Source organism: Arvicola amphibius, chromosome 4 (assembly GCF_903992535.2).
Source record: "Arvicola amphibius chromosome 4, mArvAmp1.2, whole genome shotgun sequence".
NCBI classification, from domain to species: Eukaryota; Metazoa; Chordata; class Mammalia; order Rodentia; family Cricetidae; genus Arvicola; species Arvicola amphibius.
This window is the reverse complement of record NC_052050.1, coordinates 36,726,288-36,866,810: the sequence shown is the minus strand read 5'-3', so window position 1 is coordinate 36,866,810 and position 140,523 is coordinate 36,726,288. Positions and strand designations below refer to the sequence as shown.

The following is a 140,523-nucleotide window of genomic DNA, read 5'->3' as shown; positions in this document are numbered from 1 at the left end:
TTGGCAGGGTCACCCAGACAAGTAGTACAGAAAATAATGGTAGACTAACAGCTGTTCTCTTTATCCCAAAAGTGCATGCACCTCAGACATGAGTTGCCTTTGTGTCTGCTGGAGTTTCTCTAGTTCTGGACATAACTGGATGCCTTGTGGTGGCCGAAATCCTGGTGGGCAGTTAAAAAGTAATGGTACTAGAATGGCTTCATAAATGTAGTGCTTTCGTGAGCAACATCACCCAAAGAAGGGTGGCCTGCAGCTGTTGATAAAGTAGGATAATGGCACCTCTACCCAAGAGGACATGAAACCAGAGTGGGCTCCACCAGGTGGGGTCTGAGAGTAGATGGGTTGAGTTACTCCATCCTTCTATCACAAGCAGGAAGAGAGAAGATGGCTAGAGATGAGAGACTGAAACCACACTAAAAGCTCACACTTGGCTCGAGGAAAGGCTAGCAGCATTCTGCCTGTACTACCAGGGCCCTTCGATAGCCACACCACAGAGTGCAGGTAAAGCTGGGCACGGTGGTGCACACCCGTAATCCCAGCACTCTGGAGGCAGGAACAGGAGAATCACAGCAAGTTCCAGGCCAGCCAAGGGTCATAACAAGACCCTGCCTCAAAACTGGACTAGATGAACCTGAGCAGAGCTCTCGTTCCCATCCTTGGGAAAGCTCCCGCCATCTCACCTGCAGTGTGAATAGGAACAGCTTTCTGAGAAGTCCCGTCAGTCATCACGACTCCATTGCCAGGTGTCACTAGCACGTTCTCAAGGCACACTAGTCCACAAGTGTGCCATAGTGCACGTGTGGAGGTCAGAGGACAGCATGGGTTCAGGAGACCAAGCACAGTTTATTAAGCTGTGTGGCAAGGACTTTTACCCACTGAGCCATTTTACCAGCCCTACCTGTCCATTCCTTAGAAGACTAAGGACCCATCGTCACTCACAGGACTTTGTCAGGGAGTTATCCCTTTTGGTCCAGTGATCATCTAGACATCAAGCAGAAGTGGCAGTGAGGAACGATGCAGCCGTCAGAAGGCTGGCCGCTGAGCCTGGCTACCTTCACCAAGAGGCTCAGAGGCCTTCTGGAGTTACACCTGCTTTCCCTGGCATGCAAAGGAGTGAGGTGATCCCATGATTTCATCAGGCTTTAAAAACATTCCAATCTTGAGTCTCGGATGAAGCTGATGTCCAAGTATCATCCCATGCCCATTGGCAGTAGTAACTGGTGAATATGTGGGGAAGACCAGTGCCCACTTAGCCTGGCATCATGATCCTGACATCAGACCAGCAGCCTACCCAGGTTGTCAAAATGGGAAATGAGACAGCCATGGAGATCTTGCTATGCTCTCCATACATTCACCTAGAATACCTGAGCACATAAGGAAATGCAAGAGGATTCCTCAAAAAATGCAAGCTATGCCGGGCGGTGGTGGCGCACGCCTTTAATCCCAGCACTCGGGAGGCAGAGGCAGGCGGATCTCTGAGTTCAAGACCAGCCTGGTCTACAAGAGCTAGTTCCAGGACAGGCTCTAGAAACTACAGGGAAACCCTGTCTCGAAAAACCAAAAAAAAAAAAAAAAAAAAAAAAAAAATGCAAGCTAGGGCTGACTTTCAAACTGAGTATACACCCTCATATAAACACAAATAGACAACAAAAGGGGGAATATCTGCCCAAATCATTGACCATAGGCATAGGGTGACTTACGAAGCTCAGTTTCAAAATTTCTGTAAAATGGGAGAGGATGGGAACATTGCCTCTTGTGCCATATGGGAAACCAAATCCGCAGATTAAGCAGAGGTGCTAAGAAAAAGAGCTTGGGAGGGAGAAGTAGGAAGGTCAGCAGTTCAAAGCTGCCTTCGTTATATAGCAAGTTCGGGACTAGCCTGAGCTATATAAGAGCTAGCCTTAACCAAAAATAATAATAAATAAGAACCTCCTTAACAAAGGGAAAGTTAAGAGCCCCTAATTACTAAAATTGATGTCCTTTTTTCTCAACCAGAACTGATACATTCAGATAAAAACTCATCCCCAAGGGAAAAAGCCAGATCTTCTGTGTGTACAGATGTTGGATTTAGAGACCTCAAATCATCTATTACAAATATGATAAGGGGCTGGGCGGTGGTGGTGCACGCCTCTAATCCCAGCACTCGGGACGCAGAGGAAGGTGGATCTCTTGTGAATTCGAGGCCAGCCTGATCTACAGGATCTAGTTCAGTACAGACACCAAAGCATCAGAGAAACCCTGTCTCGAAACAACAACAAAATGATCAGGGTCAGGAATGTGGCTCAGTGACATCATGTGCTTAAGATACACAAGGCCCTGCTGCATTCAGTCCAACAGAACCAATGAAAGGAAACCTTAAAGTGCGCAACAATGAATTAGCCAATGGGGAATCTCAATAAAGAAACATTTTAAAAGGACATCCTAATGAGTGGATGCATGCCTGCAATCCCAACATCCAGGAGGCCAAGGCAGAAGGATCACTGCACTGTGACTTCACAGAGACCCTATCAAACAAAAGTGACAGATGTGCTGGAATGTGGACAGACTGGAAAGCAGCCATGTAAACTGAAGATAGCAGTAGACCCATCTGATGTAAAAAACTGGGAAAACATGAACAAAAGAATAAATAGCCTCCAGTTCTAATGCAGCAACCCTGAACGTGCCAGCAGAGCCAGAGGCAGGGAGGGGGCAGAAAGATAACTGAAGAAAACTGCCCAATCAGAGAACCAAGAAGCTCCATAAACACCAAGAGAAGGAAGCACAATCAAATGACTAAAAGATGAGAGCCTGAGAGAATCATACAGGGGATAGCAAAACATGCCCCGCCCCTGTCACTAGGAGGCAATGAACTGATACTGTATGGGGAAAAATAAGGCAACCAGGAATCCTGAGGATAGAGGCTGGAGAGATGGCTCAGCAGTGAGCAAAATTAACAGTGGAAAAGAGACAGGTGGTGCAGAAATAGACATGGAGCAGATGCCTATAATCCCAGCATGTGGGAGGTGGAGGGAGAAGGATGGAGAGAGTTGGAGGCCAGCCATGGCCACAAAGTGAGATGCCGTCTCAAGGAAATGGCAGCCTGGAGAGATGGCTCAGCAATTAAGAGTGCTGCTCTTGCAGGGGACCAGGGTTTGATTCCCAGTGCCCACAAGGCAGCTCACAACTGCCTGTAACTCCAGTTCCAGCACATCAGATGCTGTGCCCTCTTCTGGCTCCTGTGGGCACTGAGCACACACAGTGCACAGACAAACATGCAGTCAAAACAACCATACACAGAAAAAGTACTTTTTTTTTAAGGAGGAGGGAAGGGAAAGGCATTTAACAGTAGCAGATCTGGACCTGGAGCGATAGTCTAACTGCTGCTCAAGTCCAACATCCAATCCTGGACAAAGAGCAGAAAGCCCAAAGCAAATGGAATGCAGGAGAAAGGTAAACGTGAGCGAAAGAAAATGGTGAAGATGGAGAAAAACCTGCAAAGCCAAAAGTCAGCTTTTTAAAAATATTTACTTTTATGTGCATTGGTATTTTGCCTACATGTATGTCCGTGTGAGGGTATTGGATCCCCTGCACTAGAATTACAGACAGGTGTGAGCTGCCATGTGGGACTTGAACCTGTGTCCTCTGAAGAGCAGCCAGTGCTCTTAACCACTGAGCCATCACTCCAGCCCCAAAAGTCAGCTTTTTTAAAAGGCCACACCAGACAAACCTCCTAAATTAGGAATGAAGGGCTGGAGAGGTGGCTCAGCAGTTATAAACCCTGACTGTATCAGGTGGTGGCACACACCTTTAATCCTAGCACTTGGGAGACAGAAGCAGGCGGATCTCTGTGAGTTTGAGGCCAGCCTGGTCTATAGAGTGAGTTCCAGGGCAGCCAAAGGCTGTTACACAGAGAAACCCTGCTTCAATAAATAAATAAATAAGTAAACAAATAAGCAAATAAATAAAAACACTGAACCCTGACTGTTCTTCCAGGGGACCTGGGTTCAATTTTCAGTATGCACATGGCAGCTCACAACCATCTGTAACTATAGTCCCGTGGGGTCACATACCCTCCTCTGATATAAAATATCCATTTATATAAAATATAGAAATAAAGTGAAAGAGGAAAGGGTACCAGGGTCCACAGGGCCAGGATTATAAGAGCCTCCTAGGAGCACATCACAGATCTAAAGAGAAGCCTTTGCCTCCTGTGATGGAGAAGAGGGCATTCCATTAGGCCAGTGTCTTGATACAAAAGCCACCGGAAACACCCGTTCATCATGAACACTGATGCCAAAAACATTGGCAGGTCCAGGCATGGTGGTACAATTCTTTAATCCTAGCACTCAGGAGGCAGAGGCAGGCAAATCTCTTGTGAGTCTGAGCACAGCTCAGGCCAGTCAGGGTCACATGGTGAGACCCCATCTCAAATAGCACAAAAATCTTAGCAAATATGAGCAAGCAGTTCAGTAATGTTAATTTTTTTAAAGGTATGCCCCATAGCCAGTTGCCATTCATCCCAGGAGTACTAGATTAGTTTAAAATCCAAAATCAATGTAACACATCAATAAAGGGCAGAATGAACCCTCTGGTCATAGAGTAGTGTCAGCAAATGCATTTTGATGTCCAGCACCAATCCACACCACAGTCCTCACAAACTGAGAACAGCCTTGTCCTGAGAAAGCAAGTCACGAGGGCCTGATGATGCTCGCTGAGATGAAAAAAGGCCGGGCACCTACGCTAGCCACTCATCAGGATACTGTAGGCTAAAGAAAATTACAGGCTGAGAGATCATGAAAAATACTTAGAAACCTGGGTTGTACCAGGCATGGTGGCTTGCACTTGCAGGCTGAAGCTAGAGGGCTGTCACGAGTTCAGGACTAGCCTGCGCTACCTAGTTCCAGGCCAGCCTGGGCTGTATAGAGAGACCTTGTTTCAAACAAAATAATCACAAAACATAAGATTCTTACTTATATCTCTGTATGCTAGTAAGGAGAAACCAATGCATGGAAATGAGTTTCATTAACAGCACCAAAAACAGATATCTAATAATCTCACAGAAGGACCATGATTTGTACACGAGAAGTTATAATACTGCTGAGAGAAACTAGACAGGAACAAAGGAAAAGTGGACCCACACTTTTGAGTCAGAGTCTTGGGGTTCAGATGGCAATTCTCCCAGACTGACCTGCAAAGTTAAGACAGTCCCCAGAAAACAGAAACAGGTTTTATTTGGTTTTCGTGATTTTTTTTTTAATGCAGGGCCTCAAACAGTCCTATGCCTCAGCCTCCCAAGAAAAGGTGTGTGTACCCATGCCCAACTCAGCAGGCTTCCTTGTAGAAATCAACAGTGTGGAGCCTGGGGTGGAGCTCTGTGGGAGGAGTGCTTGCTTAGCACGCATGATCCCCAGCATAACCCGGGAGTCCTGTGAGTTTGAGGTCAGCCTGGGCTATCTCAAAAGAGAATTAACAAATTTATCCTAAAATGTTATGGAAAGACAAGAGATCAGACAGCCAAAACAATTCTGATAAATGTCTACGGGATTTAAGATGACTGATTTGATTTCAAAACCAAACACAGTATAAAGCAGGCAGAGTCTGTGAATCTTACATTTGTGGTCAGATGATTTGGGACTAAAGTCTCAGGAAAACCTGTCAGCAGACAGTCTGTGAAGGCCATCTGTACATAAAACTGAATTCTCAGACTTCCACACCAGACCAAAGGCAGGTAGACAGCAGACATACATGTAAGAACCAGCTGGGTGAGCCTGGACTCAGGAGACTTGAGCAAGAGGATCCTGGGCTCGTGGCCAGCCTGGGCGATGGCAAGTGCCTGTCTCACAAACCACGCAGACAAAAACTGAGAGAGCTGTGGCTGGAGAGAAGCCATCAGCACGCGTGTGACTTGGGGAGACAAAGCTTCTTATATGTGACACCAAAACCGTAACAGAAAAAAAGAAATCAGATTTTTTTTAAAACTATGTAGCCCTGGCTGCCTGGAAGTATATAGACCAGGCTGACTTCAAACACAGATATCCACCTGCCTCTGCCTCCTGAGGTCTGGGGTCAAAGGAGTGCACCACACACCTAGCTCAGGTTTTGTCGAAATTAAATGTTCTGTATTTCAAAATGCATCTGTTATTAAGAAAAAGAAGACAAGCCAACAATTTATCTAATAAAGGTCTCATAATTCAAAATGTACATGAAATCAACACACTAAGATGAGTCCATTAAAAATGAGCAAATGTAACAAAGGTCTGAGCATTCACCCCACATCGGGCGCAGGGAGGAGTGCTTGGAAGCCTTGCTGAGGGTCCTCACTAAGATGGTCGCAGACCATCCAGGAAGCATCGGCTGACTGTGGAGAAACAGGACTGTGGACAAACTCTGTCACTTCATAAAAAGTGTACCATGAAGTCACCTCTAACTTACACAGCCAGGAATGCCCTGCTTCCCCAAGAGAAATGAGAGTGTGGTCCACAAAGCCCTGCGTTCATCATCCGTCGTGTGCACCCTCTCTCCAGAGCTGAGCGGGCACACAAAATGTGGCATTAGCCATATAGTGGATGAGCTACAATACATGCTGCCTGAGAGATGGGCTTCGTGCCTGACAGAAGCTACTTGTCTGAGCTTTTTAGAAAACATCTAGGAATGGTACTTGCAAGCTAGCGGAAGTAAGTTATTCCTGGGCCCAGGAGATGCACTGACTATCAGAATGGAGGAGCCAGTGGGGGGCGGTGGTGATGAAAACGCCCTAAAACTGGACCGTTCCTGTCATTACAACTCTACAGACTTACTGAGAACCACTGAACTAGAGGTTTACAGTGGGTGGATTTGGGGGCTGAAGAAGATGGCTCAGCACTTAGGAGCACTGGCTGCTCTTCCACAGGACTAGGGCTCGATTCCCAGTGTTCACATAATGACACACAGCCGTCTGTAACTCTAGTTCCAAGGGATGTGATGCCCTCTTCTGCCTCTGCACGCACCAGGCATGCATGCAGTACACAGACACACACAAAAGATAAAATCTTATGCCCCAAAAGAGTGGATTTTGAGCTGCATAAATAAAACTTCAGTAAAAGCTACAAAGTGTGCCCGAAGGGACAGGAGTGACAAGGGGCATCATGCACCAGCACCCAGGCTCTCCTGGTGCACCTGCCCCAGCTGCCCTCTCTGACTGCTGGGTTTTTGTTTTCTCTCATGGCTCCCCCTTCTCAGCACCAGGACGCACCCCTCAGCTGCTGTCTCTGGGTCCTCTAGTAAACCTTGTTAAAGGAGGTGCTCAGCCGCAGCTTTGTGACTGTCTCCCCAGAAGAGGAGTGCCAGCCGGGGGCTCTTTTATAAGCAAACTGAACTAAAAAATGAACCCTTTTAGGATCAAATCATACAGCTGCCCCTCTGACCCATTTTTACTGTTTCTTTCTCAAACTCTTCTAGGGCTTAGCTTAGCGGTGTGGGGCTGCAGGTAAGCAGCCGGAGCTGTGTGAGCAGCCCATGTGGGGCTAGGACTCTGGTCACCAAGCCCTGTGCTCCGAGCTCATGAACCAAAGGTTCCTTTCCTGCCATGCAGCCTCCAGCTCCGCCCTGGACATCAGCCAGTGGAGTCCCCCTCGCAACGATGACTGGGTACTCCACTGCAGGTACCACTTCCAAGGTTTACGCTGTTCCCAAGTCGGTTCTCCGGGTCACTTGTAGGCACAGAGGCAATGGGGAGGAGACTACTCAGCCCTGCAGAATGCTCCATACTAAACTTACCCAGAGCCAGTTCTGCCTTCAAAGGGAGAAGATCAAAATGCTGTCGTCTTTTGATTTAACCCTTTTGTTGAGAGAGCTCCGAATAAAAATGGAAACAAACTCTATCTTGTGGCCTGTTATGCTGTAGTCTTTTTTTTTTTTTTTTTCTCAATTTGGGCCATAAAATAGGTCAGCTCCATTACTGATCAGCCTTCCCACAAATATTTAAAACAAATTGAATTGCACACCCAATACCCATCACAATTACACCAGGCACAATAACTAAATTAGCAATTCAACAAAATAATTGGAAATGCGATTCTCTCTATTCCACCAGGCTCCCTCGAGGGTTTAGCCGATCTGTGGGGGAAAACTCGGCTTTCCTAATTCTGCAGCTAATTAGAGGCACACTTGTAAATGAAGTTGTTTGTCTTGAAGTTGAAATTCTCTTCTGGGGATGGGGGAGAGGAAGGGGAGACGAAAAGTCCTAGCTCTGGAAGGAGCGTCTGAACACAGAGGTTTGCAGAACACACGCCCTGGTCCCGCTGAGCGGCCCTATCTGCAGCTACTAAGACGCACGTTTTCACCATCACTTAATGATGAACTCAGAAGAGCCGGCCTGGCAGGCATCTTGTTGTAAATAAGGAGGCCCGCAGGTTTACGGTACTCACAGCACACAGGGGCCACAGGGGCCACCAGTGACAGAGCCACAGTTGCTGCTAGCTCCGCCTGAGCTCCCACTTGGGACAGAAAACCCCCAAAGGAAGCTAGGACATGCTTCTCTCTGAAAGGGCCCTCCTGACCTGCTGGCCAGAGATGAAATCTCCCTTGGCCTGCTTGCCCAGGCCACTGTGAGACACAATCTCCAGGCTTTGCTTAGGTTGTCCTTGGCCTCTTTTGGTTCCTCCAGGAGGACTCCCGTCTAATTATATAACGGGAACTAGGGCTTACATCCATTCCCTCTCACCCTCCTCCAGGATTGAGACGTGACCTTAAAACGGTTCCCTCGGGGCTCCAGGGGTTAGAGGAGCCTGCTGCAGGGCAGCCCACCCCACAGGAGAGACACATACACACCTAGGCCTGGTCCCCCGGGAGCAAAGCTTTGTACCCCACAGGAGAGCCTCCAATTCAGGATCCTGGGAGAACATTGCAGCCGCTTGGGGGTGTGTGCAGAAGGCCCCTGTACCTGCTAGGGCGCCAATAAGTGGATTCAGAAGCCCCTCTGCCCATTTCTGTGTATCTTCTCAAACAATAGAGTTATCACACTCAAAAGTGTTTCCTGTTCGGCTTCCATCTGGCCCTTAAAGCCAAGAGCAGCATGCTAAGACTTGAGAGGACACAGGAGTCAAACTGGAAAATAATTGCATGGCATCGGGGAGTCTGTCCCCAGCCGATTCTCTCAGGAGGCGCTAACCCTCCCGCCACTACGCTGGGCGCTAGATGCGAAACCACCCACTTCTCCGCTTTCACTCACCCCAGATCCTAGGACGGAGAATTGTGGAGCTATCACACTCCCACCGTCTCCCAGGGCCTGTGAGCTCTGCCTGCTGAGCCGGCACAGGTGTGTGAAGTAGGGCCGGGAACGGCATCTACTGACCAGTTATCCAACTTCCGATTTGCGGTTTGTTGACTCACAAAAGTTTGGGGACTAGTTATTCAGGGGTGGACTGTCTACCTCAGGCAGTCCCTCTGCAAGTGCGCAAAAGCTTACACCCGACTGACAGGGCCAGAATCAACATCACCCTGGGAAGGTTCATCAAGTAACTATGGTCTAGATGCCCCAAGCCCCTCCTAGAGTCAGAAGCACTTCTTAAGCTCCCCAGACATCACCACAGGACAGAGGGGACCCATGCCTGGATATCACCACAGGGCAGAGAGGGGCCCATGCCTGGATATCACCACGGGACAGAGGGGGGACCCATGCCTGGACATCACCACACACGGGGGAACCACATCACACCACAGGGATGGGGGGCATGCCTGGGACATCACCACAGACAGAGTGGGGGGTGCGTGCCTGGACATCACCACAGACAGAGGGGGGCCTACACCTGCCCTAGCTTGGCCAGCAGCTGCCCTGGATGCTCTCTGTGGAAAGGAACTGCAGAACTCTGCTAATTACTCTGAGCTCCTTTCCTGTCACCTGATGCTAACGCATAGGCCAGCCAATGGACTCTGAGCCAGGCCGGAAGGCCCAGGAAGGCCCAGGAGGAAGTATTCAGAACATCACAGCCGAATTCTTGGCCAAATGAGCCACACCTGAGAGTGGTTCAGAGTCAGGCTTCCAGTGGTAGCAGCAGCAACTCCAGTGGATGCTCGGGTGTGCGGGCCACCTGTGAAAACAGAACTTTCTGGGCCCCAGCTGGAGCCCGCCTCACAGTAGTGAGGTAGAGAGCTGAGTGGAGCCAGGAGCAACATCCTAAATCCTGAGGCAGCCACTGCCCACTGCAGACCCTAAAAACTGGGGTTGACTGACCCATCATTGGCAAAGACCCCAGTCTTGCTCACATCGCTATCTTTAAAAAGCTATATCTGATTTTAAATTTTGCTTATTTATGAGTATAGGTGTTTGGTCTGCATCTATGTCTGTGTATCACATGTGGGCATGGTGACAACAGAGGCCAGAAGAGGCATCTGATCCCCTGGGACTAGAGTTACAGATGACTGTGAGTCACCACATGGGCGCTGGGAACTGAACCCAGGGTCTCTGGAAGAGCAGCCAGTGTTCTTCAGCACTAACCCATCTCCAGTGCCAAGATTTTTTTTTTTTTTTTTTTGAGTGAGTGAGTGTAGGACGCTGTACCTGTGAGTGCCTTTGATCCAGAAGAGGGGTTCAGATCTCCTGGAGCTGGAATGACAGGCAGCTGTGAGCCAACCTGACCTAGGTGCTGGGACCCCAGTCGTCTAAAAGGACACCGCATGCTCTTAACCACTGAGCGATCTCTCCAGCCTGTTGTGGCAGAAGCCCATGCTATCATTCACCATCTCTTTACTGGCGGGGACCCTGAGCTGTCTTCCACCACAGCACTCTGCTAGCGTCCCCAAGCCCTGTGTGTCCAAAGCCCTGTTTACCGTAGTCCCTGCGCTGGAGATCAGCACAAGAATCTGTGTGCAGGCTGCGGCACAGGGAGGAGAGGACCTATAGCGGCTACCACCACCATGGCCACTAAGGTGTTCTCTGTGCCGCTCTAAGGAGCCGGAAGCGTGACAGTCAGGCTGTCTGCTGGAGCCTTGGAGCCTCTTTTAACCCCGTGAGTGATGGCACCTTGGCTTTTCCTCCCTCTCCATATTCTGTTAAATTTCCTTTCTTGAGAATTCAGCATCCTTGACCTCAACAAATGAACTCTGAGAACCCCGGACCAGGGGAAATAAAGCCATGAACTCCTCAGGAATGTAAATGCTGCTAAAATGACCCTTCCAGAGACCCACAGGGCAGCGGGAAATCTATAGCCAGACATGGAGACAGACGTCAGATAAGGCAGCAGGCTGCTTACTCCAGCCTCCCTGCAAAAAACGTGCAGGTAATGAGGGCTTCGTCAATAGAGCTGTCCGACAAATTGAATATACACAAATCGCAGGCTGATATGGATCCCTTGGACTGAAGAGAATTAGCTAATGAACTTACCAAATGACAGTCAGGCTTTTTTTTTTTTTTTTAATGTTATGAAGGAGAAAGGAAGAAAAGAGAAAATGTGGTCGCTACACTTCAAAACAAAAGGTCCTGTTCACAGAGACAAGCGTCACTCAGGACCCACCCAGTCAGTCACCAAAGCACAAGCCCAGGCAGGGCTCAATCCACCTGAACAGCAAGAAGCTGGGTGAGGTCAACGAGGTTTCAGACAGAAAATAAGCAAGCAGCAGAAAAGGCAGTGGGGGGACCCTGTCCCGTGTCCCGGTATGGTGAGCCCGCAGCAGCCCCCAGGCTCCTCCCTGCTCCTCTCATCTCACAGTCTGACCCAGGGGAGAACCCGTCTTGGTCCACACAGACTGCTTCATCTAAAAGGAAATGGCTGGCTGGTTTGTGCGCTCTCTCTCTCTCTCTCTCTCTCTCTCTCTCTCTCTCTCTCTCTCTCCCTCTCTCTCTCTCTCTCTCTCTCTCTCCTTCCCTGCCCCCTCCCCTGTCATCTCCTGCTCCCTCTCCCTCTCTTTCCCTCCCTCCTTTTCTTCTTTTCCTTCCTTCCTTCCTTCCTTCCTTCCTTCCTTCCTTCCTTCCATATTTCCAACAATTGTGATTAATTGGTCTTTTAAAAAATAAACACTTGGTCAGGCAGGGTTGCACACACTTTTAATCCCAGCACTCAGGAGGCAAAGGCAGGAAGATCGTAGTTTGAGGCCAGCCTGGTCTACAGAGCAACTTCTTCGACAGCCAGGGCTTCACACACACACACACACACACACACACGCACACGCACACACACGTGCACGTGCGCACGCGCACACCCCCCCCCCCACACACACACAGAGAGAGAGAGAGAGAGAGAGAGAGAGAGAGAGAGAGAGAGAGAGAGAGAGAGAGAGGTGAGAGTGGGGTGGGGGGTGGGACAAGGGGTGTGTGTGTGTGTGTGTGTGTGTGTGAACAGCAAACGCCCAGCCTGGCTTTGTGCTGAGAACAGTCAATCCTCTTTTTGCTTCTTTAAAATACACTGTGGAGCACCAAAATACACTGTCTCCTTCCTGGGTGCCAGAACCCTCCCCGCATCCCTGCCCCCCAGCTCCGCATCCCTGTCCCCCAGCTCTGTAACCCCTGCTCTGAACTTTTGTAAGATCAGCATCCTTACTAGACTTGGCAGGAATGAGAGCGTGCAGCCCCTCTCTGATTTGACTTGGTGTCTTCTGACTCCAGAGTCACAGACACAGGACTTGTCCTTCATTGTCGGGTACTATTCCACTCTGCATACGAACCACATTTTGCTCAGCAGTTAAGGGACACTTTGAGTCTTTTTTTTTCTTTTTTTGGGTGTGTGGGTGTGTGGGGGGTCTTACTATGCAGCCCTGGCTTTAAACTTGTGGCCTCTGCCTCCCAAGCCCAGGGATTATCGGCACACACTATCACATCTGTCTTAGCAATTGTGAACAGCATTACAGTAACGAGGACGGGCAGATGCCTTTCCGACTGATGAGTTCACCTTCGGATAAGCCTTGGGGAAACAGCTATGTTCTCCATGATGGCCGAACGCCTCTCTATTCCCACTCACAAAGGATTCCCTTTCCCCCATCCCACAGCACCTTCTACAGAGCCAGGCGATATCTCATTGTGGCTTTTTGGTTTGTTTTGTTATTATTTTAATATTTCTGTGTGTACTCATTCCTGTGTGTGTGTGTGGACGTGCATGCGTGACACGGTGTGCATACGAAGGGTACAACCTCCCGTGCTGCCCACTCTGCTTGAGACAAGAGTGTCTGTTATTTTCTGCGTGTGCCAGGCTGGCTGAAATGTCTGAAAGTTCTGTCCCATCCCCACGTCCCTGCAGGAGCACTGGGCTCAGCTCCAGCCACGGAGCACCTCCCAACACTTTTGTGGGTTTTTTTTTTCTTTTACATGACAGGATTTCAGGAATTCTGTAGACCAAGCTGGCACTGAACTCACAGAGATCTGCCTCTGCTTCCCAAGAGCTGGAATTAAAAGCATGCACCGCACCATCACCTGGCCACTCCTGTTTTACTTTTTAAGATTGGGTCTTGCTGGTTGTCCTGGAATTAGCTCTGTAGAGCAGGTTGCCTTCCAATTTGATTTCCTCTGCCTCTATGCTGGCATTAGGCCTTTGTCACTATCTCTGGTTATGTAATTTTATATTTATTTATTTTTTGAGATAGTTTTTCTATGTAGTCCAGGGTGGCTGCAAACACCCAGCAATCCTCCTGCCTCTGCCTCCTGTGTGTTGGGATTACAGAAATGCACCACCACAGTTTTTGCTGTGGTTTGTACTTCCCTCTTGATTAATGTTGAATATTTTTTATGTGTCATCTCTTGCAAAATGCACATGGATATAAAGAGTCCACACAGGATAAAAGGATATACTGCTTTTCCCTGGGATCTGGGAATCAAAGCCAGGGCCTTGCACATGCTAAACTCCAGCCCTACCACTGTGCTATATCCTGTTGATTGTTTACTATTTTTAATTTTTATTTTTTAGATTTTATTTGTTGTGTATGTGTGTGTTTCATAAGTGATTTTGAACATGAATTTCACATATTCATAAGTGCTCACAAGAAAAGAGGGCCTAGGATCCCCTGGAGTTACAGGCTTTGGTGAGCTGCCCAGTGTGAGGGCTGGGAACTGAACTCTGGTCCCCTGTGTACTTTTTGTGTGTGTGTGGTTTATATTTTGTGTGCTTTTTCTCTGTGTATATCTGTGCATCACATACATGCCTTGTGTCTTAATCAAGAGGTCTGAAGAGGGCATCAGATTATCTGGAACTGGAGTTACAGCTGTGAGCTGCCATGTGGGTGCTGGGAATTGAACCTGAGTCCTCTGGGAGAGCAGTCAGTGCTCTTAACCACTGAGCAATCTCACCAGCCCCCACTCATCTGTTTTTGAGACAGAGTCTCTGAATGTAGCCCAGAACAGCCTGGAACTCATGGTTCCCCTGCTTCAGCCTCTCCAGCACTGTGTCAGGGATGTGTGCCACCTGTCTTTCACACTGGCTGGTGAGCTGGCTTGGTGTGTAAGGACACCAACTGCCAAGCCTGGCAACCTCAGCTTGGTCTCTGGGTCCCAGATGGTCGGAGAACTGAAGTGGGGCTGAATCATGGCTGCTGAGTCCCAGTATGTGCTGGACACTTGTCTTCCTGTTCTAGGAGCTGTAGCGGCCTCCTCAGCAAGCTGTTTACACTTTGATGCAGTTTCTGTTTTGTGACTTTTGTTTGAGTCTGGGTGTCACTATGTATGTAGCCCTGGCTGCCCCGGAACTTACTCTGTAGACCAGGCTGGCCTCTGACTCACAGAGATCCACCTGCCTCTGCTTCCTGAGTGCTGGGATTATTGGTGTGCACCACTACGCCTAGCTCTTTGTTTTGCTGTTTGTCTTTTGAGGCAGGGCCTCCTGCAGCTCAGGCTGGCCTTGAACTCCTAGTCCTCCTGCCCTCGCCTCTCAAAGTGCACACCACACAGCTTCCCGTACCTTGGGTGTTTTATCTCTGGCTGCCTTGCCCATTCAGATTCCTACTAGGAGGAAAGTTAGCCTTTCCTCAGCTGGCAACATACAGTCAGCAGGCCGGCCCAGTGGGCTTCTCCTGATACATGGTTTGCACATGGTGTTGAGGAAGGGGTCTTGGATGACACCTTGTAAAGAAACACCTACCAAGACCAAGTGCAGAGCAGGCTGAGGAGCCGCATGAGGTGAGAACCTACCTGACTCTCAGGCTGACGGTGCTGGAGCAGCTCAGGTGGGCGCAGGGGAAGTCAGAAGCAATCACAGGGATCTGGAGGCACAGGCGCTGCAGAGGCGGAGGACAGCTATCTTCCTGATTACCCACCATCTTGCCAGTCAGGTACCTTACAGGCAGCCTCTTGATCCCCATGGGAAGACTACAGCAAGGATTCCCTGGGAACAAGGCATAAACCTACGACATCGCTGCAGTGTAGACACACGCAGTGTAAACGTGCCCAAGGAGGACCTGATTACACATATGACACCCGCTCTAGGTGGAATCACTAGTGAGCGGGTCCAGCTTGGCGTGTGTACCAACAGGGACACCAGCCTTTCCAGGGCCTGGAGAACATGTGCCTGCTGGTTCTCATTGGGGTGCCTGTGTGTTTTGTGGAGTAGTAATGTAGGGGGTACATATGGCTACGTAGGTGCTCTGGTTTTATGGGTTTTTTTATTGCTAGGGGTTGAGTCTCACTTATGCTGAGCACACCCTACTGATGAGCTGCACCCCACCCCAAGTATTTGGGTTTTATTGTCTTTAAAAGTGCAGATGAAAAATTTCAAACAATCCCAAAGAAAAATCAAGACCTGGACACGAAGGAGCAGCTCAGTGGTGGATGAGTGCCCAGCAAATTCAGTCCTGGGCTGGCATCTCAGTGGGGGATCAGAGGGGTGGGGTGTCCGAGTCTGTGCCTACCGTCACTCTCATTGAGGGTGTGGCTGTTGGGGAAGAGAGCATCCACCCATGCAAAGGTCAGGGGATCCCTTCATTTATATAATAATTATTACCTAGTTAAAATAACATATAGTCATTATCATTGAGTCTATGTAGAACAGACTAGCCTCGAACTTGCAATTCTTCTGCCTCAGGCCTGTGCCATCCTACGCGGCTGGAGCTGTTAATTTTGGGTGATGGGATGACAGGTGCAGCTTATTCATTTTTTTAACCTAAAAATAAAGCAAGAAGCTGGCCTTACCATCTTGTCCATCCTCAGAGCCGACCTGCGCTGGCAGATGCTGCAGCTACCTTTCTGGACCGGGAGGGATAATGGCTTCTGAGTGTCATGTGTGAGGCAGTAGGCTGGGCAAAAATCAGTCACCACTGCAGTGGGCTCGGGTGGGAACTCTCAATAACTTACCAACTCATTTGGAAATCGGCATTAGCTACCAAATGTAAAGTATTAGTTTTATTAAAATGCAAATCTATCAACTAATCTGCCTTTCTAGTAACAGTTGAATTGCAGGATCCGTGTCAACTAAAATAGTTTCCAATTTATTCCTGGCTGGCAGGAGGGCGGTCTTCTGCATTTTAAAATGCACATCTCCCCTTCAGTGAGAATTCTCTTCCTTCCTTCTTCATCTGGCCTGTCTATACCTCATTTTAATTGAACTTGCTGGGCTCCAGATATTTTGTTTAAGCCTTCTTCCTCATCAGGAGCCCTGTGTCCTCCTGGGCCCCATCAGCTCCCAGATGCTCAACCTCACTGTTCTTTGAGCAGCGTCTGTGTCCCTGGGGTGGGACTGCCTGGGGTACCATTTTAAAAAGTGGCCATCTGGGAAAAGGCCTGTGTGTGGGACCCACTGACTTTGGCTGACTTACCTTTTGAATGACTGAAGACAGCCTAAATTTATGCATTTCCTTGACAGCCAAGTCTAAGGTTCCTTGGGATCAATATGGAGAGGCACAATGAGGAAGAGATGGAAAGCCATGGCCTCCAGCAGCCCCATCCAGAGTAGCTGTGGTACACATTCTCCCAATACTCCTTGCTTGGAGCTTGGCCCTTTGGTACCACGGAGTAGACCCGAACCACAGGTGAAACATACATGGGATTCCTGTGCAAAAAACTTCGTCACTGGGCTACACTATCCAAGCCTGACTATAAATGCTGGTTATTAACTGAAACTTCACCCAGGTCTGGAGCCATTATCTCTGCTCTTACTCAGTTGCTCTAAAAAATTGGGGCAAAGGAGTAGTGGGTGCCAGCCTGAGATAACCACACTCCACATGCAGGATAATCTCTGGTAGGTATCGACTACAGCAGGCCAATATATCCTCCTTTCGGGGATTTAATTTCCAGCTTTTGACCTGTGAACGAAAAACAAGTGACCCGCTGCCTCCTGCTGGATTATCCCAGTGACACAGGAATGGGGAGAGAAGGGCCCGAGGAATTCTTTCTTCTTCCTCTTCCTCCTGGAATTCTTTCTTCTTCCTCTTCCTCCTGGAATTCTTTCTTCTCCTTGTATCTCTAAAAAGCCCTGGCTCTCCTAGAGCTCACTCTGTAGACCAGGCTGGCCTTGAAGTCAGATCTGTCTGCCTCTTCCTATTGGGTTGAAGAGGCAACAAGAGAGTTAGTGTGAGCTTCCGGCTCCCTAGCTGTAAACTGTCAAGTAGGAATTCTCAGGGCCCAGCAGTGGGCTTAGGGACCCCGTACTCTCACAGTCTAGCCAAGCCAGTGCTCATCTACTCAAAGCAGCACAGGTGTTTCTTTCATGGATTTAATAATTAGCATTTTGCTTTCAGTGCTAGAGATGGAACTGAGGGCTTCTGCATGGCGGGCAAGTGCTCCACTAATGGGCTACACCCTCTGGCCCAAATTGTTATTTTTTCTTTTCTTTCTTTAAGCTTTGTTTAGTATGTATACAGTAGTCTTCTTGCATGTACGCCAGAAGAGGGCGCCAGATCTCATTACAGATGGTTGTGAGCCACCATGTGGTTGCTGGGAATTGAACTCAGGACCTCTGGAAGAGCAGGCAGTGCTCTTAACCTCTGAGCCATCTCTCCAGTCCCTATATTCATGGTCTTAAGCATGACATTCTAGATGCACACAGCATGAAGTGGCTGAACTGAATCCTTACCAGATCCAGGGCCACACTGATCACATTTTTGTGGTGAGACATGTGCAATTTATTCCCATTACTCTGGACCTCAAAGCTGACTCCTCCATCCCCTCCTGGCTGCCACCTGACAACCATCCTCCTCTTCATCTGGGAGTTAAATGTTTTATACTTTGCTTGTTTTATACAGCTGAGATCTTTGTCTCTCTGTTCCGGGCTTATTTCATTTAAGTGTCCTCTAGGATTAGCCAAGCCATCGCCAAAGAACGAATCCTTTCTTGGTTAAAGGCTGAATAGAATTCCTCTGTGTGCTTATACCACATTTTCTCCACCCATCCACACTTAGAACAAACATCCATACTGAGAATAGACTTCTCAAAAGAAGATACACAAATGGCCAAGAGGTTCATTAGAGAATGCTAGACATAGCTGATTGTTAGCAAGGTGCAAATTAAAGCACGCCAAGGCATCACCTGGTAAAATGGCTTTTACCAAAGATAAGTCATGACAAATGTTGGCAGAGCAGCAAAGTGAGCCTTGAACACTATTTGGGCTGAAAGCTAGAGCGGCCATTATGAAGCACAGCATGGAAGCTCCTCCAAACCCTGAAAAGGGGCTGGGAAGCAGAACACATGCTCAGGGCACGTGAAGTCCTGAGTTCCCAGCACTGCATGAGAACACAAACATGCACATGGACACACAAAACAGAACTACCATCTGCCCAGCAGTCCCAGTTCAGTGTAAGCACCAAAGGGAATGGAAGTCAGCAGTGACGGTCAGATGAGCCAACAGTTACCACAGTGCCATTTACAACAGTCCAGATGTGGGAACAACCTGACAACCTGAACGTCTATTCAGGGGGAATGGACAAGAAATGGAGGTTGTGATTTTTTTTCCCCCCAAGACAGGGTTTCTGTGTAGCCCTGGCTCTTCTGGAACTAGCTTTGTAGACCAGGCTAGCCTCAGACTCACAGAGATCAGCCTGATTAAAGCACGCACCACCACCGCCCAGCAGGAAATGGAGTTTTATATTGTACAAGTAGACGATTTAAGCAGAAAACTACAAATCCTTTCAGCAGGTGTCACTGTGCAATGTAACTCTAAACTATCTCCTCTAGCTCAATAACTCACACCGATGACCACAGATTTCTTTAAAAGATTTCTTTAAGTTTTAATTTCGTCTGTGTGGGAGTGAGTACACACCCGAGTGCTGGTGATTACAGAGGCCACACGATGGCACTGAATCCCCATCCCCTGGAACTGGAGTTAGAGGCTGTTCTGAGACACTGCATGTAGGTGCTAGGAACTAACTCGGGTCCTCTGCAAGAGCAGTAAGTGCTCTTAACCCCGGAGCCATGGCTCTAGCCCTGACAATATCTGTGAATGTTAAAAGACTCAGCGGTTGAGCTTTCCGGGATGTAAGGTACATGCTCCCAGAAGAGCACAGTCCCGGGATCCCCAGTGCTGCACCCTGAAGTCATCCATCCTTGAAGCAGCCAGGCAGGTCCTGGTGTGGGGGCCGGGAGTCTGGAGCAAGAGGAGAGTTCAGTCCCCGTGGTCCATGTCAGGAGGGTTGAGCTGGCCGAAAAGAGATCGATACAACTCGGTCCTAGGAAATAAAACAAACTGGTTAACACGCTGCTTAACTTTTCAAGGTTAAAAAGAAACCAAGAAACTGGGAAACACCTTCATCTGTTTCTTCAACTGAAAACACAGCCGTGTAATTAAGAACCACATCTCAGAGTGCTCATTCACAAATACAAGGGAAGGAAGAAGCGCAGAGCAGCCAATCACACAGTGAAACATGTAAATAGCCTAGTGTGGCTGGACACCCTGTCTCCAGGGAATGAGTTTTCTGTAAGTTTGCCCTTTACAGACAGGCTCTTCAAGTAAGAAAACAAGATTGAATATTTTAATAGGATATATGAGACTGGCACGCACCGAGAGGATTCAATCAGACATGGATGTAGGGGATATAATTTAGTTTTCATACATTTTCTAGGACTTGGCAGTACTTGAAAAACAATGAAAATGACCCGGCAACAAGATTCCAATTATGATCATATGTGCAGAGGTTCAGAACAGAACCAGGGCTCTTCCCCTCCCCCACACTCCTTTCTCTAATCTCAGTCTAAGAAATAATTTAATTGTCTAATTTATTTTTAAAGTTGGATTTTAAAAATTAACATTATTGGACCGAGGAGGCAGCTCACTAAGTAAAATGCTTGCTGTATGTATAAGCCTGAGTTCAGGCCTCCAGTGCCCATGTGAAAAACTATATCCAACCAGGCATTCAGTGACCTCAGTGTTGGGGTGAGAGGGGAAACAGGAGGGTCATTGGGGCTGGGGGGCCACCTAGGCTAGCTGGAAAAACTGCACTCTAGGTTCAGCAAGAGGAAGATGGCTGGCTCTTCCCTGTGACCTTTGTAGGGACCTGAATACATAACATGTATACAAGAATGCAATACACACCATACACCAACAAAATAAAACTAGCTACCCGTGTGTGTGCATGTATATGTGTGTGTTGGGACTTTCTTTAGGAGCCTTCCACCTATGTGCTGAGATGGCTTCTCTGGCCTGTGGCTGGCGGGGCAATAAGCTCTAGGGATCCTCCTGAATCTGCCTCCCCAGTACTGGAGTGTTATAAGTGTGCACCACCCTTTCCTGGGCTTTTATGTGGGTGCTGAGATCAAACACAGGTCCTCATTTGTACAGCAACTGCTTTATCAACTAGGCTATCCCCCTAACCCATTATAGTTTTGAGATAGGTAGGGTCTTACTACTTTTGACACCAGCTTCATATTCTGAATCCTACTGCCTCTGCCCTTCAGTGCTGGAATTACAGGTGTACACCAATGCCCAACTCTAAAGCTCAATCCGGACACTAAAGTATGGTGATAAGGGGCTGGAGAGGTAGCTTGGAGGTTAACAGAACTCGCTGCTTTTCAAAAGACCAGAGTTTGTTTCCCCGTGCCCACGCCAGGCAGCTAACAGACACCTGTAATTCCAGCTCCAGACATGTACAAACTCACACACACGGAAGTAAGAATAAACCTTCTTTAAAATAGTGTGACCACTACAACTTCTATTGCTGTTGTACGCAATGTACATGGATCAGTGAGGGAAATGGCAGAGAATGTAGTTTGGGTTGTGGGGGTGCAGAAGCCTTGCTAAGGGAACCAGGTTCTAGGCATTTCCTCTGGATGGGGCAGAGCTGCCCCACAGGAAGAGGCTCAAAGCTCCAACAGACCAGACCCATGGCATATGAATCCCTGAGACCCAGTAAACAACTTTAGGGCCACATCTAACTGAGGCAAGGGTCCACATCTGCTTCTGTCCATAGGAACAGTGACTGCCTAGAATCAGAACAGCCACAGGACTCTTGATGAATCAGCAGTCCGCATCTTAAGAAAATGGTTTCTGAAGGTGTTCCTGCTGCCTGAGAACTTCCAGCAGCCACCCTGATGCAAGAAAAGCCATCTTTGCAAGTAGTCTTAATTTGTCTAATAGGGTCCGGTCTGGCTCTAACTTGTAGCCTGTCTCCTCTGCCACCAGTGCTAGGACTACAGGTTTGTGCCATGATGCTAGCTCAGCTTTTCAGCACTCATCCTTCTGTAGCTACAGAGTAAGCAGAAAGGACACCAAAGCATAGGGAGGCAAGGAGGGAGGAAATGAAGGAGGAGGGAGACGAAAAACCCTGAATGGCAGAAGTCAGGTGTAGATCAGCTCTGTCATGAAGGGATCACTGTACCGGCAGAGAAACTGTGGACAGAAAATGACAGAGGATCTTCAGTTTTATTACAGGCATTTTATAGTCACATGAATTTGCTGGAAGCCTCATCCTAAAGTGCCAACCAGCCCTGAACCCTACACATTCCTGTTGTTCCCCAGCTCTAGGCATCTGTCCAGCCCTACAAAGGAGGAAGACCTCACCCCAAATGCAAATGAGCACCCACGTGCTGCCCTGCAGATCCCAGCAGCCCTGCCCAGCCTTCAGTCCTTGCACTGTGGCCTGACCATCTGCCAGCACACACAAGCCTCTCCAGCCATTCCAACCAAAAGGACGAAACATGAAGGGGACAGCTGCTTGACAAAAAGGACAGCATGACTTCAACGTGATGCCGGCTGAGGAGAGAAGCAGGCACAGGGCTATTATTCTTTTATTCCCTCCCAGACTCACCCTGCCGGCTTATATTCAGAGCTATCATTGTCCCTAAGCAAATGATTCCACTTGGCTCTGCAATGGCAGCATAGTGCATTGGCCAAAGACGGCAGTTACTGTCCACTGAGGGGTCATGTGTCAGGAGCACGGTGAAATGCTCAACCTATGTTTTAAGAGAACATCATTTCACACTCGGTGCGCTAAACTGACAAACATGTGCAGCTACTTGTGGCAAAGCAACCTGGGAAATCAAGTGGTCTCTGTTCCTAAAATATATTTAGAGGGAGACAGGTTGAGTGAAGAAAAGATTATCCTAATCTAACACCCACAAGCAAATCCAGCATCTTCCTTCCTCACCCACTGCCCTTGGCTGCTTCAGATAGAACTTACCTCTTACCAAGAACACAGGATGACCCCCCTTTCTTGCCACTCCTTCTACTCCAGCTCTACACACCCAGTAGAACCGCTCCTTGCAGTCCCAGAACAACACTGGGTCAGGCCCCCCCCTTGGCTAGTGGTGCTGAACTCTGCCCTACCCTTTCCACTCCAGCCCCCCGAAACCCAGCGCTCCAGTTATACTGGACTTTGAACACATACGTGGCTCTGGCAAAACCAGATCTCAGTCTTGCAGAAAGAATACAAAACCCTGCATCCCAACACACATTTTAAATTGCCACGTAATGTGTTTTTGGAGGTATTTTTATTTATTTGTTGTGGGTGGGTGCACATGCTTTGTTACATGTGGAGGTCAGAGGATAACTTGTGGGAGTTGGTTCTCTCCCACCACCATGTGGGTTTAGACTACTGAATTCAGTTGTAAGGTTGGCAGCAAGTGCCTATACCCTACGAGTCCCCTAAGCAACACTATGTAAAGTTTTCTTGGTAAATTTAAGTAGTCCCACCTACAAGCAGGTGCAAGATCTGTGTCAGCCGAGGAAAACACACTAGGAATGAGACAGCTCACAGGCACAAGGCTTCTGCGGCCTTCCCTGCAGTGCCCTTCCCAGCCAGGGCTGTCTGCAGACAGATCCACTATCAACTCTCCAGTGCACGTGGAGAACTGATGCTGAGGTCCATCGGGTTCTGCACAGTGAACCTGTAAGCTTTTGTTTCAAGAACAGAATCCTGTTCCTCATCACACTGGGAACAAAGCTAAGAATCTTTGATCTTTATCTCGTGTACCCTTGCTCTCGCTGGCCAGTAGCAATGTCCACTGTAGCACACATAAGAATGCTAGAATTACACAGGAGAACAGGCAACAGAGTAATTACTGGGATTTGGACCCAGGGTGGAAGGGTCGATGGCAGGGGTTCTTCCTTGAATTAAAATTTAACTCACACTTTATTACAACCTACAAAAGCAAGTAATGAGCATGAACATTTTTATTTCTTTTAAACTGTCATTTAGGCTGCAGAGGGGATAATTACCTATCTCTAGTGTAGTAAGGTTTTATAACCCTTAGTGAGGCATTTTCTAATTTAATATTTTTACTATATTACAATAAAACCTGTTTCTGGAAAAAAATGATCATGCAGTAGCAGCCATTTTCTATAAAGACAGAGTGTATGTGCATGTGTGAGCAAGGATGTGGTTTACTGTGTCTTCTGAAGGAAGATAGAGTGTGTGAGTCTGGCTTCAGCTGAGAAGTGCAAGCAGAACTCTGGTGGGTGAGGATTTGCACATTCCTTAGTAAAATGAGTGTGTGTGCACAACACAGCCCTCAGCTTTATGTGTGCACTCCTCACAGAACTGCAATACAGATCATTGTCTTTCATGATACTATTTGGGCAAACAGTGTATTAAACCTGCAAATGGCCTATGCAGGGCTTTTAATTTGCTAGGTCAGTAGCTTGCAGCATCCAGCTCTGAACTCTCTATCTGCTTTCTCGAAGACCATGTTCCTCCTACTGTGGCCTGAACTCCCCAAACTCCAAGACAACCCCAGCCCCTGCTGTTTTTGTGGGGACCACAAAGAAAGCAGCTGACCCACTGTTTCCCAGAAAGACCTGTGCACCCTTTAAAACTAGATCATGGTCTCTAAGTGAGTCACACGTCTTCCAAACGCACCCTGCAACAACCTGCCCTTCTGATTAAGGGCATAATTTGAGCCAGGCCTGTGGTTTCAGCACTTGGGAGGCTGAGGCAAATTGACCTAAGTTCAAAGCCAGCCTGGGCTATATACCAAGAACCTGTCTAAAATTGGAAGAAAGGAGAAAAAAAGAGAAAGATAGCTTCAAACCAATATAGATGTCTTTGATTAACCTGAAATAAATGTTCATTTGCTGGCTCTGGCGGGCCAGGCAACCCTAAATACCCACAACATACTTAGAAGCACCCAGACCACCTTTGCTTTCTGCTCTCTATCTCGCCTGCACACTACAAACCCTACACTAAGCACTACAGGGTGGCAGCCTGAACATGGCCTTCTACATACATTTGAGACGCAGGGACAATGATAGCATACACAGGCAGAAAACTAACAATTCTAATTCCACCAGAGTCATGCTGAACAAGGCCTAGATCAAGATTAAAACCTTGCAAGAAGGCTCCAAGTAGACAAGGTGAAGGCTTCTTATGTAGATAAGTCCACTGGTGCCTATAGTATCCTGACCAAAACTGTCACTAACACCTTTTCATACTTGTGTTTTGACAACATTTACAAAAAAAGGGGGCAGGAATTGGATGGGATAATAGGTAGGTTTTATACTCACACTAATAATAATAGTGAACAATAAAGTGAGTTATTATTTATAGACAATTTACATTAGTATAGATTCTTATAGATTGATACAAATTCAAATTATATTAGTTATATTTAATATGTTCCTATTTCTGTTTATTCTGTCATATGCAAAGTTATTCTGTCATATTGTATGCATGCATATTTCTACCTCTGCTTAAGACATTTTATATACTGATACAATTTTAGGATATATTTATTATATTGCACTATATATTTCTACCTCTGATCAAGATATTTATACACTGTTATATTTTAAAGCCATTGTTCTCATTTGCTGCACAGTTGTTTAAAGATTGTTTAATATGCTAATATCAGGTCTTACTCTTTAACCTATATAGGTATTAAGAATTACAGGTTAATAGTCATCCATGTTTCCCATACTTATAGTTAGACTAATCAGGGTCTTTAGATATATAGAGATTATATTCCACCACTTCAAAGAGCTGTAGAAAATGGCATTTAAATAACTTAGGCTTCTGTTGACACGAGACACGACTGCTCCTGGCAGCACTGATCTATTCCCAAGAAAACGTTGGGCACCGAAGACACTCCACTCGGAGCTTGTTTTCTTCTTGGCAAAACTGGCCTTTGGGCAAAGAACTGCCCATGCCTCTACCACTGACATAATGCATGGTGTCTAGACAGGACAAGCAGGATACAAGAAAAAAGATTGCCAAGACAGGGTACAGTTTTGAAAATTTTTCTGTCTCTGAAAATGGTCTGTCGGTTACTTTAGGCCTTAGCCAACGTTGGTTACTTCAACACTGCAAGTGAGACTCTGGGTAGCCTGGGTAGCCCAGGTAGCCAGTTGTCTCGGTCATTTATTGCACATTTTGGAAGTTGCTTGATTGCACTTCCTGTTACTCAAGCAATGTTATTTTCTTTCTCAGGTCTTGGATGGGGCTGAAGACTAGAGAGTCATAGTTACTTTCCTCTCATGTCTTAGTCAAGTCATTTTTAATACAAGACTTAGACTCCTTAGGATAGATAACTATTGAAACATTTAGCATGTTTCTTGCTTGATACTATTTATGCTGGTATAATTCTAATTTTATACTTGATATTTGTTCTTATTGTATATAGTTTTATATTGGGTTTGGGACTCTCTTATTTAAAGGGGGAGGTGCTGTGGGAACTCCTTCAGCCAATAGACTTTAAAAGATACCAGCCCACTTGGGTGTGGTCTCTTGTACTATAAATGCAGTGTAAAGCTTGCAGAGTCACTCGCCCGCGCGCTCTCTCTCTTTGAGCTGCTGGATTTGGTTCCTGTTCCTGATCATGCAGAGGACTGTGATCTGTGAGTCTACCCCTAAATAAAGAACCCTTTACTACACTCAATTCTGAGCTAGTGTGGGACAACTTTATCACATTCATCTACATCCAACCAATCTGTAATTAATGTAGATCTGTGTGTTTCTTTGGGATTGAACAGCTGTAGGACTAGGCAGAACAGATACCTCTATCAACAAATGGCACCCAATATAAACAACTATATCCACATAAAACCTGAGAGAGCTCAGGAAATAATTCTAGACACAAAACAACAGAGTTAGCCGGGCGGTGGTGGCGCACGCCTTTAATCCCAGCACTCGGGAGGCAGAGGCAGGCGGATCTCTGTGAGTTCGAGGTCAGCCTGGTCTACAAGAGCTAGGTCCAGGACAGGCTCTAAAAAAGCTGCAGAGAAACCCTGTCTCGAAAAACCAAAAAAAAAAAAAAAAAAAAAAAAAAAAAAACAGAGTTAAGCAGGGCTTCTTGGTAGCAGCATTTTCTCAGGTGGGCTTTGTTTGCTAGAGGCAAGTGTGTCTTATATAAGAGAGGCTTCCGGACTCATTTTTAGCTGCAAAAACCTTGTAGCTCTTTTAAGAGGCCCTGCCACCAAACACTTAAATGGTGTTTCTGAATACCTGACAACATGCTTCTTGGTGGTGACAGGAATCTTGAAACTCCATAGAGTTGTGGCAATAAACACGGTCATGAAGCTAGACTCTCAGAAAGCTAAGGAATGTGTGGATCTAGCTGTCAAAGCCATGGTTTTAATCCTAGCCATATTGCTTAGCAAATTAAAGACTCATGTGGTCAGAAAAAGAAAAATATACAGTAAAGATAGATTCAGAACAACAACAACAACAACAACAAACAATACACACAAAAACAAACAGAAAACCAAACCTCCAAATGGTTTACAGTGTGCTTAAAAATATATGTAGGCTTGGGAGAGAAAAAAAAAGGATAAAGTCCTTTTAAGAGCGAGAGGGGGTCTGGAGAGATGGCTCAGCGGTTAAGAGCATTGCCTGCTCTTCCAAAGGTCCTGAGTTCAATTCCCAGCAACCACATGGTGGCTCACAACCATCTGTAATGAGGTCTGGTGTCCTCTTCTGGCCTGCAGGCATACACAAAGACAGAATATTGTATACATAATAAATAAATGTTTAAAAAAAAGAGGGGGGTGGGAGGGTGTGGTAACACACACCTTTAATCCTAGTACTTGGGAGGCAGATGCAGGCAGATCTCTGTGAATTCAAGGATAACCTGGTCCACAGAGTGAGTTTCAGGAGAGCCAAAGATACACAAAGAAACCCTGTCTTAAAAAACCAAAAATTAGGGGCTGGAGAGATGTCTCAGAGGTTAAGAGCATTGGCTGCTCTTCCAGAGGTCCTGAGTTCAATGCCCAGCAACCACATGGTGGCTCACAGCCATCTGTACTGAGATCTGGTGCCCTCCTCTGGCGTGCGGGAATACACTGAGGCAGAATGTTGCATACATAATAAATAAATCTTAAAAAAACCAAAAATTATAAATAAAAATAGAAGAAATAGTTTAAAGTCACTAAAAATGGAAAATACAAAGAGAATCTGGATAGTGTATGTTATTGTGTTGTCTTTGAATTGTTTGAATGCTGAGGAAGGAGCATCGGCTGCTAAAAGACATTTGATTATTAATGCTGCTGGATTAATCCAACATATATATTTTGAAAATGCCTTGACTTCGAAATTTAAGTCAAAAGACATGTTGCTTTGAAGAAGAGGATTTGCTTTTGTTTCCACAGGAAATGAGAGGCTGTGGATTCATTTTGGGTTAAGAAAAATCAGGTTTGATTGATCAAGACTCCCTGAAAAATCTTTGATAGTGGATGACCCAGATGATCCAATGTTTCAGAGCACCTCTGCTGGAGTTTCCTCTAAGTTCTACATCCAGTACATCCAGAACAGCCTCAAGGCTGCTGGCTGAGATGATCAAGCATCACAGAATATTCTAGTCAGGACTTGAACATAATCCTAAATTTTCTTTAAGTCCCCATAAGATTATTAGTGTCCTCAATCAGCGGGAAGTTGCCTGAAAAACTACATCCACATTCCCAAAAAATAGATTATGGATGTCTGTCTTTGTTTAGAGTATTGGTTACAAGTTGTTATGGATATGGTCAGGAAAAAAGCTAAACAAAGGAGATTAGATTCAGAGTTCTTGCTTTGAAAAGAAAAAAAAAGAGAAAGTATAATGGGACAATAAATGGTCTTGTACCTTATAAAGATTTGTCACTTGTATTGATTTAATAAAATGCCGATTGGCCAGTAGCCAGGCAAGATGTATAGGTGAGGTAACCAGAATAGGAGAATTCTGGGAAGAGTAAAGGCTCAGCCTGAAGTTGCCACCCAGATGCAGAGGAAGCAAGATAAGAATGCCTCACTGATAAAAGGTACCAAGCACGTGGCTAACACAGACAAAAATTATGGGTTAAGATGAAAGAGTTAGTTAATAAGAAGCCTGGGCTATGAGGCCAACCAGTTTATAGTTAATTTGGCCTCTGCATGTTTCTTTGGGACTGAACGGTTGTGGGACTGGGTGGAACAGAAACTTCTATCAAAAAACATAAACTTCACTACTATTGTGCAAGATTGCAAAGACAAAACAGGAGGCTGGAGAAAAGGCTCAGCTTTTACGAGTGCATATTGCTCTTGCAGAGGATCCAACTTTGGTTCCTAGCACCCACTTTGGGTGGCTCACAACTGCCTATCAATCCATATTTAGGAGATCTGGTATGTTCTTCTGGCCTCTGCATGTACCTGCACTAATATGCAGATTCACACAGACACATACACATACACATTTTTTTAAAATCTAAAAACAAACCTACAAAACAACAAAAAAATCAAATAACAACAACAAAAACACAAAAGAAAAATACAACAAAAAAGACAAAGAACAGCAGACATCAGATTAGATAGGTGGCCATTTTCAAACACCTGCCCAGACAACTACTCTACAACAATCTTTGCCATTCCATCACTAACCCACTGGCCTCACCCCCAGAGCCAGGACAGAAGCAAGGTGGATGGCTGTGTCCCACAGCATGCTGTCAGCTTCAGACCCTCAGCTCTTTCCACTGCTGCCGCAAATATTCCTGGCAGTCTGTCTGAATCCCGGAAGCCTTCAATTTGCCTTTCTAGGTAAGGCCCTCAGACCCTGTGTGCCAATCCCAGCACTGCATCAACTGTAGCATTGCTGTGGAGTCCAGACAGGTCTGTGGGAACAGAGGAGTCTATCAGCGCGCACGTGTGTGTGTGTGTGTGTGTGCGCGCGCGCGTGCTAGGAGCATATCCAGGGCCTTCTACATCTCAGGCAAGTACGGTAACACTGAGCTAGATCCTGGCTAGCCTCCGACATTTTGAACACATACATCCCCTGCCTTCAGAGTTCTATTCTCTTCAACCAGTGGGCTCAGGCATTCTAAATACCTACTGGAAGGTGCCTTCCAATTAGCACTTGGCATGTGCCAATGGCACTAAATAAAAGACCCTCTTCCAGCAGGATGCCTGCATTCTAACTGTTGGAAAGAGTGTGCCAGAGGGCAATGGCTATGTACGGTTTCTTCTTCTTTTTAAGGAGATAAATAAGACCAAGGAGCAACTGCTCACTGTCTTAAATATCCAAGCAGGAAAAGTGAGCATAGCAATAGCCTACAGCACAGAACATAATGGTGTACAGGGCTGCAACCTCCTGTCATAGGTGGTTCCCATCTTGGCTTGAGTAAACTGTATCTTCTTGATCAGTAAGACTATGGCATCTTCCATAAAATGCTGTTTCTAGAGGACAGAGCAGTGTCTCTGTCACACATGTATGAGGAGCGACTGGCTGCCTTGACACCTCACAGTTGGCTGCCAATAACACAATGAAATCATGGGGCAGAAAGTTTATGATTCCTGTGTATAACTAAGAAGGTCAATGTAGATTCCCTTATTCTCCTACCACCACCAAAAGTGGCTCACACATATCCTTTTTGATGTTTCACACCAAACTCAACCCAAACCAGGAATGAAGCCACATCCACTCATCCTCCCATCACAAGCATACACACACACACACACACACACACACCATACAAAGGGAGTAGTAGAAAAAGAAAAGTAGCAACTTACCATAGAAGACCTACTTCTTTGTGTTTTTTTCTTAAAAAAAAAAAAAAGGTCTTCCTGGGAACTATTCGATATGAACGAGACTAGCAAAATAGTAAATGACCCAGAGAATCTCTCCAGTGTCATTCATCATCAGAGTCTGGATGCAAAGTAATCTTAGTCTGTCCGTTTTCCAGATAGCAAATTGCAGATGTACCAGTCCACCACAAGGTGGCAGTACACAACTCATTTCAAAGGGGACAAGAGACTAGGCAGCTTGGAGCCCATAAATTACCCAGGCTGTCTGCTCTCGTCACCACCTTCCCAGAGCTTGAAGGAGACCTGAGAAGGGCTATCCCAGTGTACTCGTTCGGTCAGGTCAGAACCAGGTCTTTCAAACCCCTGCGGAGGCTTTTAGATCTACAGCTCTAAATTACAGTTGGTGACATGTGGCTCTGGCCTGTCTCCTAAAGATCAGACAGACTCAAGATTTATAAATGTTTAAAGAAGCAGGTCCAGGACCCAAACAAAGGACCTGAAAAGATGGGGAGACTGAAGGAGAAAGAGGGGCAACAGTGGGAACTGGTGAAGGCTTTCTCCTCAGTGTTGGTTATAAATTCACCACACATTAACAAAGATGGGAAATACTGCAAACTCCTACCATTCCTCCCAGCACCTTCAAGTCTTTCACACTCTTTTAGAGAAAAATAACTTACTTTATTGAACTTGCTGGGGGCGGGAGTCTTTAGACAAAAGGAGTCCTGCTCCTTGCTGCTTCTGCGCATTAGTATTCTATATTCCTGAGATGATTTCTACGTTCCCAGTTTGACTGTTTTATAACAGATTTGGTGCGAGAGAAGACAAATGACCTCACAAAGGAAAGACGACAAATCATCTTACTGCTTTAAAAAAAAAAAAACAAAAAAAAAACAAACAGGTTTTCTCTTATTTTTATTTATTTTTATTCTGAAGCTGGGCACAGGGCACTCTGCCTTACTGGAGGCGTTTAATATTAATGTCAGGCCACCACGATGCTGGCAATAAGAGTTGGCCACTGTTTTGTTTACAGTTTCAAGACTGCTGGCTTCAGGAAGATGAAGCTCCCTGTTCAAACAGCAGTCCCTCCAAGGGCTCCTGTTAAAAGCCAGGGGATGGTTCGCTGCTTAGACGCAAATCACTTGCTTAGCGGCAGAGAAGGTAAAGTTGGTGCCTAGGCACACTGGTGTTCATACCAGGGCTGTAGCCCAAGGGATACAAGGGCCTGGGGCTGCATAGGATTCAGTTATCACTCCATGGAACCTCAGCTTCTAAGGAGTAGGAACTGTGAAAACCAGCCAGGGAGTTCATGTCAGCAGAATCTGGGCCAGGTGCACACACTGCTCTTCCCTTTGGCAGGGCCAGCATGCTGACCTGTTATCATGACACCCAAGGCCCACTTGGTCAGGCTCCATGAGCTCCTTGCCCTGCCTGTCTTTCAGTTCCTCTTCTACCTCCTTCCTCTTGCATCTGGACAACTTACTTGCTCCCCATCTCATGTCTCTTCTGTGTGACGGACTCACTCTCTCCAGAGCTGCTCACCTGCACAGAGTCAGCTGTACTCCCCTGGCCCTGCAAAGCCATTCTGTCACTTGCACCCATCATTCTGTTTACAGCAGCAAAAATTATTATTCATATCCTACAAATCCTAAACTGTTGATTGGCAATAAGCTGTAAATAAATTCCAGATAACAATGCTGTCTTTTAAAATTATAATGATGATGATGATGATGATGATGATGATGATGATGATGATAATCTCTAACTTCAGATAGGGCCATCACTGTAAAGTCCAAGCTGGCCTTGAATTTATAGTGATCTTCCTGCCTCAGCCTCTAAAGTATGGAGATTATGAGCTGACACGCCCAGCTTTAGGATTATCTGTATGATAACTGAAAAGATAAAAATTACTGCCTCCGTCTTTTTATTTCCTAACAATATCCTTCAAAGAACTTCTCCATAAAGTAGGAAAGAGTTCTGGACAGAGTCTGTACTAGGTACACCTCCTGTCACTACACACCCAAAGAACCCTCAGGTACTACAGCACGGCATCGAACCCAGTCAGTGTGATGGCCTTAGCCAGTGTTATGGTTGGCTTTAGAGAGCTTGACGGCTAAGTGCAGAATGAGGAGTTTTCATGCCTGTTCCTGGAAGCTGGTGTATCCTGCTGGCTTAGATAGCTATGCCTCCTCCTGCAGGATCGAGCTGCGGGAGAAGTGGAGGGCTGCCATGTGTGTGTATGAGAAAATGTGTATTGATTTCTTCTCTCTTATAAAGGAGCACACAGCACTGAAGAACAATTGCTCGTCTTTGCAGCATTTCACACTCCACGCAAAGGCCCAGCCCCCACTGCCCCAAGAAGCAAGAAAGGAGATCTGCCAAGGACAACACCACAGCCCCGTTTTGACCCCACCTAGCCAGCCTCTGCTCAAGCCATTTCCTCTCTGGCTGGTGTTCCTCATCTGTTTTGGAGAAGAAAAAGCCTTCAGCCTTATTTACCTTTTAAGTAGAACTGCCCAGAGAGTAAATGAGTTCATGTTTATAAAGTGCACTGCTTCCCAGGGGGAGCCATGGATGGAATACAAGGTGTGGCTGCTCCTCCAAGGCCTCATTCCAGGAGTGTAATGACCCCACCCTGGACACAGATGCCCCCCTTTTAGGCTTTCTTTTCATAACAACATCAAATAATAAAAGAAGTAACCAGGTTTGTGATCCCTTACTGATGTACAAAGAGAACCTGTTCTACTACAATTTTCTTCTTAAATGGGACAATTCTAAAAGCAGCCTATAGCTTCCACTAGTCACCCAGAGTCCTGTTGGAGTTCACCATGTTTTCACAATAACCAATAATTTGTAGGAGGTACCAGAAATCCAACCTGGTATAAAAATCATCATGATGGTCAAGAGAAAAACCAAAAGTAGAATACAAAATTCAAGAACTGATGGAAAAATGTGTGTTTTTGGAGGATTTTTCTCCTAGGATGATCCAAGTAAAAATGACACACTCTAAACACACTCTAAACAAGGGCTGGGTGTCAGAAATCCCAAATATTTGACTCCTCATCTCAGGAGGTTTTTCCAACATGGCTGTAAGCTATGAATAAAGTAACCAGGTGGTGGCCAGCAGGGCAATGTTCAAGAATGAAGACAATTACAAGGTGACATGGTGGTGACGCATCTAAAATACATGTAGAGTGACGCAGGAGGACAGCACATTGAAGGAGTCAGACAGTTTGGAGAGGCGTCTGCAAGAGTCCATCTGATAGTGCTATTCTTAAAATGATCTTACTGGCCCCCGTGCACAGAACTGCAAGAGCAGCTTCACAGGCATCCTGGGGAGGAAGCCTGTACTACTCCTAGGCTGGTACAGAAATGGAAGTGTCGCTGTGCCTGGGCAAAGACAAGGGTGCACACAGATGTGAAAACACAACCTTTATTTAGTTAAGTATTCATAAAGAATACATTTGAGATAGTCTTCCCTAGAAACAAACATGAAAAAAAGGGCATTTCATTCTTTGAAGAAAAAAAAAGGTGAGCGGGAAGGGTTAACTGTTTTCACGTTATAAAGAAAGACACTAAGACACAGAAGGTGTTTGGGCCACACTGCACATGAGCACTATAGTGGACATATGCACCTCCAGTCAGTCCTCTGGCTTTGAGTTCTGACAGTGACTTAGAAGGCCTTAAATAAATTGTCTTGAAAACAATACCTGTGCTACAAAAATGTTTTTAAATAGGCAGAATACAGTTAGGGTTAAAGCATACTATTCTGGGCTAATATCTTGACAACAGCCACTCTCTTGTACTTGTGAGTTAATGTTCTTAGCAAGAAAAACCCTCTAGTAAGTGCTTTCATGAACTGCAATAAATACCAAAAGAGAGGAGCCAACAAGACAGGGAAGGGTTCAGACAGAAAGAGTCACCCCCTCAGAAGGAATGAGGAAAGGCAAGTGCCTGGATCTCAGATGACTGGACACTTCCACAAGGAAGGGCAGTGAGTGCACAGTGTGTGTGTGTGTGTGTGTGTGTGTGTGTGTGTGTTCTGGAATATAGCCCAGATTGGATGATTGTGTGGAATAATCTTTTTGTACACTAAAGATTTATCACTCAGATTGGTTTAATAAAAACCTCAACAGCCAATTATCTAGGCAGGGTTTTCAGGACAGAGAGAATGTTGAGAAGAAGGCAGAGTTGCCAGCCAAACGGAGAACAAGCAAAACATGCTAGAGGAGAAGTAACATTCATGAGGAACATGGCAGTACATGGGTTAATTTAATTTATAAGAGTTAGTTAGAAACAAGCCTAAGTTATCAGCCTAGCTTTCATAATAATAGTAAGTTTTGGTGTGGTTATTTGGGAGCTGGCTGGGAGACAAAGACTCACAATAGGATGGTATAAAAGCATGTTATTTTAACATGTGACAAGGACACAGGAATGGAGACAAGGCAGACTAAAGTTCATTCTACAGGTAATCAAGGAAGGTGAAGTTGGAGCACGTGGAGAGCTGATGCAATCACTGTGACAGTCACATGGTCACATGATGGAACATCTGAACTCAAAAAAGCCAGAAAGCCAAGAACTGGAGAGAGCACAGCACAACATTCTGTATTAAACAAAACTCGAGTGCATGAACAGAAGTCAGAGAGAACTAGAGTACGTGGGGACAGCCCCTGGTATGGAGGGAGGACTGCCAAGCACAAACACAGTATGGACATTTATAGATATGTAAAAGTGGCTGTAATGCCCCACAACAAAAAGATCTTGTAATGAATTTTGTTATTGTGTGTTTAAAAAAAAACAAAACAAAACAAAAACAAGTGCATCAAAATGCTAACAATACAAAGCAACTGAAAAAAATAGAGACATGTATGTACGTACTTATCTGAATAAAATACACACACAATAATTCTTTGTAAAAGATAAAAGCAGGGCTGCTAAGATGGTTCAGCTGGTAAAGACACCAGGCTCCAGACCTGGTTCCTGGAATCCACATGCTGAAATGAAAGAACCAATTCCCTCAAGTTGTTTCCTGACCTCCATATGTGTCAGGGCATGTACATGAATACACACAAAACAAACAAACACATGTTAAAAAAAGTACAGGGTGCTAGAAGAACTTCATGCTTTCTGTATTTTCCAAATTTTCTTTTAAACACATGTATTATTTTCACTATAGAAGAAAAGGTACTCAAGGATGAGGTGACAGGTCTGGAATAGTGGAACTAGGTCTATGGGAACAAATGGGCACAATACTCAGGACTGGATGCAGGGCAAAGCTTATCACAAAGTCTAGGCCTTCTGCATAAGACAGAATAACCACAGGGCAGGCTTGAGGAATTCAATGATTCGCACCAAAATGTAAACAGCCTGCAAGCAAAGCTTTCCTTATATAAATAACGTCCTAGGCAAGTTAAAATTTTGTCTTTGGTTGAGAGACAAACTCCGCAGCAGCAGCAGCAGCAGCAGCAGCAGCAGCAGCAGTTAGCAGGCTGTACTCTGGGACACTCTAGTTCACAACTTGCTTTTAACTTAAGCAAGTTATTTAATTACTCCATGCCTTAATGTTTTAATCACAAAACGTGGACAGTGTCGGCTATCTCACCGCCTTCTGATAAGAGCTGAGTGGAAGGAGGGCAGGTTTGGGATCCGAGGTCTGACACAGTAGTGCTCAGGGAGTAACATGCGCCTCGCTGTCTTCACAGTCATTCACTGCTGATCAGAACTGGGTAGTCAACTCGGGGTAGAAAAACCAGAGCAACTAAAGGCATTACGAAGAAACAAAAATGGTCTACACATCTTAGCAATCTGATGTCAGCTGGGATCACTAGGAAACATTAATAATAGGTGTGAATGGCCAATCAAGAGAAAGGTGGAAAGCTCAGCTACACACTTGGAAGCCACTTTAGCTATGGTTAAAGCAGTATCTGTAAGATGCTACATTTAGACACACATAATAAATTTAAAACAAATCCTTAAGAAAAACATCTAGAACCACTTTAAAGAATATGCAATACCCTTAGAAGGGAAAAGAATTTCAAATCACAAGGAAATGCTGAAAATGTGGCTACAAAAATGAACACTGCAGCACAAAGCCCCACGCTGAAGGGCTTATCTGCTTGTGTCCACAGTGCGATTAAGAAGATGCGCTTTTATCACTCTCTGTCCTGCTTGGAACCAAACTTCAATCTGACAGCTCAAATTCTCTAGAGAGGCCGAACAGCAGCAAACTGGAGAAGCAAAGACACAACAGTACTATTTTCTTTTCAAGCCAGTTTTGAGAGTCTGGCCCAAGGCTTGAATTTGAGAGTGTTCCTTTTGTCCTTTCTGCTGTTACTGGAGGAAAGGCTGGATCTCCTGTCTGTACTGAGTGCCATCTTTAATGATGATATATGGGGGTCCTTTCCCTTCAGCACTGCTGGGGGAGGTCAGGCACGTGGCAACACCCGCTTGAGTATCAACAAGTGAATTATAAACTATGTCAATCCAGTTAATGCAAAGCCGTAATCCTCTTTAACAGAGATCAAATCACTGCCGTGAGTTATGTTTGCTCTGCAATCTGATAAGGAAGAGAGGGAGCGGCTAATAAAAGAGTAATGGGCGCCTTTAATGACACTGGTAAAAGGTAACACCAGTTAGAGTGCGGCTCTTGTTCTGCTGATTAGATCAATGTTGCATATCTGCCCAGACTTACTTCACCTGTCAGAATAACCTGTGTCTTCTTAGGAGATAAGCAGCCTCAGAGAATACATCTGTGTTTTAACCATTCTTGCCTGAAGTTCTTACCCAACAGATGTTTCCTGGGATCATGAGCAGATGAGCTCTCAATGTCATGCAAGCTACAGCACAAGAGCTCATCAAGACCAGTGCCTGCTTCTATGCAATAAAAACAGCACAGTAGGCAGGGGAGCTTTAAGAAAGCAGGGGTTATGGGCTGGGGACAGAACAGCAGAGTGGTGAACATGCCTGCATGTAGATTGCAGACCCATACACAAAAATGGCAAGCCAAAGACAAAATGCCTGTAGGAATTCTATGATACCAAGGCACCTCAGGAGCAACATGGTTGTGATGTTGACAAAGCACTTTACAAGATGGGCTTACATTTGTACATTTCTTAAACTTGGATGTAAAACAATAATGTGTTCAGTACATAATACCATTAAAGGGTCCTTCTCCTTGTGATGTTTTATTAAGGTAGAGAGGATAAGGCTGTTGTTATTACTAAGAGAATTTGGTGGTTTTGTTTGTTTTGTTGCAAAGGAACCAAACAATTCTAAATGCTAATGTTGCCATTATGTTTATAATAAGAGTTACAAGAAATAAGCTACCCAGAAAAATGCCAGAATCTGCATTTAAAAGGGCCAGTGCCAGAATCAATCTGGTGGGAGAACCCTCTCAGATGTGGCAGCAAACGCAGCCACACCACTTTTCTCTGGTCTGTACCCAGCTGATTGTCACTGCTTAGATGCCCTGTCCCTGCCAAGGGCAGAAACCAGTGTCAGTGCAGTTTAACCACAGATACCTTCTCAGCAAGTCTCAGGGTCTTGGCAAGGGCACGTGTTTGACATCTACCTGCACCACCCGTGACAAAACCTCACATCTTCAAAGTCGGTCTCCAAGTGCCTAGCATAGACAGCAAAAGGCAGCTAATCTCCCATCAGCAGAGCAGAGAAAGGTCATAAAGTTTACTGACCACAGTAAACTCTGGGGTCAGTACTCACACCAGGTGAGGGGAGCTCAGCTTCTCAAAATCCTTAACCAGCTTAAAAAGCCCTCTGTCCATAAGCCAGAGGGGAAGTGAGAACCTGTGCAGAGTGGTAGTTCATGCCTGTTCTCCAGAGTCCATTGCTAGCTGTCTCCTTGGACAGGCAGACTAGGGTTGCTTAGTGCAGAGTGTGGTGAAGCTGGGCTTGTTTTCAGGCTCATGGTAACCCTTGTGTCAACATATAAAAATTCTTTCAATTCTGGAAATGTGTGCCAGACACATGTGCCGTCTCCCTCAGAGTTGGAGTGCACCCCTACTGGACATAGGACACATCAGGGTCACACAAGATTTTCACTAACAAAAGTGCCCAAGGGAAGAGATGACGCAAGAGCTCAGCTGGGCCACTTTGCATTTAAAAAGTCTTTTTTTTTTTTTTTTAACAGATCACTTAAGACAAAATTCCTAGTGTGAGGAATTTTTATCAGCAAGAATTAACTAACTACAGGGGACAAGGTGGGGATGCCACACAGCCCATCCACAGACCATGAGGATATTTAACTTCCTGTGTTACAAAGGTCCTCTCTTTCTCTTAATGAGTGCATTCCCATTTCAGTCCAATCCATCCAATCCGAATTTACTGAGCTCAAACTGGACAGGGATATGGGAGAGTCAAGGAGGAGCACTCAAGAGTCCCTAGACCCACTGGGTATGAATCCAATTCAGGCTTATTTACAAACAATAACCTGGAGCCAAGGAACACCTGCAGAGAGATGAAGGCAACCCCCAGACCCGATCAACTCAGAACTGAGGGGGAGCTGCTTCTGGGAAGAAAACTTCAAGAGTGCAGGGAGTGCTGTGTTGCCTACCTACATGATACCACAGCTGGGGAGGACAGCGTGAAAAGCAGCAGCGAGGGGCCCCAGTCAGCTTAGGGTGTGAACCCGGGGAGAGGCCATCTTTCTCCAACAGAGGAGTATCAGGGCTTCCCACTGCCTCCATGGTTCACATATGGAATTCCAGAAACTGAAAATAGCTTTCTGTTGTTGTTGATACAAAGCAATACAAACTTATTGTAGAAAGTTCAAATACTACAGACACACAATAGAGTAAAAGTATCATTTACTTACCCTCCCAGCCCCCAGCAATAAACATCAAAGGCTTCTCACTTCTTAATAAGAGACAGCGTGAGTTCTCTCATAGAATAGGTTAGGGGTAGCCTGGAGGCAGGAGAACTACAGCACTGCTTGTCTCTTGACTCCTTGTCATCCAGTCCCTTCCCCACTAGTAATTACTGAGGATACACACTCTAATACAGACACAGGAGGATACCATATGCCTGCTTAGTGTTTTTTAACTTTTACATTTTAATCTATTCATTTTGTTTTATGTGTGTTTTGCCTGCATGTATGTACACTAGTGAAAGTTCACATTGCATGCCTGGAGTGTGGAGTTCAAAAGGGGCACTGGATACTATGGAAATGGAGTGCTGCTTTATAAATGTTGGGTACCATCAATATGAAAATCTTAAACTTGTGCTTTGTTCTGTTTTTGCAGTGCTGTGAACTGAACCTTCAGGGAAGCTGAGCAAGGGCTGTTCCATTAAGATGCATGCTAGCCCCTAAAATCTGAAATTTTGGGTACCGACATGCTGCTCAAAATAGCTGAAAAGTGTGCCACCTGTTTTATTTCAAATTTTCTTATTCTGAAGGCAATTGGTGAAATCTATGCAAATATTCCCAAACCCGGAAAACTCCTGAATCTTCTGTTCTGATCATTTTGAACAATGGAGACTCAGCTTGTTTATCTTGTTAACTCAGAAATAGAATTATAATATAAATGTTTTGCAGGCTACCTTTTCTACTGAGTGTTATACAAAACTACTTCTTTCTTAATAATTGCTTATAATTTCATCAAAAGTTTTATTTAACCAGTTCCCTACAGAATTGGTTATTTGGATTATTTATTTTTCAACATTATAAACAATATTGCAAAACAGATTCTAGAACAAAAGCTCCTTACACACACACACACACACACACACACACACACACACACACACACACGGCGACAGTACATGAAAGTTCACTCCCCACAGATATGGCTGGCACCATTCTTTCCTCCTCTTCCTGTCTCAAGTTGATGTTTGGTGACTAAAGCTGGCATCTACCTTAGGACCACAAGGGTCAGGAGAGACCAAGAGATGTCAGCTCTAGCCCTATGCTTCTTAGGCAACCAGTATCAAATGATTCTAACTGTTGCACTTGTTCTCAAATACTTTTTTTGTTTTGTTTTTTGGTTTTTTGTTTTTGTTTGTTTTGGTTTGAGATGAGGGTCTCATTGTATGGGACAGATTAGTCTTGAATTCTTGATCTTCCTGGCTCAGCTTCTCAAGTGCTTGGATCATGGGTGAGTACTACCATGCCTGGCTTTTCAAATAATTTGCAAGTGTAGCATGTAATACATCATTAAAAAGGATAAGTATAGATAACATTCTGAGAAACAACCTCTGGGGTACCAAGTAATATAAGAAAAATCCAGGGTTAGAGATTCAGGTCAGTTGGTATGGTACTTGCCTAGCATGCATGAAACCCTTTCAATCTCCAGCACTGAACAAAAGAATGCATGGTAGTGCACATGTGTAATCCCAGCACTTAGGAGGTAAAGGCAGGAGGATCTGAAGTTTAAGGTCATCCTCTGCCATATAGCAAGTTTGAGGCCAGTGTATGATGCATAAGAGCCTGGAAAGAAAAAGGAAAGGAAGAAAGGGTGGGGAAAGAAGGAAGGGGGAAGGGAGGAAGGGAGAGAAGGGAGGAAGGGACAGAGAGAAGAAAAGAGAACTCCCAACTAAGAAATGGAAAACTGGACTCTAAATGGTTCCATAGTAATGTACTCAAAAGAACTTATTACTATTCATTTACTGTCTGAGCTAATAATACAACCTCAAACTGGTACAGTGGTACATCCTTGTAATTCCAGTATTCAAGAGGTAGAGGAAGGATAATTTTAAGTTCAAGGCCAACCTGAGCTACTCAGAGGAAGCCTGATTCCAAAATAACACCTAAGCTTTCTTATTAATACATTTTCCCATGTTTTTCAGACAGGACAACAAAGAAACTCTTAATTAGCCGGGCGGTGGTGGCGCACGCCTTTAATCCCAGTACTCGGGAGGCAGAGGCAGGCAGATCTCTGTGAGTTCGAGACCAGCTTGGTCTACAAGAGCTAGCTCCAGGACAGGCTCTAAAGCTGCAGAGAAACCCTGTCTCGAAAAACCAAAAAAAAAAAAAAAAAAAAAAAAAAAAAAAAAAATTTACTTTACAACTTTTGAGACATGGTCTCACGTAACTTGGCTGGCTTTCCAACTTACTATGCAGTTAACAAATGGCCTTGAATGGTTTTGTATTTGTTTATTTAGATTTGTTATTTTACTTTTTTAAGTGTGTGTATGTCTGTATGTGTGTAGATATATGCACCTGACTGCAGATGCCCTTAGAACCCAGAGGCATCAGAACTACTGAAGCTAAAGTTAGCATTACAGGCGGTTGTGAGACAGCTGATGTAGGTGCTGGGAACTAAACTTGGGTTCTCTGCAAGAGTAGTGTGTGCTCTTAACTGTTAAGACATCTCTGCAGCCCTCTCCTTTTTTTTTAAATTTACTTTAGTTTTATTTGTGTAGGTATGCACATTTATGCAAACAGATGCCCATGGAGACCAGAAGAGGACATGAACTCCCTTGAAGCTAAAATTACAGGCAGTTGGCGAGCCATCAAACCTGGGTGCTAGGAACCAAACTGAGGTTCTCTGAAAGAAGAATAAGCACTCTTAACTACTGAGTCATCTCTCCAGACCTCTCATCATGAATTTTTAAAGATATTTTATTTTAATTTTATGTGTACAAGTGTTTTGCCTGCATGTATGTATGTGTGCCATATGTGCCTGTGCCTACAGAGGTGACAAGAGGGTGTCAAATCTCCTGGAAATGGAGTAACAAATAGCTGTAAGCCACCACGTGGGTGCTGGGAATCTAACCGGGTCCTTGAAAGCACTGGGTCATCTCTCTAGTCTCCACAATCTTTTTTTTCCTTAAGATTTACTTTCAATTTTAAAAATTTTGTGTATGTGTGTTTTGTGTGTAGGTATGGGCATGTGAGTGCAGGAGCTTGAGGAGGCTCAAAGAGTTGGGTCCCCTTCAAGCAGGAACTGTAGTCAATTTCTAGCCATCTGACGTGGTTGCTAGGAACTGAACTCAGGTCTTCTGGATGAGCAGTACAAGCTCCTAACCACTAAGTCACTCTTCACTGGGTCCCCCACCCCTGAACTCTTGATCCTTTCACCACCCCCTCTCAAGTGCAGGGATTACAGGTGTCAATAACAGCACTCAGCTTTTACTTTGGAACTTTCAAATGATTAGATCCAAAAGCCACTAAAAAGGCAACCATACCTAGGCATCCACTTCTAAAGCACTTGAGAAAAATGTGGTCACAAAACAGATACAAGGGTATGTAGGATTATCCACTAGCTACCTTGTAGTCAAACAAGCCAAATGAAAAACAGCCAACTGTGCTTGCCTATGCCCATAGATCCACTTTTTTCACAGGCAAGATGCAAAGTGATCTGATGAGGTTTGGTAGCAAGTTGAAAGGCTACCTGTGACACCTGGCAAAACCACGCCAACCTACAACCAATTGGCAAATTTTTACACTAAAATATCACCACAGCATTATTTGTGATAAAATAATGTCTACTAGTCAGTGAATGGCTAAACGATATAAAAATATTATAGTCGGGGGTCAGAGAGATGGCTCAGCAGTTAAGAACACTGACTGCTCTTCCAGAGAATCTAGGTTCAATTCCCAGCACCTACATAGCAGCTAACAACTGTCTGTAACTCCAAGATCTGACACCCTCACACAGACATAAAAAAACAAACAATAAAAAAAGCAAACACCAATGCACATAAAATAAGAATAAATAAATTATTTAAAAATATTATAGTAATTTTACTTATTTATTTATTCAAATAGACCAAGTCATCTGAATCTTAAAAATTATTTTAATGAAATAAAAATGCTCACAGGCCAAGTAGTGCTGGTGCACGCCTTTAGTCCCAGCACTCGGGAGGCAGGCAGAACTCTGTTAGTTTGAGGCCAGCCTGTTCTACACAGGGAGTTCCAGGATAGCCAGGGATACACAGAGAAATCCTGTCTCAGAATTTAAAAACAACCACTACAGCAACAAAACAACAAAAACAAAAAACAAACAAAAAAAGAGTAATTCCAGAACAAGCACAAGAAAGGTATTAGATAGCTTTGAATAGCCCAGTATGGAGAGTTCCACGCCAGCCAGGGCTATGTAGTGAAACCCTGTCTAAGAACAAACCACCAAACACAACAGATAAACTTTAAGTATCATGTGCCAAAAAACAAGGAAACAAAGAATGTCGGGTGTCATACCAAAAGGATACAAGCCAGCTTGAAGGGGCTTCCCACCAACCTATACAATTTTAATACCAAAATAATTCATTGAGTAAGACAGGAAAGCAGGAGCCCATGTTGCTATAAATGAATCACTCAATGGTAAATAAATACAAGAAAGGGGATTCTATTCTATTAATAGAAAAGAGATAATCCATGCTCCTCTTCCTCCCCCTTCTTCAACAGGAACTCACTATGCAGCCCTGGCTGGTCTAGAACTTGCTATATAGACCAGGCTAGCCTTGAACTCACAGAAATACACTTGTCCCATCCTTCCAAATGCTAGCAAAATAAATTATTCTTTTAATTAATTAATTTTTAAAAATTAGCTGTGTGAGATGGCAAATATCTATAATCCCTTCGCTTGGGAGAATAAAGCAGAAGGATGACTATACAGAGTTCTAGTCTAGCCTGAGCTAAGAATTTAATAAAAATAAATTAACAACTAAAATAATAGATAGGTAGGTAGGTAGATAGATAGATAGATAGATAGATAGATAGATAGATAGATAGAAAAATAAGTCAATACAGCACATGTCTTTAATCTCAGCACTTGGAAAACAGAAGCAGGCAGAACTCTGAGTTCTAGGCCAGTTTGGGTTATGTAATGAGACTCTGCCTTAAAACAACAATAAAGTGCTATCTCTGAATAATAGTGAATAGCAATACTTCCCCTGGATATATCCTATCATTTCAGCTTCATGAACACATCTTTTATAAAAAAAAAATAAATAAAGCCTGTAATCCCCAACAGCAGCTTTAACAAACACAACAGAAGCTGCACCTCCCCTCCTGAGTGTTGCATAGAGAGCATATGCACACAGCACACACACAGAGCACTGACTTTGCCATGGACAGGAGGTCTGATGACCCAGGTCGGTGGACTAATGCTGAGACAAAACAAAACCACTATGTGGCAGTGTTGAGATTTATGGAAATTTTGATTTGGCTTTACAGTAATTATGGGAGTAAACACATGACAAGGACCCCGTTTCAATGCCAATGACTGATAAGAAACAGGAGGGCAATAGGCTGTAGAACTGGTCAATACCAGACTCTCATGAAGCCACTTGAGATATAAAAGTAATCTACTGCTCACCTGGCATCATCATTCATTGAAGTGTGGTCAATAGGTGCCATGAAACTCAGGAGCTTGCTAAGGACATGAAACCTAAATAAAGCAAAAAACCAAACAGACAGCAACATTAGCAATCATTAACTCAGCAAAGAACACATATTCTACCAATTGAACCCCATGAGTGATCCCATGGACTTGGGTTCCAGAGTGGAGAGGGGAAAGATCACAGGCATTTGCAACTGTATTCTCTTTTCCCCTTAATGCAATAGGAAACAGTCTGCTAATAGAATAGTGAAAATCACAGTTAAACATAAACACATTTAAATCACAGCTAAATAGGAGGGGAAACAATACATTTGTATCTTTGAGCATGCATAAATCTTTAAATATTATTCCAGATAAAAATCAATGAGAACCCAACTACATTAGTTTCCTCCTCTGTGTGCATCTTAGTTTTCGGTGCCATTAAAGTTACCTACTAGCAAGAGGACTGGCAAGAGAACAGGCAGTGCCAACACTGCCATTCACTGATACTGGTTCCCCATGCCAGGAAAGACTCCTGCAACTCTATCATCTCTACAGGAACTGTGCTGGTTCTTTCACAATCCCACCTTTAGCTGAAGGAGCACAATGAAGTTCTGAACAACTCTGAGGTCAATTTTTAGTTTGAGATGTCATGAAATTTAACCTACTGCACCTGTACTTCCTAGCAATATATAAAAGGTATTTTTTGTATACAGTCCTTTGAAATTTCCAGATAAAATGAACTAACTATGCCACTTAATACAAATCAGATTATACCAGAGAATTCCACAATGTACTCCTTTTAATCTTCCTATTAGAAAAAGCTTAGATGACTGCCCCACAACCAAAAACATAGACAAATACATAAAACTTCTATTTGAGCAAAACATTTAAAAACAAAAATCCAATAAATATCCTCATGCATAATTATTTCAGTTTTAGAAACATTTTACAGATCAAATAAGTCCCTATTCAATCACACAATCTAAACCTTCCAAACTGCATTCTTCTTTCAACAAATGAATTTTACAAAATAACAGCATGAAATTTTTTTCAACTCAAGAGTAACAGAAAAAATATATACCCACATGCACAAACACAGTTTAAAAATGAAACTGTAATGCAGTTATCTCCCCACATATAATATTTTGGTTAGTGATGGCTACCCAGTCTTTGTGTCCTAGGCTACAATAACTAGCTTTCTGTAAATGTGTAAGTAGATCACCTAACAGGTCCCCCCTCTTGGTAAGCAACAAATGACTGCACTTAATAGTCTGTATTGTCTTCACACCTTTAGAGTGCTCTTGTGTCTATAGAATTTAATGTTGTTATACCAAAAGACATCTATATAGTTTCTTTTCTTTACAAACATTTTACACAATGTAAAAATTAAAAGTTTTTTTTTTTTTGTGACAGAGCTCACATTGCAATTCAGGCTGGTCATAAAACTGAAACAATCCTCTTGTCCTGGTTTCCAGGGTGCTGAGATTATAAGTGTGAATCACCACACCTGACTCAAAAAGGATTTTTTTTTTCTGTGTTTTCAGTGATGCTGGGACTGAGTACAGGGTCTTGTGTATACTAACAATAATTTGAGACCATGATGATATTTGTTTCCCCTCAAACTTTTTCTTTTCTTTTTGGACAGGGTCTCATTATGTTGTTCTAACTGGCCTGGAACTCGCTTATGCAGACCAGTAGGTTTCATACTCATTGAGACTATCCTGGCTCTCTTCAGATGTTTTTTGCCCATTGGTTTAGTATCTACTTGTGGGCCTTATCTACAAAATGTATTGCTATATGGAGCTGGGGTAGTGGCTCAAGTGTTTGATGTGCAAAACAGAGGATCTGAGTTAGAATCCCCAGAATCCCCTGAAATGCCAGGCATAGTGATGTACCTGTAACCACAGTGCTGGAGCAGTGATGTAACAAGAGGTTCCTGGAAGCTTGATGACCAAAATGGCAAACTCAAGTTTGTGGAGAACAATAGCGAAAACAGCTGATGTCAACTGCTACCTCCACACATGAATACACACACACAATTTTTTAAAACACTTGAAATAAAATATCTGCTGTGGTGTTTGTTCCACCAGTGATTCTCTACTTCTCTGGTTCCCTCTACATTTAGCTAGAATTCCCTCTACATAACTAGAATTATGCATGACTTTGGACAACATATTAACTGGTATACTAAAGGCTTTTATGAAACAAACCATACAATAAGAGTTGTGTTCAAGAAGTAGAGGGAAGTAGATCTCTGTGTCTGAGGCCAGCCTGGTCCACTAAGAGGTCCAGGTCAGCCAAGGCTACATAGTGAGACCCCGTCTAGAGAGAGAAAGGAAAGGAGGGAGAGAGGGAGCGACAAAGAGGGAAACATTTCTAGTATGGAAAGCCCTTTGGCTGTTGCTTCTAGTCTTACACAGAAGCCAAAAGATTCTTGAGTACCCAGGTAGTGGTAGCACACACCTTTAACCCCAACAATCAGGAGGCAGAGGCAGGTGAATCTCTGTGAGTTCAAGGCCAGCCTGGACTACATAGTGAGTTCCAGGGTAGCCAGGGCTATACAGATAAACCCTGTCTTGAAACAAACCATAGAGAAAGAGAGAGTGAGAGAAAGATAACTCGATATTTGTGTTGACAAAGTGATGAGAACGGAAAAGATCTTGGTGACTCTGACATTCCAGGCACTCTGGTCATGGTAAACACCCCCATGATCAATAGGCTGCCTTTGTCTCACCTCCTCAGCATTCTTTATGAACTCCTCTTCCTCTATCAATCTCATATATGCAATATTTCTTGGGGTTCCGTTTTTCTCATTATAGACTTGTCATATTATACAGTTTGAGAAAATGCAATTAAATTGCTTCTAAACTACCAAGTAATAAATACATACACCCTTCTCAATTAAAAATGTCTCTAAAAAGATTAGAACCATCTTCAGGAGGAAGAGGCAGGAGGATCTCTGAGTTCGAGACCAGCCAGGCATACAGAGTGAGTTCTAGGACAGCCAGGGCTACATGGAGAAATCCTGTCTTGATTAAAAATAAAAAAAAAAGGCCTTTCAAGGTTGTATGAAATTCAACATATTCTAAACAGAATCCACTCTTTCTCTCAACAACAACAAAAACAAAACAGATTTTCTCCTTGTAGCATATGCTGGTAACCATTCTAGCCTACTCACGATCTTCACATGAAGTCACTATGAAATACTAAGTCTTCACCTGAATTCATGGTTCAGCGTATCAGTTCTTTCATCAAGCCCTTGCTCTCAAAAATTTCTAGTTCTAGTTCACAAAACCCTAGAACTGTCTTTCTAAAACACTAGAGTGATAACAATACTCCTCCGTATGGAATCTCTAAATGCTTCATGGTGGTCAACAGAACAAAGCCCCAACTGTGAGAGTGGCTGTGATCTAGCACTCACCTAAACACCAAGCCTCACTACAGTCCCTCTTATTTTTAACCTTTAGTCTTGTTTTGCTTAAGCATGTCTCTTGAATGGATGTTGCCAGAATAAGATTTTAATGTCTCTGAATATTTTGGGCAGGTAGGGATTTCAACCACTACCAAGTTACATAATTGCACTGGCACATACATCTAATTAACAGTTTAATGAAATTAACTTCATGAATTAAGATAATAAAAGCAAGTTTCATTAAAATAAAATCCTGATCAGTGGAAATGGCTTGCCAAGGAAGCATAACCACCAGAGTTTGGCTACTCACCACCCAATGCAAACGCTGAGCAGGTATAGCTGATTACTGCCTATAATTCTGTGTTAAAAAGGAAGCAACCCCACCCCCCACCCCAGCAAACTGCCTAGACTAGCTTTGGGTTCAAGTGAGAAAGCCTAGGTCAATATAAACAATAGAGAGCAGCTGAGGAAAACACCCAGTGTCAATCTCGGGCCTCCCATACACATGTGCATATACACATACATCCCCACACACAATACTGTTTTCTTTCAACCTGATAAATAAAAATCCTGACCAACGTCTTTCGATCTGAGCAGTAGTCCCTTGCTCTCAATCAGTTACCATAACAGAAGAGTACCTGCTTTCCAATACCAACCTTGACTTTTCTTTTTCCTCTAAAGCAGAGCCTCATGCATTTGTCAGCAGGCACACTGCTGGTGAGCGCCACTTCCAGATCCAGGTTTTTAAATCTATGCTTTGCTTACAGTCACAGCCAATCATTGTAGTATTATCATCATTTTTATCCAAGGCATTTTCTGACTGACTACTATCTACAAGGCACTGCAGTTGGAAGTGAGGTTGAGCTATCTGAAAGGATAAAGTAACACTATTCTTGAGCACAAAAGGTACATACAGCTCTTGGTTCTAACAATTTAAAAATTCACAGTAACAAAAATGTAGAATATTTTCTTGTTTCCTCCCTCTCCTTTTTTACTTTTTAGGAAGCTGGGTCTCTGTGTAGCCAAAGTAGGCCTCAAGCTTTTGATCCTCTTGTGTTAGCCTCCTCAGTGCTAAGATTACAGATTATACCATCACAGCTGGCCTCTCTCAATTCTTTGGAAGACATAATTTATTCCCAAGAGAAACACCATTATATAAACCTAAGAGAATGTTTACTGTGTACTAGATATCTATACATTAGTTCACTTAATATCCATAACAAATCTATCAAGAAGGGATTATCTCCTTTAATTAATAAATGAAAACAGTGAGGAATAGAGAATAGAGATCCAAAATAGTATGACCAGACAGAGTTAAGACCTGAACCCACATCTTCCAACTGCTCCTTCTGGAGAGACCCCGTAAGCTAGTCTTACACACAGTCCTGAGTGTAACCTGAACTAACAGTACAGATCACAGCTGCCATTTATAACATATTGTTAGTAACATTCTTTAGATCCCCACGGGGAAACAGAGATAGACCAGTGCAGAAAAAGGAATGGAACTGAGGAAGGAAACAAGCACTAGGGTGACCGACTGACCCAGCAGTCTTAGAAGAATGACGGCAACAGTAACAGCTACAATGGCGGTCAATACTGCTACCCTACAATGCTTACCAGGAACCTAGCGCTATTCTGAGAGCTCCACATACTTCTTCATTTAATCTCACCACCACAAACTGGTTCTGAGTGGTTATCATGCCCATTTTACAAATAAAGAAACCAGCATAAGGAGTTTAAGGTCTCCCAAAGTATGCACTAGTCACTGTCTGAACTGGAACCCAAACTCAGGCAGTGTGGCTCGAGTCACCCTCTTAATCACATAGTAAAAACGCCCAGAGAAGCACAAGAGCATTTCAACACAGGAGAAAACAGTTTTCGGCTGAAATCTAAGTGGTAGCTCCTGTGCACTTCTGCAAAGCTGAATCAGCATTTCCTGGTGAGTCTTGTTAAATCCCGAAAAAGGTAAAGTGATTATGAAATCTGTTTTTGTGAAGTTTTTCTCCCTCTAGTAGTTCAGGCTGGCTTCCAACTTACAATACTCCTGACTGCACCTCCTGAGTGCTGAGGTTACAGGCATGCATCGTCTGAAGACATTCAAAAGTAAGACAGATCCATATCTGTCTATAGGAAATCTAATAAAAGAAAGGCTCTCTAGTGATGTAAGATTAGCTATCTATCTAAAAGCATACATATAAAGATGGTTTTTGGCATGCACCTGAACTATCAGCAGATTCTTTGACACTGAGGTTTTGTCAGATGATATTACCCTACTCTAGCCTCAGGATATAAATCTAAAAATATAGAAATGTCAGTTCCTACTCTCTTGCTCTGTCTTTTGTCTGTATCTTTCTTTCTAAAAAAATGTATTTTCTAATATTATCTATTTATGTATACATGTGTACATCCATGAGGTCAGAAGGGCATCAGATCCCCTGGAGCTGCCTGATAAGGCTGCTGGGAATCAAACTTGTCTTGTGTAAGAACAGTGTGTGCTCTTAACCATTGAACCATCTCTCCAGCCCTGTCTGTACCTTCCTTAGACTCATTATTAGTGCAGAGTGGAGTGTCTTCATACACCAAAAATACTTCTATTTTCCCATAAAAATTATATTCCTCATCTCATGTAAGTATACTGTTAACATTTTCGAAGTCTTTCACTTTGTATTTTTAAAGCTAAAATAATCATCCTTCCTTTGTTTTCTAATTATTTCTTTCAGGGAAACACTAACTGTATTTTATACATCCATTGACAACAATAGAACATTCAATAAACTGTATTTCCCTTTTAGAGTAAAATAATGGTCATAAAAACACTTACACATCAATTTGTTATTTTTATCATCCATAAAAACAGAATCGTGAGCAGAAGAATATGCCAGAATATTAACACTCAAGAGGCTCAGGCAGGAGACTTTTAGTTCAAGATCAACCTGTCTCAAAAAACAAAATCAAGGCTAAAACGGTCAAGAGAAAGAAGACAGGACAATCAAAACGAAAGAGAAGCAACAACGCACACTGGCTTCCCACAAACTTACCGAAGCTTCCTTCCTTTGCTGGCTTTTCTATCTACTTTCTTTCGGATCTTGCTTCGTAGTTTCTGGATTGCAAGCCATTGCCTGGGAAATTCACAAGCCATATTATGCAACATCACTCCCAAAAAAAAAAAGCTATGAACGTTGAAAATTTGTAATTTTTCCTCACTAACAACCATGCAGAAAAAAAAACCCACCAACCTGCATCAAATTTCCTCAAAATAGTCTTGGGCCAAAGTGACTTGGGAAGGTGGGAAATTCTACAGCAAATCTGGTTAACAACGCTCCTCAGTATTTGGAGTTGCTATGACAAGCACTCAATCTGCCAGTCTGCAGAAAAGTCCATAGAGTACAAGCCACTTGAGTTTCCTCTAATGTTTTGGCTTGTGCACAGTCTCTAGATGCTGCAAGTGCTGGTTTGTCTGAAAGCATCAATTCATTTTTATTTACATTCTCATCACCCTCCTCTCTTTTGGTTTTCTGGGACAAAGTCTCTCTATGTAGCCCTGGCTCTCCTTGAATCTGCCTCCGTCTCCCAAGTGTTGAGGTTAAAGACACACACCACCATGTTAGCTCAATTCTCTAACTTTTATTTTCCCTTTCTAATTAATACTCAGTATTTTTTTATTTTCCTTTCTAATTAAAAATTTACACTTATTTATTTATCTAGATGTGTGTGCACTCACTTGTTCATGCCCACACATACTAGGGCACATGTACAGAGGTCAGAGGACAACTCATGGGAGTCTCTTTCCACTTTGTGAATTTTGGGAACCAAACCTGGGTCATCTGCTCTTAATTATTCACTAATCTTATACTTGTTTGTATTTTCTATATATAATAATATTTATAGTCTATCTATAATATTTAAGTATGCATTAATAAAAGGTAAAGACTCTTTTCCCCCCTCCCTCAATATAATTTCTTTTATTTTTACTTTTTAAGACAGGGAGACTTGGTAGAATTTTGGGGATCGCTTATGTAAACTATCAGATCATCAGCAAACAGTGAGAGTTTGACACTGAACCTTATAGAAGAGAAAGTGGGAAATACACTTGAACGCACTGGCACAGGAGACCACTCCCTAAATATAACCCCAGCAGCACAGACACTGAAAGAAACAATTAATATATGGGACCTTCTGAAACTGAAAAGCTTCTGTAAAGCAAAGGACACAGTCAGCAAGACAAAATGACAGCCTACAGAACGGGAAAAGATCTTCACTAACCCCACATCAGACAGAGGTCTGATCTCCAAAATATACAAAGAACTCAAGAAATTGGTCACCAAAAGAACACACCCAATTAAAAAAAAAATGGAGTACAGACCTAAACAGAGAACTCTCAACAGAGGAATCTAAAATGGCTGAAAGAGGCTTAAGGAAATGTCCAACCTTAGTCATCAGAGAAATGCAAATCAAAACAACTCTGAGATTCCATCTTACACCTGCAAGAATGGCCAAAATCAAAAACACTGATGACAACTTATGCTGGAGAGGTTGTGGGGAAAGGGGAACACTTCCGCATTGCTGGTGGGAATGCAAGCTGGTAAACTCCTTTGGATGTCGGTGTGGCGATGTCTCAGAAAATTAGGAAACCTTCCTCAAGACCCAGTAATACCACTTTTGGGTATATATCCAAAGGATGCTCAATCATGCCACAAGGACATGTGCTCAACTATGTTCATAGCAGCTTTGTTTGTTATAGCCAGAACCTGGAAACAACCTAAATGCCCCACGACCAAAGAATGGATAAGGAAAATGTATTACATTTACACAATGGAGTACTCCACAGCAGAAAAACAAAAACAAACAAACAAAAAAAGGACATCTTGAATTTTGCAGGAAAATGGATGGAGCTAGAAAAACGTTATTTTGAGTGAGGTAACCCAGACAGAAAGACAATTATCACATGTACTCACTAGTAGGTGGTTTTTAAACATAGAGCAAAGAAAGCCAGCCTACAAACCACAATCCCAGAGAACTTAGACAACAATAAAAACACTAAGAGAGACTTACATAGATCTAATCTACATGGGAAGTAGAAAGTAGAAAAAGACAAGATCTCCTAAGTAAATTGGGAGCATGGGGACCTTGGGGGAGGGTTAAAAGAGGGAGGGGAGCAGAGAAAAATGTAGAGCTCAATAAAAATCAATAAAAAAATGCTTTAAAAAAAGGCAGACTAAGCTGACCTCAAATTCATAAAGATCCACCTGCCTCTGTATCCTGGGTAATGGGATTTTAAAAAGTGTGTGCCACAACCTGGACTGATTTTAATTTTATTACCATTATTACCTTTAAAAAAATAAAAAAGTAAGAAACATTATACAATAAATAATATTATTCAATATTCATCAGTCTCAAGCTCCCTAGGTTAACTCTTTTTTCACAGCTGGTTTGTTTGGATCAGGGTCCACATAGGATTTATGTATCTGGGAACTTATTTTTCAAATAAGGGATTTGAAACCAAGCTAGAAAGATCTCCACAAACTGAACCTGTGAACAAAAGCTAACGGGAAATTACAGTAGCAGCTAGTCATTTTACCTGACTTACACAAGGAAAACTCAACATGGGGGGGGGAATCTAGGGAAATCCAATTACTGTAATCTTAATATAATCTTAATTACCATAATCTATTTTATTGTAAAGTCAGATAAATGTACAATATAATCACCACTTAAATGCAATTTGCTCTATCACATTAACTGTATGGAAAACACTCCTACAACATTCCAAAGATACAGGAAATATCAACAATATCCTATCCCAAAATTCAAATATGAAAATTCAAATACAAAATTCAAATTACTCCATCAACACTAATTTTTCATTGCCTATTCAAAATGCTGCTCTGTCCAAAATCTCCTTTTGATATCTGCAGTTTTTGTTTCTTTTCATGCTCATGGTTATTTAAATGCACACCACTCACCAGGTAGCACTCTAAATGCCCTTTCTATTTTCAAAGCACAAGATGATGCATGGGAACAAGAGCCTTAGTAAAGATTGCTATGGATATAAACACAACCCACACTAAGAGTGAAGAGCATAAGAAAGACTGGTAATTATAGGACCAGTCACTGCGTTGGAGGCTGAATTGAGAGTACTCAACGGGAGAAACTACTACATAGGCAGCATGAATGAACAGAAAACCATATATCTAACTTACCTTCCCATGGCCACCTGATCATTTGGATCCAAGGAGCTGGTCTTCCGCTCTATGAGTTCTCGAAGGAGCTAAGGAAAAAGGACAGCAACTGAATTATTATCATCTCCTAGCAGCAACTGGTTTAAAAGAACACAGAAGGAATTCTGAAAGGCATAATGACCACTCTTAAGCTCCAGTCAATAAGGGAGAATTTCCATTAGCCCTTTTATATTTATATAGTTTCAAAGGTAGCTATCACAATAGCTGAGAAGAGACATCCATTTGGATGACTTATGGTACTACAGTTTGTTTCAAACGAATTAATGAACGAGCAACATTCCTCTTACTGCTTTTACAACCAGTTTTGCTTGTCTCATCAACAATGGATAATTTTTTAAAGGTCAGGTAGGAAGGGCTGTGGACAGAAAGGGAAATGCATCAGCTTCCAACCAGTGGGATAATGGTGTAAAGTTAACTTCAGAACTACAACCCCAGGATTCAGAAAGTCTTCCCTGAGTGGAAGTCTTGACTGTCAATAAAGAAGAGTGTGGACTTCACCCTCTTGCTTTATACAACTGTACTCTGCTATGCCAGTGATACCAACTAACCTAACCAGACACAACACAAACACATACACATAGTCACCAAAGTCTGGAGGAACTAAGAAGTCATTTGTGTCTCCATCCTGCTGGGTTAACTCCGTGGGGGTTCTAACATTATTCTTCCATTCTCCTCTTAATCCTGGTACTCCACTGCATCCAATAACAATCTCAATCTATACCTTCCACACACTTAGGAACCTGCATAGGACTTTAGAGCCCTCAGTGTAAAGGGTGTCAAAACATTAAAAGACAAGAATTTTAAGCTGCAACAATAAATTTGGTGTCATATCTGCTATAAGTGCTACAAGGAAAGAAATGAAAACAGAAATTAAGTTTCCAGACATCTCAGGGAAATCTAAAATAAACTAGTTCCTGCTAAACATCTATCAATAATACAGGTTTGTCTTTAAAATTTGTTTCTTCACAAAAACAAGCAATTATTTTGTAGGTACGTCATAGTTAGTAATACAGGTATTTCACCAAATTAAATAGCTGAAGCCTGTACTAGGATGGAGAAGAAATAAATTCCTATGAAAGTAGTTTACTTTCTAATTTTCATTTGTGAATGTAAGCAGGCACTGAAGAAGTAAAATCTATAAAAATATCCACCTCCATAAGACACAGAATTACTGCACAAAGAAAAAAATATCTCAATCGCAATTAAAAATCCTCCTGTGAAGTTTTCTCATTTGCTCATTTTGGGCATTATTACCACAGCAATTACGTTTAAAAATGCAGGGACCAGAGGCCACCGGTTTATTATCACTAGAAAACAGCAAGCTATTTCTCTACCCCGTTTATCTGATTGATTCCCAACATCTTTCTGGCAGCCAATCTATCAGTTTATCTCTCCTACTTCATCACAGTCACTTCTGGCAGCTAAATACAAGATCCAAATCCAGTGCTACACAGACACATGACATGGTAAACCTGTGTAACGCGGTTGCTGAGTAAACAGCTCTGCCCTAGGGCTCAGCGCAAATGGGCTCTGCTTCCTAGTCAATGTTCTGTGAGAAGTAAGGCTGGCGAATAGGTGAGGGCAGAGGTTAATAATAATTTTTTAATGAACAGAAAAGAATGAAATGACTGCATTTTACTGCCCTACCTTGTTCCAGTCACATAAGAGATTACAACCACTATTCCTGGTTTTCTTAATCACCCCTAATCCCTTGCGCCTGAACAGTCCTGGCCACTGGGGAGCAAGTGCTCAGGGAAGGCTGCTCCAGCACAACAGAACTGCCTCATCTGAAGGAGAGCACCACACTCCTGCAAAGGCTAGAAACCAGAGTCGCACAACTGCAGAGAATCAGCAGCAGCGGCAGCAGCCATTCAAGCACCAAATTGGTACTCTTTTGTGCTCACAAGTACTCTGTGTTCTACACACATCCTGGTATGCATCCTCATGACTTAAGAACTTCATACAACTCTTCTTAATCACTCCCAATGGAGAAGATGCAACTGATCCATCTGCCTGTATAGCTGACTGGGTTCAAAATTTCAGAAGAAATAAAATGTCATCAGCATATTACCCATGGATAGTTATTAAGTAAGGTAATGCAGCACTAGTTTCTTTCCAGACATCCTAAGAGTAAGAAGTCATATCTTATTGTTGTCTGGATATTCATATCCCTGATGACAAGCCATGTGGGACGTCTTCCTGTATTTACTGGTTACCCATGTATCTCTATGGAGAAATGTCTATTCAGATTCTTTATCTATTTTAAAGTTGATGGGGACTGGAGAGAGATGGTTTGGTGGTCAAGAGCACTGGCTCCTCTTCAGGAAGACCCAGGTCTAGTCCCCAGGACCCACCATAGCTCACAACCATCTGTAACTCCAGTCTCAGAGAGATCCAATGGCTTCTTTTGGCCTCCAAGAATACTATATACACACAGTGTACAGACATAACTGCAGGCAAAACACTCACTCACACACACAAAATTTTAAAACAAATGAAGCTGGGTTGTGTTGTTATCAAGGTGTAGGAGTTCTTAAACTCTGTGTACCATGTCCTTATAAGGGAAAGATCTTTCCATTTTCTTGATGGTATCATTTACCTAAGTAAGTTGTTAATTTTGATATAATCTATTTTTCCTCTGCTATTTGTACTTTTAATGTTGTAGGAAATCATCATGTAATTCCTATAAGTTAATCTAAGAGTTTTCCAGTTCATAAGATCCATTCTGAGTTAACTCTGTGTGGTATATGACAGAAAGGCAGAGAGAGGTCCACCCTTATTCTTTCATTAGTGGATGTCCTCTTGTTGAAAAGACTTTTCTCCAATGAACTTTCTTAGCACCCTGTCAAAAGGCCAAGTCATTTTTTAAAGAATTTGGGTTTAAGACCACATACTTCCAGGCTTTCTACATTTGTGATCTGAGTTACTCCTGCTTCTCAGGCTTCCAAAGTCCATAGACACAGACCCTGAGGAAGGAAAAGGCTAAAAAATGCAGCTGTTCTACCGGAGGGGAAGGATTCCTAACACCTTTCTCCCTAGTACACAGACATAGCCCAATTTCTGTGTGTTCAGACCCTCACCCAATGAGGTACAAAAGCAGAATCAAGGCCTGTGATTCCAGCACTGAGATGGAAACTGGAGAACAAAGAGATCTGGGCACCCCCCTCCCTTACGGTAAATTCAAGGCAACCCTGAACTGCACAGACTCTGTCTCAAAAAAAAAAAAAAATCATTTACTCTTCCTTCCTTCTGTTCACTTCCTCAAAAGAATTTTTCCTTGATCTGGCTCCTACTTTACTACCCCATTTTTACTTTTAGCTCCCTAGTCTTTCAAATTAACCCTAAAATCGGGTGTGATAATAGTGTATGCCTTTAATTCCGGCACTTGGAAGATAAAAGCAGGTGGATCTCTCTGAGTTCAGGTTTACACAGGGAGTTACAGGAGAGCTAAGGCTACAAAGTGAAGCCCTGTCTCAAAAAAATACATACATACATACATACATACATCTAATTAACTGTAAAAGAAGTCACTTGTGATTTTTTTCAACAATATTACTATTGCTTATTTTGGAATTTCACAAAATGCACCTCAATCGCACTTGCTTTCCATTCCTGCCAGGTCCACATCTTGAGGCTCATGAAAAATACATTTGCATATACTATAATTTTAAATATTTGGGAAGGAATTTCTGTCTGCACCTGTAGTGTAAGTTCAACATAAAATGATTCATTTCCCACAGGGTTATGGTTCTCTAACTTCTTTCCACAGGGTTCACTTACTCTTCAATTAACTCTACGGCCTAAAATTTCTTCTTCCACTAACCTGCTCAAACGAAAGTTAGCTCCCTCTTCCTAGGGCCTTTAGAACCATTAGTGATCTCTCCTTCTTCTGTATTCTTTAATAGGCCCTCACAGTAAGCGTTTCTGTTGTTTAAAACATCTGCTATACTTAGCTACCGGCTTCTTGAGGACAGGGAACATAGTTATTTTTACATATATCCCTGCAAGAATGCCACTCATACATTATCATTCAATGCATTTTCCTGAGTCAAGTAGTAAGAAGTGACCTTAGAAACAGTACAAAAACTATTCAGCTTTTATAGAAAAACTACATTAGGAGAAAATAAAGAATAGAACAGAAGGAAATCAGAATGAGTGTATAAATTCCAAGAAACATCTTAATTCTGAATTAAGAATGATTTACCTTTGGTTACTAGGGCAGAGAATGTATAGTCAAAAGCAGGGGTAAGTCTGCCCAAGTCTCTCCCTGCCTAGGTCTTTAAGGACTCAGTTATCTTTTTTACTTTGACTCAGTTGTGTTGTACCTGGACTAGAATTTGGAAGGATGACAAGTTTAGTAGCCAAATGAAGTGGTACTGTTTTCAAAGGCCATAATATTTCACCATGCTTTGTCACTTGGCTTAAAATTTATTAGTCAGAACAGGAAATCTTCCTATCAGAACCCATAAATTTCTTTAGACATAATATAGAGTTTTAATGTCTAATAATTTACTAGCAGTGTAAGAAAATCACAACCAGCATCAGGCTCTGATGTATGAACACAGCAATTTGAATGCTAGGGAACTTCTTGGCAATTTGCTTTTCCTTCCTTCTTACTACATTAAAAACAATTTAATGGCATCAATCTGCTCTCTCAAATCTTTGCTAAAAGTGACCAAGAGTGAAGGTGCTGTTGGTAAGGTTTACAACAGTTCCCACTGCAAACATTCTGGCCTCTTGGTCCCCAGATATATATTTTGTTAAGTATTTTTTAATGTTATAAAGGTGAGGGGTGTCCTTTGGACTATAACTCAATTTCTGGACACTTTAGAAATATTTCTTTTAAGAGTATCATATAATCTATCATTTGTGTTGAAAGAACAGAGCAGTCACACTAAGCTGGAGGATTCACAGATAAGAAACTAGATTGAGAACTAATTTGTGTTCTGTAATTATGTTTCGTTAAGGCCTAAAAGCCCAGCAGAAACAAACACTCTTTTCACAGCCTAGCTTTCAGATGCCAATAATTCTTCAGCTCCACTAGAATCAATACTCTATTGACTCTGCCATCTTTTCAGTATCCCTCATCCTCTTCTCCAGTGCTCAACCTTCCTTATCAGGTAAATAATGATCCCATGGATCATCAGGACAACTTCTCCTGGTGTACATACATCCTCTACTCTCCTAAAGGCTGTGCCTTTGTTATACAGATCCACAACCCCTTACTAGGGATAGAATCTTGGAGTTCAAAAGTTTTAGAATTTTAGGAAGGAAACAAAACAAAGTGCATATAGCATAAATGCCTCAGTAATCTGGGCAGCACCCCAAAGTCAAACACATGTGTGTTCCTGGGTCTGAGTTACCTCACTCAATCTAATTCCTAATTCCACTTACTTGAAACTTTCATTTCATTTTTCTTTATAGCCGAATAGTATTCCACAGTGTACATGTACCACATTTTCATTATCCGTTCATCACTTGAAGGGCATTTATGTTGTTTCTGTTTCCTAGGCTATTGTGAAGAGAGCAGCAATGAACATGGACAGGATGCCAGAGTGTGGTATAACTGGGTCATATGGTAGATTCTCCCACCCCCAGCCTCCCCACACACCACAATCATACATAGGGTTCCTCTGTATAACAGTCCTGGCTATCCTGGAATTCATTTTGTAGATCAGGCTGGTCTCAAACTCACAGAGATCTGCCTGCTTCTGCCTCCTGAGTGCACCACCACTACCCAGTAAAGTAATTTACTTTTAATTTTTTGAAGGTTATCCACACTGATTTCTAGAGTGACTGTACCAATTTGCAATCACCAACAGTAATGAAAGAGTGGGCTAAGTAAGATTATGGATTCAGAACCATTTCGACAAGGTGCTGCACCATAGCAAGCTTACCACATAAACACAGTTACCATTGGGAACTTTTTCATCCCAGAATTTCAGAGAAGGGACCCTGTGTCTGTATTTCCTTGGCAAAACATCAACATCAAATCCCAGTGTCTGAACTCAACCAGTGCCACATGGCTACTGGAGAAACAGGCCTTTGTGCCTGCGCTCATTTACCAACTCGCTGACTCCTAACTCTAGGGTCTTCTGAGACTGTTTTCCTAGTACCTCCCAACCTTGGAGATAAGACAAAACACTCAGATGAGAACTTAAATGTATGCTGATTGTTTTCTCATGAAAAGATGTTAAATACTATTTATGCAAACAAAATAATTGTTTTATTTACTTATGTTATTGACAGAATGTATTATATTACTTTGTTTAATATTTTGTATTAAATTGGCCTTGGATAAATACCACTTGGTCATTGTACATAATCTTTCTAATATACTGATGGATTGAATTCTTGGACTTTTGGTTTTACAGAACAAAGGACCAATTCTAGGGTCTTGCACACGGTGGGCAAGCTCTATCACTGAACCACACACTCATCCCTAAGCTTGCTGACTTTTATATCAATATGCATAAGAAATACTGGTCTGTTTTCTTTCTTTGTAATGTTCTACCTGCTAATGGTATTAAAATGACATTGGACTTCTAATGACTCTTTAATGTCACTTGTATCAATGTTGGCTATTTTAATTTATCTACTCTGTGTAGGTATGCACATATATGTGGGGTGGGAGGGAGATAACATGCACGCCACAATACACTTGTGCAGGACAGAGGAAAATATGCATAAACTGGTTCTCTTCTTCTACCATATGGGTGCCAGTAACTGATTCCAGGTTTTAAGACTTGGCAACAAGCACCTTTACTTGTGAAGACATCTTACTGGCTCTAAATCTGTGCACATGTGCACTCATACATACACATACCATAACACACATGTTAGGTCAGAGGACAATGTGAAGTCAGTTCTCTCCTTCCACCTTTATATGGTATTCTCACATTTTGTCTGCTGCTGTGATTAACACTGATCAAAATCTCGAGTCAGAAAACAAAGGGTTTGTGAGGAACGTACTTGTACTTCCAGTTAACAAACAGTTCTTCACTGAGGAAGTCAGGGCAGGAACAAGATGCAGTAACCATGGAGGAACACTGCTTGCTGGCTCAATGTCTAGCTCATGCTTATCTCTCTTTTTAATACAGTTTAGGACCACCTGCCTAGGGATAGTATAATCTAAACTGGGCTGAGCCTTACTGTATCAATTAGTGATCAAGATAAGCTGGAGCTATTCAAGGCCAGCCAGAGCTACATAGCAAGAACTTGTTTCAAAAATAAAAACAAAGACATAGAGAGACTGCTAAGTGGTCAGAAGCACCTACTATTCGTACATAAGAGTGAAGTTTCCATGTCTTATGGCTCACAACTGTCTGTAATTCCAGCTCCCAGGGATCTAATGTCCTCTTATGGCTTCCGTGGGCAATGACACTCATGTGTATAGATAGAGCCCCGCCCCCCAATACACACACAAGAATAAAAATAATAAAATCTAGCTGGGTGGTGATGGTGCATGCCTTTAATGTCAGCATTCAGGAAGCAGGAACAGGAGAAGCTCTGTGAATTCAAGGTTAATGTGGTCTACAAAGCAAGTTCCAGAACAGCTAGGACTGTTACACAGTAAAACCCTATCCATTGAAATGCAAATAAATAAATAAATAAATAAATAAATAAATAAATAATAAAATCTTTTAACACACACACACACACACACACACACACACACACACACACACACCACAATAAATGTGAACAGAGGTCTACAGGAAGAGGAGACAGGGTGGAGGAATGGACTTCTTATAACCATAACTAAATTCTGATTGCTTCTCCAAACTCACCACTCTTTTTTCCCATCTCAAGAAATCCTTGTAATTGCAAAGCCCAGAAATCTTAGTCACTTTTGATTAATCTTTTCATATTCCACATAAAATTAATCCATCGGCAAATCCTCAGCTCAGTCTTCAACTTACCTCCACAATCCAAACTCTTTCCCTCCAAAGTCATCCTAGTCTTAAGAAACTATCTATCTCTTGCATGGACTACCACAAGCTTCCTACATAGTCTCTATTTGCTCCCTTGTCCTTTCTATTTTTGTACGTATTTTCAGCATGACCACCAGAGTAACCCTATAAAATATCAATCTTTCATGCTACCCATCTCAGGCTCCTCTCATGGATTCTTGCTCACTCTCATCTGAAGTCTACAAGTGGCCTAGAAGAGCCTGCAGGACCTAGCTCCATCTTTTCCTGTCTACTGTACCCTTGATGTTCCTAGGTTCTGGTGGCCTCCGCCTAAGAGCCTTTTGCACTTGTCACTCTTTCCCTGCAACACTTTCAGACATTGCATGGTTGCTGGTGACTTTCTAAGGCTCTACTCAGACACCACCTTATCCCCTGAAATGCACAAGAAAACCAGCAACCATCACTTTCTGTCTTGCTGCACTTGTGTTTCCCTGCTTCATCCTATCAAAAAAAGAACAGGAGCTTTGTTTTCTTCCAGCCTCCAATAGAACCCTGAGAGAAAGTTCAGAGGAAAAAAATGTTCCATATTTGCAGAACCCGACATAGTAGTAGACTCTAGCACAGGCCACTAATCAACCCTTGAAATGTGGCTGCTGTGACTGAGGAGCTGGATTTTTTTTTATTTTGTTCTATTTTAATAATCAAAACAAACTTGCTTAGCATCAGGTGGCATATGTCTGAAATCCCAGCACTGAGAAGGTTCAGGCAAGAAGATCACGAGTTCAAAAACGGTCAGAGTTACCCAGCAAACTGCTGTCAAACAATCTTTTGGTACACTATAAATCACTGGTTTAATAAAGAAGCTGACTGACTAATAGCTGAACAGGATAGTTAGGCAGGAGAGCCAGACTAGAAGAATGCTAGGAGGAAGAAGGGTGGACTCTGGAGTCACCCGCAAGACACAGAGGATGCAGGAGATGAATGTGCCATGCTTATAAAGGTACCTCAACGCGGCAGAGTGTAAATAAGGAATATGGATTAATTTAACAGGTAAGACCTAGTTAGTAATAAACCTGAGCTACAGGCCAAGCACTTGCAATTAATATTAAGCCTCTGAGTGATTATTTGAGATTGGCTGTGGGACAGGAAAACTCCACCTACAGTAAATTCTAAGGAAACCTATGTTACTGTGCAGAGACTGCACAGTAACAACAAAATCCTTAAGTTTCATTAGATATGGCTACTATTGAAGAGCTTAGAAGAGCTAAAACAGGAATTTCTTAATAAACATACAGTAAATATTCAAATATTTGCTTTCTTACTGACTGAATGAATTAATGGGAAAAAGAAATTTGACAGCATTGTTTTTTATTTTTAAAGATGGGATTGCTATGCAGCTCAAACTAGCCTCAAACTCACAATCTTCCCACTGTAGGCTTTAGAGTGCTGAAATTACAAACATGTGCCACTATTCACAACGTATAGGGTTTTCTTCTCCTTTTTTTTTTAATTACAGAAAACTCCAAACAGCCAAAAGGTAGACAACACCATCATCAATCTGAAGATTACTCTTAAAATCTGGTTTCCAACAATGACTGCATTCTTGAAAATAAAGAATTAATTATTAATTAAATACAGAGTCTTGTTATTTAGCCCTGACTAGCTTGAAAGTTTGCTATGTAGACCAGACTGGTCTTAAGCTCATAAATCTGCCTGACTCTACCTCCTGAATAGTGAGATTAAAGGCAAACCTGGTATTCAGGTCAAAAGAAAATTTTTTTTGAGGCAGGGTCTTCCTGTGTTTCCCAGGCTGCCCTCCAATTACTAGAGAGATCTACCTGCTTCTAATATCATGTGTTGGGGTTAAATGTAGGCACCACTTCACCTAGCTCAAGGCATATTTTGAAAGAGGAGCTACACAACTACACAAAATTAGAGAGAACCTCCCTCTTGTTAGAAAATCCTTGGGAGGGAATTTCAGCAGATTAGCCTCTATAAATCCATCATCTGGCAATAGAATGGCCATAGCTGCATTAAAATGATACATGTGAACCATCACAAGTGTTCTCAAGTAGATTTTCAAATCTGTCCAATCAAAAGGCAGCATAATGCACTACAAAGAAAACCAAGCTGGTGGTGCTGCATGCCTTTAATCCTAGCACTCAGGAGGCAGAGGCAGGTGGATCTCTGTGAGTTTGAGGCCAGCCTTGTCTACAGAGTGAGTTCCAGGACAGGCTCTAAAGCAACAGAGAAACCCTATCTTGAAAAATCAAGCTGGAATTAAGAACACTTGCATTTTAATGTTCTGATTCTATGTGAGGACTGATCTCCCCAGTCACTCCTTGGGGCTAATTATCTTCAAATTTAGATCTACAATGCACACACATTTTGGAAAATATTATTAACCTACCCTTTTCTTTGTTAGAGCATTCTCCCTTTAAGTTACTTTGAAGGAAGAATACATTAAACGGAACTTAGTACCAAGTCAATATGTCTATCTAAGTGAGGGGGTAATTTCCTATTTCTTGAGAAGTACTAAATTCTTCACCTGCACTTACAAAAATATTGCTAGGATCCTATATTTAATTTATATGCAGCCAGTATATATTGACCTTATAACTATAAGCCAAGCAGTTCTGGCCACACATTTGCCTAATAAACTTTCATGGTACCATTTATATTTAAGAAAGTTTCTTCAACAGTTTGAAGCTAATCCTCCTTCTTTCCTGCCTAGTCCAATAAATTTTATTGCTTAAACTTTGTTCTATAGTTTTGCCATTAATGAAAGAAGCAGTGGTATGTAAGTCATACATCTAATACTTTTTAAAACAAAGAACCAAAAAAAAAAAAATAAAGGTGCTAGGTATGGTGATGTACTCCTTTAATCCCAGCACTTGGGAGGCTGAGGTAGAAGGATCTCTGTGAGCTCAAGGCCAGCCTGGTCTCCATAAAGAAATCCAGGCATTCCAAGGTGATGTAGTGAAGCCCTGATCCAGTCATAGACTTTCCCATCATGCTGCAGTTTGGTGAGACTTCTGGACCTGGCATTTAAAATTTGGCTTTGCTGGGTGTGGTGCCACAGGCCTGTAATCATTGTACTTGGAAGGTGAAGGCAGTAGGATTGAGTGTTCAAGGCCAACCTGGGCTACACGAGACTCCAAATCAAGAAAACAAAATTGAAGCCAGTAAAAAGTACCTTTTGTCCTTCTGTTATATAGCAGCCTCCACGATAATGCAAGCTAGTGACCAAAGGCTGGTGCTGATACCATACTTGGCTCTCCATAATGACAATAATAATGACAGCATTATTAATGCTAAGTGTCTAAAGAGACAGTATACAAGCTATCATGTATTGCAAATAAAATTCTTACACACAGGACATAAAATAATCTTGTGATCGTTAGAATTTAATTGGACATTGCTAATTAGTGTTTTTAAAAAACATTATTACTATGTCCCCAAACACAAAATGGTTAGCTCTTTGTTTTACCTTCAGCCATGTCAATTTTCAGATTTATTTTCATGTTCTGTGTACAATAAATTTCATTAGCCTTTTTAGAGACACTATCCAGATCCCACATACAAACATTTAAAAATAAAATTAAAAACAAAAGACTGCTCTTGTAAAAGGCATCTATTCTCCACTAATGTATTGGCAAGAACAAGAAGAGATTCATATCAGACTTCCTAACATGTTAATAACCATTAGTTGGGCCACTGGGAAGTTGCATGCCAACAGTAAGAGGACTGCACTACCATTAACTTCAACGATGGCCTGAAATGCCACTTATTTTCATTTCCATTTAAATGCATACAATTAAAGCAACCACAGCAACTGTCCATATTAAACACTCACTAAGTTAATTAAAGAAAGACCATCTTGTCAGACAACCTATCACTTCTCTACTTCTCAACCCCATCAACTTTTAATAGTTCATCAAATCAGTAATTACTTGCTTATGGAATTATCAAATATCTTGGATACCAGAGGTCTAGCATGCAGCAAGGTCATTTTCTAGACATGTCCTAATGGTAAATAAAAGGAAAAATCTAACTCACCAAAATGATCACTAAAAAAGCAAAGCCTGTTATGCCTTTCTCTAGATATTCCTGGCAATATTCAAATTAACAAGACAAACCAGATCAAAACTAAAAAGAGCTGGAAGCAACATACAAAATCCTAATGAACCCTTAAGAATCTGGATATTGATCTGGCAACATCTAAGTTCAATTAGGGCTTTCTGAACAAAATAACTCACGAGGTGACAAGAAACTAGTCTAAGGTCTAGGATATGAAAAGTCCAGTCACTTTATATAGCTATTGTTAAGGGCAATCACATTACAACACCAAATCTGACAAGGATCAAATAAAAGATGTCTGTCAACCACACATCTACACCAGGAGGCTGGGACATAAACAGTGCCCAGGGAATACTTGTGCCCAAATCATTTAGAATTCAGGCTTACCCAGAATAGCCGGGCAGTGGTGGCACACACCTTTAATCACAGTATTTGAGAGGCAGGGCCAGGTGGATCTCTGTGAGTTCGCAGCCAGCCTGGTCTACAAGAGCTAGTTCCAGAACGGGCTCCAAAAGCTACAGAGAAACCCTGTCTCGAAAAACAAAACAAACAAACAAATAAAGAAACAAAACTCCTCCCCAAAAGAATTCAGGTTCGCCAAGAAAAACTACCCAGATTTAAATAGCAAACAAAAGAAAAACCTTAAGTGGTGGTGATGTACGTAGCACATTAAAAAAAAAAGTCATAAAATAGCAGATAGAATCATGAAAATGAAAAGGAGGTACTAAAAACATTTCTGAATGACCATCTTTCATGTTCACATGATGTTTTGTGAAGTTGTCTTTAAGGATTAGCTCTGACAAGAGACAGACCAAATGCAAACCAGTTCCATTCCAAAGGAAATATGTACTGCTTTCCTGCAGAAGGGACTCACCTTTCATAAAGCCCTCACGCCAGCTACACCACGCCTTCAGCATCTAGCTTCCACACAAACCAGTATCAAAACTATAAAACTAATTTTTTCATTAGAATTAGTAACAGGAGTTCAATAAATCATTTGCCTTCTAAAGAAAAAAATTACTTTCTAACAACATACTATTTCTTCCAGGCCTAAAAAAACAAAATGTATTTATTTACAAACTGAAAACCGTAAAGCTGTAATTTTTTTATGGCTCAAGAATGAAATATTTAAGAAATAAAAGTACATCTAAAGAACAAAATTTGGTCTAGGCAGCCTGGAGATTGAGGCTAATATTGCCATTTGCTGTGTTTTTGTTTTGTTTTGTTTTGTTTTGAAGGAGGCTACTTAACTTTTAAAACTCTTCTTCTAAGTCTTTCAGCTCTAAAACTTCTAAGACCAGGAGCTGGCAAGATGGCTAAGTGGTGAAAGTGCTTGCTACCAAGTCCAACAATCTGAGCTCACACGTGCAAAGCTGTACTCAACCACCTATGTATGTGCACACTCACTCACTCACATATACAAATAGATAAATGAATAAATATAATAAAAGAATCTTTCAAATGGTATGATTAGGCCAGCAAGATGGCTCAGGAAGTAAAGGTGTGTGCCACCAAGCCAAGTGTAATGATCTGAATTTGACCCCTGGGATCCATAGGGCGGGAGGAAAGATGTGACTCGGGCGAGTTGTCCTCTGGCCTCCACATATGGACCATGCGTATACTCGCATAATGCCCACATAGAGACACAAAACAAACAAACAACTGCGATAAAACTGTAAACCACTGGTGAGGCTGAGGCAGGAGGCCCAGAGTTCCAGGCGTCCAGACCAGGGAGGCTGCCTCAAAGGTAGAAAACTCGAGTCAGTGAAATGACTCAGTGTTAGGTAAGGACACTTGTCAAATGTGACGACCTGAGTTCTATCTCTAAGATGCACAAGGTGGAGAGAACTGACTCCTGCAAGTTGTCCACATACGTGTTGTAGTGCACAAGCACACACACACACACACACACACACAAATATAATAAATTAGTATTGCAGTGGTTTCCCCACAGGCTTGGACATTTAAGCACTTGATTTGGTGAGGTTTAGGAGGTATTGTATTGTTAGAGGAAGTATATCACTACAGTAGGTCTTTGAAAGTATACAGCCTTGCTGTGTTTACAGTTTGCTCTGCTCCATGCTTGATATTAAGGATGTGAGAGCTCTTAGCTCCATGTTCCACCTGCCTGCCTGCTGACATGCCTTCCTTACATAAAGGAACCAGAAACCCAAATAAACACTTTCTTCCATAAGCTGCTTTCAGTCAGAGTGTTCTGTCATGGCAATACAGAAAAATAATTAACACAAATATAACAATTTTAAAAAGTAATTTTAAAAAGATAAATAAAATTAGGTTGGCATGGTGACACTTGCCTTCAATCCTAGAACTCAGGAGGCTGAGGAAAAAGGATCTCTGTGAGTTCCAGACCAGCCTGACCTACATAGTGAGCTTAAGAGACCCTGCCTCAATCAAGACAGACAGACAGACAGACAGACAGACAGAAAGAGAGAGAGAAAGAAAGAAAAAATTTATAATGCCACTGAGAGCCCCCATTTTTTATGTATAAATATGCATGAGTGTATAAGTATGTGTGTAGGCATGTTTATACCTGTACCATTATTATTAAATAAAGTAGGCATGCTTTTAAAGATCAAGGGCCATTAAGAAACAAGTAGTGGAAATGAAAGTGGATGTGTGAGCAGGTGTGCGGGGCTGACCCTAGACATCATTCTCAGTAGTTAGGGTATTCACACAGCCTCATAATACCTGAATTAACCAAGTAAGCCTTTAAAACCTTACAATGGAACATTAAAATTCAATGTGACTATAATCTCTTTCTTACAAAACATGGTCCCAAAGAGTTTCGCCTCAAGTATGTTAAAAAGGGGTATGTGTGTGAGAAATGTACTATATTCACCATCTACCTCAACCACATGACCGTATTTTAAAAAGACAAAAGAGGAAAAAAAGAAAAGAAAGAAACTCACAGGCCTGTTGTAACACATTGTACCCCTTCTGAACGTGACACTTAGCTCAGGCTCACTATCCTGACAAATAAGGAAAGCACTTTATGAAGCCAATTTAATTGGGAGGTGACAGAAAACATACAGCCATTTTCTTTAGCCTTATCATTGAATTGGCTTCAGTTCCAATCTCTGGCAAATCCCACTCAACAGAAGAAATTAACCAGGTCAGCAGAACAGGTGCTACGCTGTGTCTGTCAAGGGCCTGGCATCACCACAATTACTTGCACACAATGAAGCAGTAATCTTTACAGATCATCTCTTCCACGCAGCATACTGGGGGGGGGGGGGGGGAACTGAAGGGAGGAGACTTGGGGAGTAAAGGGGCAGTAAGTAGGAGAGGAATAAGAAGAAATGAGAAAAGGCAAGAAAAGAAAATGAATGTGCAGCTGCCTTGCAGCTCAGCAGATGTCAGGATGTGATGTACGAGGCTAGGATAAGCTGTCGTAGCCTGCTGCCAAAGAGTGGTAAGTGATTAAAGCTTGCACAGTTCTAAGCACCATATTTAGAATCTGTGGGGTTTCAAGACTTGCACCCGTGCCTCGCTGTGCCGCCAGATGTTGGCAACTGGTCCAGTTCCTACCGAGTGTGCAAGGATGGCAGCAATTGGTACAGAAGCAAAGCAATCTGGAATGCTTCCGGAGACGCTGTACATTAACAAGTGTCACCCATCATTCACCTTTACAGAAGGCTGAAACAACTCCAATTTGCTGCCACTTCCCTCTTGGGAAACAGCCAAGATAAAGTTGTGCCTGGCAGCCCCATTTGTTTCACTCAGGTGTTTCAGCTGCCTTACTGACCTCTATTAGTTTAAGTTTTAATTTAGATTAACCTCAGCACCCCAATTAACCAGAAAGGGGAAAAGCTAAGATGTGACTAGTCATAACTCTGAAATCAGAATTTATTGAAGTTAAAATTATTAGGATGAAGAACCAATCAAGTAATGCTATTCCTTAAACAGATCTTCAGAATTTAAATAAATAGATAAATAAATAAAAATAAGGGAAAACAAAGAAATAAGGGGGAAATAATCTTCCAGATGCCCCCCCCATCTTGCCAGTGGAACTGATTTCTTCCCAGCAATTTCAGTTTGCCTTCTTTAGACTATTTAACTCACAATGCACCAGTATTCCAGCAATGGACACTTCAATTAATGAAGACTACAACATTTTTTGATTCTCTCCCCTGATCTCACACAATTAGTTAGCATTAATATCCTATATCAAGCACATCTTTAGACTCTCCAGAATGTTACTTGTCCTTCTGACAAATGTGTTTAAGAACAAAGAACAGGAGAAAAGGAAAAGAATCAAGACCCCTGACTGAGGCAGCTGAGGCCAATACTCTCTCCTCAATATACTTTTCACACTCACTTATGGCAATAATTTTAATCAAATATTAAAAATGATGGGGCTGAGGTGGGTGGTGGTGGTGCATGCCTTTAATCCTAGTACTTAGAAGACAGAGGCAGATGGATCTTTGTGAGTTTGAGGTCAGCCTGGTCTACAGAGCAAGTTCCAGGAAAACCAAAGAGAAACCCTGTCTTGGTGGGAGGGAGGGTGAATGGGGCTAGAGAGAGGACTCAGGAAGGCAAGAGTACTCGCTGCTTTTGTAGCAAACTGGGGTTTGATTCCTAACACCCACATCAGACAGTTCAAAACCACCTGTAACTCTAGCTTCATGGGATTGGGGTCCAACACCCTTTTCTGGACACAGGTACTACATGTACACTGAATGTGCACAAATATACAAATAACATATTAAATAAATAAGATTAAAATAAGTCTCTCTTTACATGGCAAGTGAGAGGCTTTTCCAATACAGATCACCTGTTCTTGTTTTACTTATAATTTTCCTAAGAGGTTTCTTACTTCATATTCATATGTGAAGTAAATCTATCATGACTAAAGCTTCAACAAATTGTTGCAAATTCGCTGGGAAAAACTAACTAAACATTTAGTAGAGTAAAGTCTTATCTTGATAAGCAATGGCTCAACAAAAACCAGACATCACTGGTGAGGAGCATCCTCAACTTTCCACTGGGCAAGGAAACATATTTCATTAATAATACAGCTTATCAAGAGATTCAGGAATATAGAAAGTTACTGTAGTCCTTTAGAGTATCTCAAACATTTAGTTCATCTCAACAAGCACCAGTATTACTAAAAAAGAGTATCAGAAAAGCAAATAATGTCAGAAAAATTGGGGAAACTCTCCTGAAGAGACAAGCATTAGGTTGAGAGAATAGGTGGCATACTCCTGTATCTTACTCGGCACATGGGAGATAGAAGCAGACAAACTGCAAGTTCAAGGCTAACACAGTGGGAAGTTGTCTCAAAAAAGCCAAGACAAATAAACAATTACAACAAGAAAATAAAAACCTGAGAACTGGACCATATGTCAATTTTTACTGATTACCTCTTTTAAAATATTAGATAGACAAATGGAAAAATTAACAGTAGATTACATTTTAATATACACTAAACTTATTTAAATACACACAAAAATTACAATAAAGGGGCTGTTTGAAGTGGCTCAATGATTAACAGTATTTACTGTTCTTGGAAAGGACCTGGGGATAAATTCCCAGCACCCACATGGACCGTCTATGTGGGTTCCAAGTTAAGTTCCAAGAGATCTGATACTCTCTCTTCTGGCCTCCTTCGGCACAAAGCACACTCATATTAAACAGACATACAAACAGGAAAATAAAAATAAATTTTTAACATAACGAAAGACTGAATTAGGTCACAGAACCAGAAATGTAACTCAAGAAGCCTAGGATCCCAGTTCTTGCCTAGCTAGCATGTGCAAGCCTGAGTTTGTCTAGCATGCACAAGGTTCTGAGTTTGATGGCTAGTACCTAGAGTGGGAGAAGAAAGGTTTGACTCAACAGCCAGTGTGGCAGGTAAACACATGCAATCCCAACACTCAGGAGTCTTAAGCAGTGCTACCAGTTTGAGGCTGCCTTGGCCTGGTACACAGTGAGACTCTGTCTCAAAAACAAAAATAAACAAAAAGCACCCAGTGGAAGACAAAGAATAAATAACTGACTTAAAGAAACTTAAATTGTTTTACAGATAACTTAGACCAGAGCAGTGTTCACAAAATAGCTGCAGCTATTTTCATCTCAAAAGAAAAACTCAAATCCAAAGAAAACAATCCAGAATGATAACCTTTAAGACAATCTCAAATATAGGAGTTCTAACTCCTTGTTTATTCAAAATGAATCACCTTTCATTCAGAAAATGCTACCAGTGGATTTAAAATGCAAAAATCTGGCTCGTTTTTAACAAAAGAAGAATATACAAAATTCATACCTGGTGGTAAAAGTCATCATCATCAAATATTTCTTCATCCAAGTCCTTCAGGTGAGCATTGGCAGGGACTTGAGGAAGGATCTCCTACATCAGCAGGGAGTAAAAGGGTGTGAATATCAGGAAGTCTGTCACGCTACTCAAAGTACTATTGTCTAAAGGGAAAAAGCACATTTTCCGTAAGATATAAGAACTCTCTCTGTCTGTCTGTCTGTCTGTCTGTCTGTCTGTCTGTCTATCTATCTATCTATCATCTATGGTTTTTCAAGGCAGTTTCTCAGTGTAGCCCTGTCTATCCTGGAACTCCTTCTGTTGACCAGGCTGATCTTGAATGCAAAGAATGCTGTAATTAAAGGTACGGGCCACCAAGCCCAGTTAAAAACTCTTAAATAAATAAACAAATAAATAAATGTTTTTTATATTTTAAAAAAAATCAAGAAAAAACTGAGCATTATAGGAAAACCAGGTCTCAAAAAAAAAAAAAGGGTGGAAAAGGAGGGGTGAAAGATTAACAGGCAGTTCACAGAATAAAGAAGCATAAAAGTAATCATAGCAATGTTTAAGTTCATTCTAACAAAATCCACACAAATTCAAATAAGAAAATACTATTTTTCACCTTTCAGACTGGCAACATCCAGGACTTAGAAAACAGATAGAGGGACTAGAATTAATAGGACTCTTTTGGGAGGCAATTTGGTAACACCTATCACAATTTATTGTATTTTCTTTAACATTTTTACTTCTAAAACTTCATCCATATGCTGGGCAGTGGTGATGCATGCCTTTAATCCCAGCACTTGGGAGGCAGAAGCAGAAGGGTGTCTGTTCGAGACCACCCTGGTCTATGGAGAGAGTTCCAGGACAGGCTCCAAAGTAATATAGAAAAACCCTGTCTCAAACAAACAAACAAAAACAAAACAACAACAAAATCATCAAAACATTCACGCAAATAAACAGAAATATTTAGAAATGTTTCCTATAGTTTGCTTCTAAAACTGGAGACAACAGAAACATCAAGTTTGACTAAGTTATAGCTTACAGTCATACAACAAAATTCTTTTTTTTTCCCAAGACAGAGTTTCTCTGTGTACCCCTGCTATCCTCAAACAACTTCTACAGACCAGACTAAAGGTGTAAGACACTACCTCCCAGCATAGCATACAATGGAATTCTTTACAGAAAGAAAAACATAAGGTAGATTTTCATGCTATGATAAAGTATCTAGAATATATTTTTAAATTATAATGTTTAAATATAGTGACATTTCAGATTTTTTTAAATGCGCATATACCATTTGACTTAATTTTACAAAAGGACCCCTGAGGTGCTGCAATAGGGAGTTAATGGCTGTTCAGGGGAAAAGAGCCATATTTCTCAGTGCCAAGTTGCCCTTACTCAAGTAAATAATCCTTCACCCAATGGTGTAGGCACGCCTAATTAAAAGGAGTGGGCCACAAACAAACAGAAAATGAAAGTAGGAGATTGTCTAGAAGAGGGAAGACTTTGATGGGAGGGGGGAAGGGGTCAGATAGGATAATGGGGGAGAAGATGCTTAAAGTACACACCATCTGTGGGATGTGTGTGTGTGTAATGAAACTATGGGAAAAAAACCAACAACTTTTTTGATAATTTTTAAGGGGTGCTAGAGAGATGGCTTGATGGTTAAGTGCATGCATGCACTATTCTTCCAGAGGACGAAAGTTCAATTCCCAGCACCCACATCAATGGGCTCACAACCATATATAAGTCCAGTTCCAGAGGATCCAGTACCTCTGACCTGCACTCATATGAACATACCCACATAAACACATATACATATTCTAAAAATGAAATAAATATTTAAAAAGAAAAAGAATCACATTTATATTTGTTACATATGTTATATACATAAAGTTTATAGAAAGAATATGATTGGAATTTTCAGAAAAGGAAAAAATTTACATTTCATATGAAATTAAAAAGTATTGAGTATATTTTTTCGGTAATTAAAAAATAAAAATGTGTAACATGGAAGGGGAAAAATTTCAGAGAGTCTTACCCACACACAAAGACTACAAGGAGAGGGAGAATCAGCCTCTCTAGTAATGAGATCCCTTACTGGTTATCCAATATGAATGAAGAGGACATCCCTGAAATCATACAATCATACATACACAAACAACAAAAAAGACTCAGCAGGTATTTTATATCTTCGTGTATATATATATATACATATATGTATGAGTGTGTATATGTATATATGTATGTTTATAAGTATATGTGTAAAAATAATAATCAGAAAAAAAAGGAGGCAGCCAATTTGAGAGTAGGAGGGGTATGGAAGGGGTTGGAAGGAGGAAAAGTAAAGGGGAAAGTAATGTAATTCTACTATTTTTATCTTATTTATTTTTATTTCATGTATGTTCATGTTTTACCTGCATGCAAATCTGTGTGACATTGTCAGATCACCTGAAACTGGAGTTACAGGCCATTATGAGCTGCCATGTGGACACTGGGAATTGAACTGGGTCCTCTAGAAGAACAGCCAGTGCTCTTAACTGCTAAGCCAGCTCTCCAGCCTCCTAACAGTTTTTTAAAAGAGATCTATAAACATATAAACATAAAAAAACATAAACTATAAAATTAAAATGTGGTGGGGCTGGAGAGATGGCTCAGAGGTTAAGACACTGACTGCTCTTCCAGAGGTCCTGAGTTCAATTCCCAGCAACCACATGGTGGCTTGCAGCCATCTCTGGTGAGATCTGGTGCCCTCTTCTGGCATGCAAACATACATGGAAGGAATGTTGTGTACATAATAAATAAATAAATCTTTAAAAAAAATTAAAATGTGGTGGCCTTAAGAGATTGCTCAGTGGTTGAGAGCACTTGCTATTCTTACAGAGGACCCAGGTTCAGTTCCCAGCACCCATATGATGGCTAACAACTATGCATTAACTCCAGTTCCAGAGGATCCAATATCTTCTTCTTGCCTCCACAGACACTGGATGCTCACAATGTGTGCATAGCCATACATGGAGGTAAAACACTCATACACAAACGAACAAAAACAAACCAGGGGTTGTGTTACAAGCCTTTAATCCCAGCACTTAGGAAGTAGAAACAGGCAGATTTCTTTGAGTTCAAGGCCAGCCTGGTCTACAGAATGAGTTCCAAGGGAGTCAAAACTATGTAGAGAGATTCTGTCTCAAAATATCCCCCTCAGCTGAGCGACGGTGACAGGCACCTTTAAACCCAGCACTAGGGAGGCAGAGGCAAGAACATCTCTGTAAATTTGAGGTCATCCTGATCTACAAAGCAAGTTCCAGGACAGCCAGAGCTGGTACACAGAGAAACCCTGTCTCAAAAAAATAAACAAAACATAACAAAAAATTCCCTCAAATAAATATTTCCTTTTGAACAAAGGAATTTTAATATTCCATTTTCAGATCATGCTCTAGAGTACCAAAGGCAAACATTAAACAAATGTCCATGTTGCCATTTCTACACAATAACTTTGAAACTTAATCTTAAGGTCTAGGATATAGGACAGTAGTAGAGGATTTGCACAGCATGTGAACCCCTGGGTTTGATCACCGGATCACAGAAACAACCACAACCAACCAAATCCCCTAAATCTTAAAACCTGGATTTTAAACAATTATCCTGCCAAACTCCTATATCAAATGCAAAATCAAGAGATTTATAAGTCCTCATGCTAACAATCCAGCAGAACAGTGATGTTTCTTTTCTCACTAACTTCTCACAAGAGTCGATTCCACATTTAACTAAGCCACCAGAGACTGTTCCCATTAGCTCATGTGTCCCAGAGTTCTTACCGGTTCTCCTGGCAAACTCTCTGCTACAGGTGCAGGGGCTGGTTCAGGTTTGCCAAGCACTTGGTAGACAGAGCGCTTGGTTTGTGTTCTTCGAAGCAATCTTTCTTTGTCCATCAGAATGTGATCAATCTGAGTCAATATGGAACGTTCAAAGGCACCGAAACCCTGCAATAAAATTAACCAGTGTCAAGTAAGGGAGCAATGCTGGCTTCTTTTTCTGTGTCCGGAGGGTTTTCTGTTAAAGGCTGAGTATGTCAGTAGCTATATCTATTCTCAGAAAAATCTTCAGTCATCATTTTCTTCTGCTCCCTCAATAATGTTTTCAAATCTGCTTAAAGTATTTCATACTTTCAGCACCTGAACCAGGCTTCCTTTCCATGATAAAACATTCTAATAAAGCTAAAATCAAATGGTACAACCGTTAGTACTAGAAGCAGTTCAATGAATCTGAGAACAGAAATAATTGCTTATTATTACACCATATAAATAAACTGCATTTCCTATTTCTCACAAATGCTTCAGTTGCTTTTCACACACACACACACACACACACACACACAGACAGAGTGGTGGTTTGAACAGGTATGGCCCCCATAGAATCATGTGTTTGAATGCTAGGATCATGAGCGGCACTATTGGGAGGTGTGGCCTTGTTAGAATGGGTGTGGCCTTGTTGGAGGAAGTGTGTCACTGTTGGGGTGGGCTTTGAGGTCTCATGCTCAAACTATGCCCACTGTGGGCCACAGTTGCTTCTGGTACCTGCAGATCAAGATGTAAAACTCTCAGTTCTTTTCCAATTCCGTTGTCTGCCTGCACACTACCATGCTTCTCACAATGATGATAATGGACTAAGCCTCTGAACTGAAGTCAGCCCCAATTAAATGTTTTCCTTTGTAAGAGTTGCTGTGGTCATGGTGTCTCTTCACAGCAATAGAAACCCTAAGACATACACATACCTTGCCCAGTTTCCCAGAAGCAAGCTTGGTTTTATCATGCCACTTCTGCAGTGTACGGTTCCTGTAGACTGTAAAGTCGGCAAAGCGTTTTGCCATGAAGCTGGGATAGTTCTCCATTTCTAGCTTCCTCTTTGGTGGGCCCTTTCTTTGCTTCTTCTTCTTCTCTTCTACTAGCTCATCATCTTCACTAGAAATCTCCTCACTAAAAACCAGTAAGAACATTAAGTCCAATGTAAACATTACTTAAGTAACAGATTAGGTTCATGTCAAGTATTTAGACCCTACCCATTATAACTATACTATATCAACAAGATGAGAATGATTTTTCTTGTATGTTTGAGAAGAATGTTCCTGGTGCTAGAGAGATGGCTCAGGGCTGGAGAGATGGCTGAGAGGTTAAGAGCACTGACTGCTCTTCCAGAGATCCTGAGTTCAATTCCCAGCAACCACATGGTGGCTCATAGTCATCTGTAATGAAATCTGGTGCTCTCTTCTGAAGGAATGTTGTATATAAAATAAATAAATCTTTAAAAAGAAAAAGAGCTGGCTCAGTGGTTAAGAGCACTGGTTGCCCTTCCATAGAAACTGAGTTTGATCCACAGCATCACATGATGGCTTACAACTGTCTAATTTCAGTTCCAGGGAAATAAAACACCCTCTTCTGGCCCCCAAAGGCACTGCTTATACATGGTGCACAAACATACATGCAGGCAAAACACCTATACACATAAAATAAAAATAAAGATTAAATTTTTTTAAAGTTCATAAGGACAATCAAAGACTCACAGAAATTTTCAAATGAAATCAAAAGCACTTGGGTTTCAAATTTTTTAAATGTAAGCACATCATAAAAAGAAATGAGGTTGTAAAAACATTACTTGAAATGTATATGAAGCAGGCACATACAGGAGAAACATTAAAACTTTAAAAATTAAACACATACATTTCTGTGACCTTAAATCCCCAAATCAATAAGAGAAACATATTTCCATAACCAACTGCTAAGAAGAGGTGAATAATAATTGAACCAAGTGAAGAGAAGCTGCATGTGAAAAAAAATTAGCACTAACTTGAAATATAGATCAAAAACAGCAGAGGAAGTTCACATTCCAAACAAGGGCATGGTTTCACTCTTGTCATTACTTCCTAAGCAACTATCTTCCTAGTATTTACGCTTTGTAATTGGTATTAAAAGCAATTCAGGGATGATAAAGTTCACAGAAGGAGGTACACAGAACTCAACATCTGTGGATATGGGTTTCCATGACAGGTTTCAGAACCATTCCCCTTGGCTACAGAGGGACAACTCCACACGTGATGAAAACCACCATAAAATATACTTTAGCTTCCTTCTACTTAGCCAGCTGCACTCACTGTACTACACTAGTTCCAACACAGACAGTGCTCAAGGACATGGCTATACCTAAGTTCATGGCATAGGCACAAAATATTTCAGAACATTAATTAAGCATTAATATTCAAAATATGATTTTAACCTACTAATTATTCTAGAAAAGAGAAGGCAAGTGTATTGCCTAAGGCTACAAAGATAAGCAGGTACAACAAAGTTAGAACAAGCAGTCTAATCTCTATCTTCCTGTTCTTTGTTCTCACCACCAGTTAAATACAAAAGTGGCTCTACTTCAATTATTATAAAACTTCCTATCTACCTGTATGAGAAGGACAAGGCTTTCTTTTTCACAGAGGATAGGAATCTGTCCAAACAAAAAGACAAATAAGTAAGCCTATGGTTCTGCTTCCTCCTTACCTCTCCGTCTGGGGTTTCACCCCATTTACTAGACATCTAGTGTCTGGGTACTGGAAAAGCAGCTCTTCCTGAAGATCCACCAATGACCTTAACAATGCTTTAAGTGCTTTGTGACCTGGGATAGAAATAAAGCACAGAGAGGCGATAGTCATTTACAACTCTCTACAATGGCGGGTGACTGTCATTCACTGTCTCTTGAGTAGCTCTGGCTGGAAGAGTGCAGAGACAGAGTCAGGAGACAGTCAGTACTCTCCATGGAAATCATTGCAGTGCCTGTCTCACATGGTAGTAAGGAACAAGCAAGATAGCATGTGGGGGGTGCTTAGAAATGTGTCTGCAGATAGAAAAAATTCAGTGGCCAGGTCTTTTTTAAAATTTATTTATTTTAAATTTATTTTATGTGCACTGGTGTGAAGGTGTCAGATTCCCTGGACTGGAGTTACAGACAGTTGTGAGCTACCATGCGGGTGCTGGAAATTGAACACAAATCCTCTTAACCACTGAGCTATTTCTCCAGCCCAGTGGTCAGTTCTTAAAGTCATTAAGTTTCACAAATTCCTTGCCTGTTATCATAACTAATACAATTTTCCCTTAATACTAAGTTCCTTGGGTATATCCTACAGGCTACCCACAGATCTCTTGGATGATGCCTTTGTCAGCAATTCCTTAAAAATGTTATTGTCTGAAGAATACAATTCAATTCTCTCCCCAACCAGATCTCACCTGCCTCTGAACTGAGCTGCAAATCTGTCTCTCAATCTCCAAACATATCCTACAGAAAGTGTTCATATACAAAATCCAAGTTACGGGGTTAGAGACATGGCTCAGTGGGTAAAGCATTTGCTGTGTAAGTATGAGGACCAGGGTTCAGATTTTCAAACTTAGGTAAATGCCAGCCAGGCAAGCATGGTTCCCCACTAGGAATCCTAGCTCTTGAAAAGCTGAGATGGCAACCCAGAACAAGCTGGCTAACTAGACTAGCCAAAAGAGCAAGCTCAAGGCTTAAAGGAGAGTCTGTAACTCTAGTGAATAATGTAGAGAACAACTAAATGTACCCATACACGAGACATGTATACACACATGAATGCATACCGCACAAAAACAAAAAACAAAGCAAAATCAACCAAAAAAAAATCCAAATTAATAATTTCCAACTTTCAGTACTGAAATGTATATTAATTTATACATGGACAGAATTTGGGAGGCTCAGGCACCAGACCATTTGGGGTTACACAGCAAAGATCATGCAGGGGGAATGGGTTTACTCATAGAGACAATATTCTCACTTGGTTCTTACATCCATCAGGATGCATCTGTAATAGTAGTTAGTCAGGATTAGGTATACAATTTATAATTAAGAACTCAAAAAAATTGGGGACTGTGACTCACTTGGCAGACTGACTGCCTAGCATTCATAAAGGCCCTGAGTTTGATATTCAGTACCATCATTAACTAGGCATGGAAGTCCATCTATAATCCCAGTACTCAGGAGGTGGAGCAACAGGATCAGGCGTTCCAAGTCATTCTCTATACTACAAAGGGAAGTGAGCCTGGGCTAAAAACCAAAACATTAAAAACTGGATCTCTAGTGTCATGGTTTCAGATATCTTTATTCTCAGTATTAGGGAGGCAGAGGCAGGTGAGTCTCTGTGAATGTGAGGCTAGCCTGATCTACACAGTGAATCCCAGGATAGTCAGGGCTACAACCCCAGATCCCTGAAATCCTGCCTTCTATATTAGAATAACCCTACTAAAGAGTTCACCAAGTATTGATAATCAATGTTTATTTGTTGAGAGCACCCAGATTTATCTGATAATCAAATTCCCACATCTTCAGTAACTGCCAGACAATCTCTGCCTTAATACCCTACCACAATCCAAACCTGCCATCTCAGAAATAGAACTTCCATCTAATATTTTCCTCTTCACTGTATTTTTCTGCACTGTTTCCACAGACCATTGACATTTAGATGCCTGTAACTCAATACACATAATTGGCTATGAATTCCCTTACTTCCCATTCATATTATCACTGATAATTGCTCATCTTTGGCCATAGTTCAATCACTTCTTTTCTATTTTTCAAGCTATAATTGCATAAGCATCTCTATTTTCATTCAACAACCTCTGTATTTACTCCATGCTAACTTCAACATACACAAACTTTTACTAAGTGATTTAAAAAAAAAAGTCTTATTCTGTTTCTTTCTGGTCTCCCTCTCCCCACCCAGCATGGGCAGCCTTTTTAAATTTTCTATCCTAGCCAATTCATCGATGGGGTACCACCAACACATGTTAAACAATAGTTCCATCCATGATGTCATTCTATTTTAGCATAAGGCTAAGAGGCTAAGCAACCTGGAAAAAAGCCTTCCCAGACTAGCCAGAAGGAACTCCATGACCCAAAACAACTTTACATGTCTTTAAAGTATCTGCATATAAAACAATATAACTATAATTTCCTTATTCAAATGATATTCCTGATCATATCTTTTATGATTTCTGTAACACTTAACACATTCATAATCAGTGTATATCCATGCCACTTGAAAGGACTTACAAATTATTACGTACTTCCTAAAAAAAAAAATCCCAAATGCCTAGAACAGGATTATCAACTGTTTACGTTCTATCTCTAGAAACAAAATAAAACAAAAGTTTTCCACCATAGAGATGAACAAAAATAAAACAGAGCCAGAAATGGTAGCTCATAAACTCAGACCACCCAGGAGGATGAGGCAGGAGGATCACAAGTCAAGACTGACCTGCAAGCACAGCAAGCTAGTTCATAAAAAGAAGCAGATGGACTCTTGTTCAAAGCCATTTTTCTGTAAGTCAGCTTTTGGAAATGGGAAGAGACAAAATGAATAAAATAAAGCAAATTCTACTACAAATGAACAGTAGAATAAAGAAGGATAAAGATAATAATTGTAAAGGCAAAAATACTTTACTAAGAAAACATTCAAAAAGGAGCCCATGAAAACACAGAGGGTAGGGAAATTATATCACACTTTGTCACTGTTTTACCCTATTTCCTAGAAACAAGTACAGGTTTGGTTTTATTGTTTTTCTAGGATAATGCACATGTGTGCATGCTCATGCAATCATGGAAGTGTGTTTTGATTTTTCCTGTGTCTAGGGTCTCACATGCTGCTAGGCAAGTGAGCTGCATCCTTAACCCAAACAGTTAATCTGTAAAAGAGAAATCCTGTTTTCTAAAGTGAAACTACAAATCCATTCTGTTTCTGAAAAACTGATTCAGTTGAAATCATTAATTTTGCAGGTAAATGGGTAGAACTAGAAAAGATCATATTGATTGAGGTAGCCCACACCCAGAAGAGAATTGTTGCATGGTCTCACTCATCAGAGGCTCTTAGCTCCAAACCTTTAGATATGAGTATACATCCTGAAATAACAGCAAAAAAAAATCAAGAAAGTTAAAAAGGGACCATTGCCAGGATGCGGGGGGGGGGGGGGGAGATGATAGAAAGGAAAGTACCAGGGTACAAATCAGAGGAATGGGAACAAAGTGGGGGCCCAAATGAAAGAGGGGAGAGGGAGATAAATACAGAAGGAAGGAAGAAGGAGGGCAAAATCATAGTAAAGATGCCTGATAAAGTCATAAGAAATCATACTATCTACCTAAGGGGAGAGAGGGAGAGAGAGAGAGAGAGAGAGAGAGAGAGTGAGTATTGTAATGTAGCTCCGTTGGTAGCATGCTTGCCTACCATACATAAGGCCCTATGTTTGATAACCAGTACCACATAGACTGGGCATGGTGGACGCACCTGTAGTCCCACACTTAGGAGGTAGCAGCAGGAGGATCAGAAGGTCAAGGCCATTCTCAGTCGTATAAGGGATTTTAAGGCCAGCCAGGGATAGAAACCTTGTCTCTAGGGGAAAATGGTAAACTTGCTGCTATGCTGTATATTCTTTAACATAATGGAAGGTAAAAAAGAAGAAAGAAGTACCTCTTCTCCACTAAAACACCAGTGATGGAAGAAACTATAGGGGCTGGAAAGACGGCCCACCAGTTAAGAGCACTTGTTACCTATGTAGAGTTCAGTTCCCAACACACACATGATGGCTTACACAATCAGTAATTCCAGTTCCAGGAGATCCAATGCTTTTTTCTGATCTCTACAGATACCAGGCACATAGTGATGCACATGCATGCATGCAGGCAAAATACTCATACACATATTTTTAAAAAATTAGTTAATATAAAAGTACTTTTAAAAGAAAGAAGCTATAAAACAGTGTGTGCCATAGCTGCTTGCCAATTGGCAAGTAACAGTTCAACTCCAACATGTGGTATAACCAAGAACCATGAAGGGATCCGATGAAAGACAACTTTTTCTTTTCTTTTTATGGTTTTTCGAGACAGAGTTTCTCTGTTTAGCCCTGGTTGTCCTAGAACTGTCTGTAGACCAGGCTAGCCTCAAACTCAGAGATCCACCTCCTTTTGCCTCCCAAATACTGGGATTAAAGGGGTGCACTGCTACTGCCCAGTGAAAGACTACAACCTCTTTTTTTTTTTTTTTTTTTTTGGCTTTTTGAGATAAGGTTTCTCTGTAACTCTGGAGCCTGTAATTCACTCTGTAGACTAGGCTGGCCTTGAACTCACCAAGATCCACCTGCCTATGCTGGGATAAAAGGCATGCACCACAACTGCCTGGGTTAGGACGGCAATTTTTAATGGCTACTCTCAAGCACTCTTTTTTTAATTATTTATTTTTATGTGCATCAGTTTTGCCTGCATGTATGTCTGTGTGAAGGTATTGGATCCTAGAGTTACAGACAATTGTGAGCTGCCATGTGGGTGCTTAGAACTGAACCTGGATCTTCAGGAAGAGCAAGCATCTTAACCGCTCTTAACCGCTGAGCCATCTCTCCAGGCCTCTCAAGCACTTTTTATTTTGTTCCAGCTGGTATTTGTTTTAATCCATTGCAGATCCATTCAACAGCTTTATCACTCTAACAAGACAACAGAGAGCCAGCATCAGCAAATCCAAGTGCCTTCTGGTAACACATGCTCTCGTTTCTTACATCCACTCACAAAGTAGCTCTTAAGTATAAGCTTCATTCAAAGTGTCAAGAGACTGGCCAGAAATGAACTCTATAATTACGTTTTTAAACCCCCCCTACTGCCCTCACACACAGTTAATCAAAGCAATTATCATAGTGGCCACTATACAGATAACTTCCCAAAAACAGATTTAGAAGACAGAACTCAGTTTTCATTTCTTTACCAATATGAAGGTCATGCAAAAGCTGGGTTTGTAAGATGGCTCATCCAGTAAAGCACTTACTACTAAGCCTAATGGCCTAAATTTTGATCCCTGGGATCCACATGGTTGAAGGAGAGAACTGACTCCTAAAAGACGTCCTCTGACCTCCAAACACATGACATACTCCCCCTCCCCCTAGTCATAAATAAATAAAGAGATGGTGTGTAAAACTATAGACACAGTGGAGCAATCATCTACTGAAGGTGAGAGGCTTCCTCAAAGCCACAGATGACAAGAGTAAAGAATCTGGAAACTCAAATCCAACAGTGAATTCTTTAAATTCTTCCCAAGCAAAGCAAATAAATACCCTCTTTATTATTCATATAGGACTGAATTCTATTTGTCCAAAACTATGAATAATAGATAGACTGAAATCAACAGTTTCTAATTCATCTCTAATTTTTCTGCCAATGATTACAGAGTTAAGAAGTGAAGAGAAGCAGTGAAGACTCAATGCTCAGATCCTCTTGGCATAAGGCCACAAGACAAATGGAGACTCATGGATATGTGTTTAGTTTGCCCCACATGGTCCATTTCCACAAGTTTTTTCTTTAAGAGGAGATTAAGAAAGACACTGCTTTCCAACACTAGCAAAACTCAATATAAGCATGTGACTACCAGTGCTGGCTAGGAATAATTCTGAGTAGAGAACAAGGGAAAGAGCACTTTACTGAGAATTCAGAGCCTAAATTCTGTTACTAACTAAAATCATGCTCTGCTGAGTGGACCAATTTAATCTCTTTGAGTATCAATTTTCTTACCTATAAAATGTAGGCAATTCTTTCTTGTTGATCTTATTTTTAAAAATGAGGTAAAAACAAAAGCTGTATTATTGCCTGGCGTATTTTAGATATTTCTCTAAAGTCTTAGAAACAGAAGGTCTGCTACTATGAAACCATCGTCTCCCACATGCTCAAAATCTTTTCATTTTCAGAGTTGCATGTGTTGAGCTGCAGCACTAAGAATGGACTGGACTGGACTGGCCTGGTATTCACTGATCCCGACATTCATTTACATGCTACTCATTTGCAAGCATTTCTAAACGTAAAATGTCACCAGTCTAATATCCTCTTCACCCAACAAGCTTACTTTTCCCAATTCATCTAGATTGACCAACACTAACAAAACTGTAGGCGTGTAGAATCAGTTCGGAAATGTGCTAATTAGATTATAAACTAGTAAGTGCATTTTTGGCAGTGGAAGGAGGGGAAATGAGAAGGGTATGAATGTATAAAGTAAAATGAAGCTTGCCTTTCCATTTTTTAGATGTCTATACAGTTATTGTAAATAAATATGCAAACAAACAATTATTTACACCCAAATACACAAAAGCTCTCCCTCATCACTCCAGACAGATTATAATTCGTAGATTATAAGAGTGTCTTTCCTCTTCCCCCGCCCCACCCCATCAAAAGTAACTCCAGAACTAGAGCTAAAGTACAGGTCAAAATGACATAGGAAAGACTGGCCGAGAACAATACTTTTCATTCAAATCCACACAAGCCTGCCACTTGCACTAGTCATCCCCAGCAATTAATCCCCCAAGAAAGACGTTTGATTAAATCTTTTCAAGCAAATCCTTTGCTTTGCTTTTGTTAGTTCACTTCTTGTCAACATCTATTAAAATATGCCTTTAATTCTCCCACAATCTTAAAAAACACCGATTCCACTGTCTTCAACTTTAATCAACTGTATGGCCAGCATTTTTCATTTCATAATAATGTGCTGCTTGGAATTCAAGAGGCAGGCTCAGCATCAATCATCTGGTAAGAATTTTTCCACTGCAATAAATATGCAAATGAGGAGAGCCAGTCAGTCGTATTTCAGGCCCGACTTGCTAGTGTTTTAAAAAAGACACAAATTTATTAATTGCCGGTGGCCAGAGGAATCCTATTACTTTGGGCATTGATTACAAAGCTGTGTGAGTGATTATTGTGCAACTCGCAGGCTACCCAGGCATGAGGAAAAATTATTAAAGCAAGGCAGAGATTATCAACTCAGAATAACAATAAGCCTTAACATTTAGGCCCTAACTTCTTCAACAAAGAATTACGTGAAGGCTCCACTGTATCATAATTCTGAATTCTGTCAGTATTACTGTTTGGGCTTGTTCTATATTCCCCAAACAGAATGGCATTACTAGTAAGAAAGAGGACTGCAGGTTACAATTCCTCAACAAGCACCATTTCAATGAATGGCTATCATCTCAGTGTACGTCCAACTAGGATTTGTATATTTCCACGTAAGGATGCAGATATTCAGGTGTGTGCGTTCTTATATGCACAGATTTAGACAGACTACTTGCTAGGGCAGGGGCTGGACAGTACAGGGAAAAGGGTACTTCTGTGCTGGTATTTCTGTGGATCAAAAGAACAATTTTCTTAATGGTATAAAAATAACAACAAGAATAACTTTTCCAAGCAGAGTACAGGGACTTATATTCTAAAATCATGACTGCTAAGCCATAAGCAGACTTGGGTTTTCACATCTCAGAGGGCATGGCTGTACAATACATGCAGTCTACGGAGAAAACAGCTTGATGGGCTAATTCAGAATGCAAAGTGTTTTTGTGAGAAACATTCAACTCAAGATATATTAAATAAAATAAGAAAGAGGACTCAGTGGACAAAACTTATTTTTTTTCCTGTTTAAGAGAATGATGTAGGGAACTGGGGAAGTGAGTAGAAGTTGGAATGAGGGAGAGATGAAGAGACGTATGGTGAAATATATGCTGGGTGGGCCCCTGTGCAGGAAGAAACAAAAAGAAAAAAAAATCCCCAACATTTTACATTACTGCCACACTAAATAACATGATAAATAGAGTGCATTTGAGTTGTGCGGAGGGACATCCCACTCAAGCTGTAATTTCTGACCAGGCATGAATTTATAAGGAAGAGAAAGGAACAGCAGAATTTCTTAGGTTTCCCTGAATACTCTCTCAAATACCTTGATGAAGTGTCAATAAATCCTTAAAAAGCCCTATAGGACACAGCAATCTAACTGATCAATGTACTTCCAGAAATCTGCAACAGTTACCTTCCTGCACAGGTCCTAGACAACCTACACTGCTCTTGAGTACTTTCCCAAAAAGAAAAATTCACTTCTGCCCCCTTTAAACAAAAAGAAATAAATGTTCAGAATACAAGGTATTTAAAATCCGAATTTATTTACAAGTGAATTTAAACTGCCTAGCAGCAGTTATCCTAGAAGAGTGGGGACACTATCATTTGTACTGCATACACTTTTGAACTGTTTGAATATTTTATAAGTATATATTACTTTCATAATTTAAAATTTTATTAAAATTTAAAGTAAACTGTGAAGTAAGGAAAGTTATTAAAAATAAAATTGGAAGCCTCTCTCAGTTTTTGTAAGACAGTGAGGAGTCCACCAGCCTCAATGACACTGGGGCTTCTACTAAAAAAGGGATGGTTCTTCCCTACTGAAAAACTGAGTCTAACTTCTCTTAACTGCTGAGCCATCTCTCCAGGCCCCTGACTAATTTCTCAAAATCCTATAGATATACAATAAATCCAATGAAAAGGGGGATTTGGGAAGTACCTCTTTGAAATATCAAGATTTCATGTGGAATTAATCACATGATTAATTAATCTTCTCTCAGGGTCATTCCTATCATTGGTAAAATCACATTACACTAAAACTTGGATTTTAAGTATCCTGGATTCTGAATATACTTTGTATATAAAGAGAGAGAAATGAATTTTTCTTGTTGGGCAATTTCTTTTTCTTTTTCTTCCCCCTCAATGCTCCAGTTTTTCTTTTTTTTTATTTTTTCTTCTTCTTTTTTTTTTTATTAAAAATTTCCACCTCCTCCCTGCCTCCCATTTACCCCCTCCCCCCTCCACTCCTCCTCCCTCTTCCTGTCCAGAGAGCAGTAAGGGTTCCCTGCCCTGCGGGAAGTCCAAGTTTTTCAAGACACGGTTTTTCTGTGTAGCCCTGGCTATCCTAGGAACTCCCTCTGTACGTCAGGCTGGTCTTGAACTCAGAGATCTGCCTGCCTCTGCCTCCCTAGGGCTGAAATTAAAGATGTGCACCACCACACCAGGTTATAAATCTGATTTCAATATATTCAAGCTGCTTCAGGTCAGAGACACAACTCAACCTGTCACTCCAGCACCTAACATATTGACCAGAATGAATTCCTATGAATGTTTTCATTTTGGAAAGTCAATGGCAAAATATCTGAACACACTATTATCTCTAATTCTAAATGCAAACACAGAATGAATTCCTGAGGATGACCATGAACTTCTAATCCTCCTGCTTCAACCTCCAGAGTACTGCAATTACAGGTCTGCAGTAGCATACTCAGGTTGTGTTGGGGACTGGCCTAGGGCTTTTGGCATGTTAGGCAAACACTGTACCAACTGAGCCAATCCCAGCTCCAGGCTTAGGAATTTAAAAATCATAAAATAAGCACATTCTCATGAAGACTTAGTAATTGTTAGTGCTTACTAAACTGAGCCTTAAAAATTCAAAGAATGTCTCAATTTTTACTACTAGTAAGACCAAGGGTTGTTTATTCACCAACTCGAATGAATCACTTTGAGAAGTTGTAGTCATATAAAACTATATAAATAATGTTTCCTGCATTCAAGCAGTTTACTAAAACCCACTTTTTCCTATGAGTACTTTGAAATCAAGGGCTGTACTCCTTTGCTATGCTTAGGATAGGTAAATGGTGGAGTCTGTGTTGTTGAATACATTCAAAAAGAGGTGAATCTATTCTATATTGATGAATATATATATAGATAGATATATTTGAATGACATTCTAATCTATTTTTGTTTTATGTGTACTTTATTTTGTTTTTTATGTTCAGGCATAGGGTTTCACGTAGCCCAGGCTGGCCTCAAATTCAGGATGTAGCCAGGATGATCGTAAACTCCAGATCCTTCTAACTAGTGCTGGGAATCTCAGAGAGGCACCACAAGGCCCAGCTTCCTAATCTTCTTGACACACAATCTCTATGTTAATTTCAAGACTTCAAACACTTTTACATATAGTCTAATATTTATTCACATAGTCTTTTCAAGAAGAAACAAATACTGTGGCCAGAGGCCTATATACCATAAGAAAAGACTCCACTAAATCACTTAAATCTTTCCAGCAATCCTTTAGAGGTAAGTGTTATTATTATTTCCATTTTGTAAAAAAATAAAACATTACTATAAGCTTTTTAAAAAAAAAAACTGAAGTTTTCGTTTTCTGCATTAATGCATCTTTGTGGGCTACGTAGCAAAACTACATGGGGAACCAAGTGCAATCAAATTTTCAGTTACTAATATTGCTGAGGGCATGACTCAGCTGTACAGCACTTGCCTAGCATGCACAAGGCCCCAAGTTTAATCTCTAGAACAGATTAAACAAATAAATACATAGTTATCTTTATTATTTTCTTTCTGAGATTGTGTGACTTCACTTAGTATTATACATTCTAAGTCCATCCATTTTCCTGCAAATTCTTCTTTAAAGCTGAGTAGTATTTTACTCTATATAAAAATATAAAATCCAACATGAAGCTCCACACCTTCCAATTCTGACCAGTCACCGGAACTACATAGAAGTTCACTGAATTGTAAAGTCTTTGGTCTGATTAATTTCAGTGTGTGATTTCTTTTCGGCAACATTTTTATAAATTTTAAAATAAAAATTTCAAAATACTTTAAGATTGATTTAAATATATGTATGTGGGGTAATGCACATGAGTATGGGTACCCTTTGGGGCCAAAAAGGGCATCAGAGACCCCTGAGCTAGAGTTTATAGGCAACTGTAAGCCAGCACTGGTGCTGTGAACCAACTCCCAAAACCTTTCTTAAATTACTAAAAAATGGGGAAAAAAAATCTCCCTTTACAATACCACTACTCAATAAAGAAAATTTCATCCAAATTTGGTTCCCACAATGGAAAAAACAATGTGGGAAAATTAAAGGAAGCCCAAATCTTAACAAAAATCAGGTCCCAGTAGGAGGAGATTAAAAAAAAAAATGTGTTCTAAAAGACAGTGTTAAGGAATGAATTAATGAGTCTCAAAAATTCAAATGGCCAAACACAGATGCTTAAATTTACACTAAAAGCAACAAACAATTACAAGACATAAAAAATTTAAAGCTATGTGATAAATGACATCTAACATCATGTTTTCTTTAACCAATTTCTTGGCCTGGGAATGAAGCTCAGAGGTATAGTATCTCCCTAGAATGTGTAAGACCCTGGGTTAAATCCCCAATACTGAAAAAATACACATATATTAATAAAATACAGTATTTTGATAATTCTTGATGGTGTCAAGAATTTAAGGAAAAGATTCCATTTATAACAAGAAAGAGTTTAATTAGCTCTACACATCCAGAAAGCAGTCAGGCAAAAATGTGTCAGCATTATACACGTGCATGTTTCCTTCCACAGCTAGAAATTAATCATGAAGAAACAGATTTCAAAGTAAAGAGATAGGCAAAAAAAGTATTTTCAGCATTGTTTATAACAGGTTTTGTAAAAACCTTACAAATATCTGTGTTGTTCATTTGTAAGAAACTGTTTAATTTTATTTTAATCAGAAAAGTTCTTGGGCAACTCTTAAAAATAGAGCTTGGCTTAAATAAAGCAAACCATTAAAAAAATGAAGCAATCCAAATATGGAATGGGCATGTTACAAAATTACTGAAGCTATTAACTCGCTTAAGAGATATGATGATTGCATAAGAAACGCCCTAATTTTTAGTCATGTATTTAAATATTTACAGGCAACATGACTTTCAAAAAGAGCCCTTGCTGTCCTAGAACTCACCCTGCAGACCAGGCTGGCCTCGAACTCAGAGTTCTGAGTTCTGCCTGCTCTGACTCCAGAGTGCTGGGATTAAAGGCATGCACCACCACCGCCCAGTTGCCTCTGACTTTTTAAAAGGGCAATTAAGATCAAATGAAGAAAAATTTGACAGGAAGGGCATGCCTGTAATCCAAGAACTCAAGAAGCTAAGGTAGTCACAAATTTGAGGCTAGCATGAGCTGTATAATATGTACCAAGTTAGCAAGACTCAAAACAAACAAATATCTCTAAGAATATGAAGAGATAGGGCTGGTAGTACTCAATGATCAAGAGCACTAGCTGTTCTTCCAGAAGATCTAACAATTCCCAACACTCACATAGTGGCTCACAATTGTCTGTGACTTCAGTTCTAGGGGATTCAACACTCTCTTCTGGCCTCTGTGGGCACCAGGCACACATGTGACGCACAGATATACATGGAGGCAAAACACCCATACACATAAAATAAAATTCAATTAAAATAGAAAATAGGCCAGATGTGGTGGTACATTCCTTTAATCCCAGCACTTGGGAGACAGGGATAGGTGGATCTCTATAAATTCGAGGCTAGCCTAGTCTACATAGTAAGTTCACAGCCAGAACTACAAAGAGAAACCCTGTCTCAAAAGTCTCTCTCTCTCTATCTCTATCTCTGAGTGTGTGTGTGTGTGCTTCTATCTATCTATCTATCTATCTATCTATCTATCTATCTATCTATCTGGGAGGGAGTCTTCTTCTAAGGTAAATTTACTTCTCCGTATCAATTAAAAAAAATCTAGCAAAAAGAAGAAACAGGTTAAAATCAAATGACAAACTAGGAAATTGTGTGATGGTATACAGATTAGTTTTAGGGCTAATGTGGGAGGATCCTGAGTTCAAAGTCAACCTGGGCCTTAGAGTGAGGGGCTATCTCTGGAAGGGAGGAGAGGAGAAGAAGGGAGGAGAGGAGAGGGAAGAGAAGAATAACTAGGAGGAATAAGAGGTAGTTTTCTCTTTGACTAACAAGGAGAATATCCATTCCTAGAACCAGTTTAAATTTCTTCCTATTTGATTCACAAAAGAAATAACAAGGGTCAATAATTGTAAAGTAGAAATGCTTGCCCTCATTAAATACTGTGAAACATAAATTAAAAGGAATGTAAATTAGAATAAGCACACCATTTTCCACCTATCAAAGCAGCAAAGATAAAACAAAATTACAGTACCCAGGATTGACAAGGATAAGAAACTGACATTCATATAAACAAGGCAAGAATGTAAGCTGACAAACTTTTCTGGAGGGCAGTTTGGTGATAGGGATCAAAAGCCTTCAAGTTTTAACTATCCTGGGAAATGCACAGATTCCACATCTAGATTCATTTTTTGTAACCAGGTAACCCTGGATATAAGATTCAGTAACAAAGATGTAATTGTTTATCATCTAGGAAAAAAAAGACCTTGAAACAATCCAAATATCCAATAATAAAGAATTGGTTACTCACTCCTCACTCACCCCAATGGTCCTGATGAGGAGCAAAAGGAGGGAGATCGTGAGCAAGGAAGCCAGGACAGCGAGAAGTGCTTTTACCCATTGAGACGGTGGGACAGATCTAACGGGAGACCACCAAGTCCAGTCAGAGTGGGACTGATGGAACAGGGGACCAAACCGGACTCTCTGAATGTGGCTGACGGTGGAGGAGGACTGAGAAACCAAGGACAATGGCAATGAACATGAACTCTACAGCATGGACGGGCTCACTGTGAGCCTTGTCAGTTTGGTTGCTCACCTTCCTGGACTTAGGGGGAGCTGGGAGGACCTTGGACTGAACATGGTGAAGGGAACCCTGATGGCTCTTTGTCTTTGGAGAGGGGTGGAGTGGGGGTGTGGGTGGAGGGGAGGGGAGGGAGGGGGAAGAGAAGGGGAGGAGATGGAAATCTTGAATAAAAAAATGAGAAAAAAAAAAAGAATTGGTTAAACTACCCATATGATGAAATTCTATGCTATCATTAGAAATAATGCTGTAGAGCCTTTAATGACATGGAAAAACAGTCATGATCTCTGTTACATAGAAAAAAAGTCAGATTACAGAATAATTTTGAATAGGTCCTATTTTCTAACTATATACACAAAGAAGAAACATAGCACAAATAATAATAATAATAATAATAAAACAGAGACAAATATTGAGGTTCAACCTGAAGATCAGGAAAAAAAAAAGCAGCCAAGCCACTAAAGAGCTTTTGCCTCTAAGAAATCCTCAGACTGAAAGAGAACGAGATCCTGTCTCATCCCAGCTTATACTCCTCTCTAGTGCTGCGATTAAAGGCGCGAGCCACCACCGCCTGGATGTGTTTCTGCATTGATCTTGTGTAGCCTAGGGTGGGCTTAAACTCACAGAAATCCATCTGCCTGTCTCCCAAATCCTGGAATTAAAGGTGTGTGAGACTACTGCCTGGCCTCTAGTGGCTTAGTTTTTTTTTTACCTTCTGGTCTTCAGGCAAGCTTTATTTATTAAAACATAAATAAAATATCACTATAACATCTAGAAGAAATAAAACCACATACCAAAATATTGAAAACACTTAACTACATGCACGCACACACACAAACACACACACACTCACACACACTTCTGCCATTAACTTTGGAGGGCTAGAATTACATGCCTGAGATACCAAGACTAGCTTTAAAGCACATGGCTCTTAATTGCTAGAATCAGGAGACTATTGCCTAATTTTGCTTAGCTTTTTCCAAATTTCATATAATGGATATATACTGTATTTAAAAGAAAAAGATGGGGCTGGAGAGATGCCTCAGCAGTTTAGAGGACTTGTTGCTCTTGCAGAGGTCAAGAGGAGGCCTCCTGGCCTCCATAGGTACCCACACACATAGCATACATACATGCAGGCAGGCAAAACACTCATACACATAAAATAATAAAAAGACATATATGCAGACAAAAACACATACACATAATATAAAGGTAAGTGTGGCTGGCTCAAGGATAGCAAACATATATACAGTATGTGGAAAGCACTGGGTTCTATCCCTAGCACTAAAAACAAAACAAAAGAAATAACAAAACAAAGAAATTACTTAATGACAAATTTTAAAGTGAGGAGGGCTGGTGACATAGCTGAGTAGGTAGGAGTGCTTATTTGCAACTCAGTTACTCATGTAAAGTGCCTGGATCTTAAGAGCTGAATCCCAAAGTTGTTCTCTGAATTTTGTTTTTCTCTTTTATGCTCTCCTGTACTATTTCTTATATTCATCTATAATATTTCATTTCTTTGTTTTTCTCATGTATGTGTCATATATGTGAGGCGCACATGCCTTTAGAGGCTAAAGGAGATTGCTGGATGCCCTCCTCTATCATGCATCACATTATTCCCTTGACGCAGGGTACCTTTGAACCTGGAGTTTAATAGTTTTTCAGTTGGCTGGTGGCTAGCAAGCCCCAGAGATCTTCTTGTCTCTGACTGCTACTAGCACTAAGGTTACAGGAACAAGCAGCTAAGTCCTATGTTTTATGGTCTGCTGAGAATCCCAACTCAGGTTTCTCATGCTTATTCAGCAAGTGTTCTTACCCACAAGTCATCTCCCCCGACCCTTCTTAAAAGCTTTTGAGACATGGTGTCAAGCAGCTTTGACTGACCTTGAATTTCTATTTTTTAAATAGAGAGATAAAAATATTTTATGTGCATGGATGTCTTCCTTGCATGTCTATCCACATACCTTGTGCATGGCTAGTATCCATGGAGACCAGAAGAGAGTGTTAGACCCCCTAGAATTATAATTATAGGCAGCTATGTGGATGCTATGAATTGAATTTGGGTTCCCTGAAAGAGCAGCCACTGCTCTTAACTGCTGAACCATCTCTCTAGGCCCCTGATTGGCCTTGAATTGGAGAGAATGACCATAACTCTTCATTCTTATACCTCCACCTCTCAAGTCTTGGGATCATAGGCATGTGCAACCACCCCGGCTCTATTTACATTTTTAAGATAAATTATAGTGTTATATGTATTTTTAACATAAGGGAAGAACAGCCAGGATGGGGGCTCCAACCTGTCAAGTAGCACTCAAGGGGCTGAGACGAGGATTACCACTAAAGCCAGTCTGAGCTAAATAATGAATTCCAGGTGTGACTGAGATACCTGCCTCAAGACTAGGAGAGGCAGGGAGGAAGAACATAAGTACAAATTGAATTAAGAATTAAGCCCCATTAAAAAACCAAGTGTGGGGAGATGACAAGGGATTCCAGGCATGGTGGTACACTCCTGAAATCCCAACATTTGGGAGGCCGAAGCAGGAGGATTATGCATTCAAGGCTAGTCTAGGCTACATAGCAAGACCAAGCCCATCTCAATAAATATCTGCATTCTTTTGGGAAATGTGTTGCAGTTTCCTATGGTATTGAGAAAAATGAGGCAGCTAGTATCAGGAAACTGTGTTGTGAGTCAGTAAATATTAGCTATCTTGAACAGGAAGAAGTAGCTGAGATGGTGGTCTTAGTTCATGCTTCCCATCAATATACCTCTCACATATCAAGACGGAAACAATCACTGGCTTAGAATAAGAATTCCAGAGAAACCACAAGAAAACCCATTGTTTTGTTTTGTTTTTTAAGATAAAGTTTCTCTGTGTAGCCCTGGCTATCTAGGAATTCACTCTGTAGACCAGGCTACCCTTGAACTCACAGAGATCAAACTACCTCTGCCTCCCATCCCAACTGCTGGAATTTAAGTCATGTGTCATCAGTATCAGGCTCAAAGTGATGAAAAAGCCCACTTCACATAGCGTATTTCTGTGATCGTCTACATTTTTAGGATTACTTGAATTATAAAAAGTAACTTCATCATTTGTAGTTGGGCGGCGGTAATGCACGCCATTAATACTAGCAGTCCGGAGACAGAAGCAGATGAATCTCTGAGTTTGAGACCAGTCTGGTCGACAGAGTGAGTTCCAGGACAGCCAAGACTACAAAGAGAAACCCTGTCTTGAAAAAAAAAAAAAAAAGTACTTCATTTGTAAGTAGAACTATTACTATAGGGGAGGCGCAATTTGAGAGGAAACAGAATTACCACTCAACTCTAGTACATTTCCTACTTTTATGCCAAGAGAGAGAACCACAAAACCAAACACATAAATTCTACATACTTTTTCAGGGTCTGTGTTTCCCTTTAAATAAAAGATTTCCTTTCTACTCTTCTTCCACAGCCCTCTCATTTGAATCATTTGTTCCTATTTTGGTACAATGTATCCCTAAGGGGTTTCAATGAGTTGTGAAACAACTGTTATTCACAAGCAAAAAGAAAAGAAAGAAGAGAGCAAGAAGGCAAGACTAACTGCAACTGCAGTACAGCTAAGGAGCTCGCTTCTCACACTTTCACCATGTAAATAATGCACAGATCCTGCGGGAACATGCCAAACACCAGGATTCTTAATTAATGGAGCTCTTTAATGTGCAAATCAGGAACAAATTGCAAGTTCTGACTTGCATTGATTATGAAAACATTAATTGAATGAGCAAGACCTATGAAAGACAGAAACCCAAGTCTTCCAAGAGACCAAAAGAATATGGAACTCTGGAAACCAGACAAGTCTGACTGTCATCTGAAGTGCAAACCTGCACCTGAGTGCTCTCCAGAACACACTGAATTAAAAATCAAGTTCGATCAGAAAGCAATCACTATAAAAGCCTCTATTCCACTACCATAACACATTAAACAGAAAAGTGAGCATCTGCTCCTGAATCTTACATAGACAGTTTTAAGGAAAAACAAAAATAAAACACCGTCACCACCAAAACATTATATTTACATTTATATTTATATATACATATACACATATATAATGCAAGTAGATATACATATATATATATATAAAACAATGCTGTCTCTTTAAAAAGAAATTCATTCTATATAAATTATAGCCATAAACTTTTCCTGCAGTGCAGCCTAATTAATTCTTGTTCTATATACAAAGGGAAATGCTGGGTGACAAATGGGTGTGAAGCCAGAAAGCTGCCAGGTCTGCAAAACATTTTCTACTTCAATTTATAAGCAATTTTGCAGTAAATCATCAACCAGAACCTGGAATCTCAGGAATCTCTGAGTGTCCAAACCACATTATATCACTTATCAAAGATGGAAGGAAAATAGTTTAAAGACATCTCATTTTTCAGTTCTAACCCACATCAAAATCCAGAAGCTTTATATAATCTATTATTCTCTTCTGGGTAAGGTTTTAGTGCCAAAGATATATATTTCAAGCAAAAGTGACACTATAGGTTGATGCAGATCATCCCTCTATCCCTAGAAGCACTGTATCATGTATCCATTACCATAAGAAATATTCCTGAGTTATCTGGGAATAAGCACACAACTATTTACACTCCCTCCTCCTTCAATACAAGCAAAACGCTCACAATCAAGGCAAGCTGAAGGGTTCACCAGTAAGAGGGTGGAAAACAGGTGGGAAACACTCCAAGAAAACGAGGCTACTGGAGAGGAAAATGAAAACTCATTCAAGACAAAGAAAAAAGCTGAGCTGCCTCTTTGTAGTCAAACCCTTCCCTCACCCTTAGCCCACTGGCTGCCACTGAGTTGTTCTCTTCTCCATAGTTCCAACACTCCCCCAGAAAATCACATAAAACCTTTTGAGGTTTTCAGTTAGCATAACACCACTGAGACTGGTTCCTTTTTATTGCTGAGTAATGTACCACAATTTGTTTATACATTTGTTCAATTTGTTTGAAGGACTTTTGGGCTGTTTCCAGGTTTGCTGATTATGAATAATGCTGGTGTAAACGTCTATGTGCCAGTCTTTGTGTGAACATGTTTTCATTTTTCTAGTGAGATCTAACAGTGGGATCACTGCATCTTGATCATGTGGTAAATGCATGCTTACGTTTATTTTTAGAAACAAAACTTTTTTCTAAGCTGTTTTTACAAAATGGCTGTACTGTTCTGCATTCCTACCAGAAACCTAGGAAAACCCCAAGTTGGTGTCAGTTGTTTGTCTTCCATACTCTAATGAGAATACAGAGGAATCTTCAGTAATGATTGCATGAATATGATTGGGTGAGATGTCTTTCCATCTACTTATATGCCATCATACATTTCTTTGTTTATTTATTATTTTTTATTTCATTTATTTATTTTACATCTATTTCTTTGTGTATACATGCACATGTGAGCATGCACACAGCATGATGCATGTGTAGAGGTTAGAGGACAACTTTCAGGAGTGGGTCATCTCTTATACCAACATTGGGTACCAGGGAACTGAATGTGTCTTCAGCATTAGTGACAAGCATCTACCAGCTGAGCCATATTACTAGCCCTTGTCCTTTTAATTTTTAAATAAGTAATTTTACTATTGCATTTTGAGAATCTTTACATATTCTAGATGTACTTTTTCTTTTCTTTTTTGGGTCTGGAATATGATTTGCAAGTGTTTCTTCCCAGTCTGTAACTTGTCTTTTCATTCTGTTAACACAGAACAAAAGGTTCTAACTCAGACAGCACGCTCATTAATTTCTTCTTTTATGGACCGCATGTGTCTGTGCACCACATGAATGCAAATACCAACAAAGGCCAGAAAGGGGCTCCAGATCCCCTGGGACTGGTTACAAAGGGATATGTCTATGTGCTGACAGTGGGAATTGAACCTAAGTCTTCTGGAAAAGCATTCAGTGTTCTTAACCACTGAGCCCTCTCTCTAGTCCCACGGATACTGTGTCCAAGAAATCTCTACCTAACCCAAGATCATAAAGACTGTACTCACTTGTGGTCTAGAAAACACATTAGTTTTATGTTTTACTGTAAGTTGTTATAAACTAGTTTGGATTGATTTTAATATAAAGCATGAGACATTGGTTGAGGTTCATCTGTTTAATACTATTCTCTTGTTTTTTATAGATTTATTTATTTTTATTTTATGTGTATTAGTGTTTTGCTTACAGGCAAAATATGTGAGTAACTGGTACCCTCAAAGACCAGAAGAGGGCACTGAGTCCCCTGAACTGTAGTTACAGATGGTGGTGAGCCACCATGTCGGTGCTGGGATTCAAACCTAGGTCCTCTGGAAGAGCAACTAATGCTTTTAACCACTTACCCATCTCCCCAGCCCCTGAAGACTATTCTTTTGCCACTGTAAAAACTTGCATCTTTGTAAAAGTCACTTCTGAACTGTTAATTTTTTAAAGTAACTCACAAAGGAAGGACAAACTCACAAAGCAATTCAATTCTACAACGTAAAAAGACAATGAAATGCACAATTATTAGAATGTCTAAAATTTTATACAGTGGCCAAATCAAGTGTTTCTAGAAGATATACCCACTTCTGGGTTCAAAAGGATGTGATCACTTTGGTAAACAGCTGGGTTGTTTAAAAACACATTTAACATGTGATCTAGCCATTCTATTTTCAGTTACCCAGAGAAATGAAAATCTGAGACTACCCAATTATACATATATGTTTGTGGCAGATCTGTAACAGTCCCAAACTAGAAACAAACTTTGGCATGAGCATTCAAGTGAATGCTGTTTAATATTAAGGGGCAATGAACACATATCTGGTGAAAAATAAGGGTTGTGATGGTGCAGACAGATTAGTGGGAGCTTGCTACACAAGGCTGGTAACGTGAGTTCAATGTCACACAAAAAGGAAGGAGAGAACTGACTTCCTAGTGTTGACCGCTATAGGTGCTGTGGCACATGGAGTCCCACTGCACCCCTATCTATACACATATCATGTACATATATACACATTAATGAATAAATATTTTAAAAGAAAAATATGCATCAGTCTCAAAAGAATTATGTGAAATGAAAGCATGACAAAAGAATATAAACTTCCAGGGGCTAGGATGTAGTTGAAAAGACTGCTTAATTAGCACTTGGGAAGCAGAAGTGGATCTCAAGTTCAAAGCCAGCCTGGTCTACAGAACAAGTTCAAGGACAGCCAGGGTTACACACACACAAAAAAAAACCCTGCCTCAAAAAAAAAAAAAAAAAAAAATCACACATACACATAAACACCACCACCACCACCAACAAAAAAACAAAAACAACAAAACAATAAAAACCACAGACCAAAGTTGCATTCAAAATGCAAGGCTTTTAATCAGTTTTTTTGGTAACTTACTCTTAAAACTTAAGTGAAAAGGGTTACTGAAAAAAAAACGATACTAACACGTTGTACTGGAGTTAAAGCAAAAGAAAATAACATCAAGAAGAGCAGGAATGCACTTCAGAAAACATGAAACATGCACATCTTCCAAGAAATAAGACAAAAATAGAACAAAAGTCATTAAAAAAAAATCAATAAAAAGGGTATGAAAATTCAGGAAATGTCTTAGAAAATGAGAGAGGGGAAAAAAAGAGGAAATGAAAGAAAAAAAACTATAGAGCAGTCTAAAGCCAAATAAAAGGTCTCCCAGGAGCGGAAAACAGAAGGGAGAAAGAAAATGAAATAATTTCAAGCTGATTTTTTAGAATTAAAAACTGAGTTTCTAGACATAAAGTCCTCTAACTACCCTGTGTAATAGATGAAAACAGACTTATACTAAGGTAGGTAAAGACAATTCAGAACTCTGTCAAGTCTCCAGTTTCTGGGGAGCAAAGGGGCACAAGAATCAAAATGGTTTCTTCTTTGTCAATATTAACTCGAATCTGGAAGACAAATGAACTCCACAGAATCTTCACACTGTCAATCAACTGTGATTGACTTAACAGACTTAAGATATTTATAGATAACCAAAATCTAATACAAAAAATAAAAAGAATAACAAAAACAACAAAACTAAATCTTGTGTTCCCTTTATTATCAAGCATGAAGCAGTTTGCTTCAGGAAACCACAGAAGCACCGGGCAGTGGTGGCGCATGCCTTTAACCAGGACTCAGGAAGCAGAGGCAGGCAGATCTCTGTGAGTTTGAGGCCAGCCTGGTCTAAAAGAGCTAGTTCCAGGACAGGCTCCAAAGCTACAGAGAAACCCTGTCTCAAAAAACAAAAAAACAAAAAACAAAAAACAAAAAAAAGAAGCAAGAAACTGAGGTGATCCCTGGATAACAGTTATGATGGATGCCAGCATAACAGATGGGCCCCAAAGAGGTGCAGATCACAAGTCAAAGGCTCTAGGAAAGACTTCTTTGAAAAGACAAAGTATTTGATGCAATTAAACTTTTTATTTATTATTTTTATATGTATGGGTATTTTGCCTGCATGTGTGTCTGTATACAACATTAATGCCTGGTGCCCAAGGAGGCCAGAAGGTGTTGGATCCTCTTGGACTGGAAATATATGTAAATTTAGAAAAAAGAAGAAAAGAAAAAAATAAGGGGCTAGACAGGATGAATCTGTTAAATGTACTGGCTGCTCTTTCAGAGGACTGGGGTTCAATTCCCAGGACCCACATGGCTGCTCACAACCACTTGTAACTCCTTCTTCTAGCCTCACTGGGCACACACACTGTGTATAGAGACATACATGCAGGAAAACATCCAAGCCCATAAAATAATACAAAAAAAAGTATTTAAAAAACATTTTAAATCTTTTTGAGATGAGGCATAGTACTGAACATCCTAGGTTCAAATGATCCTAGTCCCCTGGGATGCTGGGACACAGGTATAACCACCAAGCCTGACTTTCCGGTAAAATATTGAAGGAAATCCAGACAACTAGAAAAAAGTTGAGTTACAACACAGAAAACTACACCAGATGTGGTGACTTCTTGTAATCACAGAGCTTGGAAGCTGGAGAACTGTTAGAATTTTGAGGTCAGAATGACCTACAGGGTGAGTTCCAGGCCAGCCTGGACTTCAGAATAAGACCATGGATGGATGCATGCATGCACGGATGTATGGGCGGGCAGGTGAGTGGGTGGACAGACACTGTCTATATGAATGGATGGATGGAACCACTAACTCTAGCAGAATATGTAGGAAAGAAAAAATCACAGATGTATACCTTGCATATACAATTATTAAAACATCAGCTGTGAACAATTCTTACACAGGCATGATAATTTGAACACTGAATATTGATTTAACCAATTATAACAGTCAGAAAGGGGCAGCTAAACAACATGAGCAGAAAGTATATATGAGTGCAACAGGAGCAAAAACTAAATCTTCACTTTGACATTTGAGAGTCCACAGACAATGCTTAAAACTAAAGAAATCAAGTATAAGTACGGTAACTGGAGAAAGAAATCTATATACTTATAAAAAGTTTACTCAAATTATTAAAAATTGTAATTGATGTTGTAGGGTAGTGATTTATAGCAAAAAGGCAGTACACACAGCAGACAAATGATTTCCATGACAAGTTCTATAGAATGACCACTCTCTCTTACATTCATTCATGACTTGGATAAAAATTGAAAGGGAAAAAAATTCTAGGAGCTAAAATGTCTATAAAACAAAAGCAAGAGAGCTTTAAATGTCCATAATACACTATAAGTAAATTAATTATATACGGAAAGAGCATTCAGAAAATAAATGGCCTTTCAGAGATTCAAAATATAATTAAAAGGCAAAATAAAAAAGAACCAGAGGGGCTGGAGACACGGCTCAGTGGCAGAGCACCTGACTAGTACATACAAGGCCCTGGGCTCCACCCAGAACCACAAAAACCAAATAACTTTCTAATTCAGCAATCTTCCAGAACATAGACAGAAAAAGTCAGCAAATGCAGGCAAATATTAAAGGACACGTCTGACATGTGACAGTTTAGTCAGATGGAAGGAAGGCAACTAGCAAAGACACACTAAATGATTTTCCTAAACTGGACTCTGATCTTCATAGTGAAAGGACTCAGTAAGGCTCAACACTGCTGTTCACACCGAACACCAAGACTATCTCAGGGCAATGAGATACAGCAGCAACTACCTTCTTATTGAAAACCTTTGGGTGGGAGAAGATAGTAGGGTATACTTGGAATACTAACCATTCCTAAGCTTGTCAGAATCTCCAAATATTATTACCTTACATGGTTGTAGAAGGAGCAGCAGGGCTGCATCCCGCCACCCGGCTAGCTTTCCACCCGAAATAAATTACACGGAAAATGTATTCTTTTAAACACTGCCTGGCCCATTAGTTTTAGCCTCTTATTGGCTAACTTCTCACACATCTTGCTTTAACCCATATATGTGAAAGACATGAGACGAAAAAATGATCTTAGATTAACCTGGGATCCTAAGATGACAAGTAGTCCTTATAAGAGGGAGGCATGGAGACAATAATACAATTGGACTATGTAAGTCAAAAAAGAAGTTGGAGGTATGGACCTGATAGTTCTGATAACAAAAGAAAAATGTGACCTCATGCACAGAGGCAGCCAATGAAAGCTGAAACATCACTGTGCCAACACCTTTATTGACCTCCAGAGCAGTAAGACAAGAAGTCTGTTCTGTTAAGTTGCCATACTTTTGATAACTTGTTATAATAGCAAAAGGAAATTGATAAAAGGCCAATACTTTCATGCCTAGAATGTAATTCAACCTAGAAATATGTCCATAATCAATACAAAATATATCATTGTGGGCTACAGAGATGGCGCGAGAGTTAAAAGCATTTAACTCCCAGCACCTACATCAGGCAGCTTACAACCCCTATAACTGCAGAAACAGGGATCAGGTACCAGGCACACATGGTGCACAAACACACATGCAAGCACTCACACATAAAATTAACCAATCTTTGCTGTGGGACAATGGTTTGTATCCTGTCAATTGTATTTTAATAAAATGTTGATTGGCCAGTAGCCAGGCAGGAAGTAGAGGCAAGGCAATGAGAACAGGAGAATTCTGGGAGAGGAAACAGTCAGTCTGCAGTTGTGACCCAGACAGAGAGGAAGCCAGACACAGAGCAAGCAAGATGTGACTGCCTCGCCAAAAAAGGTACCAAGTCACATGGCTAACACAGACAAGAATTATGGGCCAATGTAAGTTATAAGAGTTAATAAGAAGCCTGAGCTACTAGGCTAATCAATCTATAATTAATGTGTAGACCTCTGTGTGTATTTCTTTGGGACTGAATGACTGCAGGACCGGGTGAGACAGAAACCTCCTGTCAACAAATCTTTTAAAAAGAGGTTGGAGAAAAAGCTGGTAAAGACACTGGTTGCTCTTCCAGAAGACCTAAGTTAAATTCTCTGCACCCACATAGCAGCTTACATCCAGAGGATCCAGTACCCTCTTCTGACCTCTACAGGTACCAGGCATGCATGCAGTACAAAAACATACTCATAGGCAAAACACTCATATACATAAATATTTTTAAAATTAAATTAATTTCAAGAAAATAAAGGGGCTGGGGAAATGACTTGGTGGGTAAAGTGCTTGTGTAACAAGCATGAAAACAAACCCAGATGCCCAGGACCACAGCACACATCTGTGACCCAGCACTGGGAGGCAGAGACAGGTGAATTCTGGAAGCTCAACATGCAGTCTAGTTGAAAAAACAGAAGCAACTGAGGAAGACATCCTAACATTAACCTGGCAACTACACATTCAAGGATAAACACACACAAAGAAAAATTATTTTCTAATTCTTCTCTGTCTTGGTACTGTTAATGTGATGATAATAACACTAGAATGTAGTCTGCTCATTTTCAACTCTTACGGTTAACATATGCATAAAGCACTGAGGTCCTGGTTACATGAACAGAGGAGAAAGCAAAATTTTAGTGGGACAACTATGTAATATCAGAGATTTTTTTCTACTATCTCCTCATATTCCACATTCACAATCGGTGACCTTGCTGTCTCTATTTTAAAAAAAAGTGAATGAACCAAGATAGTTTTTATAGGCTCCTTTCCACTTCCGTCTATCACTCTGCTCCCGCCCCACCTAATCTGTACATACATCTTTCTAAGGCCACTTATGCACAACCCCAACTCTGTTTACTACTTGAGCAAAGTGCTATGCAGATTTCCTCTTCTACATGCCCAATTCCCATCCACTGAGTCATTATCAATATGGAAACATTACTCCCACCTTCAAAACTTCTCTTGGCTACAACCTCTCTCTTTTGTCTCATTTCTCTGTCCTTTTAAATCGACATCCGTTAAAGGAGTTTTCTATGCTGCCTCAAAATTCTTTCCCCCATTCTCTCTTGGATTCATTCCAGTCAAATGTATAATCCTACCAATCTACTGAATCTGCTTATCAAGGTTACAGATGACCACCATGCTCTTAAATTTAACAGTCAATTCTCAATCCCAATCCTAGTTAACCTGTCAGTAATATTCTCGTCCTTCACATCAGAGAGTAAATAAGTAAAAAAGTATAAAATGGCTCAGTAGTAGAGCACTTGGCTAGCATACCCTAAATTTGGGGGTGGGGGTGGGGACAGAGGTAATCAGGGAGAGAAGCACAAAGCAGACATGTATACAAACAAATGAAAAATTAAACAAATAGAGCGAGGGAACTTGAGATTAGCACAGTGGTAGGGTATTTGCCTAACACGCTCTACCATAAGCACAGAATAAGAATGTAAGCAAAGGAATACTGTTTTCCTGAGTCCTTCTGCACTATTTATCATATTCATGCATGACTTTAATAATGCAATTTAAGAATAAGTTTTAAGTCATAAAAACAACTATAATAAAGTAAAGCAGCATCCGAGACAACAGTTAGGTCTAAAAGTCTAACCATAATGCAAACCAAAGCTCTGACAAAATGACTCAGAAATTCCTGAACACCATTGAATACATCAATGTGTGGCCTCTCAGAAAGTACAATAATATAGCCTGTTTTTTTACCCCCAGAACATTTAGGGATGATGTTGTACCAAAAAAAGCCTTGTTGTTACTTTACACATTAAATCCAGATTATGAGAAGCTTACTGGAATCTGTCTGCCTGTCTTTGTCTCTCCTCCACACACATGCCTCCAGGCATATACAGTCAATTGAGCTAGTTAAATATACATATATAGTTAAATATACCTATCAGAGGCTCCAACATACAATGGTCTATACTTCGAAACTATTAATACTGTGAAGGAGTAACCCCACTGTGAAACACTAGCGACATATCAGGACTGCTTCCTACCCCATGCCTCACTATTTCTATTTTATTTTTATTTAATAGTGCTAGAGATTGAACTCATAGCTTTGTGTATACTACACAAGCACTCTACCACTGACTTTTCTCCCCAGTCTTGCAGATAAAAATGTTACTAAACTAGGTGTGGTGGCACAGACACACCCAGCAGTCAAGGCTAAAACAGGATTACAAATTCAAGGTCACTCCTAATTTCACAAGGAGCTCAAGGCCAGCCTGGGCTACTTAGTGAGACCCTGTTTCTTACAAGGCTTTAATCACTCAGAGGCAGAGATAAGTTCTAAGCCAGACTAGTCTACATAGTTCCTGGCTAGCCAAGGCTAGATAGTAACCCTCTTTCCAAATGAAAAATTCCTTTTGCCATGGAAATGAATTATCTGACCAGCTTGGTTTTAGCACTTTTTAAGCTGCCATTAGTTTTTATTGCTTTGTGATTATACTGAAGCTCATCTTTTCAGGGCCCGTAGAATCAAGGAATAAGAAACTAACACCACCACATTGGGGGGAGAGGCTATACTCACTAACATGTGCCAATCCCTAAGGTTTGATCCCAAGAAACAGAAACACACACACACATACACATGAGAAGCAGGGGTTAGAGTTCCACCACATCATTATATTGGAAAGTTCTTGCTCTGTGACCCACCTTAGTTTCTATATAACATAAATACCTGGTGAACCAGGTTAGAAAAAGTAAGTAGGCATTTATCGGGACCAATATTCCTACACAGAAACCCTTCTCCAAGAACAAACCAGAGCTTACACTGCAAAACCAAGTCAACAGGTATTATATAAATATCAAATGAAAAGTTATTCAAAAATGATTGCTTTCATTTCCCACCCACAGTTGAGGAAATATAAAAGATCAATAATGCCTTGTGGTGGCAAGAGTACAGGAAAAGGAATGTTACAGACAAGAATTTAAATTGTTATAATTCCTCTAAGGAACAGCATGGCAATATAACCCAAAAAGCTAAAAAAAGAAAACAAAGTACAATTCCTTTGTCTCAGCAATTACATTTCCAGAGAGACCTTGAACAAACCAAAAGGCATCTCTAGCTACTTGTGACTTTTTTGTTGTCCTGTGGTACTAAAGATTGAACACAGGCTTTGAGCATGTCAAGCATGTAATTTACCAACCCAAAGATCCACCTGTCTGCCTGCCAAGTGCTAAGATTTAAAGTAAGTACCATCATGCCTGGTGAAAATACAAGCGTTAATGAGGTAATTTTACATTCTTTTTTCGTATTATGCTTATTTGAAACACATGTAGCTACCAACCCTAAATTGTAAGAAGGCATCAGATCCTCTGAAACTAGAGCTACAGACGGTTTGTAAGCCACCAAGTAGGTGCTAGGAACTGAATCCAGGTCCTCTGCAAGAGCACAAGTGCCATCTCTTCAGCCTCTAACATTTAAGTAAACAAAGGTTTGTTTTTTGAGGGCAAAACTACATGGAGAGTGACCCCAGCATGGAGGAACCACCATCCATAGCTATGCACTCAGCAGGTGCCTCTGGGGCATGCGACCACTGCAGCCCAAGGAGCAGTTCAGAAGCAGGCCATCAACTTCACAATGGTAGGCTATGTTAGCAGTAGGAACAGCTCACCTGCTGACTAGTGACAGAGCTCCACGGTCCTTGACAACTCTTCTGCCAATATTTTGGCAAATGCAAATCTCATAAATCCGGATTTATGATACAGCTAGACAGGAAGATTGTAACAGATATAGCTCCAGCTCCTATCTACAAACAATTACAGTCCCAAGTTTCTTGTCCCTTGTGAATCTTGCATCATTTGAAAATGTCTAGGTAGGCTGGGCATGGTGGCACATGCCTTTAATCCCAGAACTCAGGAGGCAGAGGCAGGTGAACCTCTGAGTTTGAGGCTAGACTGATCTACAGAGCAAGGTTCAAGACAGCCAAGGCTAGAGAAAAAACCTGTCTCAGAAAAGAAGGGAAAATGAGAAGAAAAGAAAAAAGAAAGAGAAAATATCCATGCAAAGTATCCGGAAGTGCCAGAAACCACTTTCCCAACAATTCTATTACTGGAATTGTAGCTTGGACCTATAGTGAGAAAGACACAAGAAACTCAAGAAGAACCTGACTCCGGTCACCTAATCTAACCAGGTATGGAGAAGATTACAAGTGCTGTAACATATCTGGAGCATTCTACTCTCACACAACAAAGCCTCAAAAGTGTTTGATCAAGCCATCTACATAGTTACCCATCCATCTCCCAGTAAGAGCTGGCGCTAGGCGACGATGGCACATGCCTTTAATTCTAGCACTTTGGAGGCAGAGGCAGGTGGGTTTTAGGACAGCAGCCTGGTTTACAGAGTGAGTTCCAGGAGAGCCAGGACTATACAGAGAAAGCCTGTCTCAAACAAAAAACAAACAAAAAAAAGAGAGAGAGAGAGCTGGAGGGGCTAAAAAAGATGGAACAGAGGTTAAGAGCACTGGCTGTACTTCCAGAGGTCCTAAGTTTTCTTCCCAGTAACCATATGGTGGCTCACTGTAGTCCCATTGGATTTGATGCCATCTTCTGTGTGCAGACATTCATGGAGACAAAACATCCACATATATAAAATACATAAATAAATAAACCTTTGAAAGAGGAAGAAGAGGAGGAGGAGACCTGGAAATGCAGACAGTGGTAGAGGGCTTGCCATAACACACAATGTGAAGGGTTTGAAGCCCAGCACCAGTCAGGAATAAAAGGAAAAATATCTGCTATTGTAAATGTCCTAGTCCCTAATCCTTGGTCTTCTCCCTTAGAATCTTTATACACTTAACTGACTGGTAGAGCCAAAGCTGGGCACGGTGGTACACACTGGTGATCCCAGTATTCTGGACACAGAAGCTACAGGATCACCAGCCTGGTCTATATAGCAAGTTCCAAACAAGTGAGAACAAGACTCTGATCTAAAGAAAAACTTTACTCAGTGACTGAAGCACAGTGCAAGCAAAAGGACTTGAGTTTGGATCCCTAACACCTATGTAAAGACCAGGAACAGCAACCCACACACAGACAGACACACAACACTAGTGCCATGGGTGAGACACAGGTAGATTCTGGAGGCTCACTAGCTAATCTAGTTAGAATGAAACAGAAGTTCCAGGTTCAGTGAGAGACACTGTCTCAAAAACAAGGTAGGCAAGTAATTGAAAAAGACATCCCAGCTACATGTGCATTCATTCATATGAACATGTAACATGTACACATACACACAAAAGAGACGGATGGAGGGAGGGAAGGAGGGAGGAAGGAAGAAAAGGAATATATAAATAGTAGAGCCAATTGGACTTTAGTGGCACATACCTATAATTTGAGAATTTGGGAGGCAGAAGCAGGAGGATCAGGAAATAAAGGCAGTCTTGGCTGCATAGAGATATTGAGTTTGAGGTCAATCAGAGATATGAGTTTATCTCAAAAGATAATAATAATATTAATAGAGGAGCCTCTGCACTCAATGTCAAGTTTTCCATAAAACTATTTCAAATTAGTCATTTCTGAAATGTAAGATTTCCCATCATTCTATTAAAATGTGTAATTAAATTTAAAAATAAAAATGAGGGATACAGGAGAGAAGAGTCTGTGTCATTGACAATACATACTGATTGCTTAAAGAACAAGGAACCAGCTGGGCGGTAGCAGCACCTTTAATCCCAGCATTCGGGAGGCAGAGCGAGGTGGATCTCTGTGAGTTCCACACCAGCATGGTCCAGAGAGAGTTCCAAGACAGGTTCCAAGGTTACAGAGAAGCCCTATCTTGAAGAAGAAAAAAAAGAACAAGGAACCAAATAATACAGAGTTGAGATGTTTCACTGTATAGTCCTTAGCATTTTGTTTTATTTTTGTTATTGTTATAGAGATAGCCCTGGCTGTCTTGGAACTCAATCTGTACACCAGGCTAGCCTGGAATTCAGAGATATGCATGTCTCTGCCTCCAGAGCCCTGGGATTAAAGTCGTAAACCACATGCCATCTTTCCTTAAGCATTTTTTGGTTTTTTTTTTTGCTTTGTTTTTTGAGACAGTTTCTCTGTGTAATAGCTCTAACTGTCCTGGAACTAGCTATGTAGAGCAGGCTGGCCTCAAACTCACAGAGATCCGCCTGCCTCTGTCTCCTAAGTGTATGCTACCAACACCCGGCAAGTTTTATTTTGAAGTAGACAGTGAATTCATATAGTTCAAAAGATGCTAAGAAGCTGGGTGGTGGTGGTGAAGCACACCTTTAATCACAGCACTTGGGAGGTAGAAGCAGGTGACTCTCTGAGTTCTAGGCCAACTTCGTCTATGGACACCCTGGTGTTCCAGGCTATCAGGACTACACAGAGAAACCCTGTTTCGAAAAACCAAAAATAAGTCTCCAAAAGTAAAATAAAAATATTGCTTAATACAATTTCATGATTACCCAAAGTTTATTAAAATTTGAAATTTTCATTTATTTTAGTTAAAAAATTTTAACACTTATTTATTGGTGGAGTGATGCATGTATACCACAGCATGCATGAAGAAGTCAGGAGACAATTTGAAGAAATCAGTTCTCTCCCATGGGCTACAGGGACTGAACTCTGGTTGGTAGGCCAGATGGCAAGTACCTCCACCTGCAAAGCCATCTGCTCAGCCCCAAGAAGATGCCATTCTCCAAGTGCCATGGTCAAATTATTATTAGATATATCAGTCTATGAGGCTACAGCCATGGTTCATCCATTAAGAACACTTGTTGCTCTTTCAGAGGACCAGGGTTCAATTCCCAGCAGCTCCATGGTGGCTCACAACCATCTGTAACTCATTCCAAGATATCCAACATCCTCTTCTGACCCCTGTGGGCATTACACACACCGGGTACACCTACATACTCAGGGATAAAATAAGTATATGTAATAAAAATAAAACTTCAGTCAGGAGGTAGTGGCACATGGCCTTTAATCCCAGCACTTTGGAGGCAGAAGCAAATGGATCTCTGTAAGTTCGAGGCCAGCCTGGTCTACAGAGCTAGTTCCAGGAACGCCAGGGCTACACAGAGAAACTCTGTCTCGAAAAAAATATAAATAAATAAAATTTCAAAAGGACATTTAAATTAAAAACAATAACAACAACAAAACAGTCTATTCAGCAGGACATTTTGGTGCTTGCCTTTAATCCTAGCACTCAGGAGGCAGAAGCAGGCATATCTTTTTGAGTTTAAGGCCAATCCAGTCTGCATAGCCAGTTGCAAGACAACTAGGGCTACTAGTAAGACCCTATATCAAAAAGCAAAATAAAACAAAGAAAAATCTATTCAAGTCAAAATTATTGAGGGTCTTGGAAAAAGGGCAACAGAACAATGAGGGAAGTGAATAAGAAAATATACTTTACTAATAGTAGAATTTGCTTTTAAATTCTTAAGCAAGTCAAAAATTTTAACAGTTCCTCTACATTTACATTATATTATATGTATTCCTGGTGTTTTGCTTATGGGAAATATCAAAATGTCAACCATTGTTTCTATTAAAGGTCTTTAATGATATTGCATTTTAGACCTGTAATGAAACATGGTGCTTGCTGCAGTTTGTAATGCATCTCATTAAACACATTAATAACATGCATTTAACTAAAAGGTCAGCTTACTTTGGTTAAAGTTTAGCTTTCCTATAATCACTTCATTTAAAGCTGTATAGCAAACTCTGGGAAGACAACAGAGTACCTGTTATAAAAATGCTCTCAATTCTCCCATCTGTCCAAGTCAGTCATTCTTACTAAAAATTAAATGCCCAGCTATGGTAAAGCTCAGTGGCAGAAAACTTGTTAGCATGCACAAGGCCCTGGGTTCATTTTTTTTAGCACTGTTAACAAACTTGTCAATATTTTTAAGTGGAATAATGGTTACAATATTGGTTTTTTGAGACAGTATCTCACTATATAGGCCTGACTGCCCTGGAACTCGGAGATCCACTCGCATTAAAGGTGGGGGCCACATGCAACTAGTAATAAGATTTTAGGGCTGGAGAGACAGTTCAGTGATTAAGTGCACATGATACTTTTGCAGATGTTTGATTCCCAGCACCCACAAGGTGGCTCACAACCTAATTCAACTCCAGTTCCAATAGATCCAGTGCCTTCTTCCTGCCTCAAAGGCAACAAGTACACATGTGGTACATATAAATACATGCAGGCAAAACACACATAAAATGAATCTTTTTTAAAAAAAAAAATTTAAATCCTTATCTTTTATGCATGCACACTGAAAGATTGATTGAAAAATGAAAGGACATACATTATTTACTTCACAGTAGTCCAGAAGAATTAAGTTGTCAATATAAAGATAGATGTAGTAAGCGTCAATTCCAGGCAGGTGGTGGTGGTGCACACCTTTAATCCCAGCTAGTGATATGAAATGGGGGCTCACTGTGCTCACCTTCCTACTTTAATATAGGCTATATACATAATGTAGTTTGTAAATTCATCTGGCATGTTCTTAAATAATCTGCCTTCTTCCTTGCACATCATTATCACCAACATAAAAGGCCTAATTCCTGATGTTGTAAGACTTGTTAAAGTCAGAAGGAGAAAGCTAACATCTTTGGAGAAGTAGCTTTCTGTAAAAAAAAAAACAAAACAAAAAAAAAACCTTAATTTTGTTAAGGTTATTCTATGCTTAATCTTAATCTACACAGACATTAGGAAGTCACTTCATGGTTCAAGAGATATAATTGCCAACATGCAACAGCAAAACACCTGGAGACTAAGTGCAGGTACTAGAAAAGTCAAGGAAATACTACATTTCTGAAAGGTAGATTTTGACATACAAAGACTTGGTTCTCAGGGGTCTACAGTGCTAGAATATAGTTACAAGTCTATTGTTTTAAAAGTTATGGGGCTGGAGAGATGGCTCAGAAGTTAAGAGCACAGACTGTTCTTCTAGAGGTCCTGAACTGGATTCCCAGCAACCACCTATAATGAGATCTGGTGCCCTCTTCTTGCCTACAGTATACTACAGAACACTGTATACATAGTAAATAAATAAATCCTTTTAAAAAAGCTACCAGAAAGAGAGTAAACCATGGTACAATAACACATGCTGAGCATTCACAACCCACAACCTAAGGAAAGAATCCTGTATTCATTGTTTACACTGGTAGAGAGAAAGAGCTGGAGAGATGTCTCAAAGGTAAAAAGTGCTTATCACTCCTGCAGGACTGAACTTCAGTTCCCAGCATCCAAGTAAAGTGGATCACAACTGCTTCTAACTACAGCCAGGAGATCTGATGCCCTCCTCTTCTGGTCTCTAGAGGTACCTGCACTCATGTGCACAAATGCACACACATAATTTTAAAAATTAAAAATCATATATATATATATATATATATATATATAGAGAGAGAGAGAGAGAGAGAGAGAGAGAGAGAGAGAGAGAGAGAGAGCTTGTGAAGAGATCAGCAAGGTAGGCAGTGTATTTGGTGTTACCAAAGCCCAAAGCCCAAGAAAAATACTATGACTAAGTGAGATGACTTAGCAGGTAAAAGTACTTGTATTTCAAGTCTGATAACCCGAAGTCACATAAGTACAGAAGGAGACAAGTTACTGAACAAAGTTCTCTGACCTCCACATATGGGTTGTGGAATGTGTGCACTTGTGATTGCTTGCTCGATCTTTCATGTTCTCATTCTCATTCTCTCTCTCTCTCTCTCTCTCACACACACACACACACACAAATATTTTTAAAAAAAATCTTCATCGATTGCTTCTGAAAGGCAATAAAGAAATCATTAGAAACCTACCTTTCCATAACAGTTTAAAAGGACAAGGTTTATAAGTATTACACTAGACACTAGTTAGTTTAAACTACATAGGGATTCTGAATACTTGTAAGATTATAAAAAATACTGCAGACAGTGGGGATGGTAGTTATACCAACGAGAACCATTCATACAGCTGAACATTGCCAAATGTCTTTCAACAGAAAAAGATAACTCTGGTACCTAACTGTTATGGTGGGATGTGTGCCAGACATTGTACAATTAAGATGCTTTACATTGATTATGTCCTTTAATCCTCACAACCATATTATCCCTATCTTACTATGAAGTAACCTGGCCAAGACCACAGAGCTAATCAACTGCTGAGATGGTCTGTTAACCTAGGCAGAGTCTAGCACACAAGCTTGTACTCCTAGTACAAATGTACTAGTAGAAATGGAGGCAGGAGGATCAGAAGTTCAAGGCTATCCTTAACTCCAAAGCAAGCTGGAGGACAGCCTGGCTACATGAGACACTGTCCCCCCCCAAAAAAAAGCTAAAAAAGATTACCTTTAATTTTTTTAAATTAAAGAGGTAGAGGCAAAAGAATTAGTTCAAGGTTATCTTCCACTACAAAGCTAGTTCAAAGCCAGGCTAGGATGCATGAGACCTGTTTAGACCTGTTTAAAATTAAACAAACAAACCTAAGCAGTCTAACTTTAACTAATCTATAAAACTAAGCAGACCAGGCATGATAGCTCATGCTTTTAATTCTAGACCTCAATATGAATAGGCAGGTACCAGTCTGATCTACATAGTAAACCAGGCCAGCCAGGGTTATTCAGTGAGACTTAGTTTCAGTTTAAAAAAATAAATAAATAAAAATAAAATAAAAATAAATGCAAAAACAGAGTGAATAAGAATTAAAGAGAGTAAATTCTACTGTTTGATCTGAAATTAGTTATAAATTTGGCCTGTTTTATGCCAGTCATAATAGAGCTATATAAACTGGTTATTCAGAATAACATACTGGAAAAATTATGAAAACTATCCAGATGGTGTATATATAAAATATTAAGTCATATTGTCATAAGATGGAAGCAAACAAAACCTGGCTCCCTTCAGATGTGCAGAAATTCTGGTTATTAGATCCCTATCCTCTCAGAATGTAATACTAAATATCCTTCCTTTTCCCTCTTCTACCACAACCTACATTGTCAGACGAACAAACATCTGTCAGAATGACTGAAGTTCACCAAGAGGAGGCAATTGGTTAAATGTAAAAGATTAGAACGATCAGAGTGTTATAAAGCAGAATTAAAGTAATATTCAAGTGACTAAAGAAATTATGTGATGCTATGGTATTCAAAAGAAAATAGTCCCCAAAGGGGGTGGCACTATTAGGAGGTGTGGTCTTGTTGGAGGAAGTGTCACTGTAGGGGCGGGCTTAAGTTTCCCTCAGTATGACTTTCTGTAGACTTCCTGTTGCCTGCAAGTTGTAGAACTCTCAGCGATTCCTCTAGCACCACATCTACCTTAGTGCTGACATGCTCTCTGCCGTGATGATAATGGACTGAACCTCTGAATCTGTAAGTCGCCACCTCAATGAATGTTTTCCTTTAAATAAGAGTTGCACATGGTCATATTTCTTCACAGCAACAGAAACCCTAACAAAAAAAGATGCTAACCCAGAAATATCTGTATTTTAAAATGAGTGTTTATAAAGACTCAGATAAGATCAGTGAGTAATAAAATGAAAAAGACCTTAAATCTAAAATGTTTAAAACAGCTGGATAGCCGGGAAGTGGTGGTGCACGCCTTTAATCCCAGCACTGGGGAGGCAGAGGCAGGCATATCTCTGTGAGTTTGAGGCCAGCCTGGTCTATAAGAGCTAGTTCCAGGACAGGCTCCAAAGCTACAGAGAAACCCTGTCTTGAAAAAGCTATAAATAAACAAACAAACAAACAAAACAGCTGGATAGTGGTAGCACAGGCTTTTAATCCCAGCACTCAGAAGGCAGAAGCAGGTGGGTCTCTGTGAGTTCAAGACCAGCCTGGTCTACAGAGTTCTAGAACAGCTAGAGATATTACACAGAGAAACTGTCTCAAAAAATTAAAAAAAAAATTAAGACATCTAGAGCAGTTAGGTCTCATCTAAAGGCAGCCTCAGAAATGAGAATACTAGGGCACTAAAAATAGCAAAGACATGCCCCAAAAATCTAAAAACAAACAACAACAAAAAAAAAACCCCATGTACTTAGGGAAAAGAAGTCAGGAGAAGAGGTCGGGCGGTTTCTTTTCTTCTTTTGAAGACCTCACAACACATACAATTCTTAAGAGAATTTTTAAAAGGTTGCCCAGATTTCACAGAAAACAAACTTTGAGTATAGCAGGCCACAAAACAAAAAACTGTCTATAGGAAATCATTCTAACCACATATTCTACAAAAACAAAAAACAAAAACAAAAAAAAAAAAAAACCCGCTTTTGCCAGGAATGGAGGTACATGCCTTTAATCCTGGCACTGGAGAAGTAGAAGACAGATTTCTGTGGGCCATCCAGGTCTACATAGTAAGACCCCGTCTAAAAAAAGAAAGTCCTCAAAGTTGCACATACACATCTTGAATTGTTTTCAAGTGATCCTATTTAGAGGCAGTACTAAACTAGATGTCCTCAGTGTTCTTCCAAACCTAAGTCCATACTATAAAGAGTTATTGTGATAGTTTGAATGTAATTGATCCCCATAATCTCATATGGCACTATTAGGAGGTGTGGCTTTGTTGAAGTGGGTATGGCCTTGTTGGAGGAAGAGTGTCACTGTGGGGATGGGCTTTGAGGTTTCCTACGCTCAGGATACCACCCAGTGTCTCAAAAGACTTTCTGATGCCTGCAAGATGTAGGACTCTCTCTCAGCGACTATTCCAGCACGTCTGCCTGCAAGCTGCCATGCTCCCCACCATGATATGACAAACCTTTGAAACTGTAAGCAAACCCCTTCAATTAAATGTTTTTCACGTAACAGTTGCAGTGGTCACAGTGACTCTTCACAGCAACAGAAACCCTAACTAAAACAGTTACCATTTAGTTTTCATAATTTTTTTGTTTTTGTTTTGTTTGGCAAGTTGCTTACTCAGCATGCCCTAAATCCCTAGGCACAAGGGATACTCCTGCCTCTGCCTCCAGAGTAACCAGGACGGCAGGTAGGGCACTAGCTTTAAATTTGAAAATGCAAACGGAAACGTCTCAGTGTACAAGTTAGGAATAACCATGCCAACCAGGGCACATGTTTTCCTGTGCCCTGGCACTCTGGTGTCACTGGACATATAGAAGGCAATATTATTTGACAGACTCCTAGTTTAAAAGGAAGAAAAGCTGGAGTTTTACATCTGCTAGTCATGAGCAAACTCTTTTGGGTGAACCACTGTCTCTAGTTTTCTCATCTGTAGAGTAAAGAAATTAGAAGCCAAATAACTTTTAAATTCTTTTTCACTTTACAATTCTTTGGGCTTATAGTTAAGTGATTCTCTCCCCCTGTAGTCAGTTTTTTCCCTCACTCTTTGTTACCCAAAGATAGGAATAACACCATTTAACTTGTTCTAAAGTCCGCCCTAACAAAGGAACGCATCCTATAAGCTACCAGGACTGAGTTCAATAACTCATTCTTTCCCTGTTGTCCTAAACCTATAGATTTTTAAATAGTTTTCCCTAATTATTTAAGAAGTAACTCAGCTAGGAGTAGTGGCACATGCCCATAATCCCAGCACTTGGGAGGCAGAGGCAGGTGGATCTCTGAGATCAAGGCCAGTCTGGTCTACAGAGCAAGTTCCAGGACACCCAGCACTACAAAGAAAAGCCCTGTTAAAAAAAAAAAATTTAAGAAGTAACTCAAAAAGCCAAGGAAGAATGTCAAGTAATATCAGAAAACAGACATGGCTCAAGCACCCGATCTTACTTCAATTTCATTTGATAACGCTGTTATTCTTAAAAGAACTGCTGATTATTTAGCCTTTTGGATAAAAACAAGTGTAAATAAAGAAGTGAAACTAATATTCTACATGATAGTATCACTAAATGAAAATAATCTTATTTTTTTTTACATCCAACTCAGTATAACCCCAAAATGATATGAGTATTCTTACTATTTTTTAGAGCAATGGCAAATTCTGGGCCACCTTTGTCCTTGAAGACTGGAAAGACATTTGGTTGAGGCAACTGATTGGTAGTCAACAGAGCTTTCTGTAGTTTGATCCTTCCTTCCAAGAGCTGGTCCCACAACGCTGAAGAAAAAAGTGAAAGAGAAGCCATCTCTTAGTCAGGAATTCTTTCTAGGGACTAAGGAGGAAGAGGAAGAAGCACCAATCTCTAAGCAGCATGCATTATGATGTTCATGCCATAGAAGCATTCGCCATTCTAGAAAATAAAGTCTCCCTCTCTTGATGGAAATACTTGCTGTGAGAGGAAACCCTAAAACATGACAAAAGGAGAGAACATGCTCCTCTTCAATCTTCCCCAAGGTTAGAGCAGAGCCTGCTAAGCAGCAAAACAAGAACTAGGGTGCAGGCTTCTGGGTAAAGTGAGGTATGTCACAGACTAATCACAAGGGGTATTGGAGAAACAGAACAACCAAAATCAAAAAACAGATTAACGTAGAAACTCTAAAAGAAACAAGCAAGTAGCGAAAGCACACACACACACACACACACACACACACACCTATCTGATTCTTCACAGCTCTTCCTTTCTCCACTTCCTCAGAAACTTTGACACTGGAGAAGGTCATCACCACACCGTCATCTTCACGGCTTCTGTCTCCTTCCCTGTCTTCTTCACTCTCACCTTCTAAGTTTTCCTCAACATCTCCTTCTTCCATGCCACTCTCTTCCTCTTCCTCACCGCTCCCAAGGTCATCCATTCCTTCCGTAAATTTCTCAAAATCACTAATGCCCTGGAAACTGAAGCCTGGCATTTCTGCAGAACGCCCTCTGCCCTTCTTCTGAGGCAGACTGATCTTCAAATCATTGTCAGCATCCTCTTCCTCAGTAGCACTTTCCTCCTCCTCCTCCTCCTCCTCCTCCTCAGATCCTTCCAGGCCCAGGCCCTCTGAATCCCCATCTCCAGATTCTTCTTCATCAGATATTTCTTTGTCTAAATCACAAGGAAAAAAGGGGGGGGACGGGGTTTACCTATAGAAAATACCAGGGCCACATCTTTCATTTCAATTAATGAACTGTAGCATCTACTATGAAAGCAAACACGTTATTTGCTCTATTCAACCGAACAAACATTTGCTATATATGTACTATTTCTAAAATGCTAAGGGGAAATAAAGACAAACAGAACATGAGTTCAATCTAAAAAATATAGTGAAGACACAGACACAAAAGGTATAACTACAGGAAAAAATAAAAAGTGCTTTGAAAAAACTTCATGCCAGCCATGGTGGCTCATGACTATAATCTCAGTACCCAGGAAGTTGAGGCAGGAGGATTGCTTGAGTTCAAGTCTAACTTGGTTTATATAATGAGCACAAGACAAGCAAACCTTGTCTCAGAAAAACAAATAAATAAAACATTTCAGCTGGTGTTTGGGAATTAGACCAGTGGTGCAGAACTGTCTGTAATCTGTCAATCATGTGTTAAATAAACGCTGATTGGCCAGGCAGGAAGTATAGGCGGGAAAACCAGACAGGAAGTAGAAATGATGCAATGAGAACAGGAGAATTCTGGGAAGGAGGAAGTTGATTCCTCCAACTCCTGCCCAAACTCCAAAGAAGCAAGATGTGAGCTGCCCTGCTGAGAAAGGTACCAAACCATGTGGCTAGCATAGATAAGAACAATGGGTTAATATAAGTTACAAGAGCTAATACGTAGCCTGAGCTAATGGGCCAATCAGTTTTATAACTTATGGAGATCTCTGTGTGATTTTCTTTGGGGCTTGCTGGCTGTGGGGTACTGGGTGGGACAGAAACCCCAAAAAGCAGGCCCTGATCATGTTACAGACCAGTCTTCCCAAAGCTACATCTGAAAAAATAGTTATCATTAGCTATTCCAAATGCATAAAATAAACACCTATCATGTGTCAGCTATCAAGACTAAAAGAGGGTTTTAATATCTGCTGTGCTGGTAAGTATGTAACTTGTTTATTTTATTATAGAAGACCAGAGTTAAGATACTTTGGACTTTTAAAGATTTTGAAGGTTTTGTGAAGTTGGATTGTATTTTATAATATTAATATGAGACTTTAGTGACAACATGTAGAAAGTTATGGCTTAAAATGATGTGTCTGTATGTTAAATTGACAAGGGATAGACTGTACTGGTTAGTTTTAACTTTCAATTTGATACAATTTGACACAACCTAAGCTCACCTGAGAAGAAAGTCTTTTTTAGTAAGGGGTATAGCGTCTCACTATTTCTGGTAGACAAGGCTGACCTCAAACTCAGATACTCATTTGCCTCTGTTTCCTGAGTGCAGGTATTAAAGAAGCATGCACCATCATGTCCAGCTCTGGGAAGAAAGCCTTAATGAGGAATTATGTAGACCAGGTTGATCTGTAGACATGTCTAGAGGGATTATTTTGATTGTTAATTAATATAGAAAGACCTAATCCATTGTAGACAGCACCTATGCAGAGGGTCCTAACAATGTAAGACAGGAAAAACAGAAAACTAGCTGAGAGCAAGCAAGTGATCTGGACCTGATATGATATGACCAGCTGCTTCCAGCTCGTGTCACTGTGGTGTCCCTACTGCAATGAACTAAAATCCAGAAATGTAAACTGAAATAAACTCAATTCTTCCCTAAGTTGTTTGTTTTCTGCCGAAGTATTTTTATCATAGCAAAAGAAATGAAACTAGGTTACCTGTGGAGAGAAGCTGTCTTATGGGAGTGTTAGATAGGCATGCCAACAATACATTCCAACATCATCAGTAGATAGTATATAGAAAAGGTACCAAACTAACACACATCTGTAATCCTGGCATTTGGAAGCCAGGCAGGAGAGTCAAAGCAAGTTCAAGGCCAGCTTTGGCTATATACTGTGTTATACTACAATAAGTTCCTTTCTCATCCTCCCCACATTCCAATCCCCACCTTTCAAAAAAAAAAACGATTAGAGATGACTTATGTGGAGACATTATAAATTTACCAATGAAGCATAAGAAAGAGCTCATCAAACTGAGAGGAGGTAAGAAAAAGAACTAGAGGGCTGGAGAGATGGCTCAGTGGTTAAGAACACTGCCTGCGCTTCCAAAGGTCCTGAGTTCAATTCCCAGCAACCACATGGTGGCTCCCAACCATCTGTAATGAGGTCTGGTGCCCTCTTCTGGCCTGCAGACATACACAGACAGAATATTGTATACATAATAAATAAATAAATATTTAAAAAAAAAAAAGAAAAAGAACTAGAGACTGAACAAGAGGAAGTAGGAAAGTGGAGGTACATGAACATAGAGGATTACCAAAAAATCAGGACCAGTGCTGTTGTCTATGGGAAAGAGTTGAAACTTTAACCAAGTAAAATAAAGAGTTTATGAAAACATTAAGTCTTTGGTACTTCTTTCAAGAAATAAGCCTTAACTTGCTGGATATGGTAGTACAGTATGGTCTACATAGCAAGTTCAAGACTAACCAGAAGGACATGGTAAGACTTTGTCCTAAATTTTTTTAAAGATTTTATTTATTTATTATGTATACAGTGTTCTACCTGCATGTATGCCAGGACACCAGATCTTACTATAGATGGTTGTGAGCCACCATGTGGTTGCTGTGAATTGAACTCAGGACCTCTATTAGAGCAACCAGTGCTCAATCTCTGAGCCATCTCTCCAGCCCCTCTGTCCTAATTTTTTTGTTTGCTTGTTTTTGGTTTTTGGAGACAGGGTCTTACTGTGGCTGGAACTTGCTAGGAAGACCAGACTGGTCTTGAACTCAGAGATTCACGTCCTTCTGCCTCCCAAGTGCTGAAATAAAAAGCATGTGACCCCAGACCATTCAAGACACTGCCTCAAGGGAAAATAAATAAAACACACAAATTTAAAAAGCCTCAGATAGGCTGTCAAAATTCAAAATACAGAAGTTAAGTGGAAAAACCAGTAGAACCCTTTAAGTTTAATCATTTCTCAAATTAAGAAATTTCCATACAAAACAGCATAGATATTAGAATCAGCCTGCTTTCATGTGAATTCTGGCTCTTCTACTTAGCAGCTGTATCACTTTTACTTAACCAATTAGCCCTTAACTTTCCTATTTGTAAAATGAGAATAAATAATATCAACTTCTCGGGCTACTGTAAAGAATCAAATGATAATGATGTACTATTTTTACTTTTTTAAAGATTTACTTACGTCTAAGCGTTTTGCCTCCATGTACCTATGTGCATCTCTAGTACCTACAGAGGAACTGGAGTCATGGATGGTTTTGAGTCTCCATGTGGGTGCTGGGAATCTAACCTGGGTCCCAAAAGAACAAGTGCTCTTAATACTGGACTATCTCTCTAGACCCTATGGTAATATTTTGGTGGCTTTTTGTCCCAGGCTCTCAGAACTTAAAGAGCTAACTTCAGTGGCTGACACACAGTGAAAACTCAATCTCAACATGACCTTCCTAAAAGAAAATATATGGCATCCTCTCAATATCCGTATCTGGAGACTTCTTCCATCTTGAGAAACTTACTACTGCTTAAAACTATAAGCTCACATCCTAATTCTTTCTCAGGAAAGACAAAAGCATTGTTACTTTTTACAATGACAAAAGGTCAGTTTCATAACTAATACACAGGCAATCAATATAAGACCTGAAAAACAAAAAGGGTCAAAATATAAAAGCAACACATGCATCCAACTTTTTCTTTTTGGTTTATCAAGACAGGATTTCTCTGTCGCTTTGGAGCCTGTCCTGGAACTTCCTCTGTAGACCAGGCTGGCCTCAAACTCACAAAGATCGGCCTGTCTCTGCCTTCTGAGTGCTGGGATTAAAGGTGTGTAAGGCCACACCTGCCTTTTAACACACAGCCCTGCCAATACCTAGGATGCCTAACCTGTGTTTTCACTCATTTTAGGGTGAGCCATTAATCTGAACTTGCTACTTTTCTGAGTTTTAGGTTTCATTTTTGTTTGTTCTTCTAAGACAGGGTCTCAGGTGTAGCATATGCTAGTACAGAACTATGTAGCCAGCCTTGAACTCTGATCCTCCTGCTTCAGTCTCCCCTAGTTCTGAAATAACAGGAGCATGCCTCACTGGGCTTTAGGATTCTCTTAAAGTGAAGTGGTGACCTCAAAGGCCCTTCCTAGTACCAAATCAATGGTCTCTCCTAAAATGAGTAGAGACACACTGACTTCCAGAAGGCATCCATAAATGAAACAGCAAGAGAAGAGTTTCGGGTATGTCTACTCACCAGAGGACCCTGGCAGAGTCTGCTCCCAATGGTCTTCTTTCAAAGCTTTCCTAGAAGTGGTCTTGCCAGAATACCTTTTGTCCGTGTCCAAGAGGGAGGATGATGCCAGTTTTCTAATGCTACTCACTGCCAGATCAGCTTCCTCCTCTTCCCCTTCATCAAACCTGTCAATCACTCTGGCTCTAGTGGCTGTGGGGTGGGAGGAAAATAGAATCTTAGGTTTAAAAAAAATCTTTAATAGGAACTCAATTAAACAATTTCAACTCCACATGCCACCTTTCTGTGCTCGGTGAGTACTCTTACCAACTGGGCTATATCCTTAGCCCTCAATTCATTAAGTGTCCTCTATACAATTTCCACAAACTTACAGGAATAGGGAATTTATTTCTGGTCGCTAGGGAGACGACTATCATATTGATGTGTTTCTAAATAGAAAGGTAACTCCCTGCATCTACTAGTAGATTGTTCCTACGCCTTGACTCTATAAATCTAGTCGGATTCCTCCTTTTCCATAGTGTTTTTATTTGCTTTTCTTTTTTGGAGGTTCTGAAAATTAAATTCAGGGCCCCAAGTATGTCAGCCACATGCCCACAGAACTTAATTCTTCCTCAGCATGTGACAGTCACGCCATTATCAATCAGCCAACAAGTTTATAGTCACTCCATCCCACCCCTTCAGTTGTCCTCACTGACCCTGGCTTAAACAAACCCTCACCTGCTATTCTTACACCACGACTCCTAATCTCTTCTATTATGCCGTCCTCACAACTCTGAATCAAGCCTAAAGCACAATTACTCCCAGCTAGTCTCAGAACAGGCTTAAGGACACTCAGTGTGTCATCAGAACGTGAGCAAATGTCTTAAGACCTACCATTACTTAAACAGCACCAGAGAATCCTACTTTTTTCCTTTTCGAAGCAAGTTTTTAAAGGCGGTCAACTTTAAACACACAAAAACCTGAAACTCATCAGACTTCCTTCTCCTTTCTAAGGTAATACCAGTAAAGGGCATCCTAAGTAACTGCTAGTCGGCTGCCAGTAGCTCCCTGCAGCTACCCCCAGCCAGAGTCCGTGTGTCCGCCCCGCCTCCCCCCAACCCAAGTCTGGACTGCACGTTTACAGCAGGTGTCACCCTCTACCCCTCCAGGGGTCAACCCTCCCGAGACACAATTTTCCTCAGCGCAAAGGGAAGAAGAGCAGGCTCGAGGGCCAGCGGCCCGCCCCGGCCCACAGCTCCGCACGTGGCCGGCCCCAGTCAGGCCTCACCCTCCTCGGGGTCGGCCTCAGGATCCGCCTCACGCGGTCTGGGATTCAACAACTGTTCCAGCTGCAGAGCCAAGGGCTGCGACCCCGCCATGGCCTCCAGGTCACAGTCGGCGCTGAGCTGGTGAACGTGCAGCCCAGAGCCCCGGCACGACGTTCCGGCCGGGGTGCTCCCGCCAGACGCCACTCCACACCACAGCAGAAACCTTCGGGTCCGGCACTCAGCTCCCAGATAGGCAACTTCCGGGAGGCGCGCGCCGGAGGGGCGGGGCTTCACGTCACCACTGGCGTTGCTAGGCTGGAGGCGCAGGCCCGCGAAACCTGGGAGGGACCGCAGCCGGCGTAACGCGCGTGCGCCGGAGACCAGAGCCGCACGGCGCGGGAGCGCGCAGGGGCACGTGACCGCCTCTAGCGAGGAACGTTGATTGCGTTTCGAGCTTCCAGGGTCCCCTAAGCACAAAATAATGCCTCAAGCTTTGTGCGAGGTTGGTTTAGGAATGAAGCGCGTAAAGTACTCGAGGCTCATGATGGCTGGCTGATTTGTGAAAGGAGTAAAGGATAAGCCTCTCGAACCTCAGGTACTAGAGCAAGCACAGACAGGGATTCCAAACAGGGTTTTTCACAGTGTGGAGGAGCCAGGCACACATCTTCCAACTCTGAGCAGCCAGGCTCTGAGAGGCCTGCATGTGTAAATGTGCGGCCAAGTGCGATCTTTATCTTTACTTAGGAATAATTAGGAATCGCGATGGTTGTACCACAGATCAAGACCATTTCTGTAGCATCTTGTACCCCCTTTCCTGGGCAAGCAAAAGGAGACAAGTGGTTGGAATTACTCCACTACAGGTTCCTCAATATTAATAGCTTTACTGTTCTAAGATGGAGTGACTCAGCCCCTGAAACTGATGAACAAATGCAAACCCTTCACTCGGTTCTAACATTAGATGCTTAGACTCAAAACATAAAGACCTTAATGAGATAAATTTAATTGCACCCAGACACATGAAGATACGCAATCACTTTACATTCTCTTCCCTTCATAGAGCGTTCCTTGACTGCCCACTGCCCATGGCAGGCACTGCTAGATGAAATACAAGATGAGTAAGTTGGAGTCTCCACACAGTGACCAGCCTTCTGGGCAGCAAACAAGAACTGCAACGAGGAATGACAAATTTGAGCATAAAGCGTCCTATGCTGATATGTTGGAGGTCTTCCGTAAAGACTTTAAGATCTTCTGTAAACAGAAAAGCTGCCATTCAATAAAAAAGGCATGAGTAGGCCTGGTGGTGGTGGCGCCTTTAATCCCAGCACTCGGAAGGGAAGCGGAGGCAGGCAGATCTCTGAGTTTGAGGCCAACCTGATCTACAGAGCAAGTTCCAGGACAGCCAAGACCACACAGAGAAACTCTGTCTCAAAAAAAAAGCCATGAATAATACACGGTAATACACATTCTGACTGTACCTCATTCCTGTTTGTCCATGGCAACAGAGTCTCTAGCTCAGGCAGGCATCCAACACGCTAAGTAGCTGAAGATGACCTTGAATTCTTTAATCAAGGGGGATTATAGGCCTGTGCCACTACACCCTGTTTATTCAGTGCTAGAGACTGAACCCAGAGTTTTGTGCATGCTAAGTAGGAACTCTTCCAGTTCTAGATCCCCCAGCCCAGTACCATTTCTTAAGTATGCTCCAGGCCAATTGCATCCCAAAGCAGATCAATGATAGGTATGTATCTGGTAGCTCCCCAGTGAAAGCCACAGAAAGACAGTCCCTGACTCAGAGTCTGCAGAGACCCTCAGATTCTGGCTAGAAGAGACTACTCCTTTAGTGTAGCTTCTCCCATGCCTCTGTCCTAAGTGGCTCTTGAGTGAAGAAGACCAGGGCTACAAAAGAGAAACAGAGACTGTCTTAAAGTCTTTCAGACATGGAGGGCAAAGAATGTCAGACCAGACAAAGACCTAGGCAAAGAAAATCTCTGTATTACTGAGTAGTTAGAGGGCTTGCTTGTTTTTAAGTGTGCCCTCTGTGATTTCTGGCATGTGCCTGTATCAGAGCCTCCATAGCAAAAATGTGTTCCTCTGTCCTCTACAAGTTGCCATTGCCTTGGGCATAAGGAACAGAAGTGTTCTCCCACCCCACATTTAGTAAATCACATCCCCTGATCCTCTTCCCTTGCTATTTCAGGCACTAAGAACCTTCCCTCAAAGGTAAGAAGGGAAGAGTTGGGTGGAAAGGAAAGCAGGACAGAGACTATCTTGAAACTGTTATGCATACAGGACACTGCTGGCCTATTTGCTGAATGGAGCAAACAGGATCATAAGGTGCCATAGGCCTTTTACCAGCTCTCCCTCTCCTGTCTTGGCTGTCCCTGACTTGGGACACATTTTTAGGAAGGAGTCAAGAGCTCTTTACTCTTGCCACACATACCCTAGGCTCCACAAAACTGCTTCCCCTGCTTTCCTACCCCAGGAATCTTCTTCCTGGGGAGGAGTGAAGGATGGTAGAATTTAAGGTGCAACTAAGTGAAGTTGAGGTATAGGGCAAGGGAGAGACCACTCAAACGTTCTGGGCCCCTTCCCCAGTTGCATTCTGGTTTCAGAGGTGGCTGAAGGGCTTCAGACTAGAGTAGAGTGGGACTGGAGATGGAGGGTGGGCCGTGGGAGGGGCCAGTAAAGGGCAGTATAGATTCCTAAAGAAATGTCAACTGATGGAGAGCAGATGGGCTGAGCTGAGAGCAGCATAAAGGTGAGCAATCTGTCCTCTGGAGAAAAGACAGAAGGGGTTTAGGATTCGCCTCCCTCTGGCTGGGCTGCAAAGTGGCGGGAATAGCCACCCATAGACAAAGGTAACTAAATTAGACATCGCTCCGATGGTCAAAACCCGTCAGTTTCAAGTTTCCAGAAACCAGATTCTGACCTATCTGTCTTCCTAAACAACATCAGCCTTGGGTTCCAGACCCCTGACAGGTCCTACCCCGGTTCTCCACTCATTCACCTGCCTTCTTGCCTGCCCTTGCATCAGGAGAAGTTGAGTAGGGGAGCTTTAAGTCCCTCCTCAGCTTAGATGGCAGCCGCCTAAGACTGGAACCCTAATTACAGGTGCCTGGAAGCACAGAAGTGGGGGCTTTAAGCTGGCTTGAGGAATAAAAGGGTTTGCCAAATTTAGCTGTGAGGAGGCTTCTCTCTCAGATGGGAAGGGGCGATGATAGGGGACCAAAGGGCATTTCCTTCCTTCCTGGCAGTCTCTCCAGGAATGGTTCCCTGGGCACTTGGGCCAGAGGTGGGCAGCAGTTGTGAATACAACCCAGCCACTATCGTTTCTCTTCCTCTCCCAGCCCTCGGTTCCAGATTAGACTGCTGAGCGGTACTACCTGTTCCCGTCTTCACTGGGTTTCACAAAGACCCGCCAAGGGAAAAGATCACTCCGCTGGCACGGAGTTACAAGAACTGAATCTATGCCGCCCGCACAACTCTTAAAGTATTTCTTATCAAATACTCCGATAGCACAATAAAGCTGCTAAATAATTTAGTACCCTCGATAGAAAAATGCCACTTCCTGATGAGCATACGTTCAGTTAAATGAATAGTTTTAAGGGGGAGGGTTCCAGGGTAGTGGCTATAATGAATGTTAGCTGTGGTTTAATGCATATAAATGCTAAACGGGGAAAACACGCAGACCCAGTGATTGCATATGAATAAAATGTGCTGTATGTAGCGGCTAGGAGTTTCCAAAGTCTCCCTTGTATTTCATAAATTTTTATTTCTGAAAGACAGCCAGATTCCTCCCTGATAGTCATTAGTTAGATAAGCCATCGAAGGGGTGCGATGAAATATTGCTTACTCTAAAGCCTTCTCTGCAGGAAAGATAAACTTGGCTCTGTCTTACAAAATAAGGAAAAGGTACTGGAAATTGCATACAATTTAATGTAAATTTTTAAAAAAGTAAGATATCATCCAGACTGAAATCTAGGCAATATGGTAAAGAAACCCTGGAACCCTGATATGAAAACTCTCATACACCTACACATTAGTATTTCATAGGAGAAACATTCACATTTCTCCCGTTTCTATTGGAGGTTTGGATGGGATTGAACTATTCTCAAGACCCTATATCTATTGGCAACTTAACTCCCAGTTGCAATTTGATTTCTATAGTAGTTATTTTTGTTCATCTTCTGCAGAAACTTAATATGTATCCAATGCCAGACAAAATAGTTTTCCTTTTGGAAAACTTCAAATGTAGTAAATACCATCCATTAACAATTTCATATCAGTTCTGTGAAAGGGATTAAAGTATTTCATTTCTAGTTATACTTTATATTCATGTTAGGTTATCTTTCAACTCACCAAATTAGAAAGCAGGATTATCTATGGAAGATGAATTGAAGCTGAAAAAGACCAGGTCTAACTATCTATTTACAAGTATGTGACATTCCCAAGCCTGGCTTTGCAAGTGCAGGGAGGAGAAGGGGGTGCAGGCTCTCTCACCTAATCACAGACCCGCATCATTTGCTTTCTCTTGGCTGTGGATTTGATTTCTATTTCCAATTCTGTATTAACTTATCAGCAAATCTCTTTAACTGTATCAGTTAAACCCAGAGAATGCAAAACTGTATTTAATAACAGCAAGAGGCAAAGAAGAGAGCTTGGTGAAGGGTTTCAGCCAGAGTCAAGGTGAAAGCATCACCCCAGTCTTATCACCCTCCCTACTGACTTCTGCGGGTCCGCTCAGCACGCTCTTGGGACTTCCCTCCAACAGCTGAAAACATGGGATACCACACCAATTATCTAAACATCAGGTTTTCTATTTTTATTAAAAACTCACAAATTTATTCAACATGTTTTCTTTCATACAGTGAATGGTCTAATATGCACTGGAGGTCACACAAGCTTAGGCTTATAGAACAATAAAAGACATATGAGAAATTTAATATATAAAGGAACAAGTAGCAGCTGCTGACTGCATATTTGACCATAAAATTTAAATATTTTGGACTTTTATTTTAAAGACACAAAAATAAAACCTGTGTGGGTCTATATAAGTCATATTAACAATTTCATGAATGTTCAACAGGACTAAAAATTAGCAAAGATGTTTTTTTAAACCTGTAACACTTTTTTTTTAACACTTTCTCAAGTTGGTGGTGCCAGGCACCATTACAGTATTTGTGCTATAATTTATTCTATTTGGCAACTGTCTGGATATCATGTTTTTCCTTTGCCTCGTGTAAACAACACCTTTTTACATACTAGCACAGTGAGCCGCAAGCCCTGCAAATCTGTCAGAACATCTACAGGAAAAGAAAAGGAACAATTTTGGTTGATTGCTCAAAACATTTTGTTTTTGAACAAGAGGTTTCAAAACAGGATATATTAGTAAAACACTGAACTCCTGAATTTAACATTATACGTAAACAGTTGACTGTTTTTAGTTCAATAGTCTCTTTTTTTTAAAAACTTTCGTGTGAAGGTAGAGTACTTTTATTTGTAGAGGTGATGTTCAAGTCATTTTACTGAGAGGTGTGGCTGGAGACCATCCTGTGGAGAGGTGGTGTGTGTGTGTGTGGGTGTGTGTGTGTGTGTGTGTGGTGTGTGTGTGTGTGGGGAGAGAGAGAGAGAGAGAGAGAGAGAGAGAGAGAGAGAGAGAGAGAGAGAGAGAAATTTGTGAAGGTAGAAGAATTGAGAGCTTTACATTAAAATTTTGGCAAAAACAAAAATCAAAACCCGGATAGACAAAAAATATATATATAGTCCCACCTGATGCACAGCAGGTCGGTGTTTCTGAAGCTATTAAGAGTTTGTTGTCGTCGCTGAACTCTGAGACAACACTAAGATCTCCCAGAACTAGGACCCTCTTGACTGGAAAGCCTCGACAGCTTCTCCTCCCTCACCCGGCTGAGCGCCTCCAGGTTTCCCTCCCCAGGCTCCTGGCATTGCCCAGGACTGTTCAAGGCTGCAGCTGTCAAAGTCGTTTTCCAGCTAGCCAGAGGAGCCGCGGCCGGTGGAGTCTGTCCACGGATCCAGACTCAGGTTGAATTCCCCTTCAGGAGCCCCAGTTCTGCGTTTTGCCAGCCAGTGTGTGGATATCCCAGCTCTACCGTGAGGCTGATTTGGATCCTATTTTGGACCCCCTTTGCCTTCCAGTCTCCCCCATACTGAGAATGGTCCCAGAGGCTGGAAGAAGAGGAGCAGGAGGCTTGCTTTTTATATGTTTTTTTTCCTATTTTTTTTCTTAAATAAAAGTTCGTCTCTGTAGTCTCTGTACAACCACGAAATCCCGTGGCCCATGCGAGGCCCCGCTACCACACGGCTGCCTCGTTCATTTCAGGAGGATGGGACAGGTGGTTCCCGTAGCTGGCCCCGCCATTGACGGACAGAGATGAGAAGGGTGGACTGGGTCCGAAGACCTCCGCTGACATGGAGTGGAGAGGCCCGGGCAGGCTGGGCTCAGGACTAGGCGAGTCCCCTGGTGGATGTGCCAAGATGTCGGTGAATCGCTGTGCCTCGCTGGAAGGGTGGTGGCCAGGCAGCGGGTGGTCCAGACCTCCCAGCGGCGTCCCTGAAGGCCCAGATGATGGCACAAAGGGTAGGTCCACTGGCGTCTGGGCCTGCGAGGATGGCGGTCCTTGAGGGAAGAAGTCGTAGTTGCCCCCGGGACCATAGTACTCGCTCTGGTAATCTGCCGACCAGAAAAGAGGTGTCAGAGTACAATCCCGGGTCTTGTGAGACCACAGGGCAGGAAAGACCTGGCAGCGGGCATCTCAGGGCAGCTCGGGGAACTGGCTGTTGGAGAGGCACCAGAGCAGGAGAGGAGATTTGGCATAAAACTCAGAGCTTCTCCCTTCCTGGGACCCTTTTCTCACCAGAGCTGGGACTTCAACCACCTCCCCTGACTTGCTCCGGGTCTTTGCCCCTACCCCTCAACAGAAAGCAAGCGGTACTTCCTGCACTGCCACCCGCTTCCAGCGAAGCCGGCTCAAGCCTGGGCCCACCTTGCCGCTTGGCCACACTCACCTCCGTAAAAGGAGAAGGGGCCGTTGGGGATGAGCTCGCCGGGCTCCAGGCGGTCCACCAGCGGCCGCATCCGGCGGGGACTGCGGAAAAAGGCGTGGCGCCGCGCGCCCAGCGCGCTCAGCTGCTTCATCCTCCTCTCCTTGGAACGTCGATTCTGGAACCAGACCTGAAGCACACAGGCACAGGATGAGACCGCGGAGACCTCACTGGCCAGCCCGGTATGCAACGGGGGCCCAGTCACTCATTCCTCCACTGCCACTAGGTGTGTGTGTGTGTGTGTGTGTGTGTGTGTGTGTGTGTGTGTGTGTGGTCTCTGAATGAATAGTACCAGGCCAAGGGTAGGTGTGCAGGATTCCCAAGAAGAGAGCTGAGCAGACTACTTACTGCCTTGTCTGATTTTGTAGTCCCACTATTTCCAGCAATCACACGCTTAGCATTATATTATCTTAGGGATCATAGACATTGAAATGCTTCAAAATAGTATCACATACACAGCTTCCCTTTCAGGGTCTCTTGTTGGTCCCTACCCCCATATCATGTAGTGACAGAGATACAGAAAGCTTTCTGCTGATTGTTTCCCAAGGGTAATGACACCAAAACCCACAATCTCCTTTCCACACCCACACAAAATCTCGACGTGCCAAACATACTTAGACACAGCCTCTCTCCAATAGTGACAGGCACCCAAACCCATATTCATGAGCACAGGTTCACACAGCCTCCCAGAGGCTGCCCTTCCAATACTTGGACAGGCACATCCACCCACACCCTCACCTGGCCTCTAGGCACTTTGATTAGACATACAGTACTGGCAGGGCCAGACTCCTGGTATACGAGACACACTCTAGTTTGGCTTCTTCCCAATGCAGTGGCCCAGATATCTATAGAAGGCTTAGCCTCCCCATCCTACATTAGGCTGCATCTAGGCAGAGCCGGCTTCCCACCAAACCATCTCTCCTTCAATCCTGGGCACTCCTTCAATCCTTGGGGAGGACAAGCCTCTGCACTGGCGCCTTTCTAACTGGGGCTCGAAATGCACAAATTTGGGGTTGGGGAAATAGAGGGAGAGCTTATTGTACAGAACCGGGAGGAACTGAATGACTCTGGACCCCACAGCCACCTCTCTGCTCCTTAACAAGGGCGAGAAAGGGACAAGCTGTGTACAGAAAGATGGACTTTAGCTGTTGCCACGACATTGTGTTTTCCTCCAGCTTTATGGCCCGCTCTCCAGCCACCCCCACCCCTTAGCCACTGTCACCTCTGTGGGGCTTTTTTTCTCATATTGCAATATATCAGGACAGCTTTTTCCTAGTCCCACTCACTTCTTCTCCTACCCCCAAAACTCTGGGCTCTCCCAGGCTCAGCCTAGGTTCCTTTAGTGGCCATGTGAGCCTTTGGGGAACAGAGTGGCCAACCAGGGTTCTGACCTGGATGACCCGCATGTTGAGGCCAGTCTCCTGGGCCAGTTGCTCACGGATGTGGCGTGTGGGCTTGGGTGTAGCTGCAAAGGCTGCCTTCAAAGTCTCCAACTGCTTGGCTTTGATCGTGGTTCGGGGTCCTCTGCGCTTGGCACCTAGGTTCTGGTCATCGTTTTCATTGCTCCCACCTTCCTTGTCCGACACGTTGGCACTTTCCGAGTCCTTGGCATCATCCTGCGATGGGTCTTGGGAATCCGGAGATAAACTAGGGTCACTGCCTGTGGTGGCTGGGAAGATAAAAAGGAGTGATGAGCAGGGTCCTTTCTTTCTTCCCCGATACCCACCCTCTAGCCAGTTGGGAATCCTGGTCTCACCAGAGTGGAGGCTGTTCTCTTTGGCGACACTGCTGTTACTCAGGTAATCCTCTTTACAAACGAACTTGTTCTCATCGATGATGTAGAGCTCCTCGCCGGTGGAAAGCTGCTTGTTACACATCATGCACGTGAAGCAGTTGAGGTGAAAGACTTTGCTTCGCGCTCTCCGCACCAGATCGCTTGGAGATATGCCCTGCGCACAACCCGCGCATTTGGTACCGAAACATCTGCGTAGGATGTGCGGAGAGAGAGAAGTACAGCAGACAGGGTGAAATAAAAGCCGCCAGAGGAAGGAGAGAGAATAAATATAAAAATTTATTAAACATAAGAGGAGGCAGGAGAGATCACGGGACATCAGGGAAAAGGGAGGGAAAACATTCGGTCAGTGTTAACCGCCCAACTGCCCCTAACCTCTAACCTCATGCCTCGACATTATCCCCCAGGAAAAAAAGCGTCGTGAGAAAAGGTTTCCAAGTGGCTACAAAGGCAGCAGGGAAACCGAGCACACATTTTCCGATTAGATTCAGAGAAGTCTATTCGAGCGAAGAGCTCCGCAGAAAGGTCCCGCTTTATACTGCTAGCTTTGTCTTTCTTTCACCACAAAAAGACCTGAGCATAGGCGCGGATTGGCAAAGTCCGATCCCGCCCAGAATAAACAAACACTGACTCCGAGAGAGCCTGGTGGCTGTAGCTGGGCAGTTGCCACGATCGTGCGCAAAAGCCTGGCAGATTGGCGCTAGCGGGAGTCGCAGCCGGGTTGAGCGGGCTTCATGAGTCCCGCTGAGCTTAGCCGCTAACCAAGCTCCGAGAGAGCCCCGCAAGCCGGTGGGGCTAGCGCTCTCCGGCACGGATCCAGCCCTTGTAAAAACCCGAGCAGTCTGCCGAAGCCCCAAAGCTCAGCCTTTCCGCAATAGCAGCTCGCACCTCCCTTAGCTTCATAGGTCCTCTACAAACAGGAGCCGCGCGTCCCGAACGGTCACTGGGGACTGAGCTTCCTGGTCCTTCGGGCAAAGGAGGCCCGGTGGCTTCAAACTCTTTCCCAGATTTGATCAATCCTCACAAACCAAACCAAACCAAAATAGCGGAATAAAGTGTGGAATTTTAAACCAGTGGAAAATACAATTTACATTTGAGGCCATTCTTCCCTGTTCAGCTTTGATTGTGGCAAATAATCAGTTTAAGAAAATACAAGCAAAATGGTAAACAGAGGAGAATTTTCCCGGCTCTAACGAGCCGCGTGTTCGCCAGAAGGTGGCCTTCCTGATGGGGAATCGGCTGGAAAGGCCGCGAAGAGGAGCCGCCGCTGGGCATTGGACCAAGGCCAGCACCGTACCGTTCTCCCAGGTCTACGCTTATAGGCCAATCAATGTTTAGGGAGACCCCAGGCATACCGGATTGGCCTCAAGGGCGGGCTCTTCATTGCGGCTTTTTTCCACACAGACCACCGGGACTCTAGTTTGGAAAAGACCTCTCAGAGAAGGAAAAGCCGGAGCTTCTGAGCTTAACTTTGAAGGAGCAGCTATCTGGGAGGCCCGAAAAAGGCGGTTGGTTGTAGGAGAGCTTCGGTTCGGGAAAGGCGAGCGGGAGCTGCAACCCCGAGGCTGCTGTACCTCTCCAGCGATGTGGAGGGGCTTCTGAGCTGAAGTCGGCTCAGACCCTTTCTTTTCTAGGCACTTGCAGCCAAACACGGACCACACTTTCCATTACCAAGTAGGACAGATATCTCGGCATCCCAACTTGCTAAGAGGTAGAAGCCAGAGGGACTTGGCTGCCCGAGAGAAAAGGCAGCTCCTAAGGCGGCTACGCTGACCTCTGATCCGAAGCCGGCCAGGAAGGGCCCGTGGGGAGGGAGCAGCAGAGGCGCGGGAGGGAAGTACTCACCGGAAGAAGTCGTTTTTACAGTAGAGCTTGCCTTCCCGGGAGAAGCACTTCTCGGTCAGGTTGCATTTACATTCACAGCACTGGACGCACTTGACGTGCCAGGCCCTGTCCAGCACGTTCAAGAGGAAACGGTCCAGGATGGGCCTTTTGCAGCCCGCACAGTGCACCATGGTCTTTGGTTTGGTCCGGTGAGGCTCCGATCGATGGGGCAAATAGAATCGAGGAGATGACTCCTGAAGACAACCAGCCTGAGCTTCCCAGCTCCTCCAAAAAAGAAAAAAACCCGCTCAAGTCGGGAAAGAAAAAAAAAACCGCACCAGCAAATCAAAAGGGGAGAGACCAGGCTGGTAGGGGGCAGCCCGGGAATCCCAGGGCCGCGGAGGTGGAGCAGCGCCACCTCAGCTCACCAGGCGAGGAAAATCAGTCTCCAGCGGACAAGAAAGCGGCCCTTCTGCCCAAAGCCGGAGAAGGAGTGAAGGTCACCGAGAAAGGGGGCGGGACGGAAATAAATAAAATTGAAACAGGTTAAAAGAAAGACGGCAGGAGCTCGGGATTCAAAAAAGCGACGCTGGGTTCTCTCCGGCTTGAGGTAGAGCTGTCAGAAGTCAAAGTGCATCTGCTTTTGTCGAAGTATGAAGGCAGGTTATGTGTGCGTGCCAGACCGCCCACCACCGGGTTTTTCGCTTTAAAAAAAAAAACACGGAAAGAAAAGAATACAGGAGTAGAACACTTTGGATCCTACGTTGCCGGCTTCTTGCAGAGAGTCGGGACAGTCTGGGCGACGGCGCTGGGCCTGGGAAGGGGTCGAGGGCAGGCCAAGGGATGGGAGAAAGGGCAGGTTGAGTAGATTTGTTGATTGTAGTTGATGCTTAGGTCCCCACCCCCCTTTGGAGAGTGTTTTTGCCAGTCAAAAATGAAAAGGGACAACTTCGGGCGGACGCAGCCGGGCGCACTCGCTCACTCCCCACCGCCCCAGCCCTGTCACCTGGGCCGTTGGCCTGCCAGGCGGCCTTCCGTGTCCTCGCAGCGGCCCTCCCTGCGCCTGGACTCCTTCGGGAAGGCAATGTGATCTGGCTCTTCACCGTGCCTGGCCGTGCATCCTGGCTTCAGTCACAACTCGCGGCCGCTTGGGCGCGCAGCCCCGCATCGCTCGGCCCACGCTCCCGTGGCTTGCGTTTCAGCCCCACAGTCTCTCGACTTTTTTTTCCCACCCCCTTTTGTTGTGGTGGCAAATCTGGCTTTCCTTTCTAGTATCCTTCCTTTCTTTTTTCCTCTCTTTTTCTTTTTCTGGTTCAAAGGGAGGAGCCAAGGGGAGGGGGCGTCTTGGAGAGCTTTAGAGTAATGTCCTGGTGCAGCGGCTACGGAAGGCCAGCGGCTGGAACAGTTCGGTGCGGCTCGCCGGTGTCGCTGTCCGGTCAGCGGGTTTCTTGTTGGCTCTTTCCCAGCGCGCGTCCCTAGGTCTCTGGTCTTCTGGCCCAGTCTTCGGCGCGTCTCTCCCAGCTCCAGCGGCTCGGTCACTGTTCCTGGCTGTTGGCTGAGCCCTGGAAGCCCCCTCGCCTTAATGCAGCGCCCGCCGACGTCACGGCGAACTGCGACCAATCAGCGCCTCGCGGTCTCTTCGTAAACCATTCTGCATTTTCCCCCCCGGCCGGGGAGAGTGCGGGGAGACCGCGTTTAGAGGATCAGTGGCGGTAGCCCCGCGCGGTACCGGCGATGGCAGCGAGATGTCCTGGCCCCTTCCAGGTTTGGTAAGGCGTCGGTTTCAGTGTCAGGGAATGAAAGAAGGTGCGGGGGAGGCCAGAGTTCCGTGGGAGGGTAAAGGCAAACATACGGGGGTGGGGGTGGGGGCGGAGAAAGCCTGGTTGGGATTAGAGTGTAACTGGGTCTGGTAGCTTGGGAGGTCCAGGTACACAGGCTCTGCAATTCAGTAGGTGTCAACAGCCCTCCTCTTCTTGCTCTTTTGGCCTGGAAATTGCCCCCGGCACAGTTCGAGTCTTTGGAGAGGTAGGGGGCGCTTGGCAGCTTAATCTCCCCCGTGTCTCTTGGTGCCTCCTCCCCTAGTCCAACCAAAGTCCACCCGGCAGGGTGTCTGGGAGACACGAGTGTCGATCTCCCGCTGCGCTCTTTTGGAAAGTTGATTCGGGCGGTTTCCTGATGGGGGCGGGGGAAACCGGAGGCGCGGCGCCAGGACGCGAGAAGGAGTGGGTGGGGAAGCGCTTCGGGTGAGGAGTTGCAACTCTGGCGAGAAGTTGTGAGAAAATTGTGATCCGGAGACACCTTTTACAAACAAAAACAAATGACTAGGTGGGAAACCGCGGGGCTCCCGCAGCTGGGGGAGATGGTTGCAGCGGGGGTACTGCACCTCGGCTGCAGGGGAGGGAGGCGTGCAGCGCACTGGCAGTGTAGCCTGGCTCCCAGACCTTTCTTTTTCCAGGCTTGAGCTAGTTCGTTTCTTCAGACATCAGCGAACCATACCTACCAGAGTACACTCCTTAGGGTTAATACACTTTCCTAATTTTGTCTGCGTTATAAACTCCTGATCATCGTCTACCAAGGCGGGGGACGGATCTGCCTAGTTGTGGGAGTCAGATGCTGGTCCTTAGGGCTTGAACTTTTAATAATTCTAGTTTCCAGTAGCACTCAAGTTAACTGTAGCGACTGATTTATTTTTTCTAAGCTTAACCCAAATTTGTCTCAAAGCGGTGTTACTTTTGCCCGCTATTTGGGGGAGATGCTAGGAAGGTGCATTACTCGAATTTCGAGAGAAGTAAGAGTGTTCCTGCAGCCATATCTAGATGATATTTCAGAATCTGCCTTTTGAGTTACTTCATCTATGCAGTTGACAGATCTTCCACAGGTCTATATTAGGAGAAAAGTGCGCGGAAACGCAGTTGGACTGGCAGTGAATTCGGGTCCACAAACAGAATACCCTCTTCCAGCGAAGAGAGAAGAAGCTGCCCCGAACTTGGCTTATGTTGGATGGCATTGTTGGTTTTTAGAGCTGTGCCAACGCTCCCCTTTCTGCTTTCTCTTGCACCTCCCGGCAACCCTGAAGCTCTTCAGTAGCTCTGCCTTCCCGCCGGCATGATAGTTGCTTTGTAAAACCAACCACCGAGGCCTGCCTCACGGGACTCCTCTGCGACATCCCCCCCCCCACACCCCGCCGCGCCCCGACTGTCAAACCTCCAAAGCATTCTCGCTACCCCTGTCCACCTCCACACTCGAGTGGAGCAGCTGTGGACTCAAGGAGCGCAGCCAAGCTCTCAACCCCTCTCCTGGTTTTCTCTAGGCTTAGACTCAGGACTGAGTGGGGGTTAGAAGGCGGCTCTCCCACTTATCGGGCGGGCTCTTCGAGTTCGGATTCGGACTGGGCGTCGGGATCTTCCTGTGGACCCGACGCTTCCTAGAACAAGTATCAAGAATTTTGGTACCCCTAGACGTGCCAAGTGCGGCGGAGCGACGGATCATCTATTATTACCCCGACTCCCAAGCGGCTTTCCAAAGGAAGGGGCCATCGGTCCCCAGGCTCTCCACCCTCAACTGTTCCAGAGCTAGCTGTTATCGCCCTGGACTCAACCGCCCCTCTCAGGAGCCTGTACTCGCCAAGGTCCCTGGTGGCTCACTCTTGGCGCAGCTGGGCTACTTCAGTGCAAAGCAAAGGGGCCCGGAGGGGCAACTGAGAAATTGCTGTCTCGGGGAACTGTAGGGCGCCACTGGACTCCGTTGCCCGCCTTTTCCGACTCGCATCTTCCTTCTGTAGTCGGGGAGAGGTTTTTACTGATTTGGGGGTGTAATGACTTTGAGACCAAGGAATGGGAGAGAGGGCCCCTTTAGAAGACGGGAGTTGGGCGAAGATAGGACACTGGTTCTAGGGCGTCGTGTTCTGCTTGTCTCTGGGTTCAGATGGTGAAGAAAACTGGTCGCTGAGCCAATCCCGGCTTCTGGGATGTGTGTATGTCAACGAGCGGGAGCAAGGCAGGGCATGTCGAGCGGGAGCAAGGCAAGGCATGTATCTTGGTTCCTTGATTCTGTCTAAAATCCATGTTTAACACTTCGGCGGTGACAGCACACAAGACTAATGTTTTTCCCCCCACCGTTTCCATTGAGCTCTTATTTTGAAATGTAATCAGTAGTGGAGACAAGGAGAGAAAACGGACCCAGCTTTCTAAATCTGCCATCTCTGAATCCACCGAATTCAGCTCTGCGTAGGTATAAATGACCTCTAAAGATTTCCAACCTTCCACCCTCACTGACACCACCGCGCTGTCCACGATTTCAAACACACCCATTTTACTACCCTCCATCCCTCAAGTTCACATAGACCCTCAGTCACTTATATCCTGGCGAGTGTCCTGAGATTCATTTTGGACACCTGGCCATCATTCTCCTCCACCCGACTCCCAAGGCACGGTAGGGAAAGGTCCCAGAGGGCCCAGATAGTGACTTCCATAGTCGAGATTTGTCTTCTTAGAAGCGTCTCAAAATCAGTTCGAATGGAGGGAGAGACCCTGTCTCAGAACTGGGACTGACCAGCCTTCCCTGCTCACACACCCACTGATCTCCCTTGCCTCTTGGGTCCAGAGTCCTTGAACCGATATCCTCCACACCCGCTAGTCCAGCTTGGAGTGTTTCCCACCCACCAGGGACCGTTCTTTCTTAGTCACTGTGGGCTGCTATTTAATTCCTAGAGCATCCACTTCCTTCCTGTAGTCCAGACCAGGTCCCGAGAAGAGGGATAGGAGGCCACGCTACAGTAGTCTCCTAGGGCTGCCAGCCACAACCCCCCCCTCCCCCGAATATTCAGCGGCATAGGTCTAGTGGGGAGAAAGGAAGGAGCCAGCTAGATGCACCCTGGACCCCTGCCACCTGGAAGCCACACAAACTCCGCACAGACCTGTGAAGATCCAGCTTATGCAACACAGAAAACTGCTCTGCTGGAGTCTCTCTGATCCAGTCCCCTCTTCTTTCCCTTCCCCTCTCTCGAGGTTTGCGCTCTTAATATGCAGTACTTTCTAGTTTATATCGTTGTCTCCCCTGAACTGCATAGTAAGGGAGTTGTGGGAGAGGGAGATCTTTATTCTCTACACTTTCCCAGACAGGAACCCTAATCCAAGCAAGGGCACTTGCTCCTATCACTGCATTACTGAAGGTGAGAAGTTGGGAAAGGTGAGCCTTCAACGGTGTTCCAGAGCGCACTTTGCCCCCGGAGGCATTTTCCAAACCGAGCTTGGGCAGTAGTAGGGAAGGGACAATGAAGCCAAGAAAGGGCAGTATCCTGCTGAGTATCATGACATGCAC

General features: G+C 42.3%; 2 protein-coding genes across 3 annotated transcripts; both read right to left on the bottom strand.

Annotated features, from left to right (window-relative positions):
* Positions 1 to 19,064: 19,064 nt before the first annotated feature.
* On the bottom strand, positions 19,065 to 124,778 carry Aatf (apoptosis antagonizing transcription factor). 2 transcript variants are annotated; one of them, XM_038328811.1, is made up of 12 exons: positions 124,547 to 124,778; positions 123,283 to 123,471; positions 118,603 to 119,034; positions 118,029 to 118,166; positions 78,998 to 79,112; positions 77,230 to 77,431; positions 76,274 to 76,438; positions 72,462 to 72,545; positions 54,144 to 54,211; positions 50,982 to 51,062; positions 44,526 to 44,597; positions 19,065 to 19,527 (listed from the first exon to the last, which is right to left on the bottom strand). In XM_038328811.1, the coding sequence occupies exons 1-12, from the start codon at positions 124,635 to 124,637 to the stop codon at positions 19,464 to 19,466; spliced, it is 1,701 nt and encodes a 566-aa protein (XP_038184739.1). In that variant the 5' UTR covers positions 124,638 to 124,778; the 3' UTR covers positions 19,065 to 19,463. The 2 variants fall into 2 exon arrangements, with proteins under 2 accessions (XP_038184739.1, XP_038184740.1); XM_038328812.1 differs by lacking the exon at positions 50,982 to 51,062.
* Positions 124,779 to 130,837: 6,059 nt separating this feature from the next.
* Lhx1 (LIM homeobox 1) lies at positions 130,838 to 135,395 on the bottom strand. The gene is made up of 5 exons (XM_038329005.1): positions 135,226 to 135,395; positions 133,345 to 133,571; positions 132,980 to 133,257; positions 131,553 to 131,718; positions 130,838 to 131,217 (listed from the first exon to the last, which is right to left on the bottom strand). The coding sequence occupies exons 1-5, from the start codon at positions 135,393 to 135,395 to the stop codon at positions 130,838 to 130,840; spliced, it is 1,221 nt and encodes a 406-aa protein (XP_038184933.1).
* Between the last annotated feature and the right edge of the window lie 5,128 nt (positions 135,396 to 140,523).

What these genes read in the sequence shown, in the direction of transcription:
- Aatf (XM_038328811.1), bottom strand. Translation starts at nt 124,637, where the DNA reads ATGGCGGGGTCGCAGCCCTTGGCTCTGCAGCTGGAACAGTTGTTGAAT. An exon ending in AGAGTTTGCCAGGAGAACCG is followed by an intron (nt 72,546 to 76,273) that starts GTAAGAACTCTG and finishes CTGCTGATGTAG; the next exon opens with GAGATCCTTCCTCAAGTCCC. An exon ending in GATCAGGTGGCCATGGGAAG is followed by an intron (nt 51,063 to 54,143) that starts GTAAGTTAGATA and finishes TGAATTTCCCAG; the next exon opens with GCAATGGCTTGCAATCCAGA.
- Lhx1 (XM_038329005.1), bottom strand. Translation starts at nt 135,395, where the DNA reads ATGGTGCACTGTGCGGGCTGCAAAAGGCCCATCCTGGACCGTTTCCTC. An exon ending in TCAACATGCGGGTCATCCAG is followed by an intron (nt 131,719 to 132,979) that starts GTCAGAACCCTG and finishes TGTGTGCTTCAG; the next exon opens with GTCTGGTTCCAGAATCGACG. An exon ending in CCCCTTCTCCTTTTACGGAG is followed by an intron (nt 131,218 to 131,552) that starts GTGAGTGTGGCC and finishes TCTGGTCGGCAG; the next exon opens with ATTACCAGAGCGAGTACTAT.